The 122,364-nt window shown below is 39.5% G+C and overlaps 1 protein-coding gene across 2 annotated transcripts; it reads right to left on the bottom strand.

The window, feature by feature from the left end:
• Positions 1 to 31,282: 31,282 nt before the first annotated feature.
• LOC126334550 (enoyl-CoA hydratase, mitochondrial-like) lies at positions 31,283 to 106,982 on the bottom strand. Of its 2 annotated transcripts, XM_049996922.1 has the most exons (8): positions 106,798 to 106,982; positions 86,541 to 86,741; positions 73,204 to 73,328; positions 67,093 to 67,297; positions 55,594 to 55,713; positions 47,728 to 47,795; positions 31,788 to 31,895; positions 31,283 to 31,506 (listed from the first exon to the last, which is right to left on the bottom strand). In XM_049996922.1, exons 1-7 carry the CDS (start codon positions 106,961 to 106,963, stop codon positions 31,830 to 31,832), a joined length of 951 nt encoding a protein of 316 aa, XP_049852879.1. In that variant the 5' UTR covers positions 106,964 to 106,982; the 3' UTR covers positions 31,283 to 31,506; positions 31,788 to 31,829. The 2 variants fall into 2 exon arrangements, with proteins under 2 accessions (XP_049852879.1, XP_049852880.1); XM_049996923.1 differs by lacking the exons at positions 31,283 to 31,506; positions 31,788 to 31,895; positions 47,728 to 47,795 and adding an exon at positions 47,909 to 50,149.
• Positions 106,983 to 122,364: the final 15,382 nt, after the last annotated feature.

Raw genomic sequence — 122,364 nt, 5'->3', positions numbered from 1 at the left:
TGAAGATATCACCAGTGAACCTGAACCAGACTAGGGTTTTGGTGTTTTGGGAGGCTAGGAAGGCTTCCAGTAGGTGTCCCATAAATAGGTTGGCATCAAAGGGTGCCATGCTTGTGCCCTTGGCTGTGCCATGAAGGTTCCCAAGGCTAATATACCCTATTCAACTCCCAATTCCAACCCCTTGCCACAGGGATCATATCCCAGTGGAAGATGGAGGTGCAAGACTTGACCAATCCACACACATGCCACTTCCTATTCCAGTCCTGTCACAGGTTTATTTTACCTGATCAAAGGCTGGACTACCTGTGAAAGCAGCCGTGTCATGTATCAGCTCTGCTGCAACCAGCTTTTTCTGCACAGCTTTTTCTCTTGATATGACTATCAGGCATCTGTCCACCAAAATACACTGCCACTGCCAAACTGTGGCCAAGAGCAAAGTAGACCACACTGTGACACATCATGAAGCCTTAAAATAAGTGCAAATGTGCAATTTACCAGAAGTTTGGTAAAGTTGACAAGGGATGTGACCCATTCACTAGAGGAAACTGGAACCACAACCTTGAGAGGCAAGCTGATCTAGTTTCACATTGACTTGGGGGCGGAGGGCCAGGGGAATCTGCCTAGCACAAAAAATCTAGGATGAGCCAATTGCTTCAAGGTTATGTGAGCTAGAAAGTCTGTGGTGCACCCTAGGCTTTCCACAAAGATATCGTGAAATTCTGAGCACAGAGATTCCAAAGCCTGTTGGGATACATTAGCAGATACCGGTTGTATGGAGTCCATGACTGAAAAGCCAAATGCCTGAAATCTATCAAACCCAGAAAGATTTGCTGGACTAGTGTCTTGGCTGACAATAAAGGTAATAAGCCAAGTGATTGATTTGCACGTGACTTCTGCCATGAATTGTCCAAGTAAGGAGACTTGCTCTTTATGATATACCCTGAGGACCTACTTTGCAGCTAACAACTTCTGAGAGCTGAGGTCTGAATATGTTTGGGCATTAAGCATGGAGACTGCTGTGCCGGTGTCTGCTGTGGGCACAGCCGTCACAAGAGAACCAAAACTCCAATAAAAAGCTTGTTGGAATCATGATTGGGAACTGGCCCTTATGAAGACACTTCTTGAGTATCCAGATCGATGTTGTCTGATGCTATATTGTACGCTGCTGAGGGCAGACTACTGCACTGTGGATTTTTTTGCCAACACTTTACAACAGATGGCCCAAAGCTGGGGACAATCTGGTATGTCATGTTTGGAGTAACACGATGCACATGATGCCAACAGGGAATAGTGATTGGAACACTGTACACATGCTGTGTGGTAGCCACCACATCGATTGGCTTGCACTCCACAGATGCAGTGGACGCAGCCAGACCACTCTGTACTGCTGTGACATCACACTGTGTTTCCAGTTGCTGGCCAGCTGCTTGTGAGACCTCATATGACTGGGAAATTTACAAAACCTCTTTGATGGAGGGATCCTCTAACTGGAGGGCCCATTGCTGGACTTCCATATCGGGGGTGGATCAAATGATAACATTGCGAACCAGGAAATCTAAATATGACTCTTTTGACTTGTCCATGACAAAATGGTATTTGTGACTAAGACCATTGAGGGTTGTGGCTCAGGCACAACAAGACTGATGGGGCTGCTTTTTGCAATGGGGCCAACTGCTGCAACACCTGATTCAAGGTGGGATAAGTGCATGGCAAAATTAGTGCCTGACGTACTTCTGCATCTGTAACATGGAAAGTTTAAAATGCTGCCATAGGCATTGTTCGTACACCTTTCAGTGTTCCACTGTCTCATCGAACAGTGGAAACTGAGGAGGAAATACAGCCAGAGGTGAATTTTTGGAGAGCAACACCAGCAAAGCATGAAGCAACTGCACAATGGAAAACAAGTGAAGACACAACTCTACTTTGTCACCAATGTGTTCTAATACCACAAGAGAACACCACATGATGAATGACACAACATACTTTATTAAATCAAGAAAGCAACTCTTTATAATGGGTACACTAACTGGGAGTGGCTCACAATAACTGTCCAATAATACATTTGTGGAGGTAGACATATAACTTAGTCAGAGGTACAGTATTCCTTTCCCCTTCTTGTCTGTCTACTGGCTGGCTAGTAGAGCGCACAGCCGAGAGGCTGCACGCGCATCCACAACAGGTGGCCTCTGATGGTTGTTGAACTTCTAGCTGTGTCTGGTGACTTTTGTAGTCCACCTTACAACTACATGCCTGGATTTCAGGTGTGGATTTATGTAGCTTACTACAAGCAACATGGCACTCTGGGATGATCAGGAGTGCTGTCTGTATAATTCTAGGTGTCAGTTGCTTATGCCTGTACCACATCCATGTTTAAATGTGACTGTCTTTGCCGTAGCTATTAATAGTATTATGTCAGCAGTGCAAAGTTCTGTCCAATGGTCTTTGTTTGTGGATAACTTCTCTTTGTTTCTCTCCTCTTCCAGCCTTGCCACGACAACACGTCAATTGTAACTAACTCTTCGACATTTGGATGAATGGGCACAGAAGAATGGTTTTAAGTTTTCAGCTGAGAACTCTGTGTGTGTTCTTTTTAACCGTTCTCATTCTGTATTAACTTTCCTGAGTTGAGGATGAGGATACTGTTCTTAATTATACAGAAACAGTGAAATTTCTGGGCCTTAAATTTGACAGCAAACTTACATGGTTGCCACATGTTAAGGACCTGAAGAAACAATTGCTTAAGGCTCTCAGTATTTTAAAATATCTTAGTCACACTGCATGCGGAGCAGACAGAACTTGTCTGTTCCGGTTTTATAGTGCATTTGTGTGATCTCAGCTCAATTATGTGTGCATGACGTATGGGTCTGTGAGACCTTCTTATTTGAAAATGTTGGATGTGATGCATCATGAAGGCATTCGACTGGCCACTGGGGCATTCAGAACAAGCACCATACCAACCCTCTGTGCAGAGGCTGGTGAACCACCACTTCACATCAGGCGACGGCTTCTTATTGTGCACCAAATACACAACTGGCCATTAAAATTGCTACACCAAAAAGAAATGTAGATGACAAATGGGTATTCATTGGATGACTATATTATACTAGAATTGACATGTGATTACATTTTCATGCAATTTGGGTGCATAGATCCTGAGATATCAGTACGCAGAGCAACCACCTCTGGTCATAATAACGGCCTTGATACACCTGGGCATTGCGTCAAACAGAGCTTGGATGGCATGTACAGGTACAGCTGCCCATGCAGCTTCAACATGATACCACAGTTCATCAAGACTAGTGACTGCTGTATTTTGATGAGCCAGTTGCTCAGCCACCATTGACCAGACGTTTTCAATTGGTGAGAGATTTGGAGAATGTGCTGGCCAGGGCAGCAGAAACATTTTTTGTATCTAGAAAGGCCCTACAGGGTCTGCAACATGCAGTCGTGCATTATCCTGCTGAAATGTAGGGCTTTGCAGGGATCAAATGAAGGGTAGAGCCACAGGTTGTGACAAATCTGAAATGTAGCGTCCACTATTCAAAGTGCCATCAATGCAAACAAGAGACGTGTAACCAATGGTACCCCATACCATTACGGCGGGTGATACGCCAGTATGGCGATGATGAATACATGCTTCCAATGTCCGTTCACCGCATTGTTGCCAAACATGGATGCGACCATCATGATGCTGTAAACAGAACCTGGATTCTACCGAAAAAATGACGTTTTACCATTCATGCACCCAGGTTCGTATTTGGGTACACCATGGCAGGTGCTCCTGTCTGTGATGCAGTGTCAAGGGTAACTGCAGCCATGGTATCCGAGCTGATGGTCCATGCTGTTGCAAACATCATCGAACTGTTCGTGCAGATGGTTATTGTCTTGCAAACGTTCCCATCTGTTGACTCGGGGATCGAGATGTGGCTGTATAATCCATTACAGTCACGTGGATAAGATGCCTGTCATCTCGACTGCTAGTGATAGGAGGTCGTTGGGAACCAGCACAGTGTTCTGTATTACCCTCCTGAACCCACTGATTCCATATTCTGTTAACAGTCATGGGTCTCGACCAACGCGCTCAGCAATGTCGTGATACGATAAACTGCAATCGCGATAGGCTACAACCCGACCATTATCAAAGTGGAAACGTGATGGTACGCATTTCTCCTACTTACACAAGGCATTACAACAATATTTCACCAGGCAACGCCGGTCAACTGCTGTTTGTGTTTGAGAAATTGGTTGGAAACTTTCCTCATGTCAGCATGTTGTAGGTGTCGCCACTGGCGCCAACCTTGTGTGAATTCTGTGAAAAGCTAAGAATTTGCATATCACAGCGTCTTCTTCCTATCAGTTAAATTTTGCATCTGTAGCATGTCATCTTTGTGGTGTAGTAATTTTAATGGCCAGCAGTGTATATAAAACTGTCCACACCATACACACCTGCATACCATACCATTGCTTGGCTGGCCCTGTGGGATTCACACACAGGATTGCCTTTTAGAGATGGACATGGCTGGACTTAATGGTTTATGTCAAGGTTGGAGCAGATTTCCACCCTGGCTCCTCCAGAGATCCTGAATTATTTTAAATTTGACTAATGTTAAGAAGGATAGTACACCAGATTTTACATACCAATCTCTGTTTTTTAACATTTTAGATATGCAGCACAGTTTCACGATCATTTACACTGATGTCTCCAAACAAGGGAATTCCCTTGGCTGCTCTGTAGTGTTCCCAGACCGTGTCAGCAGGATTTGCCTTCCTGCCAAGTATACTGTTTTTGCAGTGGAGCTCCATGCAATCCTGAAGTCACTGGAGCCGGTCCATCTTCCAGGCAAACATTTTCTCATCTACTTTGATTCTCTTAGTGCCTTACAATTGTTGCAGAATGTGTACCCAGTTGAGGAATTGGCCCGGCTCATATTTGACCAACTGTACTCTCCACCGGCGGGGTAAGCAGGTGTCATTCTGCTGGGTGTCCGGTCATGTTGGGATATGGGGCAATGAACAGGCTATCGGGCTGCCAAGGAGGCCTGTATAGGACAGGATGAGGCACAGTGTCCTATTCCCTTGCAGTCTGTTGTTTGTGTCCTACACAGGAAGTGCATGCATGTGAGAGGAGGAATGACTGGCAGTGATGGCCAAAAAGCTGCAGTTGGTGAAGTCAACAAACAGGCCATGGCATTCCTCCTGCCAGTTGCTCAAGCGGTATGAAGTCACAATCACTTGTCTTCAAATTGGGCACTGTCCTCTCACACATAGCTTTTTTATTATGGTGGGAGGATCCCCAATTTTGTGATGCTTATGGTATGTACATCTGTATTCGCCAGATTTTAACAGAGTGCATTTTATACCATGATGCAAGGGTAGCAGCAAAAATTGGTGGGGATCTGCCTTTTTTTAGCTGATGATGAGACGAGTGTAATTAGGGTTTTAGGCTGGAAATTAGGGTTTTAGGCTGGAGGTCTTATTGTGTTGCAGAGTGGCTGCCCCCTCCTTTTTTCCCTTGCAGTTCGCCAGCCACATCCATCTGCTGTATTGCTTTAGTTCCTTCTCCCACATTCTGTGTCGTTCATGTTTTACTACTGACACCATGCTTCATCCTGTGCTTTGCTGTTGGTCCACATAGTTTTTCACCCTTCGTTATATGTGTTTTACTTGCTGTTTTATCTTTCTGTACTGGGTATCTTACTGACACTCGTCTCAATCATTTTTGCAGGGGCACTAAAGACCTTGCCGTCGGGCACCCTTAATACCATCTCCATCCATCCATCCACTGTTCATCAAGCACTAGGAGAAGATGATTTCCATTAAGAATCACGTGCACCTACCTTATAAACCAAAACCAGGACTTCATGACCACTGGTAGGGATGGTTGTGTGCTTCAGCTATACAGATAGCCATACCATAGGTGCAACAGCAATGGAGAGGTACTTGTTGAAAGGTTAGACAAATGTGTGGTTCCTGGAAAAAGGCAGCAGCCTTTTCAGTAGTTGCAGGGGTCCATTTTGGATGATTGACAGATCTGGCTGATTAACATCAACCAAAACTGCCGTGAGGATTGGTACTGTGTACTGCTGAAAATGATGGCATCCTCTTGGGTAATATAGCCCACCACTTGGATCTCTGGGTGGTGACTACTTAGGAGTATGTTGTTACCAGGAGAAACAAAACTGGTATTATACGGACTGGAACATGAAATGTTGGATCCCATGATACATGTTAGAAAATTAAGAAAGGGAATAAGATATATTAAAGTGAGATATAGTGAGAATTAGTGAAGTTTGGTGGCATGAGAAACAGGATTTCTGATTAGGTGAGTACAGGATTATACATATAAAATCAAATAATGGTAATGAAGGAGCAGGTTTAATAATGAATAAGAAAATAGGAATGCATGTAAAGAACTGTGAACAGCTATGAACACATTATTGTAGCCAAGAGAGACATGAAGCCCACACTGTGACACTGTAGTACAAGTTTATATGCCAAGTAGCTCTGCAGATGATGAAGAGATTAAAGAAATGTATGATGAGGTACAAGAAATTATTCAGATAGTTAAGGGAGACAAAAATTTAACAGTCATGGAGGATTGGAATTCATTAGTAGGAAAAGGAAGAAAGGAAAAATAGTAGGTGAATATGGATTGGCGGAATGGAATGAAAGAGGAAGCCACCTGGTCGAATTTTCACCGAGCATAATTTAACCATTGCTAACACATGGCTTAAAAATTGTGAAAGAAGGCTGTACACATGGATTAGATCTGGAAACACTGGACAGTTTCAGATTGATTATATAACGGTAAGACAAAGATTTTGGAACCAGATCTTAAATTGCAAGACATGCCGGCACAGCAAGGTTGGCAGGCATGCTCAACCTTCATTGGGCAAGTTTGACATTCCTAAGGGGCATTTCAGGCATGTCCATATTGATGTCGTTGGTCCCCTCACCCCTTCTGAGGATTACAGTTACATCTTTTCAATCATCGACTGTGTGACCCGCTGGGGTGAGGTGGTCTCTCACAACCAACCAGGGACGCCAGTTTGAGTCCACCCTCTTTGTACACATTTATGAACCCTGCAGCATCGCCAAATTTCATATCACAGCCTACCACTCGCAGGCAAACGTCCTGGTCGAGTGGTGGCACCACCCGCTCAAGGACGTCCTAATGTGCCACAGAGGCCTTTGGTCAGAAGCCCTTCCGTGGATACCGCTAGGTATTCACTCGGCCCATAAAAAAGATCTTAATGCCTCACTCACCGAGGTTTTATACGGCGAGCCTCTTCTTCTCCCCACTGAGTTCGTTGAGGATTCACCTTCAGCCGCATCCGAGGATTTCCCTGCACTGGTCAAGCAGAAACGCACACACATTGCACACCTCCGCATCCCCTTGCCCTGCCCCCACACCATCCTGCCTGTGTTTGTCCACAAGAACCTAGAAATATGCAACTTTGTTATGCTGTGTGAGACGTCTCTGTGTGAACAGCCCTGTAGTCACCTAACTCGGGCCTTCATTGCGTGCTACATTGCAGTACAAACACATTCGTCATCCACCTCCACAGGCGGCCACAGACAGTGTCTGTTAATCAACTGAAACCAGTGTGGTCACTCACCGATCTGCCTCCCAATGCAGCTGACCTGCCTTCAACTGATTTGTCTCTGCCTGTGCAGCTGTTGGAACCACAGCAGTGCTGCACCACTGACACTAATGACCCCACTTCCTGCGCCAGCAACCACCTACAACAGCCACGTTGGCACCAAGATTATGAATTCATGCAATGAGGCGTCCCTGTTCTGTGCTCCGCATTACTGGTGGTGGGAGGGGGGCTCTGTGGTATCTCTGGTGCAGGGTGCCCTGTCTTTGTGACTTTGCTGCTTTGAACTGCTTTGTGTTAACTTTTGGCACGTAACATCTTCAATTACCATATTTACTATATACAAGTTATTAATAAATGTGTATTGAATATTTAGTGTGTGATCTCTCTCAACTAATTCTACATGATAGCCACAAACACATCAAAAATAAAAAAAATCTGCACAGGCATTTATCAAATTTATTTACATCAATTGGAACCTGAGAACCTAAAATGTGAAAATTTCAGCTTCGAGAATCAGATCTCTTGTAATGAAAAACTGAAGCCACTTGGTCGAATTTTCACAGAGCATAATGTAATCATTGTTAACTCTTGGTTTAAAAATTGTGAAAGAAGGCTGAACACATGGATGAGATCTGGAAACACTGGATGGTTTCAGATAGATAAATATAACGGTAAGACAAAGATTTTGGAACCAGGTCTTAAATTGCAAGACATGACATTTCCAGGGACAGATATGGACTCACACAATATTTTATTGGTTATGGACTGTATATTAAAACTGAAGAAACTGCAAGAAGGTAGGAAATTAAGAAGATGGGGCCTGCATAAGTTGAAAGAACCAGAGAGTGCTGAGAGTTTCAGAGGGAGCATTAGACAACTTCTGACAAGAACATGTGAAAGGAATATAGCTGACAGGAACAGGTGAAAAGGATACTGTAGATGGTAGTTGGGTAGCTTTGAGTGATGAACTAGTGAAGGCACCAGAGAATCCAAAAGGTAAAAAGACAAGGCCTAGTAGAAATCCTAGGATAACACAGGAGACACTAAATTTAATTGGCGAAGGGAGAAAATATGAAAATGCACTAAATGGAGCAGGCAAAACAGAATACAAATGTCTAAAACATGAGATTGACAGGAAGTGCAAAATTGCTAAGCAGGAATGGCTAGAGGACAAATATAATGATGTAGAAGCATGGGAGAGTCAGATACTACCTACAGGAAAATTAAAGAGGCCTTTGAAGAAAAGAGAAGCAGCTCTATGAATATCAAGAGCTCAGATAGCAAACCAGTCATAAGCAAAGAAGGGAAAGTTGAAAGGTGGAACGAGTATATAGAGGGTCTATACAAGGGCAATGTTCTTCCATGAAATATTATGGAAATGGAAGGGGATGTGGATGAAGATGAGATGGGAGATATGATATTGCAAGAAAAATTTGACACAGCACTGAAAGACATAAGTCGAAGCAAGGCTCTGCGAGTAGACAACTTTCCGTTAGAACTACTGATAGCCTTGGGAGAATCAGTTATAACAAAACCCTTCTATCTGGTGTGCAAGATGTATGAGACAAGAGAAATATCCTCAGACTTCAAGAATAATATTATAATTCCAGTTCCTAACATGAATTCTTTACAGAAGAGTGGAAAAACTGGTAGAAGCTGACTTGTGGAAAATCAGTTTGGATTCTGGAAAAATGTAGGCAACGTGAGGCAATACTGCCCCTACAATGTATCTTAAAGATGGGTTAAGGAAAGGTAAACCTATGCTTATAGCCATTTGCAGACTTAGAGAAAGCTTTTGACAGTGTTGACTGGAATGGTCTCTTTGAAATTCTGAAGGTAGTAGGGTAAAATACAGGCAATGAAAGGCTATTTATAATTTGTACAGAAACCAGGTGGCAGTTATGAGAATTGAAGGGCATGAAAGGGGAGTGTAGGAACCGCCTGGTGACACAACAAAATGTCACAGTGGAATTTGGCGTTTATTCTGTGAAGAATGTTAGTTACGATGTGTTTATTCTTTGGTTTTGTTCTGGAGCTATGCCATCTCTTTTTATATATCTTGTCTTTGGTATTGTTCCTGTATTCAACAACATGCAAAAATAAAGTAATATTCTTGAATGCATTACTCTCTCTCGAAAATAATTATTAATTAGCATCAGTGGCTTTAGTGGTGACCCCAAACACTGAACATAAAGAAAATTATGTTGTACAAGCAAGAGAATTCAGTGACTTTAGAAAGTTAATAGAAGAATGAAGAGATGCAGCTGGTGAACCTTCAAGAACAGAAATATGAATAACTTGAAGCACTGAACTTAGCATTGGAGATGCCTATTACTCCAACATCAAACACATGTGCGGCTGTACAAACCAACAGCCTGACGAGAAACATGCAGCATGTAAAAATTCGAACACCGCAGTTCCTGCTGGACAAACTGCAGCTATGGTTTGCAATGACTGAGCTCACGTTTGCCCAAAGCAAGATCCATGATGAGCAGACGAAGTTCGCGATAACGGTGAATGTGCTGGATGCTAGAGCAGCAACCACAGCACAAGGTGTAATACTCCGACCTCCAGCAGAACAACCGTACGTGGCATAGAAAAATGTATTACTCACCAGAATGCGTAAACTGTTAAATCAACCCATATGACAGGTGCTTAAAGAAGAAGCTATAGGTGACAGGACACTGTCGGAATTTCGGAATCATTTGTGCAGAAGAATTGTCAGATGCGATGCTCAAACACATCTGGCTGGATCAGTTATCAAGCATGGTAAAAGCTGCACTAGTAACTCATGAAAAAGACAACATGCAGAACTTCTTGGAGATAGCAGATAAAGTCCAGGTGACCTAGGCAATCCACAGATGGCTTGCATAGCAATCTTTAATGGGGAAAAAGCATCAGAAGTGATAGCAGCAATACAGAAGACTCAGCATACGGATGTCAACAAACTAATGCAAGAACTAACATGACAGATGATGACATTATTGCAGCAACAAGTCTCACAATTCTTACAGAATGAAAACAGCAAGGCCAACAGCGTAATTCAACAAGGACAGGTATGCTGGTACCATCAACGCTTCGTGGATAGAGCAACAAAGTGTTTGCAGTCATGTGCATACCCAAACTTGAGCGGAGGCCAGCAGTATGCACAGCGGGCCACGGTAGCACAGGAAAGCACCTGCAACAACAAGGTGAGATCGACACAAACTATGGGCAGGTGAATAACATCAATAATTTTCCTACCACCTCCAAACGGCTTCATGTCATAGATGTCAAGTCGAACTGTTGCTACCTGATAGACTCAGGATCTGATGTGAGTGTGCTTGTCTTTATTGACTATCAAGAAACGGATAGCACTCCATTGAAGTAATTAACCACAGAAAATAAGTCACCCATTGTTGCTCATGGCACGCGTAAAATCGAAGTCACTTTAGATTTCTTACAAACCTGGCAGTGGACTTCATTCTGGCAGAGGTGACAGAGGTGATATTGTGACATGCACATTACTGTAGACCTTGCTAATGCAGAGATTAAAAGAAATCAAGAGACAGTAGATGGCATCACGGAACACAACACTTACCACACTGGCAAGCACAACTGTGATACGGTGTTGGCAATGATAACACGGTCGCAGTAAAATCCGCAGTAACTCACAAAACTGTACACTGCATTTACACCTCATCTGGTCAGCCAATACATCAATGACTGCGCAGGTTAGGACCCAATCGGTTCGTGGCAGCAAAAGCAGAATTCAAGGCATTACTGGTATCAGGTGTCATATGTAGATTAGACAGCACATGGGCATCACCCATACATTTGGTAGAGAAAAAATGATGGGTCGTGGAGACCATGTGGTGGTTACGGGAAGTTAAATACACTTACTATACCAGATCGTTACCCAGTGCCTAATATTCATGATTTCACAAATCAATTAGCTGGGGCAACAATCTTTAGCATTATTGATTGTAAAAAAGCTTATCACCAGATACTGGTTGCAGAAGGAGACAGCATTTACAACACCTTTCGGTTTATTCGAATATGTCTGAATGCCTTTTGGGTTAAAGAACGCAGCTCAAACAAGGCAACGATTTATTGATGAAGTTTTGCACGAGTTGAAAGGATGCTTCGCATATCTTGATGATATATTAATCTCATCAAGAAAGGCAGAAGCACACGAGAAGCAACTGTCCTCAGTGTTCACCCACATAAACCAGTACAGAATAATAGTCAACAAAGCAAAATGCAAACTCTGAAAATGGCAAGTGACGTTTCTAGGAGATGAAGTTTTGGCAGATGGTATAGGCCCGTGAGAGGACAAGGTAGCAGTAATCGACAATATGAACCGTCCCGAGACTTACCATCAACTCAAAAATTTTTAGGCACAGTAAATTTCTATAGACAGCATTTGCCATGAGCTGCACTAGCACAAGCGCCCTTGACATATGCTCTTGCAGGTAAAAATGCAAATGGCAAACAACCATTGCAATGGAATGTGGACGTGGAGAGAGCATTTCAACACATAAAGCCCGATTTACGAAAAGCAATACTCATTACTCAACTGGTACCAAAAGCAACTTTGTCAATAGTAGTTGATGCCAGTTAAGACACGATGGGAGCCGCACTGCACCAGAAAGTAAATGACAAAAGGCAGCCTTTGGGTTTTTTCCTCACAAAAACTTACAGACCAACAGAGGAAATGGAGCACATATGACAAAGAACTATTAGCGATATAGGAAGATATACGGTACTTTCACCCATATGTAGAGGCAAGAGCATTTACTGTATACACCAACCATAAACCAATAACCTTTGCATTCAGTAAGTCACAGGATAACTGTTCTCTATGTCAATTTCGCCTCTTAGAATACATCAGTCAATTTTCTACAGATACCAAGCATATTAGGGAAGCTTATTTCACAAACCACAGACTATGATAAATTAGCTGCAGCACAAGCTAATGATACACAACTCCAACAGTACTTACAGTATGTACTAACCGGACTTCAGTTAAAATTAATCCAGCCGGCAGACACAAATGTGAAGATATGGTGCAACATAGCTATGAACAAACCCAAGCCTTTCATCCCAAGGCAAATATGGAAAGAAGTTTTTGACAGCATACAATGACTCAGTCATCCAGGTAGCAGAGCAACTATCAAACTACTCACAGAACATTCCTTCTGGCCAAGTGTAAGGAAGGATTGCTGCAGCTGGGTAACAACATGCATGCTGTGCCAAAGGAACAAGATTGGATGGCACGTATATAAAGCAATTGGAGTTTTTCCCCCAGTAACAAAGAGGTTTTCCCTCATTCATTTGGACATTGTGGGCCCTCTACCACCTTTGGAAGGCGACAAGTATTCGTTGACATCAGTGGATCAGTATACAAGATGGGCAGTAGCCTCTCTACTATTGGACATTTCAGCAGAGACGGTAGCTCAAATATTTTTGGCTTCTTGGTTCTTCCATTTGGGATGTCCACTATACGTGACAACTATCAAAGATGACAATTTGAATTCACTTTGTTCCAACAATAAGCCAAGCTCTGTAGATTCCGCCATCACCACACCACTGCTTATTGCCCAGCATTGATGTGCCATAAGGACAGCTGGACTTCAGCATTGCCAGTGGTGCTGCTACGTCTCCGAACTGCCTGCAAATCAGACCTAGGTGCATCCATGGCTAAACGGGTTTATGGAGAGAACCTCAAGCTGCCGGCAGAATTTTTCGTTGAACCATCGGAAGCGACAGTGGGCAACATGCCTTACATCTTACAACAAGTCTGCAACCACTTGGCACAGTTACGACCGACACCTGGTTCTCAACATGGGGTCAACACGCCATTCGTTCACAAGCAGCTTAGCGATTGCCCTTATGTGTGGCTGAGGACAGACTCTGTATGAACACTTCTTCAGCCACCATATGCTGGGCCGTATAAAGTACTCACGAGAGATGAACATATGCTGCAGATAAATCATGACGGGAAGTGACAAACAGTTTCCATTGAGAGAGTGAAACCAGCCCACATGTGGCCACCAACTGATGAAGAAAATCAAGACACCAGTGAAGAACCACTGCCTGCACAATATGACGAAGAGGTGTTGCCCGCAGAGAGCAACACGCCAAGCCAGAAGCAGGAAGCCACACCAGAAGATTCACCGTTCTCAGAGACGCACACTAGGGCAGGCAGAATTATAAAATAAAAGTGTCCTTATGTGCCCAGAGCTCTGCTCTACAAAGGGGGAAGGGGGGCTGTGTAGGAACTGCACAGTGGACTTTGGTGTTTATTCTGTGAAGAATGTTGTTTACGATGTGTTTATTCTTTGGTTTTGTTCTAACACTATGCCATCTCTTTTTATATATCTTGAAACTTCCTGGCAGATTATATCTTGTCTTTAGTATTGTTCCTGTGTTCAATGACATGTAAAAACCAACTTATATTCTTGAACGCATTACTCTCTCTTGAAAGTAATTATTAATTAGCCTCAGTGGCTTTAGGAGCACGACTAAGAAGGGTGTGAGACTGCATTGTTGCTTATCCCTGGTGTTATTCAGTCTGTTCACTGAGCAAGCAGTAAAAGAAACCAAAGAAAAATTTGGAGTAGGAATTAAAGTTTAGGAAGAATAGATAAAAACTTTGAGCTTTGCCAGTGACATTGTAAGTCTGTCAGAGACAGCAAGGGACTTGGAAGAGCAGGTGAATGGCATGGACAGAGTCTTGAAACAAGGATATAAGATGCACATCAACAAAAGCAAAACAAGGATAATGGAATTAAGTCAAATTAAATCAGGTGATGCTGAGGGAATTAGATTAGGAAACAAGACACTTCAAGTAGTAGAGGAGTTTTGCTAATTGGGCAGCAAAGCAACTGATGTTGGATGAAGTAGAGACAGTATAAAATGTAGACTGGCAATGGTAAGAAAAGCGTTTTTGAAGAAGAGAAATTTGTTAACATTGAATGTAGATTTAAGAGTCAGGATGTCTTTCCTGAAAGTATTTGTATGGAGTGTAGCCATGTATGGAAGTGAAAGAAAGTGCTAACCCAATTAATCAGATACCAACTTAATACTAAGTGGAAAGCATCACAAAAAGAGATCAAAATAAACCAGACAATAGACAGTTTAGGCAAAAAGAGAACAGAAACTTTTGAAATGTGGTGCTACAGAAGAATGCTGAAGATTGGATGGGTAGATCGTGTAAGTAACAAGGTGTTGTTGAACAGAATTGGGAAGAAAAGAAATTTTTGGCACAGCCTGACTAGAAGAAGGGATTCATTAACAGGACACATTCTGGGACATCAAGGGATCACCAATGTCAATGTAATACTGAGGGGAAATGTGTGTGTGTGTGGGGGAGGGGGGGGGGGGGGGAGGGAATAAAAATCATAGAGGCAGGCCAAGAAATGAATACAGTAAGTAGACTCTCAGAAGGATGTAGGTTGCAGTAGTGGAAGAGGCTCACACAGGATAGAGTAGCATGGAGAGCTGCATCAACAACAAAAACAACCACCCCAGGTTGTGACTATCTCAGTAGCCAAATGCAAGAGTTGCTGCTTTCAGTATGGAAGGACCTGAGTCCAATTCTTGATATCTCCTCAGATTTTTTTTTTTTTAAGGTTGGGAGGTCAGCCACATGAGGCCAAATGAAGAGCTGTTTGAACAAAGAAGAAGTGGCATCATCAAGAATCATCTACTGGCAGTGGTGGCTGGAGGGACTGTCTACTTGCTGATCACTTGACCCACAACATAAGAGTGCTTCTCATACTGTTTTTTACACAGCAGTTGGCCAGTCAGAACAGGTCTAAGGCCTAATACCTTAGTGATGTTTATTTTTTTATCCTAATAATTTATTCTGTATGAGACTATGGAGTAAAAATATTCTAAATAAGTTAGCACTCAGGTCTTCAAGTCAAGACAATGAGAGATGCTACATAGAGGAAGATGTATCAAACTGAGCTTCTTGGTAATTTTTTTATGTGTGACTCCATTTTTTTGTACACTGATATTGGGCTTTAAGGAATTTTGAGCATGATGTTTCACATAATGTATGATAATTAAGATCTGTTACTGGTGTCAAAAGATCATCTTTCCTTGTTTGAGATTGCATAACATAACATTGTGAAATTACATGTTAAACTATTTGTTAAAAACTATCATCTGTGCTATTCTTGTGGAGGTAGTGCTCAAAAGCGGATCAGCACCTGAACAAAAAATTGAACATTGTGTCAGCACATAATCAAAAAATTGAACATTGTGTCTCAGCTTTCAAACTCACATTCTCATTCAGAGCATGGTTCATATGGGCACACTAGTGTGCCCATGCACCCGCACTCACACACACACACACACACACACACACACACACACACACACACACACACGCGCGCGCGCGCGCACACGCACTATTCTTCCTACATCGTGGTTCAGGTTGACCCATATAATTTACTTTGGGCTGAACCTTAGGTCATATTAGAATGAAATATTTATAAAATACAAGCTACTATAGAAAAGTGTGCTACAATGTCTTGCTAACACCTGAAGTTAGAGCAATTAAAGTGGTTCCTTTACTTTCAAAAATCATTCATATGATGCAAGCTTTTGTCATAGTGCACAATGGTGATTTCCATTTTATATTGATACAAAGTAACATCCATCACACAGGATCATTTCAGTACATCAGCCTTCACTTTATTTTCAGTCGAAATTTGTCTGTTCCATATTTCTCCATATTGCTGAACAAATGGAACAGCAAAAGAGGAGATGGGGAATACTTTTGACAACAGTAGGTGCACAGCAAGTACTTTGTGATATGGCAAAATGGTACACTTCCCTATTACCAGCCACATTATAAATGTTGCATAACATCACAGAGTCAGTCATACATGAATGTTGAAACACACTCTAATCTTTATTTTCCCTGCATCTAAAACAGAGCAGTATTCTTTTTGATTGAACCATGCGGAGGTTTTAACCTCATCTGCAACTATATATTATATTGGTTGTGTGCAGTGAAGAAGTTCTCAGTGTCTATGCTTATCCAATAGCTTTCATTTTTGTAAAATAATTTGGCATTATTGTGATCCCAGGGCTCATTTTTACTGTCATAATTTCCTTCTTTTGAATTCATGATTTTAGTGGTATACCTTTGCAGTGGTATACCTGGCAGTGTCACACTGGTTTATTTTGATCTCTTTTTGTGATGCTTGCCACTTAGTATTAAGTTGGTATCTGATAAATTGGGTTAGCACTTTCTTTTATGTTTACCTTAGACTGCAGTGACACTGAGGTGTCTATTGTGAAAGTTGTGTCATCTGATGCATATAACCTCTCAGGTTCATATTCACTGAGGGAAAATGATGGACAGCATGGCTTTCACAGGTTTTTGGGCTAGTGGTACATGGGGTATTGGTCTCTGTCCTCATTCACCTTAGCAGCAGATAAAAGGTGCTGATCATTCTTGAGAGGACATTAAGGATGTCTGTTGAGACTGTATCCAGTTATCTTGCCAAGTCTAGACAAGCCCAGAGGGCCAGCATATCAGTCAATAAGAGCTCCAAAGTTGTGTTTAATGGAGTTCATCAGGGAAATATCTGACAAGTTCAGGTGGAAGGCCAATGCGCACCTGATATGTTAGCTCGGGAGTCTCATCAAATGTGTGGAAATGACTATGTTGGTGTCTATCGGATGTACTGGATACAAATCAAAGCTCATGTTGCCAAGAATGATGCTGGTACCAGACGTTGAGAGGCCACCCTCAGTTTCTTTAGGTGGCTGGCTATAAAAGGTAAAACAGTTTGCCTCACATGTGGTGTCGAAACTCAGATTATGATTCATATCAATGTGACCACAACCAGTTTTAATTGTCTGGTATAGACTTACCCCATAGACTCAGACGACTCTGTGGCAATCTATGATATGGATTTTTTTATCTTCACTATTAGGTGAAGAATTGCAGGATCCCTGCTCAATAGGTCAGACATTAATTAGACACAAGAAACAGTTTACTCAAGTAGCAGACTATATGTGGCTTGTACATGGTGTTTAGAGGGTACCCTCCACACACTGAATCAAAATTATGACTCATAATTGGAGAAAGGTGTAGATTAGCCACATTAATTGTAGCAGACAAAACTCACAGATTAAAAAGAGAATATGGTAAAATGATATAAGTGAACTGTAGGAGTATCTGTTGTAGGTTCTCAGAATTAGTCTCACTTATCAACAGTAATAAAGTCTGTGAAGGAGTGTTAGTAGTAGCAAACTGGCTGAAACCAGGAATGAGTAGCTGCAAAAGCTTAAATTGGAAGATATTTTACAAAACTGTGTTGTAAGCATGGAGGTAGTGCTCTTATTACAGTAACAAACTTGATAATATCTAGTTAAGTTATTACTGAACACAAATCAAAATAGTCAGGGTGACATTAAGTGTCAAAGGTGGTTAAACATGCTATTCAGATGCTGTTATCAACCAACTGTCTCTGAAGCTGTAGTAGGAGAATACTTCAAAGAAAACTTGGAAAATATCAAAGTAAATTTTCTGGTGATGCCATGTAAAAGGGGGAGGCAAGTAATTAAAACAGGTGTCAGGGACTGAGATTTAGAGATCTTGTATCCATTTCCTGAAATTTGGCTTAGGGGGAAAAGAAGGAAAACAAAACCACTTGTAATTAACAAACCTGCACTTTTGTTTAAAGTAATACACACAAGGGAATCAGTGGTCAGAAGGTTATTATAGTATCTATGTGTACATGTGTTAATGGGAATGCTAAGAAAGGTAGGAAAACATTTATGATTAACAAGTGTGGCCGAAACTGATTGCAGATTATCTGAGCAATCAACATCTATCCTCTCTGGAGCTAAATTTATGGAGTATCAATGCCTAAAATTCAGGATGGAAAATACTTATAATTCAATAGCTGTGTTAGGACTCTACTATCCATCACATGTGAAAATGAATTTACACCAAAGATAAATGAAGCTAAAATAGAATGTAAGTGGGGCAGTGCAAGTAAAATGTCACCTCCCATTCTGGAGAAAAATTATCAGAAGTTTTGGTCTTATGTAGTCAGTAAATTGATCAGATCTATTCAGTTTTTCAGTAAACAGAGTGGCACTAAAACAGAACAGTACACGGAGAAGGCCAAAATACTGAGGTCAGTACATCATAAAACAATTTCTCAGTCATCAGATGAATGCCAGAAATGACAGGCATTGAGATAAGTTATCAGAAACATAGAAAAATCCACACACACACACACACACACACACACACACACACACACACACAACCACCAGTCTCATGAAACTCTGCTTGCCTAGTTGTTGTTGTTCATTAGGCCTCAGAAAGACATTCATGACAGCTACCCATATCAGAACAGCTTTCTGATTGGATTCAGGACTTCGCTGCAAACGAAACTGAACGCTATGTTAGTAATGGAGTCAAATCATCAGATACAGAAGTAACTTTGTGGACACCTTGTGGGAGTGTTATATGACCAGTGCTGATCAGGATATATATAAATCAGAAGTTACAAGAGCCTTTCTGTGGCTGAAATTGTTCTGTATGGGAAAGTCAGAAAGCCAGAAAATAGTGCAAAATGATGGAACACCTTGTGATGAAGCAAGCTGGGATATTTTTACTTCCCCTCTTGTTTTGCTATCTGCCTCCTTAAATTCGTTTTTTCACTTTTAAATAATTACTATTAACATATGTGAGAATAATCTGCATTTTCATAAAAGAGAAAGGATGGCCCTCAGTTTTAAAGAATATAGTAACATATTTAGTTTTGTGCTTAGTTTTAGGTATGTAATTGATTTTATAATTTATTTCTACTATTACTAGTTAGTATCTTTCATTATAGGGTGAAAAACAAGAACAGCAATTGGGCGCACCCCGGGCAACATTGATTTATCAATGGCTAATCGTTCAACAACCAGAACGGACTTCTGAGAAAATGAAGACCAATAAGACCCCACTCAAATGGTCTTTTCTGAGGCCACTTGTGATGATGTTGATAAACATTGAAGGAATATCGAGAGACAAAGAAGTTTTATTATCTGACTTGTGTAAAGAATATCGGTGTGACTTCTTCCTGATTCAAGAAACTCATCGGGGCAGTACAAGACCCGCACCCAAAATAGATGGAATGAAGATGATCTTGGAGGCCACACGAACGGTACAGTAGTGCCATCTTCGCCAGGCCAGGAATTAGAGTCACTTCTGCATCACAGACTGACAGGCAAGACATCGAGATATTAACCATTCGAACTCAGTAGTATAATGTTACCTCTGTGTACAAACCTCCAGAATCAGATTTTGTCTTCACTGAGCCTGGCAATTTCAGTTACCAAGACTTTAATTTTGTATTGGGCAATTTCAACTGTCAGAGCTATAAAGAAACTAACAGCAGCAGAGTGGAATTAGAGACCTGGGCTGAGGTACATGATCTACTGCTCATGCATGACCCAAAACAGCCAAGCTCCTTTAATAGTGGTAGATGGAAGAAAGGGTACAATACCGATAACATTTTTGTTAGCAAGCTCGCTGGCCAATGTGGAAAACTGATAGGGAGCCTATTCCCCATACACAGCATCGCCCCATAATTTGCATGGTCAATGCAGTTGTTAAGCCTGAACAAGTTCCTTTCAAAAGAAGGTTCAATTTTAAAAAGGCCAATTGGAAGAAATTTAGAGAGCTCATTGATATAGAAATAACAAAAATCCCCCCACAACCTGAGATGTACGACTCCTTTGTCAAACTCGTTCAGAAGGCGTCTAGGAAAACAATACCGTGAGGATGCAGAACAAAGTATATTACGGGACCGTCTGAGGACGCAAAGCCATTACTGGAAAGATACCAGAAGCTCTTCGATAACCACCCATTTGATGATGAGTCACTTCTAGCAGGCGATGAACTCATGTCAACCATAGCTGAGAACCATAAAGCCAAACTGTGTGACCTCATGGAGAACCTGGACATGAAAGTGAACAGTAGGTGGGCTTGGAAACTGTTAAAGAACCGTAACGTTGATGCCACAAAGTCAAATAATAAATTTACTAACGTCACTGCAGACGAAGTCGGCACTACACTCCTTATGAATGGCAAAACCCACTGCAGAAAGTACCAGGAACCATTAGCACGTGATCCGGCTGAGGAAAATCGTCACCTCAAGGCACCATTTACAATGTAAGAACTTACTGCAGCCATTTCCAGCTTGAAGATTAACAGAGCTCCTGGAATCGATGAACTTAGAGTCAAGCAAATTAAAAACTTTCGCAGGAACACCCTACAGTGGTAGCTAGATTTGATAAACACATGTGTAGAAAGGGTCCATATTCCAAAGATGTGGAGGAAAGCCCCAGTGGTTGCACTTCTGAAACCAGGAAAGGACTCTGATGACCCAAAAAACTTTTGACCTGTGTCTCTTTTATGTCAGTGTTTTAAGATCTTGGAACACCTGATGCTAAGTCGCATAGAAAGCGTCCTGGAACAACAGATCATCCAACAGCAGGCAGGTTTCCGACCAGACAAATCGTGCTGTGGTCAAGTCCTGAACCTGACCCAACATATCGAGGATGGGTTTGACAGGAAAGAGATCACGGGAGTGGCATTCATAGACCTTTCAGCTGCATATGATGGTGTAAACCATCGGAGGCTCCTTAGGAAAGTATATAATGTGACAAGAGATTACCATTTAACATCACTGATAGGTACTTTCCTGCATAACAGGAGATTTTTTGGCTGTCTCCAGGGCAAGAAGAGCAGCTGGAGAAATCAGAGGAATGGCCTATCTCAGGGAAGCGTCCTCGCCCCAGCTCTGTATAATATATATACAAATGACCAACCATTGACAAACATCACGTGCCAATTTGTGTATGCTGATGACACTGCAGTTGCAGTAACAATTTTGTGGATGTAGAAGAGAAATTAACCAGCACCTTCGAAGCTATCTCCCAGTATTATGAGGCAAACCACCTAAGGCCGAACCCTTCCAAGATGCAGGTCTGTGCATTCCATTTAAAGAACAGGGAGACAAATCATGAATTAAATGTGATATGGAGAGGTGAACATCTCGAGCATTGTAAAACGCCCAAATATCTTGGTGTCATGTTGGATCGCACACTGACCTATAAACATCATTGTAATGCCATGAGGGAAAAAGTCTCAACTAGAAACAACATCATCAAGAAACTAACCAGCAGATCCTGGGGCACAAACCCAAAAGTCCTGAGAACTTCAGCCCTTGTGTTCAGTGTGTCAGCCGCAGAATATGCCGCTCCAGTATGGTCTGCATCAACACATGCGAGAAAAGTTGATGTCACGGCGAATGAAATGCCACGGATTATTACCAGATGTTTGAGGCCAACCCCAGTGCACAAGATGTACTTAATCATGGGGATTGCACCACCCAACATATGATGTGACATCGCTGCCAAAGCCGAAAAAACCAAGCAAGAAAAGGACATGCATCATCCTTTATATGGAGACCAGCCTGCTGACCGACAGCTATGTCGAGGAAGAGTTTCCATCACATACCCGAGCCTGGAAGGGTCAGCTGCAGAGAATTGTTTGAAAAGGTGGGAAATCAATCTGAGAAAACCCCATAAATATGTAAAGGAAGAACTGGCACTTGGTGGAGACCTACCATACACAGTCTGGAGAACCCTAAACCGTATGAGGGTAGAAGTTCCAAAGTGCAAGACAAACCTGCAGCAATGGGGTTTCCTGAAAGAGAATGAGAACACTCTCTGTCCGTGTGGTTCTGTCCAGGATTCTCAGCAACAGCTTATCTGTCCATATTTAGACCAGCCATGCACAATGAATGACTTATGGGAGGCAAATGACAAGGCCATATTGGCTGCTGATTTTTGGAAGTCTGAAGTCTAATTCCGGACATGGAAAGTAAGTAAGTATAGGGTGAAATCAGTAATTGTTTCGTAACTTACAGTCTATTGTTGACATATATAAATTCTGTACTAATTATAAACATTAGAAGGAACAACTAATAGTATCTTAAAGGATCTATTTGAATCTATTCGAAAACATGTTAGCAAAACCAGCCCTTAATTAATTCCCAAGTAATTAAAAGTTTTGTCAAAAGTATTATTTACATAATGATATATGTTAATTTCATCATTTAAACAAATAATTTGGCCTAAACCTTGTAGTAGAAGGAACTGTTAAAAGGAACAAATTTTTCAATGTATGCAGTTAACTTAATGAGTCATGTTTTAATTGTAATTTTTGTAAATTTAACTTCGAACAATATGTAGTTTCAGCACCTATTATTGTAAAGATATATAAGGGCCCAGTTTCTGGTCACGAGACAGTCAGTCCATGGCTGAGTTTTAGACGAGGAACCTGTGTTGGTTAGAATGACAACAGTGCATCAACTTAACAGTGAAATAAGTGTTACACCAATAGGCTGTATGTAAAAACAATGACAGTGTCTGCTCCACACGTACCTTTCTGTTTTTCAAGAACTGTAAACTTTGTGGTTTTACTGCTTGTAGATGCACAACAGTAAACTATTGTAGCAGAATATGGATGGTCACCTGCACCTGAGGCTTATGGAAACTTAAACAATAGTGCGCTGTCTATATAATTGTGTAATATGGGGGCGGGGGGCAGTGGGGGGGGGGGGGGGGGGGGAGGGAGGCAGTTGTGAACAGTGAAAGTACAAGACTCTGAATCGCAACTGTGGATCTGTCGGCAACATCATTTACAGTAGACACTACTGCACATCCACCCCCTATTTTTTCAGCCAGTACGTCGACACCGAGGACAACAAATGCAATAAATAAAGCAGGCAGAACCACTACATGTGGTGCTCCGACATGAGGACTATTGTATGTGGGCACAATGAACTAGAACTCACAAAATTTGACAGTGAAGTGTGAATTCAAATGGTTTACAGTGTAGTTTTAAATGGAAGAGATGATGAAGCTAATCAGCACGAGCAGACAGTCAGTATGCAGGTGGACACTGCTGACTGGAGATAAACAAGATGCCCTGCCGAGAGAATAACAACTTTCCGCAGCCGTGCAGATCCAGATGACAACTGTGTGAACCACAGCAGAGTAGCAGCAGACGAGTGATTAAAAACAAGGTAATTCATTGCAAAAGTTGTTTTGTATTAATTGATACATAATGATAGACCCTAACTAACAAAACAGTGTTATGGAAGACAAGGGACAACAGGAGACTGCTTATATAGATGCTAGTAGTTATAAATCAGACATTAATGTAACTTTGAAGGATGAGGATGGAAGTCCTATTGTAAAGAGCAAAATGGATGAAAACAGTACTGAAGTGGATGAGTCGTTAAGGATAAGGAGGAGGAATCTAACAGTGAAGGCCAGCAAGGGCAAACATTTATGGCATACGGAAATTTGGAAGCAATGTTAAGGAAAATTTTGAGTAACATGAGTATAAAACAAGACATTGGTAGGGTGGAAAAAAACATTAGTAAGGTGGAGTATAATATGAAAAAAGACAGTGGTAGTGTGGAAAGTACGAGGGTCGGTCAAAAAGTAATGCCTCCCATTTTTTTTCTACTTAAAAAAATTAAGTTAAGTGAAAAATTTGAATTTGGCGCCATTCCTCAAACCTTCTTCTGCAATCCACTGCAGTAGTAACTTTCTGTGTCAACAGGTGGCAGCACAGCAGAAGTTTGTAAGATGGCCGACATCGATGTTCGTTTGAGACAGCGTTGTGTGATTGAATTCTTGAATGCAGAAGGTGAAACGCCCATACGCATTCATGAAAGACTGAAGAAGGTGTATGGTGTTGTGACAGAGGATGTCAGCACTGTTAGATGATGGGTTCGTCGTTGTAAGGAAGCTGAAGGGCAAACACCGTTGACTGACGAAAAGCGGAGCGGCAGGCCGGTGAGTGCAGTGACTCCACACAACATTCAGCAAGTTGATGACATCATTCGTGGTGACCGTCGGGTGACTGCAGATGAAGTGTGTCGCATTATTTCTCTTAGTAACGGCAGTGTGATCACAATTATTAAACAATTGGGGTACTCAAAAGTTTGTGCACGGTGGGTTCCAAGAATGTTAACCGATCAGAATAAAGAGGCAAGGAAAACAATAGCCTCCCAACACTTGCAGCGCTTCCGTTTGGAGGGAGATGAGTTTCTGAAAAAAATTGTGACCGGGGACGAATCATGGGTGCATTTTTTTGAACCCGAATCAAAGAGGCAGTCAATGGAGTGGCATCACACAAGATCGCCGAGGAAGAAAAAATTCAAAACTGTGCGATCGGCAGGGAAAGTTATGGCAACAGTTTTCTGGGATACAGAGGGTGTGATTCTGGTTGATTTTTTGGAGCAGAGATGCACAATAAATTCTGTTCAATACGTCACAACCCTCAAAAAACTTAAAGCACGTCTTCAGCGAGTTCGCCCAACAAAATCAATGGCAGATGTTCTTCTATTGCATGACAATGCAAGACCACACACCAGTCGTCACACCTCTGACGAGATTGTAAAATTGGATGGGAAGTTTTGCCTCATCCCCCATACAGCCCTGACGTCCCACCATCAGACTTCCATCTGTTCGGGCCACTAAAAGAAGCTCATTGTGGGATTCATTTTGAAGATGAGGAGGCCGTCAAAACATCCGTGCGTCAATGGCTTAGGAAGCAGAGCTGTGATTTTTACCGTGCTGGGATACATGCCCTTGTTCAAAGATGGACCAAAACTGTAGAGATGGGCGGAGATTCCATTGAAAAATGACAAAATGATCCTCAATGTTGTGGTTTTCAACCTATGTAATTGCATTTAAATTTCCTGACAATTAAACGTAGAAAAAAAAATAGGAGGCATTACTTTTTGACTGACCCTCGTACTATGAAAAATGACATTAGCAGGGTGGAAAAGAAAACTGATAGCATTAGAACTGACATAGCTTACAGGATGAACTGAAGAAAGAAATTAAAAAGGAGATTCGAGTAGTCAGCTATAATCTTTCAGAATTAAATAACAAATTTGATATGGAAGTTAAAGATTGTGATGATACTAATGAGGAATTAACATTGAGTAGTAACTGTGTAGAAGAGAGAGAGAGAAACTTTGTGATGACAATAGTAGGAAGGTTTTCAAGAAACAATGGGCTGGGAATAGAGTTAAACTTGAGAACCAAATCGATCACATTAGAAATAATTTAGAAACAGATGTAGAAACCAAGTGTTCAGTAGTGGTAAAGGAAAAACTGGATAAATTAAATGAAAATGTATATTCAAAATTGGCTGAAAGGGAGATTTTGGTAAGCTGGACGATAGTTTTTCAAGGAAAAACATTGAGAATTTGTTGTATGAAGAAGATCACATAGTAAGTAAAAAGGAAGTGTGGCACCCAGTAATAACAGCAACTGCACAAGGTATACATGTTAAGTGTTTACTGGACACTGGTAGTGATTTGAATGGTATTTGACAGGCATTTTTTTAATCTATTAAGAATAAAAATTATTGGTGCTACTGGTAAGCTATCAAAGAGTGTGAAACAAGAGGTACTATTAACTGTGAAATTGGCAGGACAGCTGTTGGAGTGCAATTTCTTGGTAATACAAAACCTCAGCATTGATGTAATATTTGGGAATAATTTCTTGTGCAATTAGCAAGTAGAGGGTTCAACATTCTGTGTTGGATTCATTAAGTGGCGATACTACTTACCCCAGCTGTCTATCTCATTTTTCATGATTCCTGAGGCTGTCAAACAATTCTCCTATCCTTTCTGTAGTTTATAAGTAAATCAGAAGCATTCTTTGTTTGACTGTAACATGATTTGTTACAGCAATATGCTTTAGTACAGAAATATTTTTAAAAAAGTTTCTCTAGTGTTACCTGTGTGTGTATATATAGACTATGTTGTCTTAGTTATAAGTAATGGAATCATAAGAGGATGGAAGAAAATAAAGTGGTACCATGGTTAAAGGATTTATGTCAAGCAAAGAGGTAAGGTAAACAGAAAATGAAAGGTGTCAGCATATGTGGAGAATAATTAACATCTAAAGCAATCAGATCATTGGTGCAGCAGTAGAGGCATTATGCAGTATAAACCATCTTAAATATGAGATCTTAATATTAATTGTGATATAATAGAAGTGTTTGTGTTCAATACCATCAGTATATTGAGATAACAATTTGCCTATTGAAGTGTGTCATGGTACAGCCTTGTTCAACATCAAGAATTTACAACTTTAAAGATAGTTGCCTGGAGTAATGTGTGGAATTTGTAAGCAAGATTTGGAGTTATATCGCCCTTCTGGTTGGAATACAGTAGAATAATAGTTTTTCGGAGTGATAATGTTGTCTGGTCAGTGAGGAGAGTTAAGTTTGCCTTAGTGTAAGGATCTGTTACTGTGGAGTATTTTTCAGTAGTCAATTTTCCATTAGATAAGCAGAGCAGGTGTTCATTTATTAGATAATGAAAGAATAATGAAAAAAGAAAATAATGTGTAGGGTCTTAATGGTTAGGGAGCCTGTCTCTGCAGTAGGGATATTTTTTAAGAATGCCTTCCGCTAGCTAACAAGATAAGAAATGTAAGTAAAATAATGGAGCTGATAGACATGATAGAGTAATGGAAAAAAAGTAATGTATACAAACAAGTGTGGTGTAACTGTGTTGATGATCTAATTGTGAATTAGGAAACATTGGGTACTGTGTATATTGTGCAATTCATGACACTGCAGCTGGGAATGAGAGCTTAACAGAAAGAACAATATTTTGGCGAGGTAGAAGTCATATAATGCTGCATCATCGAGTCTATATAGGTTATCTGAAAACATCTATTTCTGTTCTGAGTGGTAATGCTGGAACAATAAGTTTGCTGATTAACTAATAACTGTGTTGTTAGACTGATGTGAAATTCTGACAGGTCAACTATTTGGTAACATTTTGTGATGATTTAATTTTCTGGTTGAATGAGAGTAGGGAAATGATTTCGTATAACTTCTGTCACTTTGATATTGATCTGAGTAGTAATTAAGTTTTTTGATTGTGGCTCTATTCTCTTTTCATAACATAATGAATAGTAAATCAATGCTACTGCACATCTTGAGTTATTGCTATTTTGCAAATGGAAAGAAACAAAAGTCTTTCAAGTTTAACCAGTTTCAGACAGTTATGACTTTGAGTAATGTTTTGTAGCGCAATGTGCACTTGATTTTAAAACCTTTTAGACCACACCCTTTGTAACATAGCCAAATTTAGTGCTAATTATTGTGATGTCATGAGGACTATGCAATGTATCTATTTATGATGTAATGTCTATCATTTTTAGCTTGAAACATTTTTTCTTGGACATAGTTAGAAGTAAAAGTAAGTGTACTAAAGTAGGGTATTATATTTAATTTTTTCATGTACTGCTAGAGAGGAGAATCATCTCCAAGGGAACTGATAGCAGTGCATTTCCTTGCTAACTGCCACTTGCACCTGTTGAAGGCATGGACAACTAGGTGAAAAAGTGTGTTAAAGATAATTAAAAGTGTGAAAGTGCTTGTGGAAAATACTAAACATTGAGCAAGTGAAGTTTTCTGCTTATTGCAACCCATGAGGATTTATTATTTGAAGCAAGATATGACTTGTATTAATGAAATGTATCTTTAAATGTAATCTTCGCTTACCCAAAGAGGACATCACTTATGATGAACATGCCTAATTGTTTTGTTAAAAGTATAACTTGTGGATATTTTGTGCACATGTACAAGACACTGTATGTAACTATTAGATGGGGATTTTCATATGGCCGGTTCATATAAGTATAAATTTAAAAAAAAAAATGTTCTGTAGTTTTGATAAGATTTCTTATGTAATATTTTTTGTGTGTTGATTTTAACCCCAATTTCTGGGGCCACTTGTGGTCACTGAATTGCCCATTGAGCTATTTGCAATATCTATCTGATCAATCCAATGAGAGTGTGATGTGATGAAGCAAGCTGGAATGTTTTTACTGCCTCTCATTCTTTGCCATCTGCCTCCTTAAATTAGTTTTTTCACTTTTAAATAATTACTATTAACGTATGTCATCATTTAAACAAATAATTCAGCCTAAACCTTGTAGTAGAAGAAACTGTTAAAAGGAATAAATTTTTCAATGAATGCAGTTAATTTAATGAGTAAAGTTCTAATTGTAATTTCTGTAAATTTAACTTCAAACAATGTGTAGTTTCAGCACCTATTATTGTGAATATATATAAGTGCCCAGTTTCTGGTCATGACACAGTTAGTACTTGGCTGAATTTCAGACGAGGAACCTGTGTTGGTTAGAATGACAACAATATATCAACTTAACAGTGAAGTAAGTGTTACACTGATAGGTCATGTGTAAAAACAATGACAGTGTCTGCTCCATACGTACCTTTCTATTTTTCAAGAACCGTGAACTTTGTGTTTAGGTTTTTACTGCTTGTAGATTTACAACAGTAAACTATTGTAGCAGTATATGGATGTTCACCTACAACCTATTAATTAGGCTTGTGGGAATTTAAACAATAGTGCACTGGTCATATAACTGTGTAATATTGGGGACTTGTGAACACTGCTGTGGATCTGACAGCAACATCATTTACAGTAGATAGTACTGCATGACCCCCCACCCCCTCCCCTATTTTTCAGCCAGTATGTCGACACTGAGAACAACAAACGAAATAAATAAAGAAGGCAAAACTGGTACAACCTGCAAAGGATCAGTTTTTACCTGCATAGACTGGCAGCTCAACCACACCATATAAAATTGTAGGCATGACTACTATCATTGACTGGAAACTGTAACAACCAAACATACATCGGAAGTGACTTGAAGTGGAACAAGAACATAAGACTAGTTGTTGAGATTCATTTGTGAATTGAACACTAAAGGTGGTAGTAGTACCCAAAGTATGCTCTGTAACACACCATAAGCAGGTCTGTGGCGATACAATGGCAATGATATGAGTTGCACATCAAACCATCTGTACTGAGCCATGTGTATGACCACACAAGTTTGGTATTAAATTATTGTGACAGTGTTAGTTGAGTAATTCCAGACACCATACTAACGCCATACCATGTTGGATTGGAAAAATTGGTCTCTAATTGTCCTTAAGCTAAAATCTGCATAAAAAGCAACAATGAAAGGAGTTTTTAATTATCCTGAGACCAAAGACTGCATAAAACGCCACAAGTTGAAATCAAGAAACAGCATTTTCCACAACAGATGGATCTCAGGGGTCACACTCAGAATGCACTGCTCATGCAAGCTCTCAGTTCAGCTACGTTTGTAACTGGAGCACTGAACATAGCATCTTTCAGATAACTCAGTGGGTGGAAGTCACATGGGTTAAGATCAGGAGATCTGGATGGCCAGGATGTAGGGAAATGATGGCTGATAATTCTAGTATTTGCAAAATGCCTCTGAAACAGCTGCCTCACTGGCTGCACAGTGTGCCGAGGAGCACTGTCTTGCATAAAAATGATCTTACCCACTCATCTATGATGTTGAAGGGTTATAATGACATTATTGTGTAAAAGACTCTTAATATCAATTGCCAGTGATGGCACAGGTAACAGGAACCAGAGAACCCATCTGAAAAAAATATGCCTCTACAATAAACAGTGCTGTTAACTTGCACCACACATTCACATTTGATTTGCAAGCGGAATTTCTGTTGCACTTATCTGCTGTTCTGTGTCTTGACATGTCCTTGGAGATGGAAAAGGGCTTCCTCTGTCCATAGAATATACCATGGTCATTTGTAGTCCACTTCCATGTAAGCAAGAAATCCTACAGAAAATATTTGTCTTAATGGCAGGCCAGCCTGAAGAAACTGCCGAACATGGGTAATTTTGTATGGGTAGCAATGCAGGATGTTTTTTAGAATTTTATGTACCATGCTCACTGGCATATCCAAAGTTTGGGCGATTCCCTATTCACTGCAAATTTCCACAAGTCCATTCTCTTGCAATTCTGTGGCCACACCTTCTACTGATGTTGCATCAGTTGTTTTCCTCCCTCTGCCACTTTGCACTTCAAAATAACCTACCTTTTCAAATTTTGTAATCATTTCTACAGACCCTTGACAACCATTGGACCCATGGCTTTTTTCACGTACTTCAGTGTCTGTAACTTACGCAGAGCTACTGGCACTGAGGCACCATTCATGTAAAAGCAGTTTGTCAGCAGTGTACGACCCTCCATTGAAGCAGTCATGCCAGGCAAGGCACCTCAGAGGCAAACTGAGGAACAATTGTCTTCCATTTTGCATTTTGTCATTCTGAGCAGTGTTTTTTTTTTTTAATTTAATGGTGTGTTGAAACTAGAATCTCCCTGTGGTATGCTGATCCAGAGATATAAATAATTTGTTTGATAAGGTTGTTAAAAAAAGAAAGAAAAATGGGAAATAAATAAATCCTTTATTAAAAACTATCTGTGTGACACTGGATGAGAATTTTTTTTTACAGATGGTGTACTGGTAAAAGATAAGTTCAATTATCATCATCAATCAAATTGTGTACCATATCAATTACGAAGCTACTTTAGTTATTAATATGACATATGTCACTATGTTGGCTACAAACATTATGTATGATACAATGAACAGAAAACTCAGCCAGAGATATTTCTAAAGACATAATATTTAGGTAAAAGTGTATCTGTTGCTTATTATACAGTATGAAAGAAAACATGAGTGATCTGAGGCAAATACTAGTTTATTTTTATGATTGTATCTAGCATGAAATTGCAACATACTATGTGTGATGCAGAATACATAATGCACATTTTAGTAATGGTTCTCTTGATTATCTTATATAATGTGTAGGATTAAAAACGTTGTAGGGATTGCTTACTTTGCATTTATGATTGTTTTTATTTCAAATTGCATTATGTGTAGCAAATCCAACTTAGTATCCAGATGCTATAAAAGCAAGAAAAGATGATAAACATGACTGTTCAGCAACAAATATTAATAATAATTTGTAAAAATTCTGTTATCGTATCTTGACATTGATACTTTTTCATGAATAACAAATGGTGTAAAAACAACAAGTGAACCGAATAACTTCACGTATCATGCCAAGAAATTAAATTTGAAATAGCAAGTGACATGCTGTAAATAACTATGCATTTCTCTGTAAACATGCCACAGATGCTATAGTTATTTATTTAGTCTGTCTTATTAGTAAAACAATGACTCACCTGACTTGTCAAATCCCCTCATTATATTTCTTTTTACCAAAATTAACTATTTTTGAAATTTGGTGCTCTTTTTTCAACAAAGGCTGTCACCCCTTCCTTGCGGTCATCCTACCACAAAGAAACATTAGTAAAATACTGAAAAATTGTGTGTTGGAAAAAACAATAGAATGAGTAAAGATAAACAATCATCATTTGGTGGAGATTTGAACATTAGATAAGAGCATAAATAAGAACCAAAAACTTGTAGAACAACCTATAAACTGGACCAGTTCAGTCACAATGCTGGAACTATGTAACTCTCTCTCTCTCTCTCTCTCTCTCTCTCTCTCTCTCTCTCTGTGTGTGTGTGTGTGTGTGTGTGTGTGTGTGTGTGTGTGTGTGTGTGCGTGTGTGTGTGTGTCTAAGACAAACAGAAGTTTGTAAGCTGAGCTACCATGTTCCTTGCAATTCCTGTTCACATGCCTATTAACTGCTCAATGCCTCCACTATGATGTAAGTGGCCCCCTTGATTCATTCCATTGTTTAACCTACTGAGTCAGAATTACTCACAAGTGCCTACTTTCAGGAGGCAATATATGAGATTTCGAATTTTAATAGTGGTAACTATTCATTTACAGTTTGTCCAAAATAGATACGTGTTTCAGAGTTTTACTGACCTTCAAAGTAGTCACCAGCATTGTGTATATCCCGTTGCCAGTGATGTGGAAGTCGTAGGATACTCTTAGCAGTGACAGTTGTGTTGACAGCCCAAGCGGCGCGGTCTATTGCCCGACGAATTTGTAGCAGTTCTGAAGCAAATGCCGTGAAGTGTTTCCTTCAGTATAGAAATCAAGTTTAACTCACGGGGCTTAAGTCAGGGGAGTGCAGTAGGTGGTATAGCACTTAGCAGCCCCATCAGTCTACATCTACATCTACATGACTACTCTGCAATTCACATTTAAGTGCTTGGCAGAGGGTTCATCGAACCACAATCATACTATCTCTCTACTATTCCACTCCCGAACAGCGAGCGGGAAAAACGAACACCTAAACCTTTCTGTTCGAGCTCTGATTTCTCTTATTTTATTTTGATGATCATTCCTACCTATGTAGGTTGGGCTCAACAAAATATTTTCGCATTCGGAAGAGAAAGTTCGGGACTGAAATTTCGTAAAAAGGTCTCGCCGCGACAAAAAACGTCTATGCTTTAATGACTTCCATCCCAACTCGTGTATCATATCTGCCACACTCTCTCCCCTATAAGGTGATAATACAAAACGAGCTGCCCTTTTTTGCACCCTTTCAATGTCCTCCGTCAATCTCACCTGGTAAGGATCCCACACCGCGCAGCAATATTCTAACAGAGGATGAACGAGTGTAGTGTAAGCTGTCTCTTTAGTGGACTTGTTGCATTTTCTAAGTGTCCTGCCAATGAAATGCAACCTTTGGCTCGCCTTCCCGACAATATTATCTATGTGGTCCTTCCAACTGAAGTTGTTCGTAATTTTAACACCCAGGTACTTAGTTGAATTGACAGCCTTGAGAATTGTACTATTTATCGAGTAATCAAATTCCAACGGATTTCTTTTGGAACTCATGTGGATCATCTCACACTTTTCGTTATTTAGCGTCAACAGCCACCTGACACACCATACAGCAATCTTTTCTAAATCGCGTTGCAACTGATACTGGTCTTCGGATGACCTTACCAGACGGTAAATTACAGCATCATCTGTGAACAGTCTAAGAGAACTGCTCAGATTGTCACCCCGGTCATTTATATAGATCAGGAACAGTAGAGGTCCCAGGACGCTTCCCTGGGGAACACCTGATATCACTTCAGTTTTACTCGATGATTTGCCGTCTATTACTACGAACTGCGACCTTCCTGATAGGAAATCACGAATCCAGTCGCACAACTGAGACGATACCCCATAGCTCCGCAGCTTGATTAGAAGTAGCTTATGAGGAACGGTGTCAAAAGCTTTCCGGAAATCTAGAAATACGGAATCGTGCGAATAAAGAGCTAGCTGCGTTGCACAAGAGCGATGTTTTCTGAAGCCATGCTGATTACGTGTCAATAGATCGTTCCCTTCGAGGTGATTCATAATGTTTGAATACAGTATAGGCTCCAAAACCCTACTGCAAACCGACGTCAATGATATAGGTCTGTAGTTAAATGGATTACTCCTACTACCCTTCTTGAACACTGGTGCGACCTGCGCAATTTTCCAATCTGTAGGTACAGATCTATCGGTGAGCGAGCGGTTGTATATGAGTGCTAAGTAGGGAGCTATAGTATCAGCGTAATCTGAAAGGAACCTAATCGGTATACAATCTGGACCTGAAGACTTACCCGTATCAAGCGATTTGAGTTGCTTCGCAACCCCTAAGGTGTCTACTTCTAAGAAACTCATGCTAGCAGATGTTCATGTTTCAAATTCTGGAATATTCCATTCATCTTCCCTGGTGAAGGAATTTCGGAAAACTGCGTTCAATAACTCCGCTTTAGCGGCACAGTCGTCGATAACAGTACCATCGGCACTGCGCAGCGAAGGTATTGACTGCGTCTTGCTGCTTGTGTACTTTACATACGACCAGAATTTCTTCAGATTTTCTACCAAATTTCGAGACAATGTTTCGTTGTGGAACCTATTAAAGGCATCTCGCATCGAAGTACGTGCCAAATTTCACGCGTCTGTAAATTTTAGCCCATCTTCGGAATTTCACGTTCTTCTGAACATCACATGCTTTTTCCGTTGCCTCTGCAACAGCGTTCGGTCCTTTTTTGTGTACCACGGGGGATCCGTTCCACCTCTTACCAATTTATGAGGTATGAATATCTCAATTGCTGTTGCTACTATATCTCTGAATTTGAGCCACATCTCATCTACATTCGCATAGTCAGTTCGGAAGGAATGGAAATTGTCTTTTAGGAAGGCTTCTAGTGGCACTTTATCCGCTTTTTTAAATAAAATTATTTTGCGTTTGTTTCTGATGGATTTGGAAGAAATGGTATTGAGCCTAGCTACAATGACCTTGTGATCACTAATCCCAGTATCAGTCATGATGCTCTCTATCAGCTCTGGATTGTTTGTGGCTAAGAGGTCAAGTGTGTTTTCGCAACCATTTACAATTCGTGTGGGTTCGTGGACTAACTGCTCGAAATAATTTTCGGAGAAAGCATTTAGGACAATCTCGGAAGACGTTTTCTGCCTGCCACCGGTTTTGAACAAGTATTTTTGCCAACATACCGAGGGTAGGTTGAAGTCTTCACCAACTATAACCGTATGAGTGGGGTATTTATTTGTTACGAGACTCAAACTTTCTCTGAACTGTTCCGCAACTGTATCATCAGAGTCTGGGGGTCGGTAGAAGGAGCCAATTATTAACTTAATTCGGCTGTTAAGTATAACCTCCACCCACACCAATTCGCACGGAGTATCTACTTCGACTTCACTTCAAGATAAACCGCTACTGACAGACACAAACACTCCACCACCAATTCTGCCTAATCTATCTTTCCTAAACACTGTCTGAGACTTCGTAAAAATTTCTGCAGAACTTATTTCAGGCTTTAGCCAGATTTCTGTACCTATAACGATATCAGCTTCTGTGCTTTCTATTAGCGCTTGAAGCTCAGAGACTTTTCCAGCGCAACTACAACAGTTTACAACTATAATTCCGACTGTTCCTTGATCCAAGCATGTCCTGTAATTGCCAAGCACCCTTTGACATTGCAGCCCATCCCGCACTTTCCCGAGGCCTTCTAACCTAAAAAGCCGCCCAGTCCACGCCACACAGCCTCCGCTACCCGTGTAGCCGCCAGCTGAGTGTAGTGAACTCCTGACCTATTCAGCGGAACCCGAAATCCCACCACCCTATGGCGCAAGTCAAGGAATCTGCAGCCAATACGGTCGCAAAACCATCTGAGCCTCTGATTCAGACCCTCCACCCGGCTCTGCACCAAAGGTCCGCAGTCGGTTCTGTCAACAATGCTGCAGATGGTGAGCTCTGCCTTCATCTCGTAAGCAAGACCGGCAGCCTTCACCAAATCAGATAGCCGCTGGAATCCAGAGAGAATTTCCTCAGATCCAAAGCGACACACGTCATTAGTGCCGACATGTGCCACCACCTGCAGCTGGCTGCACCCTGTGCTCTTCATGGCATCCGGAAGGACCCTTTCCACATCAGGAATGACTCCTCCCGGAATGCACACGGAGTGCACACTGGATTTCTTCCCCTCCTTAGCCACCGTATTCCTAAGGGGCCCCATTACGCGCCTAACATTGGAGCTCCCAACTACCAGTAAGCCCACCCTCTGCGATTGTCCGGACCTTGAAGGCCGAGAATGATCCTCTGAAACAGGGCAGGCAGCTGCATCTGGCTCAGCCAGAGACAGTGCCTGAAATCGGTTTGTCAGACGCACCGGGGAGGCTTTCTGATCAGCCTCCGGGGATGCCTTTCGCTGCCTGCCACGCCTTGGAACGACCAAATCACTGTATGTGCTTGAGCATTGTCCAGCAAAATGATGGTCAGGTCCTGCAGAAAGTGTCATCACTTCTGTCTCTAAGCTGGTCGTAGGTTGTGTTCCAAAAATGAAAAGAACAGTGCAAGCTGTTACTGATTTGTTTGACTGATGGGGCTGCTAAGTGCTACACCACCTACTGCACTCCCCTGACTTAAGCCCTCATGAGTTAAACTTGATTTCTAAACTGAAGGAAACACTTCACGGCATTCACTTCAGAACTACCTCAAATTCGTTGGGCACCGCTCAGACTGTGAATACAACTGGCACTGCTAAGAGTATCCTACAACTTCCACATCACTGGCAACAGGTTATACACAATTTTGGTGACTACTTTGAAGGTTAGTAAAATGTTGAAACACATATCTATTTTGTATGAGCTGTAAATAAATAGTTGCCACTATTAAAGTTCCAACCCTAGTATTTAGCTATGAAGACAGTATCATACCCCCTGATTTGGCAAGAAGGGTATTCCCAAGAGAACATCTGCAAGGGAGTGTATAAATCATTTATCATGTGCACATTAATGCCAATAATTAAAGAGGGGACTAAAAAGAAAATAGATTGAAACTTAGGATAATGATCAGTTTGGCTGCAGTTTTGGAAAAGTAATGAGTTATTGACATAGAAAAAAGCATTTAATATGACTAATTGGAATTTTTTATTATTCTAAACAATGCACAGAGTAAGACTTGATTGGAAGGACAGGCAATTAATTTTGCATATATACAATAGTCAAAGTACTGAACTGGATATTAATGGTAGCAAGAAAGAAGTAAAAGCCAGAAGGAGCTTAAGGCAGGGCTGCCTTCTATCACCTTACTCATTTAATATGCTCTTGGGGAGGTAAAAATAACAATGAAAGAAAAGACACGTGGAATGAAAAGTTATGGTTTTCACAGTCACTGCATCAGATTTGCAGACGACATAGCAATAGTGGCAGACTCAGATAAAGAACTAAATAAAATGTTTAAGGTCTTAAAACAACAGATAACAAACTAAGTGTCAAGAAGACACAAGTCATCTTTATATAGAGAAGAAAGGAGGTGGAAGCCAGGTTGGCATAAAAACAGGCAGTCAGCAACTTGAGGAAGTAGCCAAATTTTACTACCTTGGTAGCAATGAGGAGGAAAACAATTGATGTCTCAAGGAAATTGAGAGAAGAATAGCACTGGCCAAGAGTGCCTTTCACAACTAAAAAACCTTCTACAGAACAAGCACATCAGCTTCCACACTAAGAAAAGGTTTGTAAAGACATTTGTGTGGAGTGTCCTGACTTACAGATGTGATACTTGGACATTAGCAAAGCTAGAGAAAGCTTGCCCCAAAGCTATACAAATGTGGTTCTGGAAGAGAGTTACAAGAACTAACTAGACTGGCAGAAAAATGAATGCAATGGTTTTACAGAAAATAGAAGAGAGGAATGTACTGTTGCAAGTAATAGCCAAAGCAAAGCAACATTCATTAGACACTTGATTATACACGATATTCTTCTACAAAATATTTATTTAAAAAATATGATCAGTGAAATGGGATGTTCTTCATACATTGAGACGAAGAAGACTGCTGAATAGAGAAACCTATGGTTGCAGAGAGAAGGCTTAGCCTTCTGCAAGTGCCTAAAATATTTTCTTTTCTATAAGAACACTAGCTTTTTATCTGGAACTTCACCCACATACACATACCTCACACACATTGTTCATATATATCTCTAAATCTTTGCTATTTTATACCATATGACTTCAGAGAGGATGTTAATTTATGTAAGATACTCAGATCTATGATGTGATATTTGTCCAGAAACATGTTGACAAAATATTGGCTGGCAGTAGTGCTCATTCTTGCAACCTAGTTGACATTCTGAACTGCACAAGTAATAGAAAAATTGCACTTCGTACTTTTGAAGTATTCCAAGTCAAATAAATATGGGAAGTGAATACTAACAGATTACTGAAGAACATTTTTGCATGTCACTTTCTTCCTCCTCACCAAAATCATCTCTAGGGGTAGTAGGGGTGTCTCACACCTACACTACTTTTAAGCAAAAAATTAGTTATGTATATAGCAAAAATTGTTGCAATGATTGAATCTACATAATCTACTTTCTGTACTCCTTCTTCCCACTTCCACCTGAGTCATCAACCACCTGCCTCCTCACATCCTCTTCCTCTTCCTCCACACACTTTCTCCCTTGTCCATCTGCTTCCTCACTCCCTCTTTCTTTCCCACCTATCCACTGTTCCTATTCATCTTCCAGCTGCCTCCATCACCTGCAGCTCCTCCCACTCTTTCTATCCATCTCATCCCCCCCATCCATTTCCTCTGACCTTCTCTCCATCCATCTACTCCTTCCCCTCTCTCCAAACCACCTCCTACCCCTGCACTCCCTCAGTCCATCTCGTTCTCTCTCTGTAAAACTCTTCCTCACCCCTCTCTCTGTCCATCTACTACTCCACTCCCTCACTGTGTCCATCCACTCCAACCCTTTATTTGTCCATCTCCTTCTACCCTCTATCCATCAGTTTTCCACTCCTCCTCTCTATTCATATCCTTCTCCCCCCTCTCTTTACTTGTTTCCTCCTTCACGTTTTCCCTCTCTACCTCCTACTCCCACCTCTGTCCATCTACTCCTCCTCCTCCTCCTGTCGCTTTACAACTCTTCCTTCCTCCTCTGTCTGTACAACTCTTCCTACCCCTCTTTCTGCCTAACTCTTCCTAACCTCCATCTTTGCACATCTACCCCACCCCTCTCTGTCAGTCCCCTTCATCCCCTCTCTGTCCACCTGCTCCTGCTTCCTCCATCTGTCCATCTCCTCCTCTTCCCCTTCTATTTGCCCATCTAATCCTCACCCTCTCTGTCTGTTCATCTCCTCTACCAACATTCTCTCTATCCATCCCCTCCTTCTCCTCTCTCTGTTCATCTCCTCCTCCCCACATTCTCTACCCATCTTATCCTACTCCCTCTCTGTGTCTATCATCTCCTCCCCTTTGTTCCATTTCCTCCTTTCCTTTTCTCTTACCCTTTCCCTCTCCCTACTCTCTCTGTCCATCTACCTATCCCCCTCTCTTTGTCTATCCTACACTCCCCTTCTGCCCATCTCCTTCTTCCTCCTCTCTCAGTTCATCTCCTCCTTCCCCTACCTCTTTCTATCTCCTCTTCCCTCCTACCTCAGTAAAACTCTTCTTTCCCCTCACTCTGTCCAACTCTTCCTCCCCTCTCTGTCTCTGTTCATCTCCTACCCCCCTTCCCCTCTCTACCCATCCAATCCTAATTCCTCTTTGTCCATCTCCTCCTTCTCTCTATCTGTCCGTTCCCCCTCTCTCCACCCAACTCTTCCTCACCTCTCTTTCTCTCTCTCTGTCCATTTCCCCTCCACCAGCTCTCTTTGTCTGCCTCCTGTCCACCTTCTGCTTCTCCCCCTTCACTCTGTTCTTCTCCCTCACCCTGTCCACCATCTCCTTCCTCCCCTCTCTGTCCATCTCCACCTCCCCCCTCTCCCTGTCCATCTTCTCCTTCTCCCTCTGTCTGCACCCCCACCTCCTCCCTCTCTCTGACCACTTCCTCCTTCCCTTTTTCTCTGTCCATCTCATTTCCTCCCATTCTGTAACTTTCTAGACCTCCCTCTTTCTCTGTTTATCTTCTTCTCATCACACTGTTATCCATATTCTCCTAATCCATTTTTTTTGTCCATCATCTCCTCCCTCCTTCTCTGTCCATATCTGTCTCCTTCTTCTCTCTCTCTCTCTCTGAAGGAGGTTGGGTTATTTGCAGAAGGAGACCAGATAGTGAGGTCATTGGTCTCGATTAGGGAAGGATGGGAAATGAAGTTGGCCATGACCTTTGGAAGGAAACCCCCCCCCCCCCCCCCCCCCGGCATTTGCCTGGAGTGATTTAGGGAAATCATGGAAAACCTAAATAAGGATGGCTGGACGTGGGACTGAATCGCCGTCCTCCCGAATTAAGAAGGAATTGTAATTTAAAATGTTTGTGTGGGCCGGTTTGTCAGACTCTCTTATCAGTGACATTATAGTGTGTCTTACTTCTCATTCAGAACTGTTGTTGTGGTCTTCAGTCCAGAGACTGGTTGGATGCATCTCTACATGCTACTCTATCCTGTGCAAGCCTCTTCATCTCCAAATAACTACTGCAACCTACATCCTTCTGAATCTGCTTACTGTATTCATCTCTTGGTTTCCCTTTATGAACTTTAGCCTCCACCCTTTCCTCCAGTACTAAATGGGTGATCCCTTGATGCCTCAAAATGTGTCTTACCAACTGATCTCTGGTTGTAGTCAAGTTCTGCCACAAATTTCTCTTCTCCAAAATTCTATTCAGTACCTCCTCATTGGTTATGTGATCTACTCATCTAATCTTCAGCATTCTTCTGTAGCACCACATTTTGAAAGCTTCTATAATCTTCTTGTCTATACTGTTTATTGTCCATGTTTCACTGCCATACATGGCTACACTCCATACAAATACTTTCAGAAAATACTTCCTGACACTTAAATCTATACTTGATTTTAACAAATTCCTCTTCTTCAGGAAAGCTTTCCTTCTCATATCCAGTCTACATTTTATATCCTCTACTTTGACCATCATCAGTTACTTTATTCCTCAAATAGCAAAACTCATTTACTACTTTAAGTGTGGAATTTCCTAATCTAATATGCTCAGCATCACCTGATTTAACCCGACTGCATTCCATTATCTTCATTTTACTTTTGGAAGAACCTCCACCTCTTCCATAGCCCAGACAATTTCGTAAACAACAATACCTACGGTGGCAAGCCATGTCAGTAGTAGCACTACTGTCTGGCTGTAAACATATCCTTTGTCATGCAAGCCATGTACACCCTCATCGATGTACAACAAGCCATAAATCTGGCAAAATGGGAGACATTCAAGAGGCATGTTCTACCTGTTCCAATGCAGATACAATCCAATTTATGGAAGCATACCAAGAGAATGACAAATTTACAGAAGTGCTACTTTCTCATGACACAATACATCAAATGTACTTAAAAAGTGTTAATTGGCAAATACCCTCTGAGATCACTGTTTGACACCAGTGCATCTCTGTTCTTCCTAAACCAATCCACTTTCCTAAGTCCTGGTTTGAGCCTGTGGACATCTTCCGATGCACATGCTAGGAAAGCTTCCAGTTTTATGCATTTACAACCAAGTCACTTCCCCAGTAAATTTTCTTGTCATAGTTGACCCCAAAGTGTACAACTCTTTGAGGTAGACGTTTTCGATACTTTTGGAATTACATTTTATGAGGCAGTGCACAAAATGCAATCCAAAGACCTGTGTGCTGCATTATAGAGTCTTTGTAATAGAAACCTTCAAACTTTCTCACCTGAATTACAGACGGCAATTGATTCTGAAGCTCCCATCAGTCTTAAAGCAATGGCTTCCTCATGTTTCTTCAAAGTTCACCTGATGCCCCAGGCTCTTAAGAACACTCTTACCACAGAACTGGACTGACTGACTAACGAAGATGTATTGATGCTAATTTGCCATGGTCAATGTGTCACTCCACAGATAACAGCATACAGCCTCAACAGCACCTTAAAACTTCATGGTAATTTTAAAGAAACGAATAATGCACAATGTGAAGTAGAAACATATCCCCTACCATCCCCAGGATGAACTCTATACAAAGTCAGTCCATGGTACCTTATTCAGTAGACTTAATAGAGGATGTAGATGAAGATGAAATGGGAGATACGATATTGCGTAAAGAGTTTGACAGAGCACTGAAAGACCTGAGTCGAAACAAGGCCCCCAGAGTAGACAACATTCCATTAGAACTACTGACAGTCTTGGGAGAGCCAGTCATGACAAAACTCTACCATCTGGTGAGTAAGATGTATGAGACAGGTGAAATACCCTCAGACATCAAGAAGAATATAATAATTCCAATCCCAAAGAAATCAGGTGTTGACAGATGTGAAAATTACCGAACAATCAATTTAATAAGCCATAGCTGCAAAATACTAACACGAATTCTTTACAGACGAATGGAAAAACTAGTAGAAGCCGACCTTGGGGAAGATCAGTTTGGATTCCGTAGAAATACTGGAACATGTGAGGCAATACTGACCTTACGACTTATCTTAGAAGCTAGATTAAGGAAAGGCAAACCTATGTTTCTAGCATTTGTAGACTTAGAGAAAGCTTTTGAGAATGTTGACTGGAATACTCTCTTTCAAATTCTAAGGGGGGCAGGGGAAAAATACAGGGAACAAAAGGCTAATTACAATTTGTACAGAAACCAGATGGCAGTTATAAGAGTCGTGGGACATGAAAGAGAAGCAGTGGTTGGGAAGGGAATAAGACAGGGTTCTAGCCTCTCCCCGATGTTATTCAATCTGTATATTGAGCAAGCAGTAAAGGAAACAAAAGAAAAATTCGGAGTAGGTATTAAAATCCATGGAGAAGAAATAAAAACTTTGCGGTTTGCCGATGACATTGTAATTCTTTCAGAGACAGCAAAAGACTTGGAAGAGCAGTTGAACGGAATGGATAGTGTCTTGAAAGGAGGATATAAGATGAACATCAACAAAAGCAAAATGAGGATTATGGAATTTAGTCGAATTAAGTTGGGTGATGCTGAGGGAATTAGATTAGGAAATGGGACACTTAAAGTAGTAAAGGAGTTTTGCTATTTGGAGAAGAAAATAACTGATGATGGTCGAAGTAGAGACGATATAATGGCAATGGGAAGGAAAGCGTTTCTGAAGAAGAGAAATTTGTTAACATCGAGTATAGATTTAAGTGTCAGGAAGTCATTTCTGAAAGTATTTGTATGGAGAGCAGCCATGTATGGAAGTGAAACATGGACGATAAATAGTTTAGACAAGAAGAGAATAGAAGCTTTCGAAATGTGGAGCTACAGAAGAATGCTGAAGATTAGATGGGTAGATCACATAACTAATGAGGAGGTATTGAATAGGATTTGGGAAAAGAAAAGTTTGTGGCACAACTTGACTAGAAGAAGGGATCGGTTGGTAGGACATGTTCTGAGGCATCAAGGGATCACCAATTTAGTAATGGAGGGCAGCGTAGAGGGTAAAAATCGTAGAGGGAGACCAAGAGATGAATCTGGGGGCATGTTGCGCTGTTGAGCTGTTTGGCGAACGGATCTCTGCAAACTCCTTGTGAAACTACGGCAGATGCATTCAATATCTGTGTCAGACACTTGGGGCAGCCCAGAAATTTGCCTTCACACAAACAACCTGTTTCTCAGAATTGTTCATATCATCATCTAATGCTTTGTGCTGTAGTAGGATCTACACTATAACCAGCATGAAAGTCATACTGAACAGTTATTACTGACCTGCACTGCACAAAACATAGAGTACAAAATGCTTTCTGTTGTCCCGACACCATTTTTACTACAACTGAGGTGGGTGCACACTGCTCCTACCTAGTGGGAACCATGTAAAACTCAAGTTTGCTCTTTCCAACAGTACATTGTTCACATTCATATCTCACACAACATAATAGTTATGGTTTCTTTAAAAAATCGGATGATTCTTTTTTATACACCCTGTATATAACCCTTACTTGCTTAAATTATCTTAGCAACAACAAAAGAAGAAAAGTGCACAGTAGCTGGAAGTATAATACCACATTCATAACAATAAAGGATTACTAGTGCCTCTTGCAGGGTTGGTATATAAACTGCTAGTTTTCTTAATGTGCATTAACAACCCAATTTTCCTAGATTTCTGGAATGTGTTTGACACGGTGCCCCATTGTAGACTGTTAACAAAGATACGAACATATGAAATAAGTTCTCAAATATGGGAGTTGCCCCTAGACTTTTTAAGTAATAGAACCCAGTATGTTTTCCTCAATGGTGAGTGTTAATCAGAGACAAGGGTACCATCAGGAGTGTCCCAAACAAGTGCGATAGGACCACTGTTGTTCTCTGTATACATAAATGATTTGGCGGACAGGGTGGGTAGCAACCTGCAGTTGTTTACTGATGATGCTATGATGTATGGTAAGCTGTCAAAGTTGAGTGACTCTAGGAAGATACAAAACAACTGTCACAAAATTTCTAATTGGTGTGATGAATGGTAGCTAGCTCTAATTGTGGAAAAATGTAAGTTAATGAGGATGAGTAGGAAGAACAAACCTGTAATGTTTGAATACAGCATGTTTAGTGTCCTGCTTGATGCATTCAAGTCATTTAAATATTTGGGCATAATGTTACGAAGCAATGTGAAATGGGACAAGCATGTGAGTACTGTTGTCAGAAAGGCAAATGGCTGACTTTGGTCTATTGGGAGAATTTTAGGAAAGAGTGGTTTACCCGTAAAGGAGGTTGCATATAAGATGCTGGTGCAACCTGTTATTAAGTACTGCTTGATTGTTTGGGATCTGTACTAGGTCGGATTGAAGGAAGAAATCAAAGCAATTCAGAGGCTGCCAGATTTGTTACCAGTAGATTCAAACAATACATAAGTGTTATGGAAATGCTTTCAAGTGGCGATGTTCTTTTTCAAGAAACAGTATTGAGAAAATTTAGAGAACCAGCATTTTAAGCTGACTGCAGAAAAATTCTATTGCTGCCAACATACACTGCATGTAAAGACAACAAAGATAAAGAGATGAGAAATTAGGATTCATATGGAGGCTCTATTTGCAAGTGGAACTGGAAAGGCAATGACTAGTGGTGGTACCACCATACGGTGGATTGTGGAGTATCTGTGTGGATGTACTCAAGAAGCAACAATGATAAGTAAATTTTGTTGGTGATGAAAAGAATCCTAATCAAGTTTCCTACTTCTGCACTCCATGAAAAAGCCAAGGCAATTGCAAAACTGGCATACACATGATCTGTTATAAATAGTTTAGTCCCAGTTCTTAAAAATGATTTTATGCATTATAAAATTACAAATAATAACCAACTAATTCCTTAATTTGCAGGCAATGAAAAAAATTGTGAAACAGAAAGTATAAATTTGACAGTAATGCAGGTGTCAGATGAGATGGAATAAGCATAATGATCAGACACTCGAGAAACTAAATTCACCTTGTTTCTACTGAGGGGTGATAAAACACAAGTAAACCTGTTTTTCAGTTTTGGCATATTTATATTCTTTGTTTTCTTGAATAATGTTTTATGGAAACACTGCAAGAATTGGTAATGTGGTCCATTGATCATGACCAGGACAAATATCTAACAAAATAAGTGTGAAACGAAAAAACTACAAGGAACAAAACTTGTCTAGCTTGAAGGGGGAAACCAGATGGCGCTATGGTTGACATGCTAGATGGAGCTGCCATAAGTCAAATGGATATCAACTGCGTTTTTTTTAAATAGGGACCCCCCATTTTTTTATTACATATTCGTCTAGTACGTAAAGAAATATGAATGTTTTAGTTGGACCACTTTTTTTGCTTTATGATAGATGGCGCTGTAATAGTCACAAAAATGTGGCTCACAATTTTAGACAAACAGTTGGTAACAGGTAGGTTTTTTAAATTAAAATACAGAACGTAGGTACGTTTGAACATTTTATTTCGGTTGTTTGGTTGTACCTTTGTGAACTTATCATTTCTGAGAATGCATGCTGTTACAGTGTGATTACCTGTAAATACCACATTAATGCATTAAATGCTCAAAATGATGTCTGTCAACCTCACTGCATTTGGCAATATGTGTAACGACATTCCTCTCAACATCGAGTAGTTAGCCTTCCGTAATGTTTGCACATGCATTGAAAATGACTGACGCATGTTGTCAGGCATTGTTGATGGATCATGATAGCAAATATCCTTCAACTTTCCCCACAGAAAGAAATCCGGGGACGTCAGATCTGGTGGTCATGCGGGCCATGGTATGGTGCTTTGACGACCAACCACTTGTCATGAAATATGCTATTCAATACTGCTTCAACCACAAGTGAGCTATGTGCTGGACATCCATCATGTTCGAAGTACATCCCCATTCTGTCATGCAGTGAAACAACTTGTAGTAACATCGGGAGAACATTATTCAGGAAATCAGCATACATTGCACCATTTAGATTGCCATCGATAAAATGGGAGCCAATTATCCTTCTTCCCATAATGCCGCACCATACAGTAACCCACCAAGGTCGCTGATGTTCCACTTGTCACAGCCATCATGGATTTTCCGTTGCCCAATAGTGCATATTGTGCCGGTTTACGTTACCGCTGTTGGTGAGTGGCACTTTATCGCTAAATAAAACATGTGCAAAAAAATCTGTCATCATCCCGTAATTTCTCTTGTGCCCAGTGGCAGAACTGTACATGACATTCAAAATCATTGCTATGCAATTTGTGGTGCATACAAATATGGTACGGGTGCAGTTGATGTTGATGTAGCATTCTGAACACCGATGTTTTTGAGATTCCCAATTCTCACGCAGTTTGTCTGCTACTGATGTGCGAATTAGCCATGACAGCAGCTAAAGCACCTACTTGGGCATCATCATTTGTTGCAGGTTGTGGGTGACGTTTCACATGTGGCTGAACACTTCCTGTTTCCTTAAGTAATGTAACTATCCAGTGAACAGTCCGGACACTTGGATGATGTCACCCAGGATACCGAGCACCATACATAGCACACGCTCGTTGGGCATTTTGATCACAATAGCCATACATCAACATGATATTGACCTTTTGTGCAATTGGTAAATGGTCCATTTTAACATGGGTAATGTATCACGAAGCAAATACCGTCCACATTGGTGGAATGTCACGTGATACCACGTACTTATACGTTTGTGACTGTTACAGCGCCATCTGTCACAAAGCGAAAAAAGTAGTCCAACTAAAACATTCATATTTCTTTATTTACTACACGAATATGTAATAAAAAATGGGGGTTCTTATTTAAAAAACATAGTTGATATCTGTTTGACATATGGCAGCGCCGGGCTAACAATAGCACCATCTGGTTTCCCCCTTCAAGCTAGGCAAGTTTTGTTCTTTGTAGTTTTTTCATTTGATGCTAATTTCACGAGATATTTGGCCTGGTCACTATCAATGGACCACCCTGTATACAATGTAGAAATGATGTATGGCAAATGTTTGTAATGTGAGTGTTAGGAGGGATGGTTACACAAACACATGTGATAATTTTGATAAAGCTAATGCCCCCTTCCCCTCTGCCCTCTACAATATACAAACGTAAATTAATAAATTGCAAACATAAAAATTAAAAAAAGAGACTTGTATAGAAATGGCTGTCATAAATTACAAGAATTTTAGTTTTCATCAAATTTTTCAATTTATGAACCCCCAAAAAATGAAACATCTTATGGTCTTACAGCACTTGTTATTTATATTTTATGCTGTGCATGTTAATTTTGCTTCATTAAAGGAGTTTAATACGGTGGTTAATGTATGTAACCACATAATTTTCACTACCTAATTATACTTACAGTTGCAAATGTTGCATAAGCTAGGCACTTTTCAAATTGAAGGCCATCTTGAAGAGTAGTTTCTAGGGCTGAAAAAAAAAATGGAACACTTTGCACACTTGCCTCCATAAAATTATTTTGAAAGTACTAATCATTTTACACAGACTAGGAATGCCGCTTTGGGAAATGCCAACACAGTGACTTTCTTGTAATTTTTTGATCATATATTTCAGCCTCAGGTCACACAAATGGTACCATTACCAGTTCTGTCACATTACCAAGTCATTGTCAAATGATCTGTTTGGAAAGGTAAACAAGGTGGTGGGGGTAGTAAAACAGCAGAAAACTATTACAAATCAAATTAACATCTAGTAAAATAATGGGAAACTGTTATTACAAACCAAATTAATTTGTAAACACAGAAATACATTCCTGAATACAATATGTAATCATCTAATAATGACATATGATTAGATCAAAATGATAAGGATACTATTTGTATGATGAAAGGCTAGGAAAAAAGTATTATAACAGGTTGCTAGGCTTTTATAGCAATAAATGTTTTACTCTCATTAGCGATATGATGAAATAACGGCAATATGAAAAGAATAGATGCTACTCATTACGTATATGAAGCACTGAGTTGCTGACAGGCTCATAGAAAGGAAACTGGTAGATATTATTAGCTACTAATCTAAGGATGATATAATTGTACACATATTTGTGTTCTGTCCATGCATTTGCAGAACAATTTACTGTACTGAAACACACAGCTTCTGAGAGACAACAAAAACTGATTATCATAAACAGATGTTAATATAGTGACTACAAACTTAATTCATTATACAATTACAATCAGACATATTTAATTAATCAATAAGTAATAATTAACATCAGTGGATCCTTAACATGCTGTTTTGTCTTCTTTTATTTCTTACTATTGCATTCACTTTTTTGAATCTATTGCATACACTGTTCTGAACTTCTGTTGACACTAAATGCTTATAAATATATCTCTTGTTGTTCCTGGATCTATTCATAGCAAGAACAATTGTTCAGATAAAACTAAGTTGATAATATTTAAAAAACTTGAATCTTGCTCCTCATGAATTCAGTTCTTGTACCTACAGTCTGCCACAGATTATATTTCTGTGGATTTGAATAGAAGTACTAGCACTCCTGATATTGCTGAATAAAGCCCATTTTCATTAAGGTATTGCAAGCCAAGAATGAAAACTTCTTGGTAAACTTGCAGCATCAAATTTGGATAAAATCCCAAGCTTTCGATGAATAGTTCCATTGTCACCAGGGACCATGCCTGATTGTTACAAAACTGACAAGCCTCCCAGTTTTATACTCACAGGATGGCACCTGATTGGCTAGGTTACATCAGGATGCCATCACAGAGATGGTGTGTACTGAGGTGGCACTCTCTATGTGCATCAACTAGGTTTGCACTCTCTATCCCACATTGCTTGCAGTGCCATTATTTGTATCAGGCGGTGAACTATGGAAAGTGTTCCTCTGAGCTATTTTTTTTTATCAAATGCTTGCTTACATGCATTGCTAAGTGCACAGCTGGTGTTTTTATTGAAGCTTTTATCACACAGCTTCATTTACACAGCTTCTCTAATAACCAAGTCTCAATAGTTCTCATATGTTCAAACATAATCTTGTGCTTTTTTAACAATCCATGCTCAGGCACAACTGAATTTTCAAATTTTTTTTCTTTTCAGGTGACACACAGATGCTCCATACAGTGGTCAGCAATAATCTGTATGGATTGCTCCATGAAATTGCTATCACACTTTCAAGGAAAGGTCCTTGGCAGCTTCAGGCTGAGGTTATCTTTAACATGTTGCAAGATATCATTAATCTTCTTCTATGAGTGAAACACCCATCCGATTATGTATTTAAGACTCTACGTCTCTTACTGACTGTTGCATCACAGAATGGAAACCACACGATATGTTGGTCCTCCTGGGTTTGCTGAAAGGCATCGGTCTCTATGGGTCACGTTTTTATACACAGAATGTCTGTGTCATCTTTTGTTTTTTTGTTCAACCAACATATGTAAAAAAGTCAACTTTCCACCATTCTTGATATGTGGCATATATCTTGGAAGCACTCTATTCATGTGGTTGATGAACAGATGCAGTGTCTCCCTGCCCTCATAAGGTTGCACATAGCTGGTTTGGTGAAAGTGTCAGAAAAATTGACTTTGAAAACTACACAAAATTTTAAACAAACTTTTCATTTTAATTGTATCAAAACTCGTGCATGTATCATGATATGTTGCATATTTCCACAGACAAGACTACAGCCATGGAAGCTCTGGTTCAATTGGCAATGGTGGGGAACTTTCCTCTCCACCTTGCCTGCTATCCCCCCATTATTTAACTCACCAGAAACATCACCCAAGCCACTCTCCTCCCACATGGATCTAAAGCAAAATAAGAAATAAATATATTATATAAAAACAGTCTAGTTAGTTTTTTTATATTTAACTAAAAGGAAATATATTCTTCATTTTCACCGATGTATTAACACAGGAAACAGCTATTAGTCTGTACAATATTACACATACCAAATACTATACACAGTTGTTTTTGTCCCTCATCAAACACTTGTTTAATGCAGTTCTCAAGACTTTTGTACTGTTTGTAAATCCCTTCATTTCTGCATAGATACTGCAACCTACAACTCTTGAACCTCATTAATGAATATGATGTATGAAACAAAATTTGTGACTGTGTTGGTGATTCACTGGTAGGCAAGATGTAGCCTGTTATCTTGGATGGAAATTGTGAAGGGACATCCTCCTCTAGTATTACTTTTCCTCAACAGTAGTAGTCAATACAAGAAATATTTTTCAAATATTATTATCTCTGCTGTTTTCTGAAATGTTTCATATAATTTTATGCACAATATGTTATATTTCAAGATAGAATTTATGAAAAGGAATTACTTTATTTTTCTTGTTACAATCGATTTGTACTAGCTCTGAAAGTACAGTTAAAAATGGTTTTTTTTTAGAAATATTTGAAATTATGGAGTATTTGGCACACTTAAAATTAATTTTATTAATTATGCAATGTAGTACTGTTTATTATGTTTATTTCTGGATTAATTTATAAAATAATAATCTAAACCAACAGAAATTCATTTGTCAAGAAAAATTGCAAACCCTTTGGAATATTTTTATTACTGTAGAGTGAAGTAATAGTAAGCATGCCTCTGTTGTTATCAGATGTATTTTTGTATTTTGGGAGAACACTGTAGTTTCAGCTTTGCTAATGTGAAAATTCAAAATTAGGGTGATATAGTAAAATGTGAGAAAATAAACAAAAATTCTGCAAAGACATTCTTCAAAATTATTTGGCTCAATTGAACCATGACAGCCTAAAATGTGAGAATCTCAGTTTCAAAATCAGGCCCTAGACATGAAGAACTGAAGCCAACTGTGAGAGAAGAGATAAGTAAAAAGTTTAATGGAAATCCTACTCTTTTGAATCTTCTGAAAAGATTTCACCATCATGGACAGTAAAACAACAAGAAAGGGAGAGGTAGATTACAAAAGTCATCAGCAGATGTATAAATAACTTCAAGACTGCCGCAAGGAAGTGTGTTATCACCCTTAATGATTACACTGTATGTTAATGACTTGTCAAACAATATTATTATTATTTTGTTGTATACAAATAAGCCAATTAGGACTACACAATGTACTCAGAGGATGATATTTGCCTTCATTTGAGCCCATATTTCTTTTATTCTCTTCCTGTGGACTTCCTTTCACTTTCCAGATGATGTTGTTCCAGTCTTCTTTGGTTTTTCTCTTGGACATCTTGCAATCTGTTAATTTTTTTAACTTAATATTTAGGTTTTGGCAATCTTCTTGTGGAATTCCTAAAAATCTCAGATCTGTTTTGATCTCACAAATCCAGTTCATTATTTCCTTTTCGGCTTCACTTGCATTGTCAAAGAATTCAGCTGACTGTTATGTTAGCTGAGAACTGAAGGATTCCCCTAAATGGGTTGGGTGTGAACTACACATCAAATACAGCTAGCCTAGTAGCTGATGTTTGTGGTGCAGACATGAGACCTTTTTAGATTAGGTGACTCTCCATCCAGCCAGGACAATGACAGCTGCAGGGGACCTGGTAGTGTCAGTATAAGATGCAAAGGAACATCTCCTACAGGTGAGAGTATTAAACTTTTATTGATTAACTGCCAAAGCATTTGCAATGAAGTTCTAGAGTTTGAGAGATCCTGAAAGGCAGTGAGCCTGACGTAATACTAGGTACAGAAAGCTTGTTAAAACCTGGAGTTGGTAGTAAGATTTTTGGGGAAAATCTAAATGCATATCAATAGTTAAGGGTAATGCTTAATGAAGGTGGTGTATTTGTTGTATACGAGAAACTCATATCCACAATGATAGAAACTGAAACTGCATATGAAATTCTCTGAGCTAGGCTGAGATCCTTCTATTGATCACTAGACTCACTTCCAAGATTTAATCAGAAGCTTCATGGAAAACATAAGTACTTAAGCTCCCAAACATGCTGTCACTGGAGGATACTTCAATTACATAACAATCAGTTGAAAAAATTACAGTTTTATAAGTGATGGGCATGAAAAACCATCCTGTGAAACATTACTAATGCAGCATTGACAGAAACTTCATTGACCGCTCCCAGCATGCCACTCACAGCTACGTGCTATGGGGAAGACAGGCTGCTATCAGTCGAGCTCGCTCTTCCACTGCTCGGTGTCCCCTATGGGAGGTGCCACGTATACACGTCACCAGAAGATACCACATTCACATGGCCTCACTGCCTGCAACTCTGATTGGCTGATGCGTCTTTTTGATCAGATTCACTCAGAGCTATGCCCAGATTCATTGAAGTTTCAGACTAATAACAATCTTAGTATGTAAGACTGCAGTGAGAGAAGTATATTGATGTAGCATGATGCTACTAAAAATCATTACTTATCAGTGTCTTACCAGATTGTAACAGCATTCTAAATTATTTGTTTCTATAAATAATATTACACTTATTGTATATAACTCAGCACTATAAAAGGACATACAGATGTATAAAGCAATGTATAGATCAATTATTAAGTCTACATGTTGAAAATAAACCTATTAATGTGCTACCATTTTACGGATGCCTGATTGATTTTATTGGCCACCTCTACTACCAACACCCCAAATAAATGCCCAGTCTAAGAGCTACACACAAAAGGCTATTCCAGAGGCTACGCATGATATATTTATATATTAATAAAACTAAATAATGAGGCAGTAGAACTGTTTTTCAATAAGGAACTTGAAACATTTAGTTCTGGGGGGGAGCATGCAGAGAAACTGTGACTGAGGTTTAAAAAAATAGTTTACCAGGCACTTGATAAATATGTACCTACTAGAACAGAAGCCATCCAAAGTATACCGTCTCTGTAAAGAAACAGAGATCATATAACATAATAGATGTAAAACTAAGCACCAGGCTACAGATAGAGAGATGCTGGAGTAAAACACATTTGGCTGTCAAGAGGGCAAAGTTTGAAGCCCTCAATGACTACCATGCCGGATTTTATCAGAGGATCTCTCACAAAACCTGAAGAAATTCAAATCATTTCTAAAGGCTGTAAGTGGTACTAAATTTAGTATCCTTGCACTGATAGATGAGACAGGAGTTGAAACTGAGGGTAGCAAGACAGAAGCAGAAATGCTGCAATCCATTTTCAAATGCTCCTCCACAAAGGAAAATGCAGGAATAGTCCCCCAATTTAATACTTGTGCTTGCTAAGACGAGCAAAAAAAAGATATTTGTGTCAGTGGTATTGAGAAACGGGTGAAATTATTCAAATTGAAAAAGTGCCAGGGCCCAATGGAAACCTTATCAGAGTCTTTACCAGATTTGTAACAGGGTTAGCTCCTCTTTTCATCATCAAACAAAAAACCATGACTAGTAGACTGAAGAAAGCACATGTCACCCTCATCAACAAGAGGAGTAGCATGTGAGATCCACAAACTACTTTCTAAGATTCCTAATACCTGTTTCTTGTAGAATCTTAGACCATATTTCAACTTCAAACATAATCAAGTATCTCAAACAGAATGACCTCCACCATGGAAACCAGTACAGATTCCAAAAACATCAATCATGTGAAACCCAAATCTCACTTTTTTCAGATGTTATCCCGAATATCATGGATCAAGGCAGTCAGGCAGATGCAGTATTTCTTGATTTCTGAGCAGTTGTCTCAGTACCACACATAAACTTCTTAATGAAGGAATGATCATATAGAATATCAAGTGACATTAGTGATTTAGTAGAGGATTTGTTCATAGGGAGGATACAGAATGTCGTTCTGAATGGAGAGTCATCAAGGGATGTAGAAGTAACTTTAGTTGTGTACCAGAGAAATATGTTGAAAGTTCTGCTGTTCATGTTTTATATTAATGACCTTGTGGAAAATATTAATAGTAATTGCAGACTTTTTGCAGGTGATCCAGTTACATACAATGAAGTATCTGCTGAGAAAAGATGCACAAATATTTGATGGGATCTTGATAATATTTAAAAAGTGCAAAGATTGATAAATAGCTTTAAATGTTCGGAAGTGTAAAATTGTGCACTTCACAAAATGAAAGGTCATAGTATCTTATGAAATTAGTCAGTTTCTACAAATAGTTGAATGTGCCAATTTGTAGGGATCTGGCACAGTCGCAGGTAAAGCTATGGCAGTCTTCACGAGAGAATGCAATATGTACACAAAGAAGATTGCTTACAAAACACTCATGCAACCAGTTCTAAAATATTGCTCAAGTGTATTTGAACCTGTACCAAACAGGAATAACAAGGGACATTGATTGTATACAGACCAGGGCAGCACAGATGGTCAAGATTTTTTGATGGGTGATAGTCATCAAGGTGCTGTAGAAACTAAAGTAGTAGACATCTGAAGATTAATGCAAACTGTCCAAAGAAAGCCCACTTACGGAAGTTCAGGAACCAGTTTCAAGTGATGAAAATAGAAATATACTACAGCCTCTTATGAATGGCTTCTGTAGGGATCATGAGACCAATATTAGATTAATTACAGTGCACAGAGAGCAATTCGTAGGGATATGGCACAGTTGCAGGTAAAGCTAGGGCAGTCTTCACTGCACTGGTAGAACATGAGAGAAATGCTTCTGTACTGATAACTGGTGCTATGTGAAGTACCCTCTGGCATGCAATTTACTATATTTTGCAGAGTATGTATGTAGATGCCATTTAAGGACATCTCTCACAGTAGGGGCTGAAATGTTTGGCACAGAAACATGCCATGCCAGAAAACCAATGTCACCAAGGATTTGCAACTTGACACAAGTGTCACATCACAGATTTTTCAGATGCATTTGACACACATTTTTATGTTAGTGATATCCTACTCATTCATATGGATCTCCTATTCACGAACCTGTAAAACTAATAATGAACCTTATTTATTATGTAAGTGATACATCATGTGAGCAGTTCTTATTTTACACTTATAATTTGACTTGATTATTTGTATAAATTAATTATATAAAAACAGGCCCTCATCTTGTCACCTCAGTAATACAGTTTCTAAGAGTCTTAAAAAGCTGCAATCTGGCCTTATGTTAATGAATACTTAACTCAGGTAGATGCAAGTTGACTGGAAAAATACTTAATGTTTTCTCTTTTCCCTAACAGCATTAAAATAATGTTTGATTATCTTTATATTGGATACTAAACTCTATTTTTTGTTTCTGTGAACCCTAAAATAAGAGTTTTTAATACTGTACTGTTTCATTACAATCAATTCCATTGAAGGAATAGCATAAATCCCAGCATTGTGAACACTAACCTGTGTTTACTGCCTCTTTGCACAGAGTTATAATCAGTGGTGAATATGAAGAGATTTTCTCTGCTAATTTGATGGCTTCACTCATAAGCTGGCTAGCAGGAAACACTTTACTCACAAGACCTATAAAAAGGATAAGAATAATATGATAGTGCTATTTGTCTTCACAATGAGAACAAGCAAAGCTGGCATTTCATTTCTATGACAATGAAAAAGACAGAAACAATGCATGCAACTTGTAGCCAATGCCTGCTGAATCATAAGCAACACTGAATTGGCATACAGATTAGATTGTAAGATTATAAACTTTCAGTACAGTAGTAATGCAGTAATACAGGCTGTACCTAAGGGCTCAATCTTCGGGGCCTATCTCTTTCTCATATGCATTAATGACATTGTACAGCCTATTAATTTATTTATAATAAACTATGCTGATGATATGCCAGTCTTATTCTATGATGGTGACTGTAAAGAATTCAAAGCTTTTCTACTTGTTGTGTAACAGAATTAGCTAAATACTTCAACAATCGAGGCCTCAAGTCGGACACCACTTAATTTCAATTATTGGCTTTTAAAATTGGTAGTTCTCACCACATCAATGTAAATAATGTATATAACATCTTGGCAACAGGATCTGGCAGCTGTAAATTTATGATTGTGTATCAGGATGAAAAATCTGATGTGTATAAACCATATTAAAGTAACATTACTGGCTTATCTCTCTTTAGCCACTTTATTTATTTATTTATTTTGATCCAACATCAACCGATCACAAAAAAAGGTTTTTTTGCTCCAGTCTTCTGGATAAGTCAGAGCCTTACTTACTAGGTTTTTTTTTTTGGCTGGCACTTTTATCTACACAACTTTTTCTAAATTTAGTTGAGAGAACAGCATTACATATATGGACTATACATAAAAAAGTTGTTCTTGCCATACTTAGATTAAAGAATCTACAGTTTGTAACATAGTATTCATATCTGACATTCAAATATTTACAGTTTGTGACACAGTCTAAGATCTGAGATTACATATATTTTTAGATAGATGGTCTTCCATCATACGAGTGTACTAAATCTAGAAAACTCATCTATTGAATATACAGGATTGTTTAGGAGCCATAATTTTAATTTCATTTTTAGTTTTGTAATGGGCAATTTGGAGATATTAGGATGGAAGCAATTTAGTAGTTTTATGCCTGCATAGTGAGGGCTTTTCTCATAAAGTGTTGTTCTATGAGAGATGATGTGGGGTCTCTCGCTACTTCTAGTGTTGTGATCGTGTATTTCTTTATTAAGTGTATTGTTACTGTTTACTGCCATAATGATTATCTTCAGCACATACAGGTTATGAACAGTTAGTATTTTAAATTCTTTAAACAAATTTCTGCACGACTCCCTGGCACATTTCTTTCCCATAATTATAATTGTCTTCTTTTGTAAGGTAAGAACACTTTTCATATTACCTTTACTTCTGGATCCCCATACCTCTATCCCATAACTTAGATGGGATTCAAATAGTGCAAAATATATTTGCCTCAGAGTGGTGATGTTACAAAAAGGTGTCAGATTTCTTAGTACATATATCATAGTACATAGCTTTTTGCAAATATTATCCACATGATCAGACCAGTTTAACTCTGCATCTAGTGTCAGGCCAAGAAATTTGGTCGAGTATTGTTTTTTAATGTATTCGTCACCCATTAAGATTTGGTTTTCATGAGTTTTTTGCCTCCCAAGATCAAATTCAATATAGACAGATTTATTTGTGTTTAGTTTTAGTTTGTTTTCATCACAATACTGCAGAATTAAGCCTGCTACAGTATTGGATTCCATTTCAAGCTGTGAATTGCTTGGATTGCTGCATATTAACGTGGTATCATCTGCATATAAGATAGCTGTTGCATGGTTTGTTATGGACTGAATATCATTTACATAGATAATAAAAAGAAGTGGTCCTAATATTGACCCCTGTGGAATACCAAAATTTATGTCAATGGTGTTTGATTTGTATGCTCCCTCTGTAGTGCTAATAGACACAAACTGCTTCCTATTTGTCAAGTAGGACCTCATCAGATTATGGGCTGTGCCTCGAATGCCATAGTTCCACAGTTTGTCCAGCAATATGGTCATATCAACACAGTCTTTTTGTAAGTCTAGAAAAATGCCACATACATGTTCTTTATTATCTATTGCTGGAGTGACACCTTCGATTAAGTTGGATGCTGCTGTAATGGTGGATGACCTCTTGACAAACCCATACTGCCCCTTAGAAATCACTGTTTTACATACCAGGAAGTTCCAGATTCTTATCTATATTGCTTTCTCAAAGATTTTGGATATTATTGGAAGAACAGAAATGGGTCGAAAGTTTTCTACTAAATTCCTGTTTTCTTTTTTAAAAATAGGCACAACTCGGGCAATTTTCAACTCATCTGGAAATAGACCATCTTCCATATGAGAATTGATAACTGTTGATAAAGGTGATGCAATTTTATGTATACAATTTCTTAAGAGTGTCCACACTAAGACCATCATATCCTGCTGCATGGGAATTCTTTAAGCTACTCACTATTTTAATTATTTCTTCTTTACTTGTTGGCATCAAAAATATACTTCCCGACACTGGTTTTCCTCTGAATTTGTATTTATGATTTTTAAGCTGATTGTTTATGCTGGAGCCAACAGAAGCAAAGTAATTGTTAAATAGATCTGCTGTCTTATTCTGATCAGTTTCTATTGTGCCGTTTATCAGCAAGTGATTTTCAGTTGTATGGTTCCCAGATTTATCTATTTCTCTATTTACAAGTGACCATGATGGTTTGGAGATATTATTTGAGTTTTGAATGACACTTTCAAAATGTTTCTGTTTTTCTGAAATTAGAAGGTTTACATAGTATTTCTGATACTTTTTGAACACTTCTTTTAATTTTTTATTGCTCAAGTCATTTAACATAGCATACTCATACCATCTTAGTTTTTCTCTAGCCTCAGTGACTGAACTTGATATCCAGTTTCGGGTTACAGCATGTGACTGAATTCTCTTTTATATTAATGAGCAGGCTTAGTTAAGAATGTAGAATAGTTCACTTGAGAATTTGCCATAACTATGAAGTGTCATTAGAACACTGGTCCAATCCACATTCCTTAGCATATTATTCAACGGAGTTATGTTTTCGTCTGTATTCATCCTAATATATCTATAGCAACTGTGTGTAGGAACCTTTTTTATGTGCACACTTAGTTCTACTGTATGGTGGTCTGACAAAGCACTTATAATAACAGAAGATGTAAGATCGTAAAGACAAATACCAGTGATTATGTTATCTATTGCAGACTGGCATGTTTCAGTCTCTCTCTGGTTGCAATGTTTATCAGGTATCTTATATGATATTCAAGCTGACTATTCTTGAATAGTCACAAAGATAGTTCCTTGTCAAACACTACAAATAGTATATTATGGAATGATTTATCAGTTTCCTAACTGTGAGGTTTAATTATGGGGCTGTGTAGTTTTCATTTGTTTACAAAGACTAATGCTATTGCATAAAAGGGCAATAATATTTATACATGTGACAGATCACAGAGAATGATGTGGTGAAGTATATGTGCAGCACAAATGCTTAGCAGTATATTCTTTATACATATTTAAATAGTTTACATTTTCTTATGAGCTAACCAGATGAAGTTATCAAGTGCCACTGATGTACATGGCAACCCCAGAACAAAATATAACTACTTTTGGCCAAGAATAAAATTGAAAATGATAAAAGCTCATACATCATTGGTTTGATTTGGTTTAAAACTACCAAGAGCTAGTAAGATTATAAAAGGGGAATCATTTTAATTTAAAACTAAAGTCTTTTTTGATTTCTAATGTTAATATTCATTTAATGAAATTTAAGATTCTGCTTGTGATGTAAACCTGTAGATATAAAAGAAATATAAGAGGTAACAGTTAATATATGTAACATTTTTATAGGTGTAATTATTATTGTTTGCAAATGCCACAATTTTGAAGACTCAGTGCAAAGAAAATGTAAACAAATAAACAAATTCACTCTACAGATAAAAAAATAGGAATCCAACAAATATATAAAGAATCAAATTGATTTAATTGAACACTTAATGTTAGCATCCTCTTTAGGGTTCCCACATCAGCTGGTAAAAACAGAATATTTATAGGATTACTGTCTTATATGTCTGTGTGCCAGTCTGTCTGTCTGTCTGTCTGTCTGTCTGTTGAAAACACTTTTTCTCAGGAATGGGTAGACGTATCAGGTTGAAATTTATGTGACATATCGAGATCTACAGTCTCTTGGCAGTGTAAAAAATGGAAACAATTATAATCAAAAGATGTGGCAATTTATGTCACATATTCTGACACTCGCTAAATCACTCATAAAAACCTATAGGGACTTCCTATTGACCTAGAATAGGCAAGCAGCAAGGTTTCACAGTAAAACTAAAGAACAAAATCTGAAAATTGTTAATTTGTAACTACATCAAAGAAAAACAATATTTTTTTCATCATTTGTTGTCTGACAGTCTGTCCATCAGTCTGTCTAGACTCCTTTCCCTTAGGAAGGGTAGATGTAACAAGTCGAAATTTATTACACATACCGAGGTCTATGGTCCATTTGTGGTGTAAAAGAGTTAAATTTCTAAGTCAATGCAATCAAAAGATACAGTGTATTTTGATGTTCACAAACTTACTCATCAAAACCTGTAGGGTACTTCCTGTTGACCAAGAATCATGAAATTTTGTAATAAGTAAGGTTTAACATTACAAGTAAAGGGAAAAAGCAGAGAACTGTTAATTTGTAGTTGTACCACAAGAAAAAATATTTACTTTATCATTTATTACTAAAATTCAAACTTAAAATTAGAAAATTCTCAAAAGTCTTGGAATTCCTGGACTTGGTATTTTGCCAGTATCAAAGACAATAAGAAAAAAAAATCTTCAAGAATCTTGATTCCTGGGATGGATGAACTGTCTATATACATAATTAAGTTTGTACGGGACCCTCAGAGTGCGAGTCCTCCTCGCATGTGTCCAATTTTTTACATGTCTATCCACTTTTGTGAAAACTAAATTCAAAGATAGATTGTTGTCCTTGTTCATATTACACCCTAGCCTTCTCATTGTAGAGTTACTTACTAGCACTTCACAAATTTTAACCATGCCACTTAATTTCAAACATATGACTATAATTTAAATTTTAAACCATCAAGTATTATAATGTGTCAAGTCTTCTGTTATGATGAGACATTAAGTAATGTATTCAAATGCAGAATAAGCAGCTATATATAGCACTAGCACAGGAATCAACTAATAAAAACTTTGTCTTCCTTGGTACTTTGCAATACACTGTAGTGAGGTCAATTCAAAAATGACAACAACAATGTACCTAATATATACTAATTAAAAATGCTTCTCAAAGTATCTCTTATAACAAACTGTTTGATTACAATATAGGGAACAGCTTTGTGAGTCGTTCATGCATAATCCAGATGATTTTTACGACAAATTGTGGGTGAAACTGTATTTAGTCTTTGGAAAAATAATTCCATTCTCAAATAAATAGTGTAACATACATGGTGGGAAGTTTTTGACTTAATAAAGTATAGCATGTCAAAGAAAAAAGAAGAAAATAATGATTCCAGGCTTGAGTCTTGGTACAGAACAGATTTTCAGTTCGTCAGGAACTATCAAGACAACGCGTACTATTATGCAGAGTGAAAGATTCATTCTGGAAATGACACCTGGGCGGTTCCAAAAAATGTTTCCTGTGGCAGAGAAAGATAGGCAACAGCCCCAACAGCCCCAACAGAATGTATCTCAGCTCTGGTAGACCAACACCTCCAACCTATCACCTGCAGACTCCCATCCTACATCAAGGACACAAACCACTTCCTAGAACGCCTCAAATCCATTCCCACTCCTCTCCCACCTGAAACCTTTCTTGTCACCATAGATGCTACATCCCTTTACACAAACATCCCACACACCCATGGTCTCTCTGCCCTTGAGCACTACCTCTCCCAACGCCCACCCGAAGATCTTCCAAAAACCTCGTTCCTTATCACACTTACCAACTTCATCCTCACCCATAATTACTTCACTTTTGAAGGCCAGACCTACAAACAAATCAGGGGAACTGCCATGGGAACCAGGATGGCTCCATCCTATGTCAACCTCTTCATGGGCCGCATGGAGGAGGCTTTCCTGAAGACCCAACAGCTGCTTCCCCTGGCCTGGTATAGGTTTATAGATGACATCTTTGTGGTCTGGACTCATGGTGAAGAAACACTCCTTAATTTTCTCCATAACCTCAACTCCTTTTCAAATCTGAATTTCACCTGGTCCTTCTCCAAAACCAAAGCCACCTTCCTGGATGTTGACCTTCATCTTGTTGAAGCTCACATCCACACATCTGCCCATATCAAACCCACCAACAAACAACAGTACCTTCACTTTGATAGCTGCCATCCATTCCACATCAAACGCTCCCTTCCCTACAGCCTAGGTATTCGTGGCAAACGTATCTGCTCCAGTGACGAATCCCTCAACAATTACACCAATAACCTGACCAGTGCTTTCCTCTCCCGCAACTATCCTGCAGACCTTGTCCACAAACAGATCTCCCGAGCAATACATTCCTCCCCGTCCAACAACAATATTCCTACCCTCAGACCACACAGAAGCATCCCCCTTGTCACCCAATCTTATCCTGGCCTCAAATACATCAATAAATTACTCCGCCAGGGATATGACTTTCTCAAGTCAACCCCTGAAATGAGATCATCCCTTGACAAAATTCTCCCCACACCACCCAGAGTTGCCTTTCGTCGTCCCCCTAACCTCCGTAACATCCTTGTTAAACCCTGCAATATTCCCAGACTACCTTCTCTACCCAGCGGTTCCTACCCCTGTAACCGACCCCGCTGCAAAACCTGCCCCATGCATCCCCCCACAACCACCGACTCCAGCCCCGCTACTAGGAAAACATACACAATTCAAGGCAGGGCCACGTGTGAGACTACACATGTCATTTATCAGCTGACATGCCTGCACTGCACAGCCTTTTACATTGGTATGACAACAACTAAACTGGCTGAGCGCATGAACGGACACAGACGAACTGTCCGCCTAGGAGATGTCCAGTACCCAGTAGCGGAGCACGCCCTCCAGCATAATTCTAGGGACCTAGGAACCTGCTACACTGTATGTGCCATTTGGCTTCTCCCACCCAACACCAGTCCCTCTGAACTGCGGAGATGGGAACTTGCACTCCAGCACATCCTCTCATCCCGCCATCCCCCTGGACTAAACCTACGTTAAACAACCTCACTCCCATTTACTTTTCAGTCTTCTCCTCTTTCCCTTTCCTCTTTAGCCATTCATGCATCTTTCCATCCTACATCTTTATACTATACACCTCTTTACTTCTGTATGCATCCTCTTTGGTTTGAATCTGGCACAGTACCTGCAGTAGAATATCTTTGGCTTCCCTCTGACAACCATGCCTCCATCCTTGCTACCTTCCCTGTTTTCCTTTCCCTGTTGCTTCATAACCTGGGTTGTGAGTAACTAAATCCACTTTCCCTTCTTCCCTTTCTTTCCCCTCTCTCCTCCCTGATGAAGGAACATTTATTCCGAAAGCTAGGAGCTTAAATTTTCGGTTGTTTTTTGTGTTTCTATCGGCTGTACTGAGCTGAGGTAAGTACTGGCCAGCCCCTCTATCTCTTTGTTAGTAAAAGTCGCTTATCTGGCTGCCCTACTGCAAACCTTACATGTTCTTTCTGTTTCATATCACTTTGCAGTGTTACATCTGGATATTTAATCCATGTGACTGTACCAGGCAGCAGAATACTAATACTATATTCAAACATTTTGGTATCTTTATTCTACTCAGCTGCATTACCTTACATTTTTTCACAGTTACAGCTAGCATCCATTCACCTAACCAACTAGGAACTTTATCTAAGTCATCTTGTATCCTCCTACAGCTTCCTGTACCCAATTGTGACCAGAATGATCTTTTGCTATGGTATGATGGTGGTAGCTGTTGTATGCTTCATGGATCAACCATTTTACAGATGCACAAATCTCTGTAACTCTAGCATGTCATCATTCATGCACTCTCTTTTGAACTGAGAGTGCAACGGTCTTTGCTTCCTCAGCATTTTTGTTACTAAATCACAGTAAGTCTTTGGGTCTTTAATCCACTAACAGGCAAATACTACTTTGGAGGATGATTTAGAATCTTTTCAGGCTTTACACATAATTCCTCTATTTTCATAATACTGGAATTAAATAATGTCCTTCCACACTCTAAGTGTGATGCTAACAACTTCTATATGCTCTTTCTACCAAAAGTACTCTCCTAGCCTTCTTAATTGATTTATTAACTTTAGTGACTATTGTCTGTATGATGACATGATGGCCATTAATACCTGTCTCTCTACTGTAACTGTTAATAAGGCCATGCCTGTCTGAGCTACAAGGTCTAAAATATTTTCATTGCACGTGGGCTGTCAAACTAGCTGCTAAAGACAGTTTTTTGAAAACGTATACAAAAGTACTTCACAAGACTGCTTTTTTGTATTCCCTGCACAGTGAATCCATATACATCCCAGTTTATGCTCAGTAGATTAAAGTCACCTCCAACTAATGTTGCATTATCTGCATACTTCTATGCTACTGAGTGTAAACTTTCTTTCAGTGATTCTAAAACTGTCACAACAGGATCAGGTGGCTGGTAAAAACACCCTATAATTAACTTGAGTTCACTTAGACCTGTTACATACTTCCATATAACTTCATCAACAGACTCAGTTTTAACCTCAATAGACACAATATTTTTATGTCAATAGCAATGAACAATCCCACTTGTATGACATTTAATCTATCTTTCCAATACTGTTCCATGAGCCACTAAATATTTCAGAGCTTTCTACTTCAGCTTTCCATCAGCTCTCTGTCCTGAGAATAATATTCGTGTGACAGCATTCATGGAGGACAATAAATTCAGGACTTTGTTATGAGTACTTCAACATTTTACTGATAAAATTTTGACAGTTAAAGTGTCCTTACTCTGAATGTGGTCTGATTTTGCTATCTGATTGTTCATTAATGAGTGTTCATCAGAGTATCTCTAACTACTGCCTAGTCTAAAAAAACCACATGTGCACTGCACAAATATTCTGCTATCTGAGTAACTGCTTTCTTTGTCTAGTGAATCCTTGTCTTATCAACAGAATTCCTACAATTCTCCACCCAATAACATAGATCCAGAAATCTGTAGTCAAGATTGTCAGAGAGTTGATGAATCCTTGCTTGAGAACGTCCACTTGGCTCCAAACCAGAGGACCCCAATCAACTTTGGGGACAATGCTGCAAATTTCAAGCTCTGTTTGTACCCAGGGTGTGAGGCCAGTAGTCTTCAACACTTGCACTAGCCACCTGTATGACCTGAGGATGGCCTCAGAAACCAAGTGACAGGTATCATTGGTGTCTATGAGAGTGACAACTTGCAGATGACTGCACGCGTATCCTTACTAGCTGCAGGCAAGCCCTCATACAATCTCAGATGAGACCCATTGAGAGACATACAGAGTGCGCATTGGTTTTCCTCATGAGCCTGAGTGCTATTTCCCTAAGGGGTTCCATAATGTGCCTGACATTGTAGTTCCTGGTAGCTAACAGACCTCTTCCCCCTGTGTGCCTGCTTGGATCCTGCTGAAGGAGCTACCACCTGTCCACTCACAGGGTGAATGGCTAGACAGCCAGTCTTCACACTGACCCTCTGCCTCAGGTGACATGTGTTATCATGCAGTGATGGTGGATCTACCATGCTGAGTACACTGGATGGGTCTGGAAAGTGATGAAAGAATAGAGAGGATGTGAATAAGGAAGGGAGTAAAGGCCAGAGTGTTTGAGATAGCAGAAGGTGTGCTGAAGGGAAATTTTTCACATGTGGAGTTCAGTGAAGCTGATGCTGGAAAAAGAGGGATCAAATGACACTGGTAATGAAGAATATGCTGAAGTAATTAGAGTCATGGTAGGCAGCATTTTCAGCAACTTGGTGGCTGAACTTGCAACTAGCCATATTTTGGTTCAAATGGCTCTGAGCACTATGGGACTTAATTACTGTGGTCATCAGTCCCCTAGAACTTAGAACTACTTAAACCTAACTAACCTAAGGACATCATGACCATAGCGGTTGCGCGGTTCCAGACCGTAGTGCCTAGAACCACTCGGCCACTCCAGCCGGCCATATTTTGGTAGTGGTACTCATATGAGTAGTTAGGTGATTGTCATAGTCACATAGAATGTTGAACAGCAGCTGTAAAACAGCTGATTAATGATTTGGTTGCATTAATATGTGGCCCTTGCTTTGGCAGGATATAAAAATGCCTGTAACAGAACTGTTGGTAACTGGTTTATGGGTCAGGTCTTTAACCTGGGTTATGTATTGTGTACACTGGGTTGGTAACAGAATACCACTTTTGGAGTAAGGACAGGAGTTTGGGTAGGATATTTCTCATGTCAAGGCATGAGAAGAGTAACTTGGAGCCCTAGTGAAGTATGTAATTGAGTTTCTTTCTTATTTTGATAGTACGGATTTATAGAGTAGAAGGTAGAGAGTTTGGTTAATAGTGATGTCAGGCTTGATCAGTTTACACAAAGAAATGACATAAGAGACCTGTTTTTACTGTTGTTGGGCAGCTTAAACCCCATCTGTAAAGTCTCTGACAAGGTTCTCAGTACATTTGGATAACTCTAGATGTCAAGGTATATGGATGTGGAAAAAACTACAACAGCCCCAATGGAGGCACAATTTGTGCTTAGTAGGTCTGGAATGGACAGAGGCTTTTTTGGAGCCATTAGAGAATTGTAGATCAACATCCAGGATGGTGGTTCATTCTTTCAAGATGGATGAGGTCAAATGAATTTGAGAGTAGCTCTTGAGGTTCTACAGGAAAAAATAGTAGAGTGTCCTTTCCATTGGCTCATACCACAAAATTATCAACACTGAATCTGAACCATACAAAGGGCTTAAAGTGTTGAGTGAATGGAAAGAATTTCTGCAGGTGACTCAAAAACAGGTATGCTAAGAGGGTTCCATGAATCTACTGATGGTAGTTCTGTGGATTTTGTTTGTAGATTTCACATTTGGAGGAGACGTTTTTGTGTGAAGGAGGTGTTGCGTATGACTTCTAGAGGACACTGCTTGCAGTGTTTCTACAAACAGATCTTCTCCCTCTGTTGATCAGCACCCTGAGTAACTCCTTGCCTGTCACTGTCAATGCTACAACTAAGTGTTGCAACAGCCTGTTACATTGCTACTGTTGAATACTACCTTTCCTGACATCTACATGCAACCAAACTGACCATATAACAGAACTAAAAAACACATTCAAAGGAACTTCTTTCTTCCATTAAACAAATATTGTCTCTGTAAGCTACAAATAATAAGTTGTAGAATGCAATTTTTACCCATTCTTTCGGCTTCCTTTGCAGTAACTTGATTGCCAGTTAAACACATTTCCATTGCCTTTGATTTTCCAACAGCTCTTGTCAATCTCTGAGTACCACCAGCTCCTGGTATTGTTCCAATTATAATTTCTGGTTGCCCAAAACGTGCTTTGTCACCAGCATAAATAATATCACACATCATTGCCATTTCACATCCTCCACCTAGCTGCAACATCATCACTTCAGCCTGTTTATATTTTTCTCTGTACATATCTTCTATTTCACTAACCAAATAAATATTTAAATCACATTCCAATCTAAATATAAGTATGCCATTTTTTGATTTTTTGTCACTCAATTACATGGTATGACATAAATTATGGAACATGCACAGAAAATAAGCATAAACATATATAAATTTATATTAGTAAGTGGGTGGTTAATCTTAAGTTGCTGATGAGCACTACAAAAAGATTGTTTCACATTAAAGTTTTTGGCCAAAAGAACTTTGGAAGTAGAAAACACACACACACTTAAAATTTCACAAAAATAGAACTCACATACTCATAACTACGATCATTGGCCACTGAGGCAGTCTCTCTTGTTATTCATTTCTGGACTTCCCATTGTTTTGAACAGGTAGGTGGTAAGCTATTTAATATTCACAACAAATGTTATGATGTGGAAAATCATTTGAATGAGAATTTACAGCTAAAACATATTTATATGTCTACCTACTGGCCTTTTATAGGTTTGTAATTGGCTACTTATTTCTATTCAAGGATTCTTCTGTCGTGTAATGGACGTTTTTAACAAAAACAACTTCAATATACATTTGAAAGCACTTTTTCTGTCTTTCAGACATTTTATTCCCATACACAAATCATCAAAGAGTTTTACACCTGTTTATTTCACTCTTTTCTGTGCTAAAATTAAATTCATTGGAGAGAAGTGCAGGTCAGTTTTCGTACTATTACAATATTTACAAATACTCTCAGATTGCAATAGTTTGCTGACAAAGAATGTCATCAGTCAATAAATATTCTATGAGGCTGTAGTATATATTCCAAATTGCTTAAACAGGTGCCTGGAATGTGTAAACACTGCACATAATTGTAATTACTTTCCTTTATGCAATGAATACTTTGTCAATGTGAGGGGTTATTTCATGAACATATCCTATGGGACATCAGTGAATGAGAAATCCTAAATAAGTTAACTTATGATTTCTATATCCCTAAATTTTTCAGTTATTCCTATGTAAAAGAAGGTGAACCAAAAAGTTTCAGTAAGTCTGCTATGTGGTTACCTTTAGTTTTGATGTTCATAAGCTAATACAATCAAGAACTTAGAAATTTCTACCCCATTTATAATTTTTTGATGGTACACTACATTCATAGGAAATGGGATATTTGAAACACTAAAAACATGGATGAGCTGTAATTTTTTTAAAGGTTTAGTGCTAGCACATTCGTACAAAACCACTTAGTAACTTTTTAACAAACAAATCATTTACTATTTTCCTTGTCCATGCTTCTTTGCTCAGCCTGATAATAAGGCCTATATTGTCTGAACAAAGGATTAATTCTGATGCAGATTGAAATAAATTTGTGACTTATTAACAAAGAGCAAGAACAATAACAGATCATTAATCAAACCTTGCAAAATGCACATTACGTTTTCTCTTCATGCAGATGTCATGATATCCCTCATTGTATTGTGTGAACATGCTGATGTAACTTTCTGTATCCTGTTTATACATAGGAAGCAAATAAGGCATGTCCTGAACCATACATACCATAAAAACTTAACTTCTCCAATAAGATATTATGACTGACAGAATCAGATACCTTTAATTAACTGCAGAAGATTTCAGCATGTGTTACAATTTAAACAAATTATTAGGTGCCCAGTGAACACATAAACAGCTGCCCTAGTAAGACAACCCTTGACTGATTGGAATGCCTACATGAATGATTAAGTATCCATTTACACAGGTACGTGACAACCCTCAAGTACATTACTTTCTCAAACGTTTTCAAAAAAGATGGAAGGAGTGACATTGGCCAGTAGTTTTGATATCTGTGAAGAGAAGCCTAATAATGGCTTATTTCAATCTGTCTAAGAAAATACACTGAATTAATTATGTATTACACACGTGACTAAGAATGTTAACACTAATTTTAGTGCCATGTTAAAGATATCATCAAGTTCACTTGCAATTTTATTTTTGAAGGTCATAAAAATTTTACTTTTTCCAGATAAGAATGACTAAAAAAATTTAGTTTCACTAAATCTATTCTGCATTTTTTTCTGTGTATTGTTTTCCTTTCACATCTGAACTTTTTCAACTGATTTTCTCAACTACTTTCTAAAGGAAATCATTAAAAATACATGAACAATCTACTATAATTCTCTCCTTCTTCTTAATAGAGATTGTGGTGCCTTCATGGGCTTCTTTCTCTTTCTCTCCCCTTTTAATAATATTTCACACTGGTTTAATTTTAAAGTCTGACCTGCCAATTTTTGACAAAATTTGAATGCACATGATTGCTTTGCAATTTTCTTAATATGTCACAGTATATTTTACAATGTTAAAATATTTCTTGTCCTGGATATTGTATAGATTTATGGCTTACATTATGAAGATTTCTTTTAAGACCTCCTAATATTACATTTGTTTATTTTGAAATTGCTTTTAAAAACTGATAAAGAAAATAAAAAAGATAATTTAGCACCAACATTCAGCTAATAAAACTTCACCTCACCCAATGTTTTGTAAGCTTTCTGCAAAAATTTTTATTACTTTGTCAGTAATCACCCTCATTGCTTTCTTTGAGCATTTCTGGACTGAATAAGCACTTAAGTCAAGAAAACTATGATTAAGTTAAGAGAATCACAAACCCTCAAACTGAGAAGATTTTCCCTGTAACACTAAAAAGATTTGTACTAGGAGAAGAATTCTCTAGTGTGGCTGAGTACATGAGCAGGCAGTGAGCAAAAGTCCACCTTCTGAGTTATAAATTTTATGTGCTACATTAAGAGAAACTAGCATTAGAAATTAGCATTCAAAGATAAATTAAGATTACAACCACTCAACCACAGTATAAGATAATATTATGTCAAAAATGGTACTTTTTTTAAACTCTGGGACTGTAAGTCATTATGTAGTATAAATATTTGATCAATATGTATATACTATGCAAGCTATTATGCACTGAGGTGACAAAAGTCATGGGATACCTCCCAGTATCATGTTGGACCTCCTTTCACACGTGTAGTGCAGCAACTCAATCTGGTGTGGACACAAGAAGTCACTGGAAGTCCCCTGCAAAAATATTGAGCCATACTACTTCAACAGTCATCCAGAATTGTGAAAGTGTTGCCAGTGCAGAATTTTGTGCATGAACTGACCTCTCGATTATGTCACATAAAAGTTTGATGGGATTCATGTTGGATGATTCACTTTAACTGTCCAGAATATTCTTCAAATCAATCATGAACAACTATGGCCTAGTGACATGGCACATTGTCATCCATAAAAATTGTGTGATTGTTTGGCTGCAAATGGTCTCCAAATAGCTGAACATATCCAGTCCACTTCATGTAAACAGAGCCCACACCATTGTGGAGTCACAACCAGCTTGCACAGTGCCTTGTCAACAATATGGGTTCACAGCTTCATGGAGCCTGCACCATGCTTGAACTCTACCGTCAGCACATACTGACTGAAATTAAGACTCATGTGACCAGGCTACAATTTTCCAGTTCTAGGGTCCAATCAATGTGGTCACAAGCCCAGGAGAGGCACTGCAGGCAATGTTATGATGTTGGCAAAGGCACTCCCATCTATCTTCTGCTGCCATAGTGCATTAATTCCACATTTCACTGCACTGTCCTAATCGACATGTTCATTGTATGTCCCACACTGATTTCTGTGATTATTTCATGCAGTGTTGCTTTTTTGTTAGCACTGACAAGTCTACACAAATGTCACCATTCTCAGTCTAAGTGAAAGCCATTGGCCATTGCATTGTCCATGGTGAGAGATAATGCCTGAATTGTGGTATTTTCGGCAGACTCTAAACACTGTGGATCTCAGAATATTGAATTCCCTAATGATTTTCAAAATGGAATGTACCATGCATCTAGTGCCAATTGCCGTTCTGCATCCAAATGGAGTCAAATGCCCACTTTGCTGCATTCTTGTAAAATCTCTTCCAACTTTTCTCAGAAAACTTTTGAATTTTATATCAAGTTATTAATATTTCACAGTGCCATATCTAACACATTGTTGATTGCATAACAAGACTTTGGCAGGGAATTTGATTCACTGATAATGAAGAAACAATTTACAGGTAGGCAAAGTGACTACAATATGTGGAAAAAGGCAACAAAGGATGTTAATATGGCACAAACGGGTGGCAATTATCAGCTTTCATTTGTTACACATGACAGCAGACAGCTTAATAATACAAAAGGGAGAATGACTCACAAATGGAGGAAGTCACTGTTCAATAATCAAGTGCCTGGTGTCAGCCTGTCTCACTGTCTTCTAATATAGCGCACAGCACTCTACTCACCATTAATTGTAATTTTTATGAGTTAAACTCAACTTCCTTACATTCAACATAAAAAAAAATGATTGTATGCCATTGTTGGCTCGGAGGCCCCATGCGGGGAGGGGGGGGGAGGGCAGTTTGGCTGCCATATTGCAAGTCCTTTTTAGTGGATGCCACTTTGGCAACTTGCGGGTCAATGATGATGAAAATGATGTTGAAAGACACACAACACCCAGTCCGCTGCCAGGAATCGAACCCGGGCCCACTGCGTGGTATGCGGAAACGCTACCTCTATGCTACGGAGGTGGACTCAAAATTTAAAGAAAAGATGTAATAAATGTGTTAAATGGGCCTCTTGCATGATGAGTAGGTTTGCAGCATTTCTGACCCTGGCAGTAGAATCCTGGCTCTCCCCACCTATTGTGAGGCCTGGTTGCATGTGGGTGCATTTTTAATGCCTTTGTTGCTGTCTGTGAGAATGTGCACATACGTCAAAAAAGAGCAGCAGTTCTAGAGCTACTTACATCTTGTGTGTTTCTATGTGCCATAATCAACTATCTGTAGTACAGTAGTTGTTAATTAATATGATTCTTTCATGAAACAATTAACCTATGGTTGATCCAAAACTAATTCATTTCTGACACATGTTCAACACTGAGGAGTCAGTCCTCTAAACCCAATTGTACATAGACTTTATTGTTATGTTGTGGCACACAGGATGTCAGCCTGGTGAACCATCAGGAAGTACAGATTCATTCCTCTCCCTAACCCCAGCCCCTCTCCCTATTCTGTCCCCTATGGAGCAGAAATTCACAAGAGTTATTTTGTAATATGCATGAATATGTGAAGGCAATGATAAAAGGAAAACCAGGCAATAATGATAGTGGTGGGCAAAATTTGAACTGTGGACAAATGATAATTACTGGACAGTATGGAGGATACTTGTGGTTAAGCTACACTGAGGGTAACAGCATGACAAAAACTGATGAACTACTCACAAAGAAAGGATTTTTGTCAAACTGTGTCACAGGAATATCTTTTTTTTTATTTTATTTTTTTTAAGGAGTGCGGGTGCGCATGATTTGGTGTACTGTAGTCAGATCCATGAACAATGGCAGTTTGCACAGGCTGAGACAAGGACGGGGAGTGCATTGTAGCCAGTTCCAAGTGACAGTTGCAGTACCTTCATAAGTATTCGTTGTGCTTGATGTAAGTGTGTAGCCTGCAAATTATGTCTCTCACTTGCTTGTGTAGAATTTCTCTCTTATTGCCACCATTAGCCATGACAGCTTGCAACAAAAGGAATACAAATTCACTCAAATAACTCACCACAACCATGTTAAACAGTTGCAATGAATACAACATTCACTCAGAACACTACTGTTTACTCATTGGCTGTCGGAGAATGCATGACATAGATGTGCCAAATGATCTTAACTCAGCTGTCATCGTTTGTGACTCCAACTATAGCATATCATCAGTTAATATGAAAACATAGTAAATGCAAAATTCAAGACACTGTTGCTGTGAACATAAAACTTATGCTTATGTAAGAGCTACTCAAACTTACTGCATATCCATTTACAGCAGCTATCACAGGTTTACTGCAGTGTGAGATTCGTTTCCATTCACCAAACAAGCTTCCCTTCATGACTTCAGAATATGTTTGGTTCAGCATTTCCTTTATATCAGCACCTATTTGAAAGCTTACAATAAATTTTAGTTAAAAATGCAACATTCACTGACGATATGATGAATGTGAAGAGTAAAGAATAGCTAACACCTCTCACAAGATGTAATTGAGATTTGTATCTTGAATTTAAGGCAACTGTATTACTTGTTCCTCTGTGTAAGAGTTTCAGAAATACCATGTCCTCTTAAAATAGATGCTGAGAGAAAACAGTGGAGTACAAAGAAAGGTTAACCCATGACTACATTTGGCAGCTCTGTCTTTCAAAATGAAAAAGTAGAAGATGGAAAAATTAGTCTGAAATGTGTTCTTTACGCGTATATTTGATTGACACCCAGTTTCACTACATCTCTGTATTCTAGGTATTTGTTGTTGATGTTGTTGTGGTAGTGGTGTTCAACTGAAGACTGGTTTCCTACAACTCTCAAGATTAGTCAATCCTTTGCTAGATTTTCATCTCAGCATAACTACTGCAGTCTACTTCCTCCTGAATCTGTGTACTGTAGTCAAATTTTGGTCTCACACTACAACTTTTACCTCCAAAACTTCCCTCCATTAAGAAATTAATTATTCTTTGATGTTTCAGAATGTATCCTATCAACCAGTCCCTTCTCTTAGTCAAGTTGTGCCACACATTTCTCTTATTCACACTGCAATTCAATAAATTAATGGGCAAAAACATATTTAATATGAAACGAGAGATTCTAAAAATAAGATATGTAAATGAAAGAGGAATCACTGGTGTTAGCTGCAGTGGGACATTAAGTAGAATCAGTGACGTCAAGTGAAAATGTGTACCGGACCAGGATTCGAACTCGGGATCTCCTGCTTACTACACATGTACAGAAACCACTGCACCATCTGAGACACAGCATTCTCGGAGCTGCATGAACTATCTGAGTATGCCTCATGGTTGATCCACACTCCCACCAAGCACCACCTATCCACAATTCCTGCCCATTATACTCCCGTTCACTATTCAGAGATTCCTGCAGGAGCTTGAATGTCTTTCATGCATTGTCACTGAAGAAAGTGGATCCATTGCCCAGCCAAGCTTATCAATTACATGAATAAGGTGTGTGTTCTTTTGAAGGAACAGACACCACACATTCATAAAATCTAAAAATAAGGCTACAGCGGGTTCTGTGGGAGGTAAGCTAGAAGAAAACTGTGGCATTACTATTATTATTAGGCAGCTGTTCCTAATATGAGTTGTTCCACGTTTATGGTAAAATTTTACTACAGGTTTGATGTGTCTCCTGTACCTGAATCAAATTATTTATATTATGTATGTTCTTTGGCATACCATATTTCAAAAGCTTTCATTCTCTTCTTGTCAGTACTGTTTACTGTTCATGTTTCAGTTCTGTATAAGGCTACAATCAAAACAAATACTTTCTGAAAAGACTTCTTAACACTTAAATTTGTATTGGAAATATTTTCCTCTTTTCTTGTTATTGCCAAATTATACTTTACTTCTATGTCTACAGCTACATATTTACTCCACAAGCCACTGTATGGTCCATGGCAGAAGGTACCTTGCTTAATTACTAGGCATTTACTTTTCTGTGCCACTCACAAATAGACCAAGGGTAAAAAACTGTCTATATGCCTCCATATGAGCCCTAAATTCTCTTATCTGCATAATCCTTACATGAAATGTATATTGGCAACAGTAGAATCATTCTGCAGTCAGATCCCTTCAATCTGACCTGATGGAGATCCCAAACACTCTGGCAGTATTCAAGGAAACATCAATGTGTGTCCTATACATGGTCTCCATTACAGATGAATCATTTCAGGAGTATTCTCTCAATAAACCATTTATCTTCCCTACTACAATTCTTATTCACTCTTTCCATTTCATATCCCTTTGCAGCATTACCCATAGATATTCAGTCGACATGACTGTATCAAGCAGCACACGACTAATGCTGTATTTGAACATTGTTTTTCTACTTGTCTGCATTAACTTACATTCCTGACACTAACTAGAAATGTTGTCTCAGTCATCTTATATCCTCTTATGGTCACTCAATGATGACACCTCATGCCATTTTTAGCTATTTTGTTGCCCAACTAGCAAAACACATCTACCACTTTCAGTGTCTCATTTCCTAATCTAATTCCATCGTCATCACTTAATTTAATCTTATAACATTCCACCTCCCTAGTTTTACTTTTTAAATCACTGTATATTTCACTCAACTGATCTCTCAAGTCTTTTGCTATCTTTAAGAAAATTAAATCATCAGCAAACCTCAAGGATTTTTTCTTCTTCTCCAGTCCAGTTTCAACAGGTTTATTCACTATGGCTGCCATGCTACTGGTCCTGACTGAATAGGTTACTTTGGCTGTGACAACTTTGTCAACTTCCATTAATAGACAGAGTATTGCTCCACCCACCCAATTTTACTCATTCACCCTTCTTCTATAGTACCTTTCTTTTTTGTGACCTTTATCCTGTGTCTTCAAGGCTTTGGTATGTTAATAATTGGATTTGGTAATGTTAGTGTAGAGGGTGGTTGGATGGCCTTGTTGCCACCCACTCCTCCCCTTGGATGGAATTTGTGAGCCCCATCCATTTGTGTCTAGTGTTATCTCAGCCATGTGAAAGTGTGCGAATGTTCTGTAAATGTTTTCAAATCAAGTTATTGGGGCAGGATGTGGGTACATGCCTCGTATTCATCTGGAACCCTTACCAGGTAGGACTGATAGAATACATAGAGTAGATCCAACAAAGAGCAGTGGATTTCAACACATGATTGATTAGATGGTGCGAGAGCATTACATATATGGTCAACAACCTCGAGTGGCAGACATTACAAAGGAGGGATTGTGCATCACAAAGAGGGTTGGAACGTGTATCGGAAAGACAGATTAGACATCATAGGAGGTGGTGTCTTCATTGCAGTTGACAAAAATATTGTGTCTACAGAGGTCGAAGTAGAGTGTGATTGTGAAGTTATCTGGACACGTTTAACAGGACTAGGGGAAATAAAGTTAATTGTGGGGTTCCACCGTGACAGTTCTAGAATCATTCAAAGGGAGTCTACATTCTGTATCGCAGAAGTACCAGGATCATGCTATATTAGTCGGAGGCGACTTCAACCTACCTAGTATAGACTGGGATGTCTATGGATTCATTACAGGTGGTACAGACAAGCCTTCGTGTGAATTACTTTTGAACACATTATCCGAAAACTGTCTTGAGCACCTAAATCGACAGCCAACACGTAATGGAAGTATTTTGGATCTCGTAGCCATGAACAGACCAGATCTCATCGACGGAGTCAGTGTTGAGACAGGGCTTAGTGATCATGATGTTGTCATTACGACTATCGTTACGAAAGTTAAGAAGTCGATCAAGAAGGCAAGGAGAGTAGTCTTACTAGAAAAAGCAGATAACCAGTTGTTACCATCCCACTTAGTAAATGAATCGACGTCATTTACTTCTGGTACGATGGATGTGGAAGTTAGAAAGTCAGTCAAGAAGGCTAGGAGAGTAGTCTTACAAGAAAAAGCAGATAAGCAGTTGTTAGCATCCCACTTAGTAAATGAATCGACTTCATTTACTTCCGGTACGATGGATGTGGAAGAATTATGAGCAAATTTTAAACACATTGTAAATCACACATTGGACAAGTATGTGCTGAAAAAGTGGGTTACAGATGGAAAAGACCCACTGTGGTTTAATAGCGCAATTTGGAGAATGCTCAGGAAGCAAAGGCAGTTGCACTCGCGGTACAAGAAACATTGGGAGAATGAGGACAGGCAAAAGTTAGTAGAGATTCATGCTGCTGTAAAAAGAGCGATGCGTGAAGCATTCAACCACTACCACTGTCATACCTTATCAAAAGATCTTGCTGAAAACCCAAGGAAATTCTGGTCGAAGGCTTTTATCCAGTCACTCACTAATCAGTCTGGCCTGGCAACGGAAGGCAGCAAAACGAAAGTTGAAATTTTAAATTTAGCATTTGAGAAATCTTTCATGCAGGAGGATCGTACAAACATACCGTCGTTTGAGTCTTGTACAGATTCCCGTATGGAGGACATAGTGATAGACATTCCTGGGGTTGTGAAGCAGCTGAATGGGTTGAAAGTAAATAAATCGCCAGGTCCTGATTGGATTCCAATTCCAACTCTACTGCATTGGCTCCTTACTTAGCTTGCATTTATCACGAATCTCTTGTCCAGCGTAAAGTCCTGAGTGACTGGAAAAAAGCGCAGGTGACAGGTGTATATAAGAAGGGTAGAAGGATGGATCCTCAAAATTACAGACCAATATCCTTGACATTGGTTTGCTGCAGGATTCTCGAACATATTCTCAGTTCGAATATAATGAATTTCCTTGAGACAGAGAAGTTGCTGTCCATGCATCAGCATGGCTTTAGAGAGCATCGCTCCTGCAAAACGCAACTCACCCTTTTTTCACATGATATCTTGTGAATCATGGATGAAAGGTATCAGAGGGATGCCATATTCCTTGACTTTTGGAAAGCGTTTGACTCGGTGTCCCACTGCAGACTCCTAACTAAGGTACGAGCCTATGGGATTGGTTCCCGAGTATGTGAGTGGCTCGAAGACTTCTTAAGTAATAGAACCCAGTACGTTGTCCTTGATGGTGAGTGTTAATTGGAGGTATCATCTGGAGTGCCCCAGGGAAGTGTAGCAGGTCCACTGTTGTTTTCTATCTACATAAATGATCTTTTGGATAGGGTGGATAGCAATGTGCGGCTGTTTGCTGAAGATGCTGTGGTGTACGGAAAGGTATCGTTGTTGAGTGACTGTAGGAGGATACAAGATGACTTGGACAGGATTTGTGATTGGTGTAAAGAATGGCAGCTAACTCTAAATATAGATAAATGTAAATTAATACAGATGAATCGGAAAAAGAATCCTGTAATGTTTGAATACTCCATTAGTAGTGTAATGCTTGACAAGGTCACGTTGATTAAATATTTGGGCGTAAGATTGCAGAGCAATATGAAGTGGGACTAGCATGTAATGGCAGTTGTGGGGAAGGCGGATAGTCGTCTTCGGTTCATTGGTAAAATTTTGGGAAGATGTGGTTCATCTGTAAAGGAGACCACTTATAAAACTCTAATACGACCTATTCTTGAGTACTGCTCGAGCATTTGGGATTCCTATCAGGTCGGATTGAGGGAGGACATAGATGCAATTCAGAGGTGGGCTGCTAGATTTGTTACCGGTAGGTTTTATCATCACGCTAGTGTTACAGAAATGCTTCAGGAACTCGGGTGGGAGTCTCTAGAGGAAAGGAAGCATTCTTTTCATGAATCGCTACTGAGGAGATTTAGAGAACCAGCATTTCAGGCTGACTGCAGTACAATTTTACTGCCGCCAACTTACATTTCGCGGAAAGACTGCCAAGATAAGATAAGAGAGATTAGGGCTTGTACAGAGGCATATAGGTGGTCATTTTTCCCTCGTTCTGTTTGGGAGTGGAACAGGGAGAGAAGATGCTAGTTGTGGTACGAGGTACCCTCCGCCATGCATCGTATGGTGGATTGCGAAGTATAGATGTAGATGTAGCTGTAGAGGATTACTATTGAAATTTTGAGAAAGCACATTCTGGGAAGAGTTGAATAACCTACTATTTCCTCCCATATACATCTCACAGAAAGACTACTACAAGAAAATTTGAAAAATTAGAGCTAACACAGAGACTTACTGACAATAATTCCTCCATGCACCGTTCACAAGTGGAGCAGTGGAGCACCATCAGGTGCCTTGTTGAGTATGATGCATATGTAGTTGGAAGTGGGAAACTGCCTAAAAACCATATCCAGATGGGCTTGCAGACTTGCCCTCATCATTAATCTGCCAGCCAAATTCAAACTAGAGGCAGTGCTTCTCCTCAAATCTCAAAGCAACATGCTAATGTGTGTGCTGTCTGGGTGGGTTAATCTTCTATTGTATTTGCTTTAGCTATTTCAGTCAGTTGTTGCCTAACACTCCATTTGAAACTCTCAAGAATGAGTGTTTGTTTCAGCCTATGTAGGTTCCATCATCTTGTTTCGCTACCATTATGCAGTTTTACTGAGTTAGGTTTTGTAGCGGTAACACAATGGACTCATATTTAAGGGGACAGCAATTCAGACCTCTAACCAGCCATTCAGATTCAGGTTTTCTATGACTTTCTTGAAATACTTCAGGCTACAGCCAAGATGGCTCCTTTGAAAGGGCATGCCTGATTTCTTTTTCCCGGCCTTTCCCAAGCTGAGATTGTGCTCCAACTGTAAAGACCATGTCATTCATGAGACATTAAACAGTATCTTCCTTACTTTTTCTGCAATTTCTTCAGCTTTGTCCTGCATTTCATAACTTACAGTCATACACATATTTTCTCCTGGAAATATTTTGCCTTCTGTAATCTGGTTTCTAAATCTCAGTCTTATCATTATAAAATCAATCAGAAACCTTGCAGTGTGTACAGATATGATGCACATATACAAATTTTCTTGATGATTAAACCGTGCTCTGTACAAAGTTCTGTCACATGGAGTACCATTTCTTTCTTTCTCCATTCCATGTCCGTGTGCTATTTTTCCTTCCCTTCCCTTTCATAGAGGTTTAAATCCTCCACCACAATTAAATTTTCACGTCCCTTAAAATACAGAATGATTTGCACTATTTTATCATGTAGTTTTTCCTTCTCTTCATCATCTGCAGAGGTAGTAGACATATGAACTTGTGCTACTATGGTGGGCCACATCTCTGTCTTTATCTTGGCTGTGATAAACTGTTCACTATGCTGAAACTTCCTGGCATATTAAAACTGTGTGCCAGACCGATACTCGAACTCAGGACCTTTGCCTTTCACGGGCAAGTGCTCTATCAACTGAGCTACCCAAGCACGACTCATGCCCTGTCCTCACAACTTTACTTCTGCCAGTACCTTGTCTCCTACCTTCCAAACTTTACAGAAGTTCTCCTGTGTTCGCAGGAGAGCTTCTGTAAAGTTTGGAATGTAGGAGATGAGGTGTGCCAGTATCATTCAGGCACACAGACCACCCCATCATGGCAAAGTACATGGTTCATTGGGTTGGGGTTTGGGTTCTTTGGGGAAGGAGACCAGACAGCGAGGTCATCGGTCTCATCATATTAGGAAAGGATGGGGAAGGAAGTCGGCCATGCCCTTTCAAAGGAACCATCCCAGCATTTGCCTGAAGCAATTTAGGGAAATCACGGGAAACCTAAATCAGGATGGCCAGATGCGGGATTGAACCGTCATCCTCCCGAATGCGAGTCCAGAGTCAAATCACTGCACCACCTCACTTGGTGGTTCATTGAGGGTCCATATACCTTCCATATTGGTGATATTCTGTTGCACAGTATCCAGGCTAGAAGTATACACAAACAAACACTTTTAATGAAAGAACTTGAGATTTTATGTTGTTGGGTAAATATGCAATCAACAGAGGCACTCTTCAAGATGTGATCCTCACCATTTCATGTACAGCACTGAGTTGTCTGGTGCATGTGCATAAATGTTTACTGTGCAGCAGGCAGACATACACCTGACAGTCAACATGTGGGTGCCACAATGAAAGGTGCAGTGTGTGCTATGGTTAGCAGAATTAAAATCTGTAACACATGTTCAGCAACATGCAAGAGGAGAACAGAATGTGGATCCTCCCACATGTAAATCCAATTATCAGCGGGACGGAACTCTTCAAGAGACAGGAAGTTTGACTTCAAATGTTGCAAAACACACTAAAATGCATGTGAATGAAGAGATGATGGGACGTGCACATGAAGCATTCACTAGAAACCCACATAACTCCATTAGACAAGCTAGCTGGAAACTAGCCCCCCCCCCCCCCCTCCATTTTATGGCGCATGACATTATGTCTCCAATTGCTTGCTCACAAACTCCAACTTTTGCATCATATTAAGCCTGAGGATTACCACAGTTTATATGTTTTTGCTGCTGAAATACTGCACTCTACAGAAAAAACAACGAATATCTCAAGACAGTGCTGTTCAGTAACAAATCTACCTTCCACATCTGTGGCAAAGTTAATCAACATAATTGTCAAAGATAGGGAAGTGAGGCTCCAAGAGAAGCGACTGAGCATGAAAGGGACACACCAAAAGTTAATGAGTGGTTGGGATTACATAAACACGGTGTGACTGGTCCGTTTGTTTTACGAAGTCTACAGTGACAGGGCACACCTATCTCGATCATGTTGGCAAACTATCCAGTTTGACAGGTGTCTCCCAATATTATTTTTCAGAAGGATGGTGCACTACACCATAATCACGAGGAAGTTACTACATTTCTCCATAAGATCTTCCCTGACTGTTGGATTGGTGCCCACACTGAAATGTACCAACATGCATAAAAATGTTTGAGCTCCTCTGTATCTCACAAAATATTCATGTGAAGGTTTTTGCAGTGTGCCAGTTCAATTAAATCTTCTCAGCCTGTGTCACCAACAAGGAGTCTTTGACTTTTTGGGATAGCATATTGATTACTATGATCATCTCTCATAACCCATGTATTTATATACATACTGTCGGCAGTGGGTATTTAAATACTGTGTCTATCACTCTTGAACAGTTTATTTGTTTCATCACTTCTGTGTCAATGTTGGGGCACTTCATACCTCTAGTCCACCACTGACCCAAGAGATATGAAATGTGGCATTCTATCTTATTGATGAATTCTTCTTGAGATATCACAGAAGTAAACTCATTATTGATGAATTCTTCTTGAGATATCACAGAAGTAAACTCATCACTGTGTAGTAAAGTTTTGGCAAGTATTGTACTTAACATCTGCTGGCTTTGATCAGTTTACTCAGATGATATCTTGAGAACAATTCATCAATAAAATTCACTGAGAAAGCCTACTTTCAAATTTATCTCTCATATTGCTTACATTGCAGACTGCCAAGCTTCACTATCTTGATTAACAAGATTTTATGGTACTTTTTTTTAGTTGTTTCCTTCATTACACTTTCTCAGAAACCATCTGCTGAACAGATAACTGATGGCCTTCTGACTTCCTGCCTGAGAAATACACTGTGTGTACACTGATCAAGCAGAAAATTATAACCACCAACCTACCATTGATATAAACCCACCCAGACAATAGCAGCATCACTTGGTGAGGAATGACTACTTGTCAGACATATGCATGGTGGATGTAGTATCAGTGAGCATACTGTCCGTGTGTAGAATGGGGAAGGTGCATGATCTGAGTTTGACCGAGGGAAGAGTGTGATGGCCCGGAGGCTCAGCACAAGAATTTCAGAAACTATATAACTTGCTGGATGTTTGAGGAGTGCTGTGGTGAAGTGTCTTCAACACATGGCAACACTGAAGGGAAACGATGTCCAGAAGCCGTGAGGTTGGGTGGCCACCTCTCATTACAGATGTTGGATGTCATAGGCTGGGCAGACTGGTAAGACAGGACAGGTAGTGAACTGTGGTGGAACTAACATCAGAATTTAATGGTGGGCAGAGTACAAGTGTGCCTGAGCACACAATGCACTGACCACTCCTAATGATGGGCCTCTGCAGCTGACAACCTGTGCAAGTGACTATGTTAACACCACGACATCAGGAACTATGACCGAAAAGGGCATGTGATCACCAGCACTGGATGTTGGCACAGTGACAGAGCTTTGCATAATATGATGAATCCTGATACCTTTTTCATCACTCAAAGACAAGCTGGCAGCAGCTCCAGTATGCTCTCAAGAAAACTCATGTCAGCATCCCATGTCCAGCAGAGCTCGAGCAAGGTGCCATGACAGCCAAATCTGGTTGCAGACCACATATCTCCCTTCATGGCATTCTTCAACAAGATAATATGCCATGTCACAAGGTCAAGAGTGTGATGCTGTGGTCTGAGGATTGATGTGCTGCCCTCCCCCCCCCTCCCCCCCTCCCCCTCCCCAAAATCGCAAGATTTCAACCTTATTGAACACATCTGCAATGTGATTGAATGTGGTGTCATAGTTCATTGGCCCCCTCACCAGAATTTATCTGAATTAGGTGACTTGTGTGTGCAGATGTGGTGTAAAGTCATTCCAGTGACCTATCAAGGTTTCATTGCTTCCTTGCCATGGTGTGCCATCATTACCTGTGTCAAAGGTGGACATACCAGCCATTAGGTAGGTGGTCATAATGTTTGAGCATATCAGTGTATATTCAGTGCAGTGCTCCAAAACAGACATTGTGCTTGACCAATGACTGATTTCCTACCTTTACAATAAATGCAATTGATTCCAGGTCTATGAATTCTTAGATTATCATTTACATTGCCAAAAACCTTTTTTTTCCCCAAGTGATTGGAATGTGGACTTGATTCCATTCTTGGTGACAGCTCTACTGATTTTTGTGAATTCCATACCAACAAAAGCAGGACAGCGATATTCTTTTCTCTTTCTTTTTATGTATCACTGCCTCATAAAGGGAGAAAAAGAGGGTAGTGAGAGTGGGGGGGGGGGTCAATGAATTCTTAATATGTTCATTACTGTAGTAATTTAAAGTTTATTTATTTAATCGTATAGTGATTTTATACAATACACAGTTGATATAAGGCAAATGATTTTATACAATATACATATGATATTAGACAAGATTAAAAATTAAAGTCCTTGTTTCTCAACCAGTTAATTAAGCTGGGTGTTAGAGTGAACAAGTCATCGGGAATTCGAGGGTATGAATGAAGTGGACAGCTTTCTCAGAAAGTTGCTGCAAGGAACAACATACTACATAAGCTCAGTGGTACCGCATGGGGAACCCCTGCTGACTGTCTGTGTTTAACTGGCATCAGTCTTGTGTACTCTGCTGCCAAGTACTGTGCACCTGTCTGGTTGGAAAGTGTACATGTGAAGAAGGTAGACAAAACCTGACAACACAATGCGCTGCATTACTGGTTCCATCAAATCAACCCCATGCCACTGGTTACCTGTATTGAGTCACATCCCTCCACCTCACTTACGGCGGAAACAAGCTCTACTGAGGGAGGCCAAGAAAATCTCTGCATCACCCTCTCTACCACTGCACCAGGAATTTTGTCATCCGCCACAGCAATTATTGTGATCAAGAATACCAGCAAGTGTTACTGCATGACAACTCATCGCAGATGGTTTTGATCTAAATGAAAGCTGGAAGCATGAATAGTCATTTACTGTAAACGTCTTTTACGGTGATAAGCTCCATGATTAGGTGCCACTGTTACACACAGTCCTACCACTGCATACCAAGATTGCTTGTCCTGAGACTGATGTCCTGAAATCTGATAAACATGAAATTAAATCTAGAAGTTTTTAAATATGGATTTTGTCACATTCCTTCCAAATACTGGGAATCTTGCAACATACAGATACAGTAGCAAGTCTCAGTACATTGGTACAGTGCTCTGAACAATATGCAATATAAGATTTGGCAGGAAGACAAATCTGGACTGTCTGGTATTAGTTTATGAGAAAAGCATATTCGCCTACGAAAAGATGTCAGCTATCTATTTCATGTCTGATTCCTGACACACCATGACTGAGGAGCCAATTGAAACACATGTATCGTCAAATCATATTAATCAGTATAAGAGATTTGGCCTCAGTGTGGCTTGGCAGCCTGGGTTGGAACCAATAAGACTAGACGTCAGGAACAACATAAAGCAGCAAGTAATGGGTCAGCAGAGGGCAGTGGGTATGAGCAGTCATCCACATAAACACAGAAGTAGATAGATACCGTTAAGCCAACAGATATTGTTAATAAACCAAGAACTTGTTGCAGCATTGAAAAATGTCCTATGAAATGCCACATAGAAGACTTATTTCTACACCTACAGCACGTCTGTCAAACTAAATTAGGTTTGTTTATTCCAAAAATTTCTATTGATCTTATTCTATTGCATCAAATAAGACTATATAAAAGAAATACTGAATAGATCATCCCCTAGAACAAGATGTATATCCCAACATTAACATGCTGAAAAATTTGATTCTCATAAGGCTTCAATTATGTCTTCCAAAAGATACTGAGCATTTAGTCATCAATAATAAATAATTTTCTCAGTTATATATGCATTGCATTAATATTGCAGAGCAATGTCCTTCAAAGGTTAAAATTTTCATTAATTAAAGACATTTCAGGAAGAAAGACTGACATGAGTAATAATTTGAGTTTAACTGCTGGAACTTCTCTCTAAAGTTACTAGAAAGGAATTGGGCTCAAGGAGAATATCTTGTACTTCACATTTTATTCCTAGAATGGAAAAAAATTAATTATATGAACTCATATACATACTGCAAATATCCAATAAAAAGTGTCACAATATAGTTTCAGGGCAGCTCATATACAACAGAAATTAAATTATGTTTACAATACCACATCTTATTTCTTTTTACCTATTGTTGTGATGGAGTATCATATTTTGGTTAGAGCTATATTTTCAGTAAAACGTCTTAATTTATTAGAAGTGTAGCATGAAAATGATGGATTTTGTGAGGTTCAACAACTCTTGTTTCAGGTACCATACTCATTTAGAATTTTTTATATGATTTCCATCAACTTTGGCTATACTTTTTTTTTAAATTTGTAACTGAATTTTGATCTTTGTGCTATTATTGACATGTGATGATGCTCTTCATTACCTCTTGCCTCAGTGGCTACTCTGCATTTTTGATTGCAGCCAAAAGCAACAACCTGATGTCATTTGAAAACATTTAATTCCTCAATTTCTCCTCATCAACATTACAGTTTTTCTTTATATGTGAAATTCTATAGATTTATTACTATTTCTCCCCACCCCTCTTACCTGCAGGTGATGTGTGCACTGTGGACATATAAGTCACACTTGTACAACTTGTCTAGAAAATGCCAAGAGCAAGAATTAAAGTGTGTTTCAGTATTAACCAAAGATTCTTACAGAAGTCTTGCATGTCATGGAAAGCTACCTTTGTTTTCCTTCCAGATTTTATTGACCATATTTCTATTTCTATAACACTGTGAAGTAAATGTAACTGAATAAGAGTAATCTCTCATGTTGGGGTAGTGCTTATTAAAACACTAGCTTAAATTGGAATAAGAAACTACATGTGTTGCTCTGTCATTCCTTACTGCTCTGTAATTAATATTGACACTGATACAAAACCACAATTCTTGTTATAAGGAATGTAAATTATGCAAAATTTCAACCACAATTGAGATCGCCCATCCCAGTGACTCACCTGCAGCAAATGCTTTTTCATTCCCTGTGATAATAATAGCTCCAATTTTGTCATCTTTTTCAAATTTGGCAATAGCTGTATCCATTTCCAGTATTAAATCAGTACATAAGGCATTCAGAGCCTTTGGCCTGTTTAGTTGGACCAGACCAACATTCTTCTTTTCACCTAAAGTGTTAATTAATAAGTACTGATATGATGTATCTGAAACAAAAATCTGCATCACTAAGAACAGAAATACTCTTCATTTAATTTATTTGTATGTTAATATCATATAACAATTTCTTATCATACAATATATCTGTATAATAGATCTCGTAGCAAAGTGACCAGTGGAATGAAGAGTTTATTACTGGTTGCGGAACAAGGATAAACAGGTTACTGAGGCTTAACAGTACAAAGTGACAGAATTAATAGCAATATTATATTATATTATAAGACAAGATACTGGCATGATTCCATATCAATAAAAGATATCAATCAAATTTTAAAGGCAAAATTACATTTAAATTTAAGAGAAAAATTACTTCATGCCCCTGAAAATGACACGGAGCACTTCATGACTGTCCTTGTCTCGATAGACTTGTCACATGAGAACACAAAGCAGTAGACTCAAGAAAACGGGCAGGTTGATAGTAAGGGCAATGTATACCACAACAACAGTGGTAACAGGAACCACAAATGAAGCCAAAACAGTAACGGTGTCTGTAATAGGAGCGGAAATGACTGAAATACACCCCAGCAAGGTTATGTAAGTAACCATGCACAAGGAGGTACCAACTCGTTATTGGAATGACAACCACATGAATAATCATGGTAACAACATAATGCCACAATCATGGCCAACAACAAACAAGCAGATTGGCTAGTCAATACTGTACCATGAAACAGTGGGCAAAATCATTAGATACAGAATAACAACCCAAACTAAAGTAATCAAAATAACAGTTATAATATGCTGAACTGGCAGGTACTAAACCAACCTGTGAGGCGAATTAAAGTGATTGAAAGAAATCAACCTTCAAATAGCCTCCCAACAAACTAATTTCGATCACATTGAGCCCTCAAATAGTGGTTGGGAATAGTGTAGGGGGCAATACGCAAAAACAAATCAATCTGATTCTTTATAATAATGGTTTTGATATATGTAATGAATTGTTCTTTGAGGAAGATTCTAGCTCAGAGGGAAAAAATACAGTGTTAGAGGCTGCATTTGAAGCTGGAATAGGTAAAGTACCTACAGTAGTAATAATTGACACCAGCACATCAATGAATGTTACTTTTTTTTTTTAAACAAATATGTGAGAAGGTACACCTTGCTTTACCAATCCAGAATTGTAGAATTATTGGTGCGATAGACACCAGGTTGAAGAATATAAGTAGGCAGACGCAGTTGGAAATATTAACAAAAAATGGAGCATTGTACTGGGCATTCCTGGGGGTTGAGAATTTGACATCCAACTGCATTATTGGTGTAGAATTTCTGCAAGAGAAGGATGCAAAAATCAACTTCTCAGCAGGCAATTGTTTTATTACAGTTGATGGAAAAAATATAATTCTGGATTTGCTCAAAACAAATGGTTGCCAAGGCAAATTCTGCTAGTGAGTGAAAATCAAATTTATAGGAATTATACCTCCACCGACAGGTGATAGTTCAGTTGCTCTAGCTTATATAACCAAGTGTGCTAATGTTGACAACAACAAACAAGATCTCAAAGCAATATTATCATGCAAGATTTTAGAATCAGATTACTTAAGTGAGCAGCAGAAAATGAGCTATGCAATCTCTTGTATAGATATCTAAAAGTCTTTGCAGAAAAACCAGGTATAATAAAAGGATATGTATATCACATGCAAGTTAAGCCTCATGAAATGTGTTACCACACAACCTATTTGATTTCGTGGACCAAGAGAGAGAGGCCTTAATCAAAGAAATCAAGAAAATGTTAGAATAGAGAATAGTAGAAACATCCTTATCTCCATACAGTAGTCCTCTATTACCTGTAGCCAAACCAGGAGGTTAGCTTAGTGTTGGATGCATGAGTGATCAAAAAGATAGTACGTGTCAGAACAAGTCTATAAAACCTAGAACAACCAATACGGAAATTTTATGGTGTGCAATATCGATCTTCGACAGAGTTACAAAATTCCTAGTGGTAGATCTAGCTCTCTGAGGAATCAAGAAAATATATTGCAGTCATTTTCAACGGCAGAATTTATCAGTTTCATGTACTATTGTTTGGGTTAAATGTGAGTGCTGTCATGTTTATCACCACTCTAGACATGGCATTAGGTCCTGAGTTACTGGATAAAGTAACAGTATACAGGGATGACCTGCTGATAGCCACTGCAGTGTGGAACAAGCATATTGAGTTACTTGACAGAGTACTTCACAAGTTCCAGACTGCAGGTGTGATTGCAAATTTGCAGTAATCCAAATTTGGAATGGACAAAATAAAATTCCTATTTCATGTCATAACACCTGAAGGTGTTAGACCAGACCTGAGTAAGATTGAGGCAATGAAGAACATGCCACCTCCTTGTACTTAGAATTAGCTTCTTTCTTTAGTTACAGTTGCTTAATAGTGAAGCACTATTAAGCTTACTTCGCAACAGCACACCTTGGTGTTGGACACGAGAGTGCCAGAGTGCATTTGATAAAATCAAACATGCTCTAGTACATGCACAAATTCTGCATCATCTGGATATGAGCAAAGATTTCTGTCTGACAACAGATGCATCATTTTCTGGAATAGGTGCTAGCCCATTCCAGATGGATACTAATGGCAACAATGCTGACAGTAGAGTCATAGGATTTGCGAGTAAGACTCTATCAGGATGTGAGAGATCTTACTCTGTCACTGAAATCAAGGCACTGGCTATAAAAAATTTAATTCTATGCATATGATAAACACATCAAGGTGTTTTGTGATCACCGAGCCTTGAGTTGCCTCATCAGCTGTAAGTTGTTGCATCAGCGTTTGGCGCACTGGTCATTGGCACTTCAAGAATACGACCTAGGGATTTTTCACATTCGTGGAAAGGAAAATTTGGGAGCAAACACGCTTCTATCTTGCCTATCACAACGATTGCATGAGTATTCAGAACTTGTTGAACAAACCACTGAATTTAAAGTACTATTTGTCAAAGAACCTATGTACAAGAGCATGTGTCGTAACATGAAGGGCCTACAGAAGAATGACACAAGATGAAACACAGTTACTGAAGCAATAGCTCAGGGACCAGTAAATCCACATTTTACTTTACACAATGGCATTTTATTCCGATGTCATCATACAGAAAAAGATGAATGGTGTGTATGTATTCCATTGGAATCCCAAGAGTCCTTGGTACGGTATACACACTATTCCTGGGGCCACTGTGGCATAAACAAACATAATCAGAAACTCAGACATTATTGTTATTTTCGCAAGATGAAACAGTACATATTGAGGAAGTGCTTAGCTTATCAGAAAGCCAAAACCATGAATGTACTATATCGCATACAATTACATGCAATATTGCCAACTAAGCCACTCAAGACTGTTGCGATTGACGTCACAGGACCCCTGCCAAGGTCACTTGGGGGTACAAAGCATGTCATAGCACTTACGGACATATTCACAAAACATGTGAAATTGTATGCTATGAAAACCACCTCTTCTGCTCCCTTAATCAAACGCGTTGCCAATGATTACATCCCTAGGATAAAAAAGCCTTCAGCAATACTTTCTAACAATGGCAGTAATTTTACCAGCCATAAGTGGAAATCCTTGAAAGAACAAAACATTAAGCAGATTTTAGTACCATGCTACCACCTGGAAGTGAATCCCACTAAAAGAGTATTTGGGGAATTGAATAGATTTATCAGAGTTTATGTACCTCATAGACAGACCAAATGGCTAGAATACATAGAACCCTCCGAGGAAATTATTAACAGTTTGCCATACTCATCCACCACTTTCGTGCCTGCAGAACTTATGCTAAAGACACATGTAAATAATGAATGGATTAAACCCCTTCCACGAATGCCTAGAACATAAATTGCAGGGGAGGAAAAATTAGCAAGTGCTGAAGCTTTGTTAGATCACCAAGCACAACTTAGAAAACATAAATATGGTAAAGAAAACATTGGATAGGAAACAGAGGTACAGAATTGGGGGAAGAGTGTTCGTAAAAGCAATTTTTAAACTCTCCTTGTTGAAAAAGAAGAATAAGAAGTGGCAGCTGAAGGACACTGGTCCATACAAAATTTTGGACATTCCTCATGAAGGAAGCTATTTACTAGCAAACATCCTATCAAATAAAATTAGGATTCTACACCAACATGAACTTATCAAGAAATATATTTCATTAATGTAACATTTGTATTTTATACTTCTGCAAATATTTCATTTGTATTTTCATGTACATAGTAGAGTTAGTTGAGAGAGGAAAAGTCTCAAAGCAAATATATGGGTATCGTAAAGAGGAGCTGAAATGCATTTAAAATATATGAAAACTGACTACCATAACTCCATTTAACTTAAAAAGCCAAAACCTGTCTTATAAAGACGTATCACACAATAAATTATAAATATTAGTATAGTTTTCAAACCAGTTTTTGTAGATATTGTGTTAGTTTTAAGTTTATTCATTTATGTTTTGTCTCCAAAATATGTGATTAGTTGTAGATAACTGTCCGCTATTCATGTCAAAAGTACACGTCCCACAAGCTCAAGATAAAAGTTTTGAATAATAGTAAACATACTCATGTACATGAATACTACCAGGGCATATTTTCTATAGGCTTATTTCCTGAGTCAATGAACAGGTCATCTGTGTTGCAGTTAAACTGTGTGCTTATTTTGGCATTTACTGATGTCCTCGGACATTAGTTTTGCATTTTAGAGTTATTTTTATGGGTGCCGTGGTACAGGATGGGGAATGGCCCTTGAACTGGGTTTTCCTTGGAATATAGAAGAAAACTGGGTGCCGTATATGAACGAAACACGTATATGTAAAGCACAGCCGCACAACGCTTAAAATAATGGCTAAATACAGTTCGCATCGTGAACTTTCAAGGATATTGTAAAAACTGTTATAATTGATGTTCATGTGCAGCCATGTTCTAAGTAGTGTAAAGTGATGTATCCAACGAATCTTCACACAGCGAACAAACAAGCTAATTTGAACGTTAGATGAAACGCATAGCTTCACTATCGTAATTTGACTCAAAAGACCGCCTGTAGTTGCAAATGAGTCACAAAATGAATGCCAAAGTCAGTGTTATTAAAGACTTTCAGAGAAAACCGTAGTTCGTGAACTTCGCATGCAAATAAACAAAATTGTGCGATGGAACTAGTCTGTGAGAACAGTGAAAATACTAATGTTGCAAAGTGCGTAATAACGTTGATGCTTATCGTCCGTGAAGTGTTCAATTGTGTGTGCGGGTATCCTGTGGACAAACTCTGAGGTAAAGCATAAGTAGTTGGTCTAGGGAGTTCGCTCTGCTGTGAACCGAGTGCTCACAGCGTTCACTAGAGCTGTAGCAAAACCGTATGTATTCGGTACTGAGTAACGAATACTTTGGCTGACTCAAAGTACCGAATCGTTACTCATAAATACATTTCGTTACTCGTTACCGTACTCCGCGTTCGGCTCGTATCGCTCGGTTCTGTGCGGCTGTTTGCGGAAGATTTAAAGACGCACGCCCGTCGACGCAGTAGTTACTATTTTGAGAATATAGTTACTATTGTACAAGCCTTGTTGTCGTGCAAATTTAGTTTCATTAATATTGCTTTTGGAACTGGAATATTCTGTGTCAATATTTATTGTGAGGTGAGTAACTTGTATAGACCTTCTTGACGAATTTGACTTGCGTTGCTCTATGATTTAGATGGTTACTGTTATAAAAGACGGCCAGTGTGGCCGAGCGGTTATAGGCGCTTAGGTCTGGAACCGCGCGACCGCTACGGTCGCAGGACCGAATCCTGCCTCGGGCATGGATGTATGTGATGTCCTTAGGTTAGTTAGGTTTAAGTAGTTCTAAGTTATAGGTGACTGATGACCTCAGATGTTAAGTCCCGTAGTGCTCAGAGCCATTTGAACCAACCGTTATAAAATATTTTCGGTCTTACTTCTTGGTGTTTGCAGATTAATCCTCGATGATGTGAAGGTCCGCCGCCTTTAACGCAAAAACGCGTTTATTTTAAAATTATTTACTTGCAAATGTTTTAGTTTAATAGTTACTTTTTTTTGGTCTCGTAATTGGAGCCCTACTTTGAAATAAAGCTCAATTTTTTTGTTTATTTAGTTCATTGAATCGTTGATGTTATTTTCATTTCGCTGATCAGTAATTTAAAATACATACGTTGTATCTTGCATTTGTAAAAAGTTGTTTTTCGCTTCCACATTAAATAATTTAAAACTTACTACTAATTTAATTTCTTTATTAAACCCACTTCAAACGTATTCAAGTATAAAAAATACATCATAGTACGAAGATAATGTATTCGGTACTGAGAAGCGTTTACTTTGGCGGACACGAAGTACCGAATCGTTACTCGTAATTTCGTCACTCGTTACCGTACCGTGCTTTGCGCTCCGTTCTACTGGCCGTATTCGGAAGATATGCGAGCGCATCGACGCAGTAGGTGCTATTTCGACAATATGGTTTCTGTTGTACAAGTTTTGTTGAGTAAATTTGGCTTCATTTGAAATATTGTTTCTGGAATATTATCCGTTCATATTTATTGTGAGGTGAGTAATTTATATACGCGTTACTGACGAATTTTAAATGATTTAGATGTTTATTATTTGTTACTCCAATTCACTTTAGAGCCGGATGTGGCTGTAGTGAGTGTAGCCGCGGGTTAAGTCGTGGGTGGGGGCGTGTTGACACACCACCGAATCGGAGCTGCCAACCTAGAAGCTAGGAAGTGCGCCTATACCATATGACTGCAGTGGTATAATGGATTCATGAATGCGCATTATACAGATTGTCATTTTCAAATGCGATACTTTTTCACTAATGTCGATATTATTTTTATTGTTAATGTCACAAAACAAAGCACAAGGGTCCCGAGATTCGCAAATGTAGTCATACAAGTAAGATCGGTCACACGCGGCAATGAGAAACAGGCGACAGTCGTCACGAAATATTCCGACTGTTTCTGAAATTCCATGAGCGAACGTCGGGCCAAGCCTTCAAGATAGAATGGGGGAACAGTATTTAGCGTTCTTACTCGTTTCCTGACTCTTGTGTCAATCAGGACGATTGTTTAACAGTTCTGTATTGTTCTTTCCAGTGCAATTTACAATGGACAAGAAAAGAAGAAAACTGTTAAACTTTTCCACCGAAGTTACCGATGATAAGGTAAACTGTGAATTTTGCCATACCTTGTATTCCGTGAAAGGTGGCTCTACAGCAAATTTTTAAAAAAATTATAAAAACATCGATCATCATACGAGACCATAATTACAATTTCACCAAATCCACTAGAGCTCACCACATCCCAAGAAGGTCGAGAATTTTCTTCAGAAATGCCAGTACAGTCTACATCAACACCTGAAGTCGCTTCATTAAAACTTCAACCTCGACACAACAAACAACCATTGCCACCTTTATCAACAAACCCTTAAATGTTGCAAGAGAAAAAAAAAATACTGTGTTAGTTTTCAATATGCTAATTAAAGATATGCAACCTTTTTCTGTGACTGAAGATGCTAGTTTCAAAGCTTTAATTGAATACTGGGAGACTAGCTATAAATTACCATCAAGGTACATACTAAGCACATTACTGGATACTCAGTAATACTGAGGACTCAATTTGGAAAGAATTTGATGCTAAGGGAACGTCAAGCGCTACGACATCAGGTGTTTCCACCAAAATTTCAATGAAGCAATAGAGGGAAGAAAAGATATTAAGTAGCAACGAGTGTACTTTAAAATGGTGGCAAGTGCGAACACTTCTCTACTCTGAGCTGTCATGCTTAGCACAAAAATTATCTGTCATGGCTACTTCAGTATCGTCCGAAAGAGCATTCTTGAAGTCAGGCTAAGCATTGTCTGATAGGCGGAGTTCCCTGAGGCGTGAAGCCGAAAATTTATTTTTGTATTTGAACCAAAGATCTCTGTGAGATATTTCTCTGTACATTTTCTGTCTGTTGTATAGGCTACATATGTTGATTATTGCACAGTTGTTTTTTGCTAGTGCATTTGCAACAAATTGTCTAGCTGTCACATTAAATAATTCAAGATTTACTGGTTTTTGTTTTTATTCAGTTGTTAAACCCGCTTGAAACTGATTGAAGTACAAAAAATACACCAAAGTACCAAAATGTGACGTAACGAAGGGTGATCGCCCAGTATTCGTAGCATTTCAAAACGTAGAGGCTTGTCACCGCTAAGCTATGATCGCTCTTTTAGTGTAGGTAGTGATAACGTAGTATGCCAATAAATAAACTGCAATGTTGATTACAAACAATAATGATTCAATCGGAAAGAACGACTATGTGGACAACAGTACAGATAGCAAAACTTTGCTGCGGCAAACAGTAGAAGTAAATGGTCAGAACTATTACGAAAATTAATGGAGTTTCTTCTGAAAGTAGCAACAGCCCACAGTTTAGTATCACTACTAACACAATATACAATCATACATACATTCACAGGACAATATATATACTAACACATCCTCTTTAGCCAAACGGCGTAATTGTGTGCTTGTGTACTGATGCTTAATCGATTGTATTGCATGTACCCCATACCCGAGATATCAGTCCTGCGAAAGAGCAAGACACAGTCATCTGTATGCAGCAACCAGCTGTAAATCCTGACATCTCTTCCCCTGTTCCTGTCCGCAACTGAGGTCATGGCATCAACTTCTGTCTACCAGCAAAAACAGTCGTTCCGGCAATCCGTCGCAGGATCTATCATTGCATTGTATTCGACGTAGTAAAATTGTGAAAAACTCTTAATCGAACTTGATTCTGTAAATATTTGCGATTTTGATTTGTGAGAAAGAACGTTTATGACAAACTGACATAATGGAGCCTTTAAATGAAAAAAACTATATGATAACATTTGCTTACACAAAAGAATTGTTTAAAAACTGAACATTTTGTGTAATAATCATGTGTTGACTTACATCTACATCTACATCTACATGACTACTCTGCAATTCACATTTAAGTGCTTGGCAGAGCGTTCATCGAACCACAATCATACTATCTCTCTACTATTCCACTCCCGAACAGCGAGCTGGAAAAACGAACACCTAAACCTTTCTGTTCGAGCTCTGATTTCTCTTATTTTATTTTGATGATCATTCCTACCTATGTAGGTTGGGCTCAACAAAATATTTTCGCATCCGGAAGAGAAAGTTGGTGACTGAAATTTCGTAAAAAGGTCTCGCCGCGACGAAAAACGTCTATGCTGTAATGACTTCCATCCCAACTCGTGTATCATATCTGCCACACTCTCTCCCCTATAACGCGATAATACGAAACGAGCTGTCCTTTTTTGCACCCTTTCGATGTCCTCCGTCAATCCCACCTGGTAAGGATCCCACACCGCGCAGCAGTATTCTAACAGAGGACGAACGAGTGTAGTGTAAGCTGTCTCTTTAGTGGACTTGTTGCATCTGCTAAGTGTCCTGCCAATGAAACGCAACCTTTGGCTCGCCTTCCCGACAATATTGTCTATGTGGTCCTTCCAACTGAAGTTGTTCGTAATTTTAACACCCCGGTACTTAGTTGAATTGACAGCCTTGAGAATTGTACTATTTATCGAGTAATCGAATTCCAACGGATTTCTTTTGGAACTCATGTGGATCATCTCACACTTTTCGTTATTTAGCGTCAACTGCCACCTGACACACCATACAGCAATCTTTTCTAAATCGCTTTGCAGCTGATACTGGTCTTCGGATGACCTTACTAGACGGTAAATTACAGCATCATCTGCGAACAACCTAAGAGAACTGCTCAGATTGTCACCCAGGTCATTTATATAGATCAGGAACAGTAGAGGTCCCAGGACGCTTCCCTGGGGAACACCTGATATCACTTCAGTTTTACTCGATGATTTGCCGTCTATTACTACGAACTGCGACCTTCCTGACAGGAAATCACGAATCCAGTCGCACAACTGAGACGATACCCCATAGCTCCGCAGCTTGATTAGAAGTCGCTTGTGAGGAACGGTGTCAAAACTTACGTGATCATGATCTTATAACGTGTAAAATATTATTGTACTTCAAAATATTCTAATAATTTTCAAGGAAGAAACAGACTGAGGACTGTATGTCAATCCCTTGGTATTTTGCCACCGTTTTCGTTGGGACCGGGCCTGAATAGGTCGACGAGTAATTAAAGTGGCTGTACAAGTTAGAACACAGGCCTCTGTGTAAAGTGTAAATGCAAATGTGCTCAAATAATTTTTCTGAAATGAAAGAACATATATCCACGCAAAGTCTAAAACCGTCAATTTATGCTCATGAACTATGGCAACAACAAATGCAGTGATATTAGTTAAATATTGATCTCCAACAGTCAAAACAGTGGAATGTCAACATGTGAAATACGATAGAACCTGCAATCATTTTAATATTACGAAGTCCACTGATCAGTTTAATACCAATTTCCACAAGGAAACATATTTAAATTCACGGTCAATAACAAATTTGACCAAAAGATTTGCCCTCCAAGCCAAAAGTGTGGTCTGTTGCTACTTTCAGAAGAAACTCCATTAATTTTCGTAATAGTTCTGGAGTAAGCTGGCCGGCCGCGGTGGTCTCGCGGTTCTAGGCGCGCAGTCCGGAACCGCGAACTGCTACGGTCGCAGGTTCGAATCCTGCCTCGGTCATGGATGTGTGTGATGTCGTTAGGTTAGTTAGGTTTAAGTAGTTCTAAGTTCTAGGGGACTGATGACCAAAGATGTTAAGTCCCATAGTACTCAGAGCCATTTGAACCATTTTTTGAATTAAGCTAGTCGTTTAATGAGAGGGGCCCCAGTTTCTTTCAACGTTGCCGTAATTGCTTTTCCTTTTAAAGTAAAAACAGTTCACAACCCGAAATTGCCATACACACTAACTGAAAGTAAGGTAATTAAATCCCAATTAATGGGCGGTGACGTTAAAAGTAGTAAGAAGTTTTAGTCTTCTCTTCAGTCAGTAAACGGATCGAAGTCATCTGTCCGTAATGGCATCGAAACGGAGGATGACTCGGAGAAGGCCGAAATACTAAACGTCTTTTTTCTAAAACAGTTTCAATGAGGAAAATCACACTACAGTTCTTCCTTTAAATCGTCGTCCGAACGTCAGTCAGATGATAAATGTCGAAATAATTGGCCATGGGACAGAAAAGCACCTGAAATAGCTCAACAGAGGAAAGGCCACTGGACATGATAGGATACCAATACGATTCCACATGAAGTATGCGGAAGAATTTTCTCCTCTTCTAGCAGCCCTGTACATTAGATTGCTGGAGGAACGAACCGTTGCTAATGACTCGAGAAAAGGGCAGGCCAATCTTGTGAAAAGGTTTCCAACGCGATTACGGTCGCACGCCAGGAATTACAGTAGCAGTCCCTGAGCTCGACATGGTAGATGGAATTAGATGCACGGGACATTGCATTTTGGAAATCGTTAGGGGTTTCTATATTCCCAGATTCACAGTGTCAAATATGTGCCGAGAAATCCAAATTTCACGTTTTACCTCTCGCCACGGACAACCCAGTGGCCGACATCCTTCACTTAATTGCCGTGAGTAGTAGCATTTACGTAGAGTTATCAGTGATATCAGTCAAGCAACACTGCGTGAAGTAACCGCAGAAATCAATGTGGAAAGAACGACAAAAGTATCTGTTAGGACAGCGCAGCGAAATTTGGCGTTAATGGACCATTGCAGCAGACGACTGACGCGACTAACTTTGCTAACAGCGTGACACCGCCTGCAGCGCCTCATGGGGCACCGTGATCACATCTTTTGGATCCTAGACGATTGGTAAATCGTGGCCTGGTCGGATGAGTCACGACTGTAGTTGGTAAGAGCTGGTGGTAGAGTTAGAATGTGCTGCAGACCCCATAAAGGCATGGGACCCAAGTCATCCACAAGGCACAGTACTTTGCTGGTGGTAGCCCCGTAATGGTGCAGGTTGTGTTTACATGGAATGCACTTGGTCCTCTGGTCCAACTGAACCAATCATTCACAAGAAGCTGTTATGTTCAGACGCTTGGAGATCGTGGACTTCTTGTTCCGAAACAACGATGGAATTTTGACAGATGACAATGTGCCATTACACAAGGCCACAACTGTTCGCAGCTGGTTCAAAGAATATTCTGTACAATTCGAGTGAACATTTATGGGACATAACCGAGAGGATAGTTGGTTTCTGCAGAGGGCTTCCAATGTCCATACAAGCTGAATTGCGTCATTACACTGGGCAAAAGGAGGTCCAACACAATATTAAGAGGTATCTCATGACTTAATGGCTTATGTCACACTGTCACCTCAGTTTACAGATAACAATGCCCTGAAAATTTCTAAATCACATGTAAATGATTTACCCCTGCTGATATAAGACCTTTGATACAGTTCTGCATTGCCACCTAATCAGCACTTAATTTCAAAACTTTTATATGTCAGAACACACCCCTTCAAACATGCAACCCCCATCCCCACTTCCCAGCCATAGCCATAACAATATTGGCATACCGTACACACACACACACACACACACACACACACACACACACACACACAGACACACACAGGCAAACATTGCACTTACGCTGCCCCTGCCCATCCCATCAAGTTGGTCACCCACTGTCACTTTCACTGCTCACTCATTCACTCACTCACTCACTGGTCTTACCGGACTCGAGAGTCCATTACTGCAGCAACGTATTTTCGCCATCTGCCCCTGCCTTAGGCTATTTCCTTCCATTCACCTTCAATACCTAGGCTCCTCAAATCAACCTTCACATTGTCCTCCCATCTACACCTCGGTCTCCCCACGAGACGTTTTCCTTCTAGGTGTCCTACCAGTACTCTGCGCACTGCCGTGCCCTCATCCATTCGAGCTACGTGACCCGCCCATTGCAGCCTACGTGATTTAATAATACTGATTATGTCAGGGCTTGAATAGAGTTCGCGAACCTCTTCATTATGCAATTTTCGCCACTCTCCGCCAACGTCATCCCTTTTTGCTCCGAAAATTTTCCTCAAAATTTTGTTTTCAAATACTCGAAACGGCTCTTCATTTTGCACAGTGACACACCCATACAGCATAACTGGTAGAATAATAGTTTTGTATATTCTAATCTTTAAAATCCTAGACAATATCCGTGATGAATGTAATCTATTCAGTGAGAAGTAGCACGCATTTCCCGCCCGTAATCTCTTCTTCAGTTCGGATTCAATCTCATTTCTCGAAGTGATGTCCACACCTAGATACTTATTTTACTTCAAAGGGACCCATGCCCATTATTGTTGCTGATTCTTGATGAATAGATTTGATAGTAAGAGAAGAAGAAACAGGGATGGTTCATCACCCCATCGCCTGCTCCCCACCGGCTGTCCGCGACTGCTTATTTTTTGTATTCGCAGCTACCCTTCTTATCTGAAGGCCGTATCCCCTATCCGCAACCTAGGGACGCGCTGTGTCGTGGTGGTAGGGACCCACGAGACAGATTTTTACTGGTGCAGCAGCAAATTATAGTTACATTGCGATTTAATACACGTGGAAGTCTCCAGTGCCGACTTGTTCCCCAAATGGTCAAGAGACTAGAGTGTGCTAGTAAACGTAGTCCTTTAAAGTGACCGATAAAAACAAAATCATTCAAAAGAAGAAGGGAAAAGCAAATAACTTCACAAGTTGAGAGCGTATGTGTAGTTATTTCAGTGATTATAAAATCGATACAAATTTAGAAGGAACTTGGCAGTTTGAACCCATTTATGACATTGCACTTCCTCTGGCTTGGATGCATACTTTTATTTGATTGGGAGAGTGTCAAAGAAACCCTCCTGGAGGCAAGCTGACCCACAGCTGTTCTAACTGGGCCTTGATATCCTGTGTACTGGCACTGGGATGGAGTTGAGCTGGTGCCACATATGTCCTATTGGGACAGATCTGGGAACTCTGCTGACCACAAGAGTAGCTCAAAATCACGCAGACAGTTCACAGGGACACAGCACTGTCTAGTTTGATTGTCAATTACACTGTCTATTAAAAAAGGCACCACAGTACTGGCCCCACGATACTGTAGCATCACAGGTAACATATGAGGATGCAGGGTGTCCTTTATGTATCTTTGTGCCATTAAATTTCCCTGAATCACTACTAATCATGACTTGAAGTCGTACACAATGGCTCCCCACACTATCCCCCTCCAAAGTACTGGAAGAATTGGACCTCACCTCAGGTCGCTGCCAAACTAGATGGCGATGATCATCTGGAGTAATGCAGAACTGCGATTCATCACTGAACACAATGCAACATCATTCTTTGACAGTCCATGCTTCCCAGTCACACCACGACTCAAAATACAGATGTTTGTGTTGTGGTGTTAAATGCCGGCCTGTGCATGTGACGATAATTCACGAATCCCACTGGTGCTAGTCTCTGCCCAACGTTGCAGTATGTCACAGCATGTTGCAGGTAGGCCATACCTGGTCCTTGGACAGCAGGCATAGATGTGAAGGTGTTATGATCTGTTTGTTACACAATATGGCGATCTTCCCTTGTTGTTGTCAGACATTGTTGACTGGAACCTTGACTGTGAGTTGGCTGCCCTACAGTTGACATGAAGCCCAACTGGACCTTCTGTCGCATCATATTACATGATTCGACCAGTCTGCCAAATGGAGGCCCTCAATGAGGCACCTTTCAGATTGATGACACAGTCTCACACGACTACATGGCAACTCCACGTCCTTCACTCCCTCACAACGATCACTCATGTGACACTGTTTACCAAGCTCGGTAACAACGCTAAACATGAACAATCTAACACAATGTGTTGTCCATTCTACGAGAGTTGCCCAGAAAGCACAATTTTTTTCTCCAACAATTCTTTCTTGAACATAATGAGAATTGCACACAGGAAAGAATGGTGTTTTATCTACACACCCAACTTTTCCACACAATCTCCATCCCATACTATGGCCTTCCTCCAGCGCGAAACGAGGGTGTGTATGCCTTGTCAATACCAATCCTTGTCCTGGTGGTGGAGGCAGTGCTTCACTGTGTGAATCACCACTTCATTGTCCTCAAAATGTCTTCCATGAATGGCATCCTTTAATGGCCCGAACAAGTGGAAGTCCGAAGGTGCTAGGTCAGGGATGTAGGGTGGATGGAACCCTGTTTTGCGATGTGATCAACAGTACTCAGACTTGTGTGGGGCCGAGTATTATTGTGTTGCAGCGAAACATCTCCTGGGTTGCATCTTGAGTTTTGTTATTGTGTTGACATTTGCTTCTGAATTAATGGTACCGCCTCTTGGCATCGCATCCAAGGATCACACCTTCACAGTCCCAGAACATAGTGGACAATACTGGCGGAAGGATTTGCTTTGAATTTTTTCTTCTGTGGGGAGTGGGAATGGTGCCATTCCACCGACTGTCGTTTTGTTTTGGGTTTAAATGCGATGTACTGCAAGCTTTGGTGCTCTGCACTCTCCTGTTCATCGTCTACATAAATGTTTGACGTGGGACATTCGCTGGCGCTTCAAACACTGTAATGTTTGTTGATGACATATATACTGAAAAAAAAAAACACAACTATAACAGACACGACTTGGAGAATAGCAGAACAAGTTTACAAACAGTTCACAGTCAACACCTATATCCTTAATCTCGCAAAAACTCTTATAACGCAATTCCGAGCAAACGAAATCAGATACAAGAACTAAAGGTCCATGAGCACACACTGGATGAGTCTCCACATGTGAAGTTCCTGGGTATCTGTCTGGTTAGTAAACTGAGGTGGCACCAGCACATGGATAATTGGAACAAAAAATTCACCTCTGCCTACTTGGAATTCCGAAATCTCTCTCACTGTGTTGACCTACAGACAGGATTGCTAGTATACTTTCACACATTACTGTGCCACAGCATAATCTTCTGCGAAACGCAGCTAAGAAATGGTTTACTCTACAGAAGCGTGATATACATTTATTGTGTAAAGTAGACAACTAAATATCTTGCAGAAAACCCTTCAGGTATCTAGGGGTTCTTACACTTTCGTTAACTACCTAATAGTATTTGTGGTCAATAACAAGAGTGAATTTAGAATGTACTCTGTAATTCGTAGGCAGAGTACTAGAATTAAAAACAATTATCATATAGATTGCGCATCCCTCTCTAGTATTGGGAGTAGGGTTTTACAGGCCCAGATCTAGTGGGTGGAGGGGGAGGGGGGAAGAGGCAAACTGTGGTATCTGCCCCGGGCGCCAATTCCAGGGGGAGCCAAAATCATTCTTTAAGAAAAAACCTTTTCTCAAAAATCATATAGGCATTCAGCGCACGTTGGTCTGACGATTTTTGAATGTATCCCAGCTTGTATTTGCACATTTTTGAGCACATTCTAAGCTGATTTATGGACGAATCATAAGTTGATTTTTGAATGCATGTACAGTGTACGTGATGTCTCTGCCAGGAGAATCCTAGTTGCATGTTGTTGTTGTTGTTATGGTCTTCAGTCCTGTGACTGGTTTTATGCAGCTCTCCATGCTTCTCTATCCTGTGCAAGCTGCTTCATCAACCAGTACGTACTGCAGCCTACATCCTTCTGAATCTGCTTAGTGTATTCATCTCTTGGTCTCCCTCTACGATTTTTACCCTCCACGCTGCGCTCCAACACTAGATTGGTGATCCCTTGATTCCTCAGAACAAGTCCTACCAACTGATCCCTTCTTCTAGTCAACTTGTGACACAAACTCCTCTTCTCCCTAATTCTATTCAATGCCTCCTCATTAGTTATGTAATCTTCAGCATTCTTCTGTAGCACCACATTTCGAAAGCTTCTATTCTCTTCTTGTCCAGAATATTTATCGTCCAAGTTTCACTTTCATACATGGCATTGAAATAAAAAACTTCCCTGCAGACAGAAGGAAACAAGGCCTATACGAGGCGAGCCGAATAAACCCGAACGGATGAATACCAATCATTGTTTGTTTATGTGATTGATTGGATGCGCGAATTATCAACGTTGTTATAATTATTTGCGAAATCCATAGATTCAGGCTACCAGAGTGGAAATAAACGACTGGCAGGAATAACAGGCAACAAAGATTTATTATCTTGTCGGTGTAGCTAAGAAAATGAAATTTTGACAGAAATTTTTTTTTCAGAATGCTACACTACTAACGACCTCTTATATAGTCCCCGGTTAGCAGCCGCTTAAGTTATATTCTCAGAATAGCAGGGAAAACGCGTTGTATGAACACGTAATAACGCCTAAGTGATAAATAAATGCAGGATAACTAAACCGGTGATTCTGGAAATGGCTAGTGAAGTTAACTGAAGAATACGTTTCGTCGATGGCAGGAATAGTTACAGAATTAGTGATGACAATATTTTTCGTTAGGACAAGGAAGGAGAAAAAAACGGCGGCATCACACAAATATGGGCCCAAATTTATATAAAAATTTCGTACTACTACTTTTCGTTCTCATGCTTGAGAAAGTGGAGCATATGACTGAAGTGTGTAACTATTTCCTAACATAAAACCTTTTGTTTGTAGTAGGACTAGTAGGCATTTCATACTGGTACTTCGTTAATTATATTCTGTCGTGTTATTTATGTAAATAAGGTAGACAAAATGGCCATTTGTGCCAAAACAGTCTCGCTCATTTGGCGCGTGTTCCAATTACTGCTATTTCAGAAAGGCCTATGTCGTTTTAGGTAGCAGACAATGACAAAATAATCAAATCTAGAAACCCCATCTGCACTATTCGTGTTAACAGCTTTTTTTAGTATTATACGACATTTTGATTTTTCATGTAGCAAAACGTTCGACGAACTTTGATGAGGTACTGTATTAGGTTCTTTCACAGAAAAGAAATGACGCCGTGTAAAGCTGTATCAGGATAGAAAGACAAAAATTCTGGGACCTAAGGATTGAAGAAACGTGTACTGTCTTGCTTGTCTCTTGTCTTCACTGGTTTTATGCATCCTATATTTAATTTTATATCACACAAAAGAGAAAGTTATTATCTAACAGGCAATAAAGATTGCAAACTTTCTGAAGAGCTCTTATTTTCCCAATTCCAAATAATCCCACCCAGTATTACTTGTGAGTTTTTTTTAAAAGGGAGGTAGGATGTCAAATCGGCCGATTGGAAGTAGGAGAGAGACCACAGGACATTTTAATTTCCAATGTCCTGAATGTAGGTTTGATGGCTTCCATTACAAAATATAAAGGTTTAAATTCCACAGTGTGGAATACAGTGATGATGTGCGATAGAAAAACGTTGTGTGGGGAGGCGAGGCACTGCATTTTGGCACACGTAAGACCATCAAACTCTTCAGAAAAATGTGCGCTTCAAAATGAACAAATTTTGGAAAAATCGATTTTTTAAAAATGTTCATGTTCCATCTCAAACGCTCGAGGAACGGGGGGGGGGGGGGGGGGGGAGGGGGCACTATCGCGTTTTTGCTACGGTTAGGAAATATTGTAGATTCGGGGCTGGAGTTTTATGCTCTGGTGCAAAGTTCGGGTATACATAAGGCAGGGATCTGAAAATTCCCTAATAGATGTAGGTAAAAGATTACTTCATTAGCCACTCCAAAAACTTATTAGAATATTTGGACTCAAGGATTTAAATTTCGCATAAATCCAATATTCGTACGAGGTGGATCTTCACCTTACCTGTATGAAGATGCTTAACAGTGGTAGAGCAGGGTAGTAATGGAGAACGAGTAGTGGTCTTTATCAAAGTAGCTGTTTACTCCTAATTTGCGTATACAAGGTAGTCAGAAACAGTCTGAAAGCCTTTAAGATTGTTTCAGGATAGATCGTGCTGAGGAATAATTCGATATGTTGCGCCGTTTCCGTGTTATTTAGCATTGAAGTTAGCCAATCAGGTTGTTGCGCGCGCAGTTTGAAACACCTGCCCGCCCAAAGCGGCAGTGATACACAGACATCTCACGTTTGTGGGTCCTTCAATTACCACTTGTTCAAATGCTCATCACCAGTGAAAATGTGCCTTTTTAGGAAGTGATACAGAAAAGCTACGTTCGTTCGCTTTGGGGAAACCAAACGAACATTTTTAGTTAGCTACGCTGTTTCTGGCAGGGTGCTCGAATTTTCGCTCGCTACGACCCGACTGGCTATGTCAAATAACCCGTCAGCGGCACAACGTATCAAATTGTTTTCTTAACAATTGTTTCTCGGCACAATCTCCCCTGCTGCACCCTTACAAGCTTTTCAGACTGTTTCTGACCACCATATACAAAGTAATCCAGAAGTAACCTGCATAATGATCAGTGTGAGGGGATTAGAACTGGTAACAATTTATTATTAAAGACATTGTACAGACGAAGTCAGCAGTGGCTGCCTCTGCCTTGTCTAGTGTGACTCGTTCCTCCTGCCTGAAGGCTCTGCGTGTGCGGACGGGAGAACGAGTGAATGAATCTTTCATGCTGACAAGTCAAATTTTACAAAAACTGAAAGCTGTCGAGGAAACATTTTATTAATGTTTTACACCATGCACTACCCTTAGCTATGCAAACTTCTTTCCCACGAACATTTAGAGTTGAAGGATTACAGTCATGTTTTGAACAAAAATCATTGAAACGGACTCATCATGTGATATGGAGAAGTAATAGCAACAGTACAGGTACGCCTGTCGGGGAAAGATGGTAACAGAAAGCTCACTGAACTTCGAAGTTATCTAGACGGAGGATAAGAGCGGTTTTAAAATATGCTTTGTCATTGCTGCCTCACGCATTGCTCCGTCATACACAAAACAACGATACATACACTCCAACTGAGAATTCTGAGAACTTACTGGCCGCCACAATTTAAGAAGAGAATATAACAACACTGTTCACAGTCCCTGCAAAAATATTTCCTTAACATTTTCTGCTGCGAACACTGAAAGATGTAATGAAGATAGTAAGGGATTACTCTCATCATATGTGGTTCGTATTACACAGCTGACGGGCGTCGCTTGCTGCCAACACATTGTAATCGTTTGTAAAACTGCTTACGTGCTGCTGTGCAACAGGATGATAAAGCAGTGATGCTTTTGCACGCGCGGCTGGTACTCACTGCTCATACATTTCTGCGCCGTCAACAACACTCCTTTGCTTCTACTGCATCCTGTGCGAAAGAAAAGCCGAGATATTTGAAGTGCGAGGACCATTTCAGTTTTGGTCCGCTTGCCACCACTGCTAAGTGAAATCTGTGGCCGGCTTTCTTCAAGTCGCAAATACATGCGGCGTTATCGCAAGCATCTTCCCCGACGCGCCTCCAAGCAAAGTCCAGATTCCCGCGCTTCTTTCGATCGGATGTCGCCGTCGATACACACTGGACTCGCGAGGGGGGGACGGCTGTTTAAATCGTCGGTGTAGTCAGTAGTGGGACATACCTGCTTCCCTCGGCATAATCGTCTTCTGTTCTTCTCGATAGCTTCACTGGCTCCAAAATTGGCCGAAAGGTGTTAGTTCTATAGCATATTGTGCTCGACACCAGAGATAGATTTAAAACATTTTAATTATATTCTTGGTGTAAATTAGTCACTGGTATGGCCAGTTTCGGGTCTCACATATGGTTCGAATTAAAGGAAAGGTGATTGTTATCTACTACACACACTAGTTCATAGACTGGTAAATTGTCCTAGCGCAGTAATCACACAACACAGTCCAGTGATTCGAAATGAATCTCATGTGCCAAAAATTTAACGTAGCCTACTAGTTTACATTTAACGGATTCGAAACAAATAATATAGTGCACAAAAATAATCAGTAAGTCAGTGAACACTGACCTGCTGACCTGTCTTTGCTCATAGGAGTTAATAATCACTGTGTTCCTCCAATAAGTTCTCACATGAGATAAATTAGTAATTACTGTCAAAGAAATCCCGAATTTAACCCACGAGTGAAGAACACATGCGAATATTTCAGAATATTAGTTCTCGGCCTACGGCACATTGCTCACAACAAGAGACATGCAGTGTCTTTCATAAGTTTTGGGACAAACAGAATAGTTTTGTATTTAGTGTGAGAAATAACAAATAAACAACTAAACGTATTATGTTTGTTATTCCAGCAAACAGGATGTTCACAGAGCGATAAACTGAACATTTTACTTCATTTAATGACTCCAATTCTAAATACAGATTGAGATCCTAGTTCTCCATGACATATGCTTGGATAAATATTTCTTAGATTTCTCACCATGTCAGATTCACATGCAAACTCAAGCTTTCAACGAATACATTTGTTGTCATTGTCACGGGTTATCTGTCTTCTAGATACATTGTGAAGTGTCATCGTAAGAATGATTATATTCACAGACAATGAAAATACAGCCATTTGTATGGAAACAATCCAACTCAATGTCTTTACCTACTGCTGTTACAGTTTACACTTTACTCCATTGCTTAGAACTGTCAACAGATCAATTGAAAGTTTACACACTTCCTGTAAATTGTGGATGCAGAGCTGACATTCAATATAATGTTCCAGGTGTATTCAGGTCAAACAAATTTGATGGTTAAGCCATCAGCAGGAATGATCCTCCAACCACTGTAGCATGATTTGCATCTTACACCACAGTCAACTACAATATACTTGTGCAGGAAAATGTGCTGTAATAATTCATAAAGATGTGTGGCCAGTGTGGCACAGTTAGTAGAGTTCATACTATACATTCAAGTAAGTTCCCAGCTAACCATAGTAATAGATTCAGAGCATAGATTCTCAACAAGTGCTATTGCAGTCACCACACACTTTTTTGATGGATGACAGTATTATTGTTCAACTAAGACTGATTTTCACTGCAGGTACAATGCATATCTGCAGTGATGAAAATTTGACAGTGATACAGACAAAACTTTAAACTCCCATCATTCTTCCCATACACAGAAAGTGATCTAATTTCCATGGTAGCATTGCATTTTAAGTGATTTTTAAGCAATTCTTCAAATATTTTCTAAGTGTTTTACATTTTACATAAGGTATCTAACACCCCCAGTGAATTTCTAAATGGTGACAGCTGAAAAATCTGAAGGTGTGAGCAACATATGAAAGGTTTTCATAATCATAATCAATTGGTGGATTACAAGGACTTCTGTTTACGAATTTACACACTCCCATAGTGTTTCTAAATAATTTTCCAATAAATGCCAGTGTAATTCCTTCAAACAAGGGCGCCCATGTTGTGGTCTTTTGTTGGTCATGACAGTGAGTGACAAAAGATTTGGTGTGAAATGACCAAGTGTGTAGACTTGGAGAAACTCTACAAGCCAGCTAAGTTGTAGGACATTGAAATGTTTTTGAAAGTTGTGAAATATTTCTAGCAATCATCAAACTTAGTGCTCTTCCAGGAGATCTGAGTTTCATTTCACTTCAGATATGAAGTATTTCTGATGAAGTTCAGACTTAGAATATTTGTATGAAATGGGAAACTAGCAATTTATGTGCTGCACAGTACAGATTATGCAACACTTCACCCTACACATCTACATGTTACATCAAATATTGGAACAACTGATCTCATGTTTCATCAAAATTTGTAGCAAAATGCCCCATGTTACAGCAAGTATGGTAACAAAATGCCCCATGTTACAGTGAAATTGTTCCAATTTGCCCTTTATTTAACCAAAACTTAACAAAATGCCTTATATTACAGTGAAATTGTAACAAAACTCATGTCATAGTACAATTGCAACTGAATACCCCATGATAAAATGAAAGTTATAAAAAAATTACCCAGTACACCATTATATTACAGCATAAGTCTCAATTATGGAATGAGCATTGGAACAAATTACCCAATAGACCTCTATGTTACTGGAAAATTCAGTAAAGTTCTGACAAATGAGCTTTGTAAATGTGACCAGGTTGATGAAGATATGGAAAAAATTCATTTAAAAAATGAAAAAAAGAAAAAATGTTGTATTAAGAACCTCACTGGAGCATGTCTTTTTGGCACCTACATTGTTAAGACACAGCTTTTTTTTTTTTTTTGTCATTTCAGTTAACATGATGGATGGTTGGTGTTGTCCAACCAGTATGCGGATTTGTACTGTTCAGTCTCTGAATTAAGTAATTTTTGCATCAGTGCAACCAGTGAATGATGTGTTGTATTTATTTACATATAGCAGCAAAATTAAGTAGCAAGTAGTTGCAGAATCGAATGCAAGGAGAAGAAGAACTGTGGAAAGAACATTGACAATGAAGATTATTCAGCTCTAGCAAAAATGCAGATAAGTCGTAATTAATTGTACTTCTCACTCTCATAAACTGTATATAAGTCAATGAAAATTTGTTTTCCTTTGAAATTAATATTTTGAGCCAATTGAGTACAAGGCAGAAAAAGAGATCAGAGAATCTTACACCTTCCATCTTTCTGGGTGATATTCAAGACATCAGCTGGTGAATTCTTATTGCAGAAAATTTTGAATTGTTCATTCTCTTCATTACGCTGTACACTTCACAAATCTGTATTTACTGTTGTTTATTGATCACTACTGGTTTTAAAGTGCTCAAGGCTCCATCATCAGGCAGGCAGGTTATTGACACAGAGTAAGTACAGTCAGCCGTATCAAATGCAGATTAGGAGTGATGTGTATATATTATCATGCCATCATGATATATCTGAACCACAATATACAGGATGAGTGTTTTTATCTTGATATAAGAAATATCTCAAAAATTATACATCAGATTAAAAAATGGAAAAATACATTCAGTATTTTTTTAAATATCTGGTGATACCAATGTTCAGTCTGGTCCCTTTAATCCCACAAACCAAACAACCAACCTGATACCAATGTTGACCCCTGCCCCACCTGCAGGGGGCAAAGGGGAAGGCAACATTGAAATCTTAAAAATGACATTCTATTTTAATTGCAGATTTGGATGCTATGGGAAAACACATCGCTTTTGTATGTAATGTTTTTGTCATCTCACAGTAGATGGCACACAACTGAATTCCAAAACTGTATCATCTCCAGGAAAAATGCAATGGATCAGAAAAAGAGGACCAGACATGTTCAGTAGTTGTGGAAAGAAGTTGTTTAAGGTGTGTCCTCTCATCTCTAATCAACAGGTTGCTTATTTGAGGCATCCTCTCACTTCTCTCCAATGGCATGCTCGTTTCTAAGAATTGTTTCAAATATGTGCTCAAAAATGTAACCATCCATTTTATTTCATTTATTTTCCAGACAGGAAATTACTCAACACAACACAAAAGTGTTCCCAAAGTAATTTCCTGACAAACATTGATGATACACTGATCATGTTATTACACATTGTTAGCAGTTCATTATAAACTTCACTCTTCAAGTACTATAGAACAACAAACAAAAGTCAGGCAAAGTAACATTTGATGATCTTGAGTGCAAGACACTGGACTGCTTCTTTTGGTCCACTGATGACTGTGGTCATGATCTAATACTTCCTTTGCTGTTGCAGAATAATTTGCTGGATAACCATCATGTTAAAACCACATTGTGTGTCACAAGTTCAAGGGAAAGTCTGCAAGCAATACTGAAAGGTCATCATCCAAGAATGTTCGATATTTACCACCTTTTAAAATATCACAATAAAGAATAGACCAATGGGTTTGTCACCAATTGTCCCATAATAAACATTCACATTCCATGGATGCTGATGTTCAACTGGGAATAACCAGAGTGGTTTTCCACATTCCAATAATGCATTTTGTGTCGATTAATCACACTGTGGTTTGTGAAGGTCAAGTTGTTAGAGAACAAGTTTGGTGGAGCAAACACTGGCAAAATGTTACTTCCTGATGGAAGGGAATATGAAACAGATGATATTTTTTACATTTCAAAATCCGGCAAACAGTAGTTTGCCTAATTCACAATTAACGACTTAATTGCAGAGCACTAATTTAAGGGTTATGATTCACTGCATCTAATACTGCAATTTCATTATTGTCTCTGGCAACTGTTCTTTGATGGTTTCTTTTTTGTAGCTGTACAGTTCCCTCAGTGTAGAACTATTGAATATCCCAACAGAGAAAAGCATGTGATCCCACACTGTTTGGGAAATGTTGAGTATAAAGGCTTACAGCATTATCTATATTCCTGCCACTTTCTCCATAGATGTAAAACATTTCAATGTTGTCTTATACCTAATAGCCTGCATTCTAACTATTGACACAGGCCTTTTTTATTGCTATTTTAGTTCTCCGCAAATGGAGTGGGCTGACAGCAAATAAAAATTGCTCCTCGGCCATAGGTTACATGAATTAAAAGATGATTTAAAATACATAAAAACAGATGACAATATGTGATGATTTTTTTTAAAACACAATGGTTAACAATATTTATGTTATTTACAGAAAAGTGGATACCAGAATTAATATTTTAAAAATTACACTGGGGAACGATATTGAAGATTTTTAAAAGTTATATAGATAGCTTCATATTCCATTTAAAATGAAATCACTGGTAATAATGTGAATGATGTTGTGTTTTATTGATGATGATGGTGCATGGTTATGACAAAGTTGGAATGATGTGTATGACTAAGGGGCCCTGTGGAACTGCAGGAAGTGACTGAAAAATAACAAGGTGGGAAAAGTGGGAAGGAGGGAAATTGAAGGAAAGTGTAAAGTAGAGTGTAGTGACTAGTGTTTGAAAGAGGGGCATATTTCAGAATGGATTTCATCATTGGGGAGCGGGAGGTCATCGAAATTCTGGTGCGAGAGGATGAATAAAGTGCATAGAATATGGAATATGAATGTGCTGGTGTAGCAGGATACTTGGCTTGGTGACTAGTGGGTTTAAAGTTGGGTGCTGTGAACGGGAATTGCAGTTAATGTATTCGAGCTGAAGGTGCTCTAGGAAGAGAAAAAGGTGTGGGAAGTGGGCGACTTGGTACAGGATGCAAGTTGGGAAAAGTAGGCAGATGTTGAAGGTGAGGCAGAGTGCATGTCTTTATTGGATTTCAAGGGCCTTATAAAATTTAGGGAAGTAGAGATCCAGGCAACATTGTCATATATGAGGATGAGGCAGATGAGGGATTTATTGGTGAGGATAATGGTAGAAAGATGTACACTCCAGGTGTGGCCAGTTATTAGTTCCAGGCTTTTTAGTGGAAGGTAAGGAGATGTGCATTCCATGTTAGTTTTCTATTCAGAGTTAGACCCAACTACTTTACTGTGTTAGTTAGAGGGGTGGATTTTTTGTAGATGGAGAGAGGGAAATATGAGTGACGGCAACACTGTGTGGTGTGACCAAAAATGATGACTTCGCTTTACACCACTTGACCAGGAGAGCCAGGTGGAGTTGGAAGGAAACATGAGTGTGTTGAAGGGTTGAAGGGTGTGGTGAGTGGCTAGGAGGAGGTGTCATCAGGGTATTGCAATAGGTAGGTTGGGGGCGGTGATTTGAAAATGTCTGAAGTGTACAGGATAGAAAGGAGTGAAAGGACAGAGCCTTGAGACACACCTGCAGTACAGAGGAATATGCAGGAGCAGGCATGGTCAATTACGATGTATGTAGGCAGACATAATGAATAGAGAGTGCATAGATTTGTAACCTGAAGAGCAATCCAGAATGCCATACCCAATGAAAGGCTTTTTGAATATCATGGGAAACAAATTTGGTGGACTTCTGTTTATTTTGTTAATGAGAGATTAGACGGGTAATGTAAAGAAGTTTGTCATTGATGGAATAGTTAGGACAAGAGCCACATCAGGTGTTGAGAAGGGATAGGTGGGTTGAAAGATGCTGATCGATTTGTTGGCTAAGAAGGGTTTCAGAGCTTTTGATGAAAACTAAGATGGGGCTGATAGGTCAATAGAATGAGGTCTTTGAGCAGGGCTTAGGTTTCAAGAAGGAAAGAACTTTGGACACTTCCCATTACCCTGGGTAATGATGAGAATAGGGGATAGTATTGTAAAGTATGGCAAGGGTTTTATGATAGTTTCCAGGATATTCGCTGATGTGACAAAAGGGAACTGTATAGCGACCAGGATCAGTGTTTCAGTCTTTAGTGATTGTCGGACTCATGTTTTCAGTTGTTTTTGATGTGTTTAGTCCTGTTTGTGGAGTTCAGTGTAAGTAATGGAAGTTTGGTGTGAGAAGTTGGATAGTTGTGTTGGTATGTCCATATACATAGGGGTCCATCAAGTAAAGCAAGCTGGGATTATGTGAGATGGTGAACTTGTCTTTCAGGTAGGATGTGAATTTTTTGGCTTTGGTGTAGTTATGGGGACATTGTCTGTTGTAATGTAGGATTGGATTGATGAGATTTTATAGCTGTTTTGTTTAGTATAGTGCATATCATGTGGCAGTCCCAACGTTATTTGGCTTGCAATTAACTCAATCAAGCAGTTGGTAATGTGTGAGCATATTGCAGTCAGTTGCAGTCATGAGCATAAAGGAATTCTTTGTAGACACAATGAGTTGTTGGAGTAGAGCAAGAGCACATGGAGGGAGAGTAGGATGGTCATAGCAGAGAGTTTGGAGTGGGATTTGATTGGGAATTGCATACCAGATGGTGTGTTGGAGGAAGTCATTCTTGTTTTGGATGTCATCAGAACATTGGATCATGGTTTTCGATTAGGATGTGGATTTGAGCACAGTATGTATTCGAGTCTACATGGGAATAATCCTGAATTTGTAGGGTGGATGATTGAGAGTGGGGTGGATTGGGTTTGGTACTTTGTGTGACATCTGGAGAAAGAAAGTTGGATGTAGAACTTCTGCTGTGGTACACCTCAAGAGGTTAGAGGAGACAATAATGGTACCAGGGGATGTACCTCTGTCATGACAGGTGAGACAGGGATGTGGATATTGTGGCCATTGATATACTGATGCTACCATTGTTTTTGGGGAAATGTGCAATAGTGAAGGTGAGGATCAGCTATGGTTAAGTATAAGGTAAAGCTTCAGCATTACATGTGTTAGAAAATCATAAGAGATGTGATGTGATGGGATGGGATCACCATAGATGGCAATGAATGCTCTCCAGTGTGCTCCAGTGCTGGCCACAGGATTGGTAAGGAGTTCTTGTGGCAGAGCATCCCATTCCTCCACCAGTACCATTGACAACTGGTGAATGGTCAATGGCACAGGTTGATATTCTGCAACACATCTTCCCAGATCATCCAAAATGTGGTCAATGGGAATGGGTCAGAGGAATGGGCAGGTCAGTCCTTTCACCGAAATCCTCTTGCTCCAAGAGCATCTATGCAGTCCCATATTATCAAAATAATAATAATAATAATAATTTAAAAAAATAAATGAAGTGCATGGGGAAGGAGTTCACTGTTACAATAACATTGACCAGTGAATGATCATATTGAAAGATTTAGAGGTCAGTCAGTATGTCCATACAGCATTGTACCTCCCTACACTATAACACCTGGACCATCAAAATGATCGTGTTCAAGAATGTTCCTGAGTCTATTACATACTCCCACCTCTCACCATATGAGTGCACACCCGCTTTTGTCAAAAATGATAGGTTTGGTGGTCCAGGTGCTCTGGTGAGCAGGGGCATAATGTTACATGGTTGTACTTACCTCCAAATCTTTGAACACAGTATGCTCACTGATCAGTGTTTTCACGATGTACTCCTTCCCTGTGTGTGTCTTTTCAGGGAGCATTCGGCTCTCACTTCATTTTTATGGAAGAGAATGTGTGATGACATTGAACAGCACACATGGGAAAACTCCCAGAATGAGTTGATATTCGGGGAATGAACTTGCCTGCCCATTCTCCCAACTTAAATCCCATTTAATACATGTGGGAAGCATTGTGGAGATGTGTTGCAGCAAGTTAAGTGTGGTGGTGGAGGAATGTAATGCCTTACCACAAGAACTCCTTACTAACCTTGTGCCCCACATGGAAGCACATTGCAGGGGATGCACTGTCATCAGTGACGATCACACTTCTTATTAAGGACCATTTCTTAGTTTTTGCAATGTCCAGTGGCTCACTGTAAATAGTGATGGCTTCAATGTGATTATTGTCTTTGAACAAAAGTCACTTCAGTTTGCCTCATTGTGTATTTCCTTCCATTTCCTTCTGTGCTATACTGTAGCAGTCCTTTCTATGTCTGGTGCTATAGTCCTTAAGTTATGCACATGAGTGCATGCTAAACTCCTGTTAAAGAGCTGCTAGAGGTGATAGCCTGAAAAGTGTTTCAAGATTCATCATCTTCCCCATGATCTGCTATGTAAATAGAAAAGAACTCAAGAATAAGCTTTCTATGGCTTTTTTGTCTATGACAAAAAAAGACACACCATGAAGAAGTTATGCAAACTGATATTTGTACAGGTATAAATACAAAACTATAGATTTTGGTTGTTGATGACGTAAGTGTGATGCTGCAGCACAATTTCACTGCACATCTGGCAAGGATATTAAACAGAGAATATGTTGACACCAGGGCATAAAGCCTTTGCAGATTTCATTCCGTGTACTTAGTCAGGCAGTAACTATGCCTCGCAGACAGGTGCATGAACAATATATGCAGATGTCAGCATTTGAGGGAGGATATGTATTGGGCTTGAAGAAGTAGGTTGCAGTAATCAGTGGATCGATAAACATTTGAACAGGAGTTATGTTATTATTCGAGGATGTTGGCAGAAATGGGTGAAACAGTGCCAAACACAGTGTCAGGAAAGAAACATTTAGCCTAGAGAGATGACACAATATGAAGACCAAACAATTGTTATAGAGGCAAACAAAATCCCAGATTCATAATTATAATTTGCATAATTTGCAACTGTCCTTCAGTGACCACAAGGCCTATTAATAGGTGGCTCACAGAAAGGGGGCTGAGCTCATAGTGCATTTGTGCCAACTACCATTGACCTCTGTACATCAAGTTCATTTGCAGTGGCATTGGGCCCTTTCAGTCTGGAATCTCACTGACTGGAGATTGTCTTCAGTGATGAATCCTGCTTGAAACTGGCTCCCAATGACCAATGAAGGATTTCTGGGGGTTGGGTTGGGTTGTTTGGGGGAAGAAACCAAACAGCAAGGTCATCAGTCTCATCGGATTAGGGAAGGATGGGAAAGGAAATTGGCCGTGCCCTTCCAAAGGAACCATCCCGGCATTTGCTTGGAGCAATTTAGGGAAATGATGGAAAACCTAAATTAGGATGGCTGGATGTGGTATTGAACTGTAGTTCTCCCAAATTCAAGTCCAGTGTGCTATCCACTGTGCCACCTTGCTTGGTGAAGGATTTCTGGAGATGTCTCTGACAGTGGTAGGATACCAACCTGACTGTCATCCAACATATGGCTTGACAACCAGGTATGATGGTCTGTAGTGCTACTTCATTTCATAGTGGGACCCATTTAGTTGTCATCCATGGCATCCTTACAGCACAGCGGAATGCACACAATATTCTATGCCCTGTTTTGTTGCCCTTCTGGCAAGCCATCCTCAACTTTCATTTCAACAAGATAACACCTGTCTGTTCCCTGCAAGAGTTTCTACTGGATGACTTTATGCTTACCAAACTCTATCTTGACCAGAAAGTTCTCTGCATCTTTCCCCAAATGAGAACATTTGGAGCATTGTGGGGAGGGCTCTCCAACTAACTTGGGATTTTGACAATCTAACATGCCGGTTGGACAGAATTTGTCACAATAGCCCTCAGGAGGACAGCCAACAACTCTCTCAATTTATGCAAAGTTGAATAACTGCTTGCATAAGGGCCAGAGGTGAACCACTGCATTACCGGCTTTCTCAATTCATGAAGCTCTTTCTCTTGAATTATTTATCAATGTTTCTGAAATTGTAATCATTTGTTTGTCTGTACATGTACATATCACATCTACCATTTTTCATCCCATTTGGATAGATCCTTTATCCCCCCCCCCCTCCCCTTAGAGCTTATTACAAAAACTGTCAGTCATTGTGCCTATAGGTAACTGTACACCGTTTATCTGTTGAACCCTTGTGTGAACACACATTTGCTCTGCCATTGGTCATTGGCTGCTTTGGTCAAGCATCTGGTGCTGTATTAGTTATTTTGATGCAGCATCAAGTTCACTATCTTGTTTTACAAAAATTATTCAACTACTATGTGCAGAAGGAGCACAAAAGAGCACAGGAAAGTCAAAGATGTCTATAACTTTATATCCTATCATAGTAATGATGCTGTTAAAAGCTTGAGGAAGATTGAAGAGGACAGTTGGACACATGACTGAATACAAGGCACACTTAGTCTATGCTGAGAAATTGATTGATCTAGAGTGTTCCAAAGTATTTGATGTAATAAGAAGTGAAATAGGAAACATACCTCACACACGTTACACCATTTCATCCTGTCAATTTCCTCTCCACAAAAGCCTTAAAAAGTGCCAGTGATTTTGGTGCCAAATACTGTGAAGCTAGCTAAGAAGATACCTGTTTGCAAGTTCCAGGTGAAAGTGCTGATAAAGAGTATTGTCACAACTCTGCATATAGGTATTTTGAAGGTTTCACCAGAGTATAGGTTAAGTGATGCGTATCCAAACATGCAGAAAGTTGTGAGGATATTTATGAGAGTGTCAGTGACTGCAGTGTCAGTTTAAGTAAAAAAATATGATTAAACTACTTAATGTCAACTAGAAGTGAAAGGGAATGTCAAATTTAGTTGTCTTGGTAATAGAATATGACACAGCTGCTACACCTGACTTAAATTGTGTCATCAACATGTTTGCTTCACTCCAGTAAAGAAAATGCAAAATATATATATATATATATATATATATATATGCGGATGGATATGTGTGCGTGTGTGTGTGTGTGCGAGTGTACACCTGTCGTTTTTTTTCCCCCTAAGGGAAGTCTTTCTGCTCCCGGGATTGGAATGACTCCTTACCCTCTCCCTTAAAACCCACATCCTTTCGTCTTTCCCTCTCCTTCCTGAAGAAGCAACCATCGGTTGCGAAAGCTAGTAATTCTGTGTGTGTGTTTGTGTGTTTTGTTCATTGTGCCTGTCTGCCGGCACTTTCCCGCTTGGTAAGTCTTGGAATCTTTGTTTTTAATATATTTTTCCCATGTGGAAGTTTCTTTCTATTTTTATATATACCACAAAAAATGCAATTCCTAGAAACGAATACTTTTTCAACTCTTAACTACAGACCTTTTTCATTTATTTCTCATTAATAATTTATAAGGAGCAAATAAGAACTAAGTGTGTTGTAGCTGTTGGGGGGTTCAGTCTGAACACTGGTTTGATGCAGTTCTCCATGATACTCTATAACTGTTCAAGTCTCTTTATCGCTAACTACTGTAACCTACATCCTTTTGAACCTGCTTACTGTATTCATTTCCTGGTCTCCAGGTCTTGAACTTTGGGCTATTTCAGTAGTTGTCCTTCTGCCAGTTAATCATTTTTTGTCTGTGTAAGGACCTCCCTCTGCCATGCTGAAAACCTCTACTAATTTGTCAGGATGGAGACCAAGGACCTGTGCAGCTTTGTTAGACACAATGGAGCAATATTATGAATTATGCCATGTACTTCTGAAAATACAAATCATTGCTGCTTCTTCTGCTCTGGTGGCTACGTAACCTGGAGAAGAATTCACCAAATCCAGCAGTAGACTTTTGGCAGCCAGGGCGCTGCATCAGCTTGGAATGGAAGTTGATGACTCCCTGATGTGACGATTTTGCTGCCTGCTGGTGATGTAGACGCTCCCAGTTGGTAGCTCTGCTTTTGGAGATGGTGGTGCCCATGATGTGTGCATTTTGATTCACATGTCTGTTTGGGGTATTCTCCTTCCTCCACAGATCACTTCCCATGTTTTCCTTTCAGGTGACCTGACGTTGGATGCTGTGTAGTTATGCTGAATGCTGAACCTGGCCCACCAGTATGGTAGGCCTTCAGACTCAGGTGACAGTGGACTTTAAGGCACCTTCCACCCAGGACTGAAGTCATGTTGGTGGGCCCTCAGTCTACCAATCAGCACTGACTGCTGTGCTGATGTCAGTACTGGATGCTGGACTGCAGATTCAAATCATTGATTTTCTCGTTGGCCAGCAAGTGAAATATCAACACAAGAACATTCTCCCACACAAGATTTTACCATACTATAACCAGAAAATCAAGTGTGAGTGACATGAACGCCACTGATCTTACTGATCGAGTGCTGAAACCTACTGGAGTGGAATATTTATGTCATTGAAGGGATGCTCTGCTCTACGATGTTATTCATAATGACGAAACTGATTATACTGTTCCTGAGTTATCAGCAGTCTTCAGTTCAACTAAATTTACTTAGTGAAATTGTTACAGGGCCTTTACTGCTTAGTCAGACTCTTGCTAGCTGTTTTTGTGTCCTCCACTGTCTCTTGTGTAACATTACAGAAGTAACTAAAGATGTTCAGCCTGCACCGTTGTAACCATTTTCTGCTGAGGTGCTTTCAGTCTCTTCTAAACTTAGCAAAGTGGCTGTTTTGCTTGGCCCAGCAAAGGTGTTGAAATGTTTATGCTTTCCTGTTTGCAGCTGGTGACACTTCATTGTGGTTGAGCAACACTGGCTGTTAGAAAATTTTTACTCTCCAGTTCTCTTACTAGTTCTGCTGCATAACATCTCTTTTAGCATCTGCAGAAGGCATGACAATGCTGCTGCTTGGCGTGTTCTGTACAGTACTTCACAGTCACCAGACTCGGTTATAGCTGGGGACAGAAGCTTGTGAATATAATGAAGTAACTTTGGGAAGCAGAGCACCCGTACCCACATAGATGTGCACACTACAAGAATTCAGCATGCAAATGTTGTGATCTAACTGTGCAGAAGGACTGGCCTATTGCGCTCACTGCTGCTCACAAGTAAACACTTCCATCAGCTGGTCTGCCCATATCATATGATGCATGTACCCTCCATGTCAGGTTCCTGGACTACTCCATAGTTTTATCTAGGTCAGCTCATCTGCCTCTGCTGGGACACCTGATGGTGGAAAGACTAAACCTCCCTTTGTGTGTAAACCAAACTCTCGGTAGGGGACTTGAGTTATGGTTCAATTGGTCTTATTGCTTCTGAAATGAGAAGTTTATTTTAATGTGTTTATGGATATTCCAATAAACTTTTTATGCATCATTTAGTGGGCCTTAATCTCTGTGCACTGCCACCAGCATGAGACATGTCAATTACTAGCTCTAATATTTTGCCATATGTCTTGTAATGAGAAGTAGCATCAACATCAGCGCTGTTTGTGACTGACAGGTACAGTTTCCCTTTTCCCCCGGTTATCTGAGAGCACTGATGTGCTGCTTCCTGGACTCAGGTAGTTACACCGGCCCTGGATCGAATCCGCTCAGTGGATTGTTGATGAAGGGCCGGTCAGCCAACCAGCCTGGATGTGGTCTTCAGGTGATTTTCCACATCCCCCTAGGTGAATACTGGGCTGGTCTCATCTCAGTTACGTGACTTGCAGGCATTTGAAAAACGTTCGCACTATTTCACAGTTTACACTAGATGCAGACATCTGGGGTACACTCTTTCCATCCTGGAGGATATTGGGTGGCAACAGGAAGGGCATCCAGCCACCCTCTGTAACTAACCTTGCCAAACTTCATAGTAACAACACATACCTGGCAGTTGCTGGAGTGGGATCCAGATATAGATAGGTACAGTTTCCCTTTTGTTTTACAAAATATCTTTATTCTGTGAGTAATCCATGGCTTCTTGGCAGACTTTAGTTTAATCTGAGTTAGTTTTTGGGGAAACAGTGTACAAATAAGGTAAGGATTTAATTAATTAAAGTGTTGTATTTTTCATTCATGTCATGAGCACTGTGTTCATCACTCCAGTTCATGTGTTTGAGGAGTGTCTTAAATTAATTAATTTTTGGTGTAATCACTAATTTCATGGACCCAGATTTAGTAGATTTTATATTATGTTTTGTATTAAAATTTATGCATGTCACATTGCAAAAGGCCATTGACTGTTGCTTTTGTAATACAATTTTATTCATTAGACCTCTCTATAAAGAGGTTATCAATGGTTGTTTGTACACAATTAGCTACCCAAGTTGAGAAGTTTACAGCAGAAATTAAGGTGAATGATAATGTTACTGGCTGCAGTAAATTCTTACTGCAAAAGTAAAAATCTGCTTTAACATCACCAGCAAACGCTGTTTCTTTGTTTTTTGCTGAGCTTCAAGAAAATTTATGACCAGATTAAAATTATCTGCAGGTTCTTAGTATGTGCTTACTGTTATGAAATTCTACTTCATCACAAAAGCTTCTGTATGCTGCTCCAGGAAAAATTTATGAATGTCTGTGTTCTTATATCTATGATAGTTTCTGATCAACGTGCAATTCCTCCTTTCTCCATCTCTACTTTACAAAAGTGAGATGCAAATCTAAATCCTGCAACACTTAACACATCTATACAGGTTGTCACATGACGTTCATTGAGGCAGATTATGCCAGTTGTGTTTGTTGACTCTAATTCATCTATGAAAATAGGTAGTTCATTAATTTTCCTTCTTATTCCTTGAATATTTTGGTGCAATAAGAATATCTGGCATTACACATTGACTGAGATAAAACTGGGTGTAAATAAAATTTCTGCTGACTGCTGAAAATTTTTGTCAATGTACTGTTTGTCCTAATGCAATATGACAGAATTATGCTTTTTGGTTTCTTTTCACAAAGTGAAGATTTGTTTCAACCCCAACCTCT

This window comes from Schistocerca gregaria, chromosome 2, assembly GCF_023897955.1.
Source record: "Schistocerca gregaria isolate iqSchGreg1 chromosome 2, iqSchGreg1.2, whole genome shotgun sequence".
Taxonomy (NCBI): Eukaryota; Metazoa; Arthropoda; class Insecta; order Orthoptera; family Acrididae; genus Schistocerca; species Schistocerca gregaria.
The sequence above is the reverse complement of the archived record's forward strand: the minus strand, read 5'-3'. Positions and strand labels throughout refer to the sequence as shown.

Excerpts from the sequence above, each read along its gene's own strand:
- LOC126334550 (XM_049996922.1), bottom strand. The coding sequence starts at position 106,963 with ATGTATTTGCGACTTGAAGAAAGCCGGCCACAGATTTCACTTAGCAGT. Across the intron at positions 86,742-106,797 it reads GGCGCAGAAATGTATGAGCA|ATACATCATATCAGTACTTA; the intron begins GTGAGTACCAGC and ends TTTTTGTTTCAG. Across the intron at positions 55,714-67,092 it reads AAAGGAAGCCGAAAGAATGG|GTCTTGTGAGTAAAGTGTTT; the intron begins GTAAAAATTGCA and ends TCCTTTTTATAG.